The sequence below is a fragment of the Canis lupus genome, chromosome 25 (assembly GCF_048164855.1).
Source record: "Canis lupus baileyi chromosome 25, mCanLup2.hap1, whole genome shotgun sequence".
Classification (NCBI taxonomy): domain Eukaryota; kingdom Metazoa; phylum Chordata; class Mammalia; order Carnivora; family Canidae; genus Canis; species Canis lupus.
The window spans coordinates 2214565-2341090 of NC_132862.1; the positions used below are offsets into that span (position 1 = coordinate 2214565).

The window sequence follows — 126526 nt, forward strand, 5'->3', positions numbered from 1 at the left end:
ACAAATACAGGCCTCACATGATTTATTTGACATACGAGAGAACAAAAGCCGAGAGCCCAAATCAAGTATGAGTTCAAGTCTGATGCCGTCTTCGCTGCGCTGCCATAACTTTGGGAAATTCGAAGTTCTGAAAACCAAATGAATGAACGAATGAGTTGATTTAGTGTGAGGGCGGAGGGGAGGGGCCGAGGGAGAGGGAGAACCTTAGTCCGTGCTCACCGTGGAGCCCGACGCAGGGCTTGGTCCCAGGACCCTGAGGTCATGACTGAGCCGAAATCAAGAGTCAGATCCTTAACCAGCTGAGCCGCCCAGACGCCCCACAACCAAAGAATTTAAATGAAATTAAAGGAGTTCCAGAAACACATGGTACGGCTCCTTGACTGTACAGACAGGACGGTAGCGCAGAGAGGGCGAGTGACTTGTCCTGTGACACACAACGATTTGGAGACTGAGCCGAGATCGGAACACGTGCGATTCGGTTTCCAGATTTCTGTCTTCCAGCTACTAGTCTCCGTGGGTCTAGGAGTCGCTTGAACACAATTCTCAAAATGGAAATTAATCTCCGGGCAGTCCCCGTGGCGCAGCGGTTTAGCGCCGCCTTCAGCCCAGAGCATGATCCTGGAGACCTGGGATCGAGTCCCGCGTCGGGCTCCCTGCATGGAGCCTGCTTCTCCCTCTGCCTGTGTCTCTGCCTCTCTCTCTCTCTGTGCCTCTCATGAATAATTAATAAAATATTTTTTTTTAAAAAAAAGGAAATTAATCTCCATCTCATTTCACTGAATCACAAATCCCAGAGTGCTCAGTGGCGGGGGGAAGTGCAGAAGGGAAAGAGAGGACCTGAGGGCGTGTCGGCTCAGAGGACGGCGCGAGGGTGGAGGTCGGTGGTGCCAGCCGGTGCCCAGCTGCTCCGGGATTCCGGATCTCCCCAGATCAGCGGGGCCACCCCACAGGCCTCCCCCTCTGGAAGGCGGCCTCCTTTATCAGAGGCGCTGGCTGACGCCTGGAGGATCGGCATTGGGGTCTCCTGCCTCTCTCAGCCTGGCTCTGCCTGGACCCAGGGGCCCGGGGAACCTCACTTTGGCTTTTAGAGCTAGAAAGGTTGGGTTCGATTTCCATCCTGACACTCCAGGGCGCTGTGACCTTAGGAAATATTTCGAGACTGTCTGAACTCCCCTATCCTCAGGTGTAAAATGAGGCTGTTTGTACTTTCCCCGTAGGCTTAATCGTGAAGTTCGAAAGGGGTCATAAAAAGTCTATGGTGTGGGGAGTGCCGGGCATCTGCTAGGATCTTGGATGGAGAAGGAGGTGGGAGGTGTAAGGCTGGAGGAGACACTTGGCTTGAGAGGCCGGCGCGGTCTGGTTTGGCCTCTCCCATTTGCTACCATACGCACAAGCTTTTCTTAACCTCCAGGCTGTTTCCTTAGCTCTCAAATGGAAATAATGCTTATTTCACAGTTTCTGCAAGGATTACTCTTGTGGGGGGAATCCTAGGCCTCTGGGGGCGCCTGAGCCCATGCCCCCAGCCTGGGAGAGCAGCTCAGAGCTGAGGGTGTCAGAGTCTAGGCTTGGAGGGCAAGGAGAAGCCTGGGAGGGAGCAGTCCAGGAGGGCTTCCTGTAGGAGGTGCTTGGAGTGGAGAGAAGGAGAGTCCCTGGTCTGGAGACCTGCGCAGGGAGAGAAAGAATTTGCGGCGTCGGAGCTGGCTGCCACGTGGAAGAGGGTCCGGCTGGGGGTGGAGGGTCAGTGTGGCTGGATGTGGGAGCCATGCACCCCGCATCTAGGAGGAGGCCTGGGGAGTTCGGCTTCCGCAGCTGGACACTTCTGAGTCAGAAGCACAGATCGGGGAGGGGAACGATCCTCTCCCTGGGTCGGACTTTCTCATGCCTCCGGTGCTGGGGCTGCCTCTGCGGTGGCTCAGGCTTCTCTGGGTTTCCTGAGACAATCACCTGGGGAACGATCACCTGGGGGGGGACGATCACCTGGGGTATGGAGGAGTCAAGGGAGGAGAGGAGGTGGCGCCTGGCCTGGGGGATACTGGCCTTGGCCTGAATCCTGTCGGGAAGGGAACATGCAAACACACACGGAGTTGCCACGGGGGCTAGCATGCCCCTTCCCCAGGCTGCACCGGTCTAGCCCCGACCCTCCCCCGGCCCCCCCTTCCGAGCCCATTCCTACCTTGGGGGTCAGCAGCCTCGCCTGAAGGCCTGTGAAGCACGTCCTGTGTGCTGCTGCTTCGGGGTGGCCTCCGCCCTCGCCCTCGGAGACCAGGGGATCAGGAGGGAGGCTGGGCTCCGTCGGGTGGGGAGCGGGCTTCCCGTGACCTGAGCTGCTCACGGGTGAGTTCGTCCGCATGTGTTCCGTGGACCTGCCCGCCCTTCCTGGGCCAATGCGGTTGTTAACGCGTCAGGTGCCCTGCCCTCGCGGCGCTTCCCCTCTGGGGAGAGATCCCCTAAATCCGTCAGAACCCCTGGGGTAGGAGGGGTGATTTCCGTGTTCCACAAATACCGATCGAATGATGGGATATATGGATTTTTCAAACTGCTGACTCAAATAAGCGAAGTGGCCTCGGACCACTTCTTCTGGGGCAGCCACAGCTCCGCTCCCCTGGATGGAGGCCGCTGGGTATTGCCTCCCGAGGAGTCAGCACGGAGGGAGCGTGCTCAGGCTGCGGACTCACCCCGGGTTGAGGTGAAGCTTGAAGGACTCTCCGTTAAACAGGCCTAATGGTGCCTCCCTCGCGGGTCAGGTATCTGCAAGTGATCCGACACTTTGACATTAGCGGGAACTCCGTGAATGTGGGCTGCCCCCGGGAGCCCCGCTGTTCCCACCACCACCTCCACCTCCACCGTGGTGGCAGGGAAAGGGGCCATGGGGTGGGAGCTGGGGAAGGCCTGAGGGTGTCCACTGGCGGGGCTCAGTTTGCATGGGCTGCTCCCTGGGAATTGCATTTGCAAGCTTCTGTTTTGCATGGTGGCAGAGTTTTGCATGCTCTCCCTTTATCACTCTTTTCTGGAGTCCTCCTTGCAGCCCCAGCTGCCACCTCCCTCTAGTCAGCGGCCCTCCACCCTTCGGAGCAGGCTCCTGGGCACCCACCGGGGGTGGGCCAGACACGGTGGAGGACACAAGGACGCGTGAGGCACCGGTCCATCCTGCAAGGGGGAGACCAGGACTTAACTTCTTCCAAGGCCACTGCGTCAAAGCGGTGCCAGCACCAGTTCCGGGGGTGGGGGAGGGGTGAGGGGAAGCTGAGTAGGGGGAGGCTTTAGGAGAGGCAGGGGGCAGGCACAGAGGGTGGCCAGGGTCCAGCTAACCCTGACTGCCCTGCCGCTGCCAGGCCCCGGTCCGTCCCGTCTCCTGTTCACATCAGCCCTCCTGGGCGGCCACCGTTATCTGCATTTTCAGCTGAAGAAAGGGAACGGGGTCGGAGAGATGAAGTCACTTGCCCAACGTCACATGCTTGCGAAGTGGCTCCCAGATTCTTCTGACTGCATTCACTGTCCTGTGGCTTCCATCACACCTGGCTGTGGGGCAGGGGGAACTGTGTGGGGACGGTCCCACCCGTGAGGAATCCGTGGGTTTCAGATTCCAGTTCTTTTCTTTAAAAATTAAAAAAAAAAAGATTTTATGTATTCATAAGAGACACACACACACACACAGAGGCAGAGACCCAGGCAGAGGGAGAAGCAGGCTCCCTGTGGGGAGCCCGATGCAGGACTCGATCCCGGGACCCTGGGGTCACACCCTGGGCTGAAGGCAGATGCTCCACCACTGAGCGGCCCAGGAGCCCCATAGGGAGGGTTTTGAAAGGAGATGAGGAGAGCAGAGCACATAGCAGGCCCTCAGGCCATGCTTCTGAGCTCCTGGCCACCCCTGTGACTCTGACACTCAAGTCCCCTTGGCCTTCTGGTGCAACCCATCCTCTCACAGAGGAAGCCACCACTTTGCAGAAGACGATGCGGATTCCACTTGCACGAAGCTCGAACGTTTGTCAAGTGGTAGCTGGGGCGAGCAGCCTGTCGCTGGCCCCCTTCCTGGCGAGCCCTCTGTACCCCCGTTGGCGTGATGGCCCGTCTTCTCTCCGGGCAGCCCAAGCCTCCGGGACCCGCCCTCCTGGGTCCTGGGCCCTGGGCTGTGTGTCCGCACGGGCTTCCCATTCTCCTCCCCGCCCCACACATCTCTCTGCACCCCCTTCCACGTATCCAAGGACGTACTCCCCGGTGGACGCCAGCCGGTGAATCACACTGTGCTCCAGGTGTGTCACCATCACCATCGGCAGGGAGGACGTGGGCTCCCCCGAGGACCTCGCGGGTCTCGTGGGGGCCTTGCCGAGCTGTGGCCGCAGTGAAGCCGGGAGCTTGCGCGCACGGTGACGAGCAGAGGTGAGGAGGCAGGGGCCGTACCCCCTGCGACACCCACTCTGGGCTGGGACCCTGCCAGACGGAGGCTGGCCCAGAGATGGGAAGCAGACACGGACACTAGAGGACCCGGCCTGTGTGTGAAGAGCTGGCAGGATGGACTGGGTGGCCGGGGAGGCCCGGCGGCTCCGGCAAATGCCTGCACCCATCAGGCCGAGCAGCAGGTGCTGGGGTGGGCGGGGGCCGCTGAAGTGCACCTGAGTCACCTCCTCGCTTCCCTTCACTTGGACCCAGCCCTGCAATCAGTTGCCCTGTCCTGCTGGCTCTTCCTTCTTAGCGTAGCTTGACCCCATCCTGCTCCCACCCCACTGCTCCTGCCACCCCACACCTCCTCGTGGGGTGCTGCAGGAGCCCCCTGTGTAGCCCCCACCTCCAGCCTCGCCTCTACCATCTAACCCACACCCTCCTGCCGCACACCTTCCTGGGGCTCTGCAACCTGCAGGGTAAACTCTGAGGTGCCTTTGACGCCCTCCATCCCACCTGCCCCCTCACCACCGAGGCTTTCTGCTCTCCGTTCCATAGGATTCCTGCTCCCGACTGGTGACTCCTTGCATTTCCACATTTTTTCCATCCATATTCTTTTTGTGAATTTCTCTCAGTCAATCCCAAACCTATTTAATTTAAATTTAAATTTAATTTATTTAATTTAATTCTATTTTATTTTAATTTAATTCTATTTTATGTATTTACTTATTTTTTTAATAAGTAAAACCTATTTTAAAACAGCTCTTCCCTTCCTTTGAAGTCCTAGTGGCATATGTCTGGATCCCTTCTTTATCTGAAATCCATATTCCATTGATAAGCTGCAGAAAGTAGGCTTTGGCCGGGCAGCATTTGTATTTGTACAAGGGCTCAGTGTGCACACCCATATCTTTATACCCTTGCAGCCCTCTAGATTTCCACGCCTGCCTCTGTGTACATTTGGTTTAGTACAGGCAATGAACAGCTGTTGTTTTTACCTGCCCAACATCGTGTCCCCCCTCCGCTTTTTTTTTTGGTGAATCACCTGTTTCTACCCTTACCCATTATGTAGGTTGGGTGGGGCTGACTGCCCTCCTCCAGGGGCTCCCGGGAGATGTGGTCTGGTCCAGATTACAGTCTGCTGTAAATTGGTAAATTGGCCACAGAGATTGGTTCCGGGATGAGCACGTGATCTAAGCGGGTCCAGGAAGAGTCAGCCTTGCGACTTTAGCTGGGGTGGGCAGGATGGGGGGCTTCCGGCGGTCATCCTTTTTTTTTTTAATATTTTATTTATTTATTTATTTATTTATTTATTTATTTATTTATTTATTTATTTATTTATTTATTTATGAGAGACAGAGACAGAGAGAGGCAGAGACACAGGCAGAGGGAGAAGCAGGCTCCATGCAGGGAGCCCGATGCGGGACTCGATCCTGGGACTCCAGGATCAGGCCCTGGTGGAAGGCAGATGCTCAACGGCTGAGCCCCCCGCCCGGCATCCCGTCTAGTGGTCATCCTTGCTGCAGCGTGGACCTGGTGTGTCCCAGAAGGAGGCTAACACAGAGGAAAACCAGAAGACTAGAGGAAGACAATCCTGCTCTCGTGGCCGAGCCCCGCATCCCCGAGCCCTTCCTCTCGGCTATGCCAAACGTCACATGCACCCCTGGTCCTCCCAGTTGTGTGAGCAAATAAACGACCTCTTACATGAAGCCCCTATGAGCTGGATCTCAGTGACCTGCAATCAAGACTTGTGAGCAATAATGTGTTACCTGTGTGTTGGGGTGTGGATGACATGGCTCTTGTACCTGGGTGTGTGTGTGTGTTGGAGAGAGGCGTGTGCGTGGCTGCGATGGGTGGGCAAGTGGGGGGCACACACTCCTGTGAGGATGCCGTGTGTGTGTCTGCAGGGCAAGGACGACCGTGACCAGGCGTGCAGGCATGCGTGTGCATGGCTCGGGGGCTGTGTGGTGTGGGCTGAGGTTGTGTGTGCACAGGCGGGGACGGGCCTGCGAGGGGTTATTCGTTTTAGCAGAGCACCTGCCTCCTACGTGCTCTGAGGGCAGGAGTCCAGCTTTGTGTGTCTGTGTACCCAGGGAGAAGCCAGCAGGTGCCCAAGAAGCCCCCCTGTTTATCATCATTAGCCTCTCCCGGTCAGAGAAAAATCCTCATTATTTTTGGACTGAAGCCAAATTCCTTAGAATCTTTTAAGCTTTTGATGTTCTTGGGAGATTCAGAACTATCAGAGGCTGTTTAGCCAGCCCCCAATATCAGAGGAGGGAATTGAGGCTCAGACGGTGACTCCCTGTTTTCACTTCCTCCACCCCAGCAGGTGGGGGTGGCACGGGCAGGGCTGGCTTGGGGGCGGCTCGCTGTTGGGGAGATCCCTCCTCTGTCCCACCTCTCCATGGGCTGTGGTTGCTTTTATGGCAGGTGATTAGCCTCAGGTCGTGCCTAGATACCCTGGAGTTTATGGCTTCCCCCCATGCGTGCCCTTGATCCCTGAGCCTTCTCTGTAAGGAGGGCTGTGCTTCAGCTGTTTGTACCCCTTTTCTTCTTCTTCCTCCTGCAGCTCCTCACCTCCCCCGAACAGACCGGCGTCCCCAAGCCAGAGGGTCCCAGCCACCGGGGCCGGAGTGGCTACAACTGTGTGATTGTACTGGGACCCTCAGTCCTCTGAATGAGTCAGGCCTCAGGCGGCCTAGCCTCTGGTCTGACCCCATCTGGTTGAACCCTTCCGTTTACCCCGGCCTGCCGTACACGCACCATCATTTCTTTTTCTTTTAAAACATTTTTTTGTATTTATTCATGAGAGACACAGAGAGAGAGGCAGAGACACAGGCAGAGGGAGAAGCAGGCTCCATGCAGGGAGCCCTGTGCAGGGACTTGATCTCGGGACCCCGGGATCATGCCCTGAGCCCAGGGCAGATGCTTAAACACTGAGCTACCCGGGTGTCTGGAAGACTAAATGAATTAATGTTCATAAAGTCTTTTTAAAAAACCATTTATTTGTTCATTTGAGGCAGGGAGGGGCAGAGAGAGACGGAGAGAGAGAGAATCTCAAGCAGACTCCCTGCTGAGCACAGAGCCTGAAGTGGGACTTGACCTCAGGACACTGAGATCACGATCTGAGCTGAAATCAAGAGCTGGATGCTTAACTGACTGAGCCACCCAGGCGGCCCCGTAAGGCCTTTGTTGTACCGTATAAGTATCACCATTAAAGTATCAGAGTGGGGCGTCCGGGTGGCTCAGCGGTTGAGCGTCTGCCTTCGGCTCATGGTGTGACCCCGGGGTCCTGGGATTGACTCGCACATCGGGGCCCCTCCATGGAGCCTGCTTCTCCCTCTGCCTGTGTCTCTGCCTCTCTGTGAGTCTCTCATGAATTAAAAATAAATCAAGTATCAGGGTAAGTGGTGTTCTGCGTTCTGTGTCTCCCAATACACGGGAAGACCTTTAGGCCCCCAGCTCTCCGAGCCTTCCAGCATGTGCCCAGTCAGCCACTGATGAACTGACTTAGGGACTAAGGATTCTTTTATTTTTATTTTTTTAAAGATTTTAATTTATTCATAGAGACACAGAGAGAGAGGCAGAGATGCAGGCAGAGGGAGAAGCAGGCCCCATGCAGGGAGCCCGATGCGGGACTCATCCCAGGACTCCAGGATCATGTCCTGGGCTGCAGGCGGCGCTAAACTGCTGCACCATCGGGGCTGCCCTGGGACAAAGGACTCTTAATGGTCCCTTTTCCACAGAGACCGCAGGACACATCTTGCCTTGGCCAAAGGAGGTTCCCACTTGTACCTCACGGTGTGAAAGGCACCAAGAAGCTATCTCCGCAGACTTTTCAGGCTGGTGCCTGATAAGCAAATGAATAGATGAATGAATGAATGGGTGAATAGAAGCAGGAGGGAATAAAGACCTCGGGTCCCTGCCCCCACCCCCCACTTGGGTCCTCAGGTTGCCAGGCAGGAAATTCAGAGCAAGGGCCCTGGACAATAGCTCCATTGGCCGGAGGCCCAAGCGGGATAATTCTCAGGGCTGGAGGGCGGGGCGGGCGTGGGGGCTGTAGCTGAGCCTCGGGACCTCTGCTTTCTTTCCTCCCTCTCGCACCCCTGTCTGGTCACCTGCACGCACCCTTTAGGGAAGCTCTTTTTCCTACAGTGGAGCTGTGGGGGGCCTGTGTGACTCCTCCCTTGGGGCTCCTCTCCCCTGGGAAGCATTCTCCAGTGACTCCCTGCCTCCCGCTTGCTGTCACTCGAGTCCCCCACGCTGCTGTCCTCACGGCACGAGTGGGCCCCTTGCAGATCTCCTCCTAGTCTCTGTTTCCTTGGCCATCACCGTGGAATGGCAGGCTCCGGGGCCTGGCCGCTCTGCTTTCTTCCTTGAGGAGCAGGCATGTTGCCTGTTGAAGACAGGGATGTTATCCATTGAAGTAGGGACCCTGCGATGGTCTGAGTCTGGGGTTTGGCCTCTTTTCTCTGGGGAGAGAAGAGTGTGTTCCTGGAGGACTTGGTGGTGGGACCAGAGCGAAAGTCTCGTGTTCAGCCTTGGCTCAGTGGAGGAACCTTTCAAAAACCCCAAGTGGATTGCCGCCTGGACAGTTGTGATGTGTATGCTCTGGACAGACCCTGAGTTAAGGGCGAGGTAGTCCAACGGGATCCCTCCCACTGACGGCCCATCCCATGGAAGGCCTCTTCCAGTTTGAAGTATCTGGGAAGGTGGCCCGGAGGCCTCATCCTCTCCAGACTCCCGGATGTGGGAGTGCAGACCGAATGGTCCCACGATGTGCCACTCTGGCACGTGGATGATTTTGAGCTGAAAACAGTTGAGGCCCAAAAGATTCAGAAAGAAACTTTGACATTCCCCCTAATCACATAAAAAATTTAGATAGAGGACCTGCTCCAGGAAGGAAGCCCTCGCCACAGATTACAGTATAGTATGAACCGGGGGTGGTAGACAGGAGGGGTTTAGCAAAGTCTGTTAAAATTCTTCTCTGTGTCCCATTGTTTCCTTACAGGCCCAGCAAACATTTGTTTACCAAATATTTACTCTTTTCCACCTTCCTGTGAATTGCTTTCCTTCCCTTAGAAGCCCCAGACCCCTACGGCCTCCTCCTTAGTTCGGGGTGACATATACGCCTCATTTTGCCCAACCGTCTTCGGAATCTCTCACGTTTATGAGAATTCCCCCGTCCGTAACTAAATTTGATGTCTCCTGCTAATGTGTCTCATGTCAGTTGAATTCTTAGACCGGTCAGAAGAATCTTGAGGCATAAAGGGACATTTTTCTACTCAGATGCAAGTTTGTGTGTCTCATTTAAGTAGACTCCACACCCAGGGCAGAGCCCAACGTGGGGCTCAAGCTCACAACCCTGAGATCAAGACCTGAGCTGACATCAAGAGTCCGGCGCCCGACCGACTGAATCACCCAGATGCCCCATTGTTCGAATAACTTGTCATCACATGTCCTATCAAAATCAAAGTTTGAAACCGGAGAACATTGTGGACGCCTATGTGGGAACATATATGGGAAGTTCTATGGTGGTGGGAAGTGGATCAAGGGCTCACGGAGTGGGGAGGATCTGGAAGTTCTGGTCCAAACCCTTACCTGACCTAGGAGTCCTCGCGCGTGCGGGGTGGACAGCTGGTAAGCAAGCCCTAGCCTCAGTACTTCTCAGGTCAGGAGCTCGCACCCCTCCAGGCAGCCCATTCTCATTGTGGCAGCCTGTAATCACCGGAGCCGCCGTTCTTCCTGAAGAAGAAGAACCACCGTGTGTTGAACATTGACCGTGAACAATTTTGGCCTTGAGGCACACGGCACAAAAATCAACAATCAAATCAACTTTATTATTCATGATGCGGTTTACTGATGGGCGCTCCCACCATCTGTGGCTTCCTACTCAAAATAATTGTTCTTGCTGCGTAGGTGCTAAACTCGGCTATTTCTAGACCAACAATAAGATTTTAAATTGCTCATTTTTCCAAGAATTTTTTTTCTTAAAATTTTTTTTTTTTTTGAGAGACTGTGTGTATGTGTGTGAGAGAGAGAGAGAATCTCAAGCCAACTGTCCGCTGAGCGTGGAGCCCGACGCAGGGCTCCATGTCCTCACCCGTGAGATCATGACATGAGCTGACATCAAGAGTCCGCTGAACCGGGCCAAGCCCCCCGGGCGCCCCGAGAATCCTTGTAGTCTTCAGCAATCATCTGCACGCTCCCCAGCCTGGAGAATCTCTTTTGTTTCTATGGATTTGCCCGTTGAGGACATTTCATCCGAATCGATCCTGCAGCCTGTGGCCTTCCGCGACTGGCTGCCCTCACTGCTTTCACCCGCGTCGTAGCCCAGTCACCGCTTCCTTCCTCCTGCCTGGGAATGACATCCCGTCGCACAATGCATCACTTTTTGCTTGTCCGCTCGTTCGTCAGTTGGTGGGCATCTGGCTCGTCTCTGTTTGGGCCCCCGCGAAGAGCGTGCTGGGGGCGTGGTGTCCTGGGTCAGGTGTCCTGATCACCGAGAGCAGCTTGGCTCAGACCATCTTTCCTGGTGACAAGCCATGCGATGGCAGCCACCGCCCTGCCACCCACCTCTGCCCCCCCCCACAGCTGCCCAGGGCTCAGGGCCTCCTGGGGTCTTCTGTGACATGCCATCCGTCTCCTCTTTCCTCCTTCAGTTCTTGGGAACAGGCCGTTAAGGCAGTTTGGGGCAGTCATCCGGCCCTTCCCTTCCGGTCACGCGGTGGCTGCAAACACTCTCCCCTTTGTTGGGCAGACCGCAGTGGCCAGAGTCAGCCTCGCAAGGACTTGCGTCCGTCCGTCCGTGGCTGCCCTAGGCTGGTTTTCCCTTCCCTCACCACTTGGCCCTGGGCCCTGGGCCTTTCCCTTCAGCCTCCGCCCGGATCCCAGCAGGGGTCGGGGTCGCCGCCGGAGAGGGCAGCCCAGGCCTTCCTATGCATTGAGGCTGGCTTGGGGCGTCAGGGGAGGGGTCCCTGGGGTCTCTGGGCCACAGGGAGCTGACAGATGAGGTGCCCATACTTCTAGCCCTGGATGGTTCTGGGCTCCCCTTGAGATGCGGGGAGCTCTACAGCTTAAAAACCACAGGGTTCCCCATAGTCCCCTTTGTCCTCACCTTAAACAGCAGGCACTTCTGGAACCAGGCGGGTGGGGGTGGAGGGGCTGGGATCCCAGGACTGGCTCTGGGTTGTTATATTGTGCCCCCCACCCCCGCCCCCGCCGCCCACCCCTCCCTTTCCCCCCTAATCTGCCTTGGTGTGGGGGAGGGGAAGGAACGGGGGCGCTGGTGTCCTCCCTCCCCAGGGTTGCCATACCTGTCTGACCGGCCCCTCCCTCTCTCTTTCCTGCTCCCTGTCCAAGGTTTGGCAGAGGGCCCACACCCCCTCCCTTTGGTCTCTGGAAGGAGAAATCTCCCCACCTTGCCTGTGTGGCTGCTTGTTGGGGAGCGGGGCGGCATGCATTCAATTCACTCTTTGGAAATTAAGTATTGTTTGCAGGGGCTGGGAGAGGGCCTGGTGCAAACTGGTACTAACTGGATTTCCTCCTGCTGGTTCAACACGTCTGGAGGCCAGAGTCTGGGGAGAGTGAGGAGGAGAAAAGAAGGAAGAGAAAGGAATGTGGTCCCTGGGTCCCCTCTGGGAGTGTCTGATTTGTCTTTGTGGAAGGGACAAGTGGGTCCTTTCGTGTGTATGTGTGTGTGTTTGGACTGAGTGGGAACTCTTCTGTGTGTCTTTTAGGATTTATGCTGTCCCCAAAGAGGGGGCTTCTGTGTGTTTCTGTCCCTCCGAGCAGGGGTGTATATGTCTGTCCATCGGGAAGCCCGAGCGTGTCTGCTGAAGGGTGGGGAGGACCCGTATGTCCGCCCTCCTGGCAGTCACAGTCATCCCCTGCCTTAGGTCCGGGGGCTGTGTGCTGCGTGTCCCTCTCTTCTGAGGGACTCTAGCTGCATGTCACCCAGTCCCCTCCATGCCCTGCAGGGTCCTTCTGAGAATCTAGCCCCAGTCATCAGGTAATTGCAGCTGGAATCTCTGCCTCAAGGGCTCAACTCCTGCCTTACACCCACAGCCTGCCCCACCCGGCCCGCCCAGGCCTGGGGTGCGGTGCAGAGCTCCCCATTCACCACCTACAGGTGCGTGCTCTGCTCCAACCTGCTGTCTGACTCATTCTGATAATGGGTTCAGGGAGACAGGTGCAGGGACTCTTTCTCCATCTCCTCTGGCCTGGGAAGAGAAAGAGGGTCCAGGTGGCTCCAGCTCGCCTCCCTAGCAGTGCCCCCCATCCCGCCCCACCCCGCACAGTTCTGCCTCCCTTCCTGTGAGTCACCCACTGGGTGCTATGGGAACCACTCCTGCAAGGGGCAATAACAGTACAGCTTCCCTCTCTCCGTTGCTCCCCCATCTTTCTCTCCTTAGCTCTTGTTCCTCATTCTCTGTGCCGTTTAGTAAGGCCTACTGCTCCAGGCAGTCCTGGGATCCTGGGAGGGAGGGAGGCACTAGGTTGCGTCCAGGAGCGTGCTCTGTTGGTTCTCATTTCTTGCACTCACGGACCCAGAGGGAAGACAGCCCGTGTGTCACACTGTGTGTTTATTCTACAATTATTCACCCAGCGGCACCGGATGCTGAGGATATAGCAGTAACCCAGGTGACACTAGGCGGATGGCTGGCCTCAGGTTCAAGGATCTGGACCCTAGATGCCCTGCCCTCCAGTCTGGGAAGAATTTCATAATCACTCAAAGTGCAGAAAAGCACACGGGGAGGCGTCTCTGGGGTGTCAGCTGCCGTGGGATCCCTTTCCTGCTAAGCTTCCGAATCCTTGCGTTTATTTTCCTAAAGGGGGGAAGGGGACAAGCGGGAGGAGTAGGGCTGCAGTGGCTGGTTGACCCCAACCCAGTCTCTGTGACAGAGGGCTCCGGCAGGCCAGGGTTTCTCTCCAGCTTTACGCTTCCGGAAGGAATCCCTCTTTCCGGAGCTGGAGCCCCGCTAGAGTGGGCTCCGGGGTGGGAGCAGCTCTCTGCTGCCCCCACCTGAGTCCGGCCTGTAGGTGGCAGGTGTCGGGTTAGGCCCAGCCCCCTCGGGGCCCAACCACTCAGGTACCGGGCGGATCCACCCCCTTGGGCTGGGCTCTCTTTTATAAAGGGCCAACCCTTGGGCACTCTTCCCACCTAGAAGCGGCTCCTCGCGCTCCTTTTGGAACCTCTGTCAGGTTCGGCCTCCTCGCCTCCACTCCAGCCTCCACCATGTCCATCAGGGTGACCCAGAAGTCCTACAAGATGTCCACCTCCAGCCCCCGGGCCTTCAGCAGCCGCTCCTACACGAGCGGGCCCAGCTCCCGCATCAGCTCCTCCGCCTTCTCCCGGGTGGGCAGCAGCAGCGGCAGCTTCCGGGGTGGCCTGAACAGCAGCATGAGTGTGGTCGGGGGCTACGGCGGGCCCGGGGTCGTGGGGAGCATCACGGCCGTCTCAGTGAACCAGAGCCTGCTGAACCCCCTGAAGCTGGAGGTGGACCCCAACATCCAGGCGGTGCGCACCCAGGAGAAGGAGCAGATCAAGAGCCTCAACAACAAGTTTGCCTCCTTCATCGACAAGGTGAGCCCCCCACCCTCCCCCGCGGGGCGGGCAGTGCCTGGGGCTGGCGAGGGGCTCCGCCTGTGTCTCGGTGGCCGTCCGAGGGCACGTCTCCAGCCCCCACTGGCGATCCTGCCGGCCCCACCCACCCTGGCAGCGCTCTCCCTTCCAGCTATGACTCACTCCTCCCATGCACTTCGGTTTGGGTCGGGGCAGCTAGGGGGAGAGGGTCCCCGGCCGCCCTGACCCTAAGCCTCGAGGCTTCTTCCTTCCTCATGCATGTCACTGCACCCGAGGGTTGAGCCTGCAAGAGTCCCAGCTGTTCAGCTGTGGGGTGGGGCGGGAGGGCTCTGCTCCAGGGTAACCCTTCTCCCTGGCCCTGCCCCAGGGACTTCCCAAAGGGGCTCCTCGGCTTTTGAAAAAAATTTTAAATATTTTACATATTTAATCACAAGAGACACACACAGAAAGAGGCCGAGACCCAGGCAGAGGGAGAAGCAGGCTCCCTGCGGGGACCCCAGTGTGGGACTTGATCCGGGGACCCCGGGGTCACGCCCTGGGCTGAAGGCAGAAGTTGGATCACCGGGCCACCAAGGCTTATCCCCCCCCCGCCCCCTCCCTTTTTAAAAATTTAAATAGGGTTTGATAGGGTTCTGGAATCAGGAAGCAGGTGTCGACTCAGCGGGCAAATATTGATCGAGGCCTTTGGCATCTCACGTCCTGAGTGTGGGGGCACAAGGATGAGTCATCAACAGCGGCTCCCGCCCTGGGGGCCGGGGTGGGGGCCCCCCGAGGCCCTCGGTCTGTGGGAGGTGCTGGGCCCCGGGCCCTGAGCCCTGGGGTGGGTGGGGTCGGCGTGGGGTGGGGGGCGCCAGGAAAGCCCATCCGGGATTCAAAGTCTGCGGGCGTTGGGCACCGCGCCCAGGTTTTGTGTCCTGTTCAACCCCAGAGTTTATGGCCCCAAATAAGGCGTCTGCCGCCAACGCCCCTTGCCCACCCAGCCTGGCCCCTTGCACGCCCCGCCCGGCCTGGCCCGGCCCAGCCCAGCCCTCCGACGCAGCCGGGCCCAGCAGCACCCAGCAGGACCGGGTCCCTCCCCGCCCACGGGCTCCTGGGGGCCTAGTGGGAAGGGAGGCCGGCAAATCCTGGGCCAGAGCGGCGCCCTGTGAACCAGAGCCCTTGACCTTAGGGCCGGGCGGCCTCCCGGGGCCCCAGCCCCAAGTCCCCGGTGGCGGTGCGGGCCTCTCCTTGGACCGGGTTACCTTACCAACCCTGATTTCACCTCTAAAGTGGGCGTGATAATCCCCAAATCAAAGAGGTTTCACTTATTGGGGCCCACAGAGTGTGCAAAGAGCTTAGTTAGCAGTGCTGGCCCCGGAGTAAGCAGTCCAGCAAGGCTCAGTGTTCACATCATTTACTTTTTATGATTTGGGGGCGGGATGACCTGGGGCAGGAAAGGATTGATTAGTTACGTACTTAATTAAAGATTTTATTTATTTATTCATGAGAGACACAGAGAGAGAGAGAGGCAGAGACCCAGGCAGAGGGAGAAGCAGGCTCCATGCAGGGAGCCCGTTGCAGGACTCGATCCCAGGACCCCGGGGTCACGCCTTGGGCTGAAGGGAGACGCTCAACCGCTGAGCCACCCTGGCGTCCCCACAAAAGGATTTACAGGGAAGGATTGGTTGGATCTAGGCTGCACCCTTAAGACCGCCTTCTCTCTTTTTGGTTCCTTCGATTGAAAAAAAAGTGACGACTTTGGGTTGGCCAAGGACAATGCATTCCTGTTCTTGGAAGCAGTCTATTATTCTTTCCTTTAAAAATTTTCTTTCCGGGGCGCCTGGCTGGCTCAGCTGGTGGAGCATGTAACTCTTGATCTCGGAGTTAGGAGTTTAAGCCCCAGGGTTGGGGGTAGAGATTACTTAAAAAATACAGTCTAAAAATAGACAAATAAGTAAATAAATACATAAAACTGTTTTTTAAAAAATATTTATTTATTTATTTGTTTATTTATTTATTTGAGAGAGAGAGAGAGAGAGTGTGTGAGAGCATAAGCAGGGGCAGTGGCAGAGGGAGAAGGAGAAGCAGATTCCCTGAGGAGCAGGGAGCCGGATGCAGGCTCCATCCCAGAACCCGGAGATCATGACCCAAGCCGAAGGCAGTCACTTAACCGACTGAGCCACCCAGACGCCCCTAAATGAAACCTTTCTAATATGCCTTAGTTTCATCTTAAAATCTGGATTCCTTGAGCCCAAGGAACCCGGGACCTTTGTGTCTGGGGCAGGAGGAGAGGGCCGAGGATTCAGGCCAGAGGTGGGTGGGGGACCCCTGCCAGGCTGGAAAATCTCAGAGGGAGTGCCTCAGGGAGGGGGTGCTCAGTGTGCGCCCAGATCTGCATGGTCTCTTGCCCCTTCCCTGGCTGAAAGTGCCATCTGCAGGGGGTTAGGCTCCTGGAAGGGCCTGCTGGGCTCCTCTGGGCCACTGTGGGGTTAGGGAGACCCAGGCTCAGAAAGGGGAAGCAGCTCGGTGTCGGTGCAGCATGGGTTAGTAGCAGCATTTATTTAGCTGACCCCAGGTCTTCTGGCCAGTGCTCTCGGGGCCAAAGGGCTGAAGTTTCTCTGTAATCTGTAGGCGCGCCTCAAAGCCACTCCAAATAGTAATGATGAGGATAACATTTGCTATGTGCAATGAAATTTCTTTTTCAATCTTATACAAAGTGTTAATCGAGACTTGGCTATTCTTACTGATTTGTATACAGTCTAAGCAAATAAGACCTATTTGTTCTGCAAATACCATTTCAACATAACTCTCCTAGCCCATCCCTTCCATCCGTGTGCTTGCTTGTCGTCCCTTGCCCCCGCGCTCCCCCCAAACCCCAGCATTACAGGGGTTTCTCTATCAGGCCACTGGGGATCCTTCCAGAACAGCTCACCCGCTCTCTGGGCTCTGGAGGCCCCACCGGGAGCGGGTCAGAGGAGAAGACGATGCTGGCTTCCCTGCAGACTGCACCGGGGCCCGAAGTAGACCTTCTTGCCCCCTTTCCCACCCGTGCAGGTCAGACACCTGGAGCAGCAGAACAAAATCCTGGAGACCAAGTGGAGCCTCCTGCAGCAGCAGAAAACCTCTCGGAGCAACATAGACAACATGTTTGAGAGCTACATCAACAACCTCCGGAGGCAGCTGGACACCCTGGGGCAGGAGAAGCTGAAGCTGGAAGTGGAGCTTGGCAACATGCAGGGGCTCGTGGAGGACTTCAAGAATAAGTGAGCTGCCCTCCTTCCCACCGCCGCAGCCCTGCGGCCCTGCCCTAGACCCCGTGGCCCTCTCTGCCTGGTGGGCAGCGCGGTCCTGTCCAATTAGGGCGACCGGAGGATCGGCCTTCCCAGGACAGTCTAGCCTTTACATGCTGTCCAGGCATGATTGTTAATAGCGCCCACCCTCTTTCAATCCCAGGACTGTCCAGATTTGGACAACAACTTACGTGGTAGTGCTTACATAGTAGCCCTAAGGTGGGAAAGGCCTCTGTTGTATCCTTACAGCCCTGGCCCTATTTATTCCTTACCTTTGACGTCCAGCACACCCCAGAGAGTTCTGTCTGAGGGCTCCTGTCAGTTCCCGTCTCTGACCCTCTAAATGAGCCTGATCCAACATGTGTTCATGGATTCGGAGAGGGGTTTCCTGCTACAGCCTTCCCCACTGGCTGATGAAAACCCGGGGTAGGGCTGGCGGGAGAATGGCTGGTCAGGGCGGAAGGGCCGGACCTGCCCTCCTATCCTGCATCTCCATGAACTGAATTTCCTAGATGTTTTTGCCTCCCCAAATGCTCAGGACAACCTCACCTTTGCCTTCATCCTCTGATTCTAAGTCTGTTCCTCACCAGATACGAGGATGAGATCAAATTGCGTGGAGACATGGAGAATGAATTTGTCCTCATCAAGAAGGTGAGGGAGCGCCCCTCCGCGACCAGACACAGGAGGCGGGGCTTAGAGGCTTGGACGAAGGCTTTCTGGGTTCTGTCCCTAAATATGTCCAAGTAACGGACGTTTGGCTACCTGCTAGGTATACAGCACAGAGAGGCGGACAAGGACAGAGGAGGTAGTTAGGTGCGTTTTGGACAGAACTCTGGACAATGATGTTGGGACGTGGTTAAGAAAATGGGGCGGTAGAATTGGAGGTGTGGCCATGGAAAGCTTCCTGGAGGAGGAGGAGGAGAAGGAGGAGGAGGGGGAGGAGGGGGAGGACTGCGAGAAACCGAGGTAAAGGTGTTTGCACCGGGGATACAGGTGTGGCGGGGCAGAGGCTGGAGGATCAGGCCACAGAGTGAGGTGGGAAAGCCATTTAGTTAGAGGGTCCTGGGCCATTGAGTGCCCCTGGTTGCGGCATGTGGGTCCTCCGCTCAGGCCCCCTTCCCCTACCACCCAGGATGTGGATGAAGCTTACATGAACAAGATAGAACTGGAGTCCCGCCTGGAAGGGCTGACCGACGAGATCAACTTCTTACGGCAGCTGTATGAAGAGGTATGTTCTCGGGGGGCTGCAGACTGAGGGGCCCCCACCCCAGCAGACAGGGTGTCACCACTGAATGATCACAATTATCGACATAACCCAGGGTGCTCGTTCTGTATGTTTTGTCCCCCTGCATGAGGGCGAGGGAGGCTTTATTACCCCACTTCACAGAGGAGAAAACAGGCTTGGGAATGAAACAGCCTGTCCAAGGCCGTCATACGGAGCCTTTGTTCTAAATCTTTGGGCTTTATTTTTTTTTTATTTTTATTTTTATTTTTATCTTTGGGCTTTATAGCAAGTTCTTTAGGGGGCAGCTGAGTGGGGAAGGGCTCTACCCCTTGGGTCACTTACCTGGAGCTGCTTGGCCTTCGGCCCTTGCCTCCTTCATCTGTACCTCCCCCTGGGGTTCAGGCCTTTGACCCGTCTTCCCAGCCCTAGCTCCCACCTGCTTCTCTCCCCTGCTGCTGGCCTCCCTGTCTTGTCCCCGAGGAAGTCCCTTCTGCCAAAGGAGGCTTTTGTGCGCAAGGACAGAGCCTCACATCGGCCCCTGCCATTGCCCCCCACCCCCAGGAGATCCATGAGCTGCAGTCCCAGATCTCGGACACGTCCGTGGTGCTGTCCATGGACAACAGCCGCTCCCTGGACCTGGACGGCATCATCGCCGAGGTCAAGGCCCAGTACGAGGACATCGCCAACCGCAGCCGGGTGGAGGCCGAGACCATGTACCAGATCAAGGTCAAGAGCGGGGGCACTAGCTGGCCTTCCCCTTTGGCGGGTTCTGCGCCTTAGTGCAGGAGGGAGCAGGATTTCAGACTCTATCCTGCCTGCTGTGAGCGGGGCCCGCGGAGTGGGTGCTGGGGAGACCGCGGTATGGGGACCTGGAGGTCTGGAAGAAGGCTGGTGGCGGTGTGTGTGCGGGGAGGGGGCAGAGGTGAGGCGAGCTGGGCCCTCGCCTCACTCCCGCCTCCCACCCGCAGTATGAGGAGCTGCAGACGTTGGCCGGGAAGCACGGGGATGACCTCCGTCGCACGAAGACTGAGATTTCCGAGATGAACCGGAGCATCAGCCGCCTCCAGGCTGAGATCGAGACCCTCAAAAACCAGGTATGGGCCGGGCCGGGGCTGGGAGAGGCTCCTCGGACATGACAAGGTGAGGGCAGACCATGCAGCCAGGGGTGAGGGGTCTGGGGTCAGGAAAGCAATTCTAGACCAGACTTTGAGCTTCTCAGACTGCTCCCAGGGGGCAGAAGGGTGCTGAGGAGGTCCCTGGGGCCGTGACGGGCCGGCGGGGGATGGGACAGACAGCTGCTCCAGGATGGGCCCCCGCAGGCCTGCTTTATTTGATCTCTCCTCTGCATCAGGGTGAGGTCAGCTTCTAGTGCGTTAGGGCGGCTGGAAAGTAGAGACCTGGGGCGGAGATGGTGCCCCGCGGTGTCCCAGGGGAGGAGCTGGAGCAGGGAGGTGCCCGGGAGCCGCTTAGGTTTCCCTGTTCTGTTTCCTGAAGGCCACCGGTAGCATTTGCCTTGAGCTAGGTGGAGTCGGTTAGCTTAGGGCGGGGGGAGGAGGCGTCCAGACTGCGCCACCCGCTCACCTGGCCCCCGTGCCCCCAGAGGGCTGCCCTGGAGGCTGCCATCGCCGACGCCGAGCAGCGCGGGGAGCTGGCCGTTAAGGACGCCAATGCCAAGGTGGCCGAGCTGGAGGCCGCCCTGCAGCGGGCCAAGCAGGACATGGCCCGGCAGCTGCGCGAGTACCAGGAGCTCATGAACGTCAAGCTGGCCCTGGACATCGAGATCGCCACCTACCGCAAGCTGCTGGAGGGCGAGGAGAGCCGGTGGGTGTGGGGGCCCTGGGACCCGCGGTGGGCACGGGGGGAGGGGAGGGAACGGATTCCTGTAGCCCTGGGACGAGGGCCAGGAGCCCGTTCTGAGGTCCCGTGTATCCTCCGGGGACAGGCTGGAGTCTGGGATGCAGAACATGAGCATCCATACGAAGACGACCAGCGGCTACTCCGGTGAGTGTCCTGGCCCCGGCCTGCGGAGGGGGGGGGGGTTCCGCAGCTCTAGCCATTCTCTCCTGTTCGAGCGGGCGGGGGGGGGGGGGGGGGGGCTGGGGCGAGGCAACGGTCTTGTCCGAGGTCACGAGTTCCCAGCTCTGTCCTCCCCGGGCTCCCGGTTTCCCCCAACAATCCTAAAGTAACGAAGGGGGCCCCCGGCCCGGGGACTACAGGGGGGCAGGGGACGGGGCACGCGGGGGCGGCATGGAGCCCGATGTGTGCGGGCCTCCTGCGCTCATTCTTCGGCTGCTTCCGTTTCTGACCAGGTGGCCTGAACTTGGCCTACGGGGGCCTCACGAGCCCCGGCCTCAACTACGGCCAGAGCTCCTTCCAGTCCGGCTTTGGCCCTGGCGGTTCCTTCAGCCGCAGCAGCTCCTCCAAGGCCGTGGTTGTGAAGAAGATCGAGACTCGCGATGGGAAGCTGGTGTCTGAGTCGTCTGACGTCCTGCCCAAGTGAACGGCCAGCGCGGGCCCCCCCAGCCTCCTTGCTCTTGTGGCCCCATGAAGCCTTCGGGGGAAGGAGCTGTGCAGGGGAGCCTCGCGTACGAGAGACCCGCCTAAGGCTCAGCCCCGGTCCCCAGCCTACCCTTAGGGGGAGTCTACTGCCCTGGGTACCCCTTCTTGTCCGTGCCCCCGACCGAAAGCCAATTCAAGTGTCTTTTCCCAAATAAAGCCGCTGCCAGTCCCATTTGCCGTATGCAGCCCTGGTCTGTGGGGTGGGGGAGACGTGGTCCGGAGGCTCCTGGGGCTCAGAAGCTGCAGGGGGTGGTGTGGTTGGGAAGTGGGGGGCACTGGGGAGGAAGGTCTGGCTGTTCCCAGAGAGACTTCTTTGCCGAATGCCAGATGACACCTTCATTGTTAATGTGCTCCTAAACACCCCACAACCGACCCTTCGAGGCGGGCAGAGCGGGTTCAGGTGCTAGTCTCAGGAGGGAGCCCACTTGCCTGTCTGCCCACCTCCCAGGGCGGCTTGCAGGGAGGGCCGGGTGAGCGGCCCAGCGAGGAAGAGGAGGCTCCGGCATTACACTCAGTGCAGTTCCCCAGCCTCTCCTCGTCCCCAGCCAAGGTAGATGGCGTTTCCTTGGTGGCCACAGATGGCTTTTTGCCGTCTTCACTCATTTGCAGCTGGGGACCAAGGAGTCCCCGTTTCCTATCCCTTCAGAAGCTCAGAATCCATTGGTAGCAACTGGACGTGTCACACCCACAATTTCCAGAAACCTAGATAGCGTAGGACTTGGCATTGCTCAGTGGGCTCTTCCCTGCTCCGCTGAGGGTTGCACCCGCCCTACACTGGGCCCTGCCACTCTTATTCTACCCTTTCACATGCTGTGTTTACATATATATATTTTAAAGATTTATTTTAGAGAGAGAGAGAGCTCAAGCGGGAGGGGCAGAGGGAGGGGGAGCATCTCCAGCAGCCTCTGCACTGAGTGTGGAGCTCCCGACCCAGATATCATGACCTGAGCTGAAACCAAGAGCCGGCCGGACGCCTAACCGACTGCACCCCACCCCCCAGGCCGCCCCTCCTGCAGTGTTTATATCCTATGTACAGCTGAGTATGTGAAGGGCGTGTGCGTCCCGTGTTTGCATGTGGAGGGTGTGCTGTGTTTGCAGGGGTGGGTACATGTTCTGTGAAGTGTGTAAAGGAGTTTGCCCGTCTTTGCTGAGATGCAGCCTCCAGGTAGGCTCTAGACGGGCAGGGCCAGAGGTTCAGGACACACCTGGGTGGGGCAGGGCATCCCTGGCACGCGGCTCTGCCTGTACCACCTCGGAGTTCCGGGCAGGTACCCCGATCCCTTAGCACTGGACTAAGTGTGAGGGATTGTCCACACTTAGTTCAGACTTTCCAAAGCACCAAGGGAGAATAAAAAAAAACCACGCAGAGAATACCGAGGTGGGGGGCAGCGTGGTGCAGGAGGCTCGAGTTCTGGCCCCGCTGCAGGGCCTCAGGGGCCCGAGATCCTGTCCCCAGATCCTTGGCTTCCCCACCTCTGGGTTCTCTGGACACCTCCCTGGCTGCCTACGTCCACGGAGCTGCTTGCAGACTGATCCCAGGCCTTCTACTTCCGCAGCCCCTCCCAGGGCCAAGGCCCAGGGTTCTGGACTCTGTCACAACAAGGGACTTCCCTCTTTCATGATCACACTAAGCACCATTATTTAGAACACCAGTATCTCTCTAGTTTTGGCAACAGCTTGAAGTAAGAAATGCATTTTTATCACAACCTATAGACTAACCAGCCTTCTCTTCACCTGTGACTGATTCCCTCACCGGGTCCCAGGAGGCAGCAGGGTGATGTTGGAGCCCAGAGCGGGCACAGCACCCGCTGAGAGGGACCTCCTGCACCCTGAGGCCCCAAGTCAATATTTTAAACGGTGCCCCACCCAGTCCTCCCTGAAGCCAGCCACCTTCCTTATCAGGCCCTGCCCCTCCGTGGTGGGCATGCTGGGGGCAGCCAGGGGCCCCACCGATAGCCTCCTGATACTTCCACACCCCAGGTATTTGCTCAGGGAAAGGCAGGAAAACTCTAGAAAGAATTCTTTTCCTTCCCCATCTTTGTTTCCAGATTGCTGCGTGCCTACTGCGTGATCAGGACGCTCAGCATCCAGGAGACGCCCAGTATGGGAGCCCGACAGCCAGTTCTCATTGAGACAACGCTGAGGAAGGATGGACGCTAGCATTTTTAAAAAAATATTTTATTTATTTATTCATAGAGACAGAGAGAGAGAGAGAGGCAGAGACCCAGGCAGAGGGAGAAGCAGGCTCCATGCAGGGAGCCCGACGTGGGACTCGATCCTCGATCCCGGGGCTCCAGGATCACACCCCGGGCTGTAGGCCGTGCTAAACCACTGAGCCACCGGGGCTGCCCGACACTAACATTTCTTAAATACCTACTTGATCCGCAGACGTGGGGCTTCGTCACATTCCAACCTTCCGACGACCCTGTGGGGCAGACATTACAATCCCCGTTTTAGGCACGCAGACCTTGCGCAGGGTCGCATCATGTGCCGTGATGCAGGTGCTGTGCCAGGCTTGGGCTAGTGCTTTTGGGCCATGCTAGGTTTTTATCACGTGTACACGCGACCTGCACAGCTGAGAATTTTTAAGCTCGTTTTTTTTGTTTTTGAATAGATGATGCCCCCGTACACAATTCTAAGTGCAAAGGGCCTTCTTCCTCACCAGTTACCTGGTTTCTCCCCCAGAGGGTAACGGATGTTACCTGTGTCTTGTAATTCATCTCAGGTAGAGTTTCTGTATATAGCAACCCTCAGGGACGGACGTGTGTACAGGTGCATGTTCACAAAGGGCTTTGTGTGTGTGCGGTGTTGTATGTCCTGCTTGGCGTTCACTCAACAGCTGTTCCTTTCACACCAGTATGTAAATGGCTGCTTTTTGCTTTTGCTTTTTCTTCTTCCCTTTTAAAAAAAAGATTTTATTTATGATGAGAGACACAGAGAGAGAGGCAGAGACCCAGGCAGAGGGAGAAGCAGGCTCCATGCCGGGAGCCCGATGCGGGACTCGATCCTGGGTCCCCAGGATCACGCCCTGAGCTGAAGGCAGCACTAAACCACTGAGCCACCCGGGTGTCCCTGATTCCTGCTTTTTCAAAGCATTTTAATATTCTTCTTATGGATGAGCCACTCTGCATGTATGTACACATGTAAGCAAGGAAGCAAGCAATGTGGGGCCTGAACTCACTGCCCTGAGATCAAGAGTCCCATGCTCTACCGACTGAGCCAGCCAGGTGCCCCATATTAAAAACAATATTTTAATTAAGTTTTTGATATTAATTCCACTGTAAAGTGCCACAGTGTATATAACCAATCCTCACGGTAGGTCTCTTTGATCTTCTATTATGACAACAAAGTTGGAGTTAATAACCTTGGGTACGTGGGGTAATTCCTGGAGTTGCTGAGTCAAAGTATATGGACATTTAAATCTTTGATAGTAGAAAAGACACTTGTTTTCTTTCTTTCTTTCTTTCTTTCTTTCTTTCTTTCTTTCTTTCTTTCTTTCTTTCTTTCAGATTTTATTTATTTATTCATGAGACAGAGAGAGAGAGAGAGAGAAGCAGAGACACAGGCAGAGGGAGAAGCAGGCTCCATGCCGGGAGCCCGATGCGGGACTCGATCCCGGGACCCCAGGATCACGCCCTGAGCTGAAGGCAGCGCTAAACCACTGAGCCGCCCGGGTGTCCCCAGAAACTTGTTTTCTTATGGGACCAAATTTTAGTTTTCTAGACAATCTATGGGTATAACAGGCCCATGTTTGACTGTTCCTGATAAATCAGCTCTCCCCGCTCTAGGAACAAAATAATGAGTTTCCAAGCATTTGTGGGCCCCTCTTCATACATTGTCATTTTAAGGTTTTGCTCTGCCCGCCCAGGGTGACCCGGGCTAGGACGACCCGCGGTCACCCTCGTCGGGGATGCTAACGTAAGCTCAGGACGAGGGCCAGACAGCCGATAGTGTAGGGCGGTGGGAAGGGGGGAGGCTGCTGGGAATAGCAGCCCGTGAGGAGGGGAAGAGGGGCCTGGGGACGAGCAAGGCGGAACAGGGCGGGGGCACTGGGCTGCTTCTCTGCCTGTCCTGGCGGGTGGTAGCTCCCTGCCCGCTGCCCGGCATCCTGGCATCCCTTCCTCCTCCTGCTGACAGGGCCCTCCCCTGCCTGGCCCCTGCACGCACAGCGTCCCCCCTGTGTTTCGGGAGCTTCCGTCCTCGGGGCTGGGCTGCAGGCTGCGGTTGAAGGGCCTGTCCTGGGGCAGGAGTGGTGGAGCCAGCGGCCGCTCCGGCGCTCCAGAACAAAGCCTTTGTCCCTTTCTTGCTGGGGCACAAGCCATGAAAGGCAGAGAGCGCTCACCGCCCCGTGACAGAGAACATTTCCTGCATCACAGAAGAGTCCCGTGGGTCCCGTGCTAGGGAGCACTTGTAAAAGTACAAGGCGGACTTGCTTGCTCTCCTACTTAGCAGCACGCCGCGCCGGGGCACACGGAGCAGGCCCCACGGCCTGGCCTGGCCCACTCGGGGCAGCTCCGCCTCGCCTGCGCTTCACGCACCCCCCTCCCCGGGCCCTCCCCGTGTTCTCGGTGAGCCGGTGGCTCGGGCTTTTCAGAGCCTGGGTCCCATCCCATTTCCTCCCGCCCGGGCTCTTGCACACGCAGTTCTGTCTTCTTGGAACACGGCGCTTCCCGCGCACACCTAGGAGTTTCCACCACCCTTCAGAGAGCAGCGGTGCCTGGGCCGCGGGAAGGGCCTCTAGACTCCACAGGCTGGGTGGGTCCGTCCTCTTTCCTTCCTTCCTTCCTTCCTTCCTTCCTTCCTTCCTTCCTTCCTTCTTCCTTCTTTGTCTTCGTCTTCAACTTCTTCCTCTTCCTCTTCTTTTTTTTTTTTTAAGATTTATTTATTTATTAACGAGACACACACACACACACACAGAGGCAGAGACACAGGCAGAGGGAGAAGCAGGCTCCATGCAGGGAGCCCGATGCAGGATTCGATCCCAGGACCCTGGGGTCACGACCTGGGCCGAAGGTGGTGCTAAACCTCTGAGCTCCCCCATCCCTCTTCCTCCTCCTCCTTCTCCTTCCTTCCTTCCTTCCTTCCTTCCTTCCTTCCTTCCTTCCTTCCTTCCTTCCTTCCTCTCTCTCTCTTTCTTCTTTCCTTCCTTTCTTTTTTAAAGATTTTATTTATTTATTTGAGAGAGAGCAGACGGAGAGAGGGCGCATGTGTGGGGGACTGTGCGGGCAGAGAAGCAGGCTCCCCACTCTCCTTGAGCAGAGTCGTTGGGCTGCGCGGCTGCCAACATACCTTCTGGCCCTGCCATTTATCCTCTGGATGTTTGGGGGAGTCACGGAAGCCCGGAATGCTGAGCTGGGAAAGTTGTACTTGATCTTAGCGTCACTGGAGATTTTCCCTGGTGGGGGGCAAGGGAGTGAACCGGGGGGGACAGTGCTCCAGGAAGGTGAACCTGGCGTCTCCTGATCGGGACCGAGGCTAAGCCGGGGTAGGTGCTGGGTGAGGGTCAGAAGCATGTCCCCATGGGACTGTGGGCGGGCTGCCCGCCTGGGGCCACCAAGGCCGCCCCAGGGCTTGAGGCTGGAGCACTGTGGAGCACGTGAGGGGCTTCTGGGGACCCTAAGCGGGGCTGCTGGCTCCTTCCCGCGGGAGCCCTCTCCCTGTCTTCCCTTGGGCACCTGCTGCCCCCAGGCCCGGAGCCCCTCGGCCCCACCGACACACTTTCTTTCCTCTTCTGCGGGGTCCAGGTGCCTCGCCGCACCTGCACCTGCTTCCCCGCGGGCCCTGCGAGGAAGGCTCTGTCTCACCGCACAGGTGAGCAGGGAGGTCTGAGGCCCCGCAAGGCGAGGCCACTCTCGGGGTTGCCTGGAGAAAGAGGCCCTAAGCCTGCGGCTTTTCCCACATCATCTGACCTGCCCAGCCCCTGCCCCCCGAGCCTGGGGAAGAGGTTGGCATCAGAGGAGAGAACCAGGGAGTGGGCCAGGCTGGTGGCGGGGGCACAGGAGGGCTCGCCCGCCCTGGGCACCTGGATGCGGGCTTCGGGCGCCCCCTGGAGGGCACAGCCCATCACCTCCCCGAGGTCCCACGCTCCTGGCTTCTGGATGGTTCCCTGACCCTACCTCTGCTTCCGGCTATTGGTCTACCTGTGGGGCCCATTGCAATGGTGGGAATGTCAGCAACGTGGAGGTTTTTGTTTTTTGGGTTTGGGAGGTTAAAATCCAAATGCCAATAGGGGCCAGGCAGCTAAGGTAAAAACAGAGAAGTTGGTGTGCAGTGAGAAGTTGTAGACACTCACATGCCGTTTGCACGTAAAAAAATTATGAAGAGACATACTTTCCCTTCATAATTACACTTTCCCGCTGGTTTTTTTTTTTTTTTTCTTGAAACAAGCCAGCCTTTCATCCCCCCACTGCAGACTGAAGGATCGGCACAGGGGTAGTTTACTTTTTTACTTTTCTTTTCTCTGTCTCATCTTTTCTCATTTTTCTCACTCTTTTCTCTATTTTATCTTTATCAGAAGGTAGCACTGGTATAGAAGCGACGTTTGGCCCTTGGCCTCATTGTAGGGACAGTAAAAGGACGTGGTGAGTGCAACGGCAAACCAGAATCACTTAGAATGCCTGGGCCCGAGGCACACCTGCCAGGTGTTTTAGCAGCCCCGCTCTGTTACCCTCTGGCTCTGCCCCCGCACCCCAGTTGAGGAGCCCAAGGGGCCGAGGGCGTGTGCCCACACACAAAGCCTGTGTCTCCCCGTCCTGCCCAGTAGGCCCTAAGCTCACTTTGAGGAGCTGCTTGGGCTTCTTCCCTGGGTCCTACCTCCTTTGCACCTGGTCCTGGCTGGGGGATGATGGATTTGGGGCCAGGGGTTCTCTAGAGCTGCCCTGTCCAATCAGGCAGCCAGTAGCCACGTGTGGCCGAGAACTCTGAATGTGGCTGGTCTGAACTGAGACGTGCTGTGACTGTGCGGCACACCAGATCTCGAAGGTGGCAGGAGAAAGGATGAATGTAAAATACAAATAATTTTAACAATTGATTACACGTTGAAATAATATTTTGCATATATTGGGTTAAATAAATAGGCTATTCAAATTAATTCGATCTGTTTCTTTTTCCTTTATGAGTGTGGCTACTGGGAAACCAAAAGTTCTATATGTGGCTCGCGTTTGGGGCTCACACTATATTGCCGTTGGGTTGGCACAAACAGCCCTTGGAAGAAGAGATATCCTGGTATTCATGGAGGCTCCTGCGGGTGTGGGATGGAGTATGGGATGGAGCTGGGAGCGAAGGGGAAGGGAGCTGTGGGTCTCCTTTTTTTTTTTTTTTTAAAGATTTTATCTATTTATTCATGAGAGACACACACACACAGAGGCAGAGACACAGGCAGAGAGAGAAGCAGGCTCCATGCAGGGAGCCCGATGCAGGGCTCGATCCTGGGACTGCAGGGTCATGTCCTGGGCCAAAGGTAGACACTCAACCGCTGAGCCATCCAGGCGTCCCTGTGGGTCTCCTTTTGCACCCTTCTGTACCTGCCCAAATATTGGGGCCTGGCCCAGGGCAGCCTCTTTACTCAGCTCCCGCCTGCTTGTAGGTATGCAAGGTCTAGAACCTTCATCCAGAGTTTCCGGAACTTTCAACTTTGCAACAGAAATGGGAAGTCTGAGTTTTTACAGGAAATTTCCTGATTTTTAAGGGTTGACAGCTACTTCAAATGTCTAGAAAAATTCCTCTCCTGGCCAAGACCACGCAAGCCAGGGAAGACATATCATTGGGCTCTGGTTCAAAGCAGGGAGACCGAGGTCAGAGAGACAAAGTTTGCATTGCTTTGGAGCGCACACCACGGTGCAAGGGACTGAGGGAAGGGGATAAATGGAGCTGTAAAACCTCCAACACCAGCGTCCACCCCCAGTTGCCAGGATCTGAGAGTCCAGGATCGGTGTCAGGGGCCAGTGCAGGGAACCCCGGGGACACAGAAAGCCTTGGCTTTTCATCTCTCCCTGAAGCCTGCTCAGCAGGTGTGGACCTCCGGACACCGGGCGGCCACTAGGGCTGGGCCGTGGCCTGAGGGAGGTTGGACTTGAGCGACTAGAAGTACCTCAGATGCCCACTGGGGGACAGCAGAGGAGCAGGGAAGAAGCGGGTCCGCGCGCCCTTGGAGCAGAGGACCTGGCGCTGCATCCTCCCCATCCCAGGAGCCAGACCTGGGAGGCCCCTGGGTTGCGGGGGGGGGGGGGGGGGGCCCACAGGCCCACAGGTGCTCCCGTGCAAATCAGAGGGAGCTCCCATCCTCCCCGGGGGATGCGGCCCTGGGTACGGCTTGGTGAGTGGAGCTTGGGGTGCATTTAAGTCTCCATCCACCTGTGCTGTGCACACCTGACAACCCAGGGGCCAGTGCCGGGGACGGGGAGCTGGGGGCTGCGGGCACCCAGGAGCTGAGTAGGGCAGCCCTACTCCTGCCGGGGTGTGTCGCCGCCTCCAGGGCCCTGAAGTTTGAGTTCCCGTGGAGGGCGCCAGGCTGCCAGGGGCCGTCAGCGGGCTCCCGTCCTTCCAGCAGGTGGCGGGCTCCCGGCTCCAGCAGCCAGGCCTGGGGGTGGGGGGGCAGGACCATGCTGGGGAAGGGCCGCAGGTGAAGCTGGGCGCAGGACCCGGAGGATGTGCACCGCAGGCGTGGTGGGGGGTGTTCTTGGCCCTGGAAGAAGGGACACCTGCCTCATGAGAACACAGCCGGCACCAGCACGGGGACCCGGCCCTGTGTTGTCTTGGAGGCTCAGAGAGGGAGGTCACGGGGTGTCCGTGCTCCCAGGCGGGGCTCCTGCTTTCGCAGCACTCCTTCGGGCTGGTTCTGATCATGCCACGCCCTGGCTGAACCCCTTCCTCGGCGGGGTGGGGTGGGGGGGTGGGAACCAAGCCCCTGAACCTGGCCCTCGAGGCCCTGCCTGACCTGGCTGGAGACCACCTCGCAGGCAGCCTCGCCCCGCACCAATGCTACACCCCCGCTTCCGCCGCAGGTTCCTGGAGCCCCCGGGTCTTCGTGCGCGCCCTCCCCGCCCCTCCCCTCCCATCTGGCCCGCCTGTCAGTCCTCCTCGGCCCCTCGGAGCCTGGGCTCCCCGACTGCCCTGCGCTGCACCGCAGGGCTCTTTCCACTGGGTTGCACCTTCCCCAACGGAAGGTGGAGCTGGCGGGGCCACGTCTGCCTGGAATGCGTGGTGTGCCCCGGGCCTGGCACAGAGCGAGTGGTCGGAAGGATCTGCTGTTTGGACGAAAGGGAGGCCTGCCCACCCCTCGCCCCGCCAGCCGCGGCCTTGCCGGCACAGAGGGAAAACGGCGGGGGGGGGGGGGGGGGAGCCCGGCGTGTGCACGCGTGTGTGCGCGTGTGCTTGGGTGAGCCCGCTCGTATGTGGTGAGCACGCATGCCCAGGCCTCGGGCAGCAGCGATAAGGAGCAATTCGCAGGGGAGGTTGTGCGTGCACAGGCTCAGGCAGGCGCCGACAGGCATGGGCAGAATGGATCCACCTGGAAGGACGCACTCTGAACTCGGGGGAGGGGGGGTTGCAGGGGGGATTTTCTTTGCAAACAGTATTTGCATTGAAGTAAGGACACCAGCATGCAGCAGCGCTCATGTCCTAAGTCCCCAGCTTGATGAGTCTTCACAAACCACATGCATCCCACGCCCAGCGCCCTGATCAGGAGAAGAGCAGGGCCAGCCCCCAAAGGCCTCAGTGGGAGCTTTTAAATGCCTGTGGCTTGACTCTCCTGTGGCCAGGAGAGGGGGGAAGGGGGTGTGTGGAGACCAGAGAGTCTGGGGCCTTCTGACCTCTGCGTATCTCCCCCGCAGGGTCTGGGCCTCCCCAGTGTTGCCTTCGGAGCTCTGCTGTTTTTGGGACCCCGGTCCGTCCTGTCCTGTCCCTCTCCTCTCCCAGCAGCCCCTGAGCCAGGCCCTTGCAGGCCCCCTCCTTGGGCAGCAGGCCCACGGCCTACGCTTCCCTGTGCACCTCAGGTGCCAGAGGTCCTACGGTCATGCGTGCAAAGCAGCCACTGGCCAATTCTGCTTTTCGTCCTCACGCCTGGGGGGCCGCTGTGAGAGGGCCCCGCTTCTGGGGCGACCCCTCCCAGCCCTCTAGCCAGGCTTATCACGGCGGCACATAGGAACCGAGCAGGGATAACACGGAGCCCCCCGCCCCCCCATGTCTTGGCACGGCAAACACAGGGGTGTGCACGCAGAGACCCGCACCCCCAGAGCCGGCTCTCTCAGGGCCTAGCTGGTGCGACCGTTGGGACCATGATCAACACCTACGGGTGCCGTGCAAGTCTACGTGACCGCCACATGCAAGGCACTGTTCCTCCGGCCCTGCGTGACGCCGCGTGACTGCGACGGGGCTGCGTGGCGGGCAGGGCTCGGGCATAGGGTGTGATGTGCTGGTAGTAGAAGCCCGGGTGGTGGCGTGTGCAGGGCCGCGTGTGTGTGGGGCCGTGAGAAAGAGCGCTGGTTGTGCGTGTGCTTGAAAGCCGGGACGTGGGGACAGCTGTCTGTGGGTGAGGGGACCGTGTAGCTCTGGGCGTGTTTGCTCACCGCAATGGGGAAGCTCCCGGTTACTGGGGGATCCGGGGTTGGGGAGGAGGGGCCAGTCTGCAGAAGGAGCAGGGGCCAGGGCTCTGCGGTGGAGGCTCTGTATGGGCTGCGCCTTCCCCCTGGGTCTGGCCAGCAGGCCCCTCCGCTTAGCCCCAGCTCGGGTCGGCGTCCTGCCTGCTGCCTGCAGGAGCGGGCTGGGTGGAGCCCAGGCTGGGGCCCAGATGCTGATGTGGCAGGCCCAGGAGGAGGGAGCGGCGGCCGGGGGCCAGGGCACCCTGCCCTGTGCTGAGCTGGCCGCTGGCGCTGGGAGCGGGCGGGGCCCCACCCGAGCAGGCCGGGGCAGGCAAGGCAGGGTCTGTCTCAGGCCAGGGAGAGGATGGAGCTGATGGGGCACACCTGGGCCTTGCTCTGCCAAGACGGGAGGTGGACGGGCCGTGGTCTCTGCTGGGGAATTCCTTTTGTGGCGGGGTGTGTGTGTGTGTGCCTGTGTGTGTGCCTGTGTGTGTGCACACGCACTCCTATTGTATGTGTGTCTGATTTGCATATGTCTTCATGTGTTCCCCTCTGGCTGTAGACGTGTATCCGTGAGCCTGTGCGAGGGCCGTGGTGGTGGTGGTGGTGGTGTGTGTGTGTGTGTGTGTGTGTGGGACTGGCACCCAAGCATGCTTGTGCGACCGTCTCGCTTGGCTGTGTTTGCGGGAAGGCTTTGTGCCCGCATGCCTCCTGCGTGTGCCCCCTTGTTGCAAAGCCTGCATGGCTTCTGTATGTCAGGTTTCTGGAAGACACCTGTGTGAGTCAGTGCGAGCTTTCTCCGAGGCCTGTGTGTATGCACACGTGTGCCCGTGTGTGTATGTGATTCAATCTGGTTCTAGGTGCAGGCGGCAGAGGGGCAATGGTTGGCAGTGCCCTGTCCGGGGGTGCTGGGTGGGGAGTAGAGGGGTCTGGGCTTCCTGGGTTGGGGTTTGGCCAGGCCCTGGAACCAATTTGCTTCTGCAACAAATCCACATGCCATTCCTGCTCCCCCATCACCCGCGTTCTAGGGGTTTGGACAGTGTGTGCACAGCGACCTACAAACCATTTACCACTCTGTGTAACCGCGCCACTCACTGTATATGTGTTTCCCCTAAGTGCCGTGTGTAGCACGTGAAATATGCATGTGTAAGTGTGACACATACTCCTGTGTGTCTACGTGCAACACCCCCCCCAACATTGGGCACGTGCATTCGTGTGCATGGGACAGTCGCTGTGCATGTGTGTGTGGGTCCCAGGAAGTGCCTGGAGCTCGCGGACAGTGTGCCTCCTCGGCCCTCTCCCTGCTGGGGCCCTGGCGCATGCATTCTGTTGCCTCCTCCGAGGCCCCCATGTCCTGACACTCAGCTGGGACGAGGAAGCCTGGGTGACGTTGAGGACTGGGCCTTTCCGGGGTCAGTGATTTCCCCCCACGTTTGCTATCGCAGAAAGGGGCCAAGTGGAGGCTGCCGCCAGCTCGGGCGTTCGAGGAGCGGCCACCTCCAGGCGGGAGAGCATCTGTTTTAAAGCGAGACAAGAGGGCAGCCCGGGGGGGGGGGTGGGGGGGGGGTGGGGGTGGGGGTGGGGAATTCAGCGGTTTAGCGCCGCCTTGGGCCCAGGGCCTGATCCTGGAGTCCCGGGATTGAGTCCCGCGTCGGGCTCCCTGCATGGAGCCTGCTTCTCCCTTTGCCTGTGTCTCTGCCTCTCTCTCTCTCTCTGTGTCTCTCATGAATAAATAAAATCTTAAAAAAAAAAAAAAAAAAGCCAGACAAGACCTGGGGTTAAATTCAGACTCTCGAAAGCTGTACGTGTGACTTGCTAATGCCTCAGTTTCTCCTTTGCTTATTTTTGGAGTTGCTGTGAGAAGCAATGGGTGAGATGAACATACGGCCCCTAGCACAGGGCTTGGCACCCAGTCGTCTTTGGACCCGGGTCCTTTTCTGTTCAAGGGATGGCGTTAAGATCACTGTGAGATGTTGCAGGTAAGGCCCAGGGGTTGGAGGGGTGCCTGGAGCCCCAGGCGCAGGGTAGCACCTGGTCTCTGACCCGCAGGGGCCCTGCAGTGCGGAGATGGGCAGAGCCTGAGCTGGAGAACTCTCCAAATGGAGCCCCTGACAGAGGGTTCTGGGCCTTTCTGAGCCTAGGCCTTGGAACTGTTTCTGAAGAGAGGCAGGGAGGTGGCGTCCAGGAAGCGTTTGGAGGGTATGGGGGTGGTGATGCAGTGCAGAGATGATCTTGAAACGGGGGGCCAGAATGACACCCCAAGTGGACCAACATGCACACAAAGGCCGGAGTGCATTAGCTGGACCTGCAAAGATCCAGGAGAGGGAGCCGCAGAGACGCTTCCAGAAGGCTGGGACCAGCTTCCCATGCAGAGGGACGGAAGTCCCCGCCACCCCAAGCACAGAGACTGGGATCCCCCAGGAAAACGGACACCAGCCTGGTCCCCTCCAAGCTGCCCCTCCGCCCTCCCGCCCTCCCTCCCTGCTGAGTCAGGCTGTCCCAGCGCAGCGGGCGGGTCTGGGCTGGAAGCAACTGGCAGCCGGCCAGCCCGGGCGGGGGCGGGGGGGGGGGGTGAGTCACCCGAGGGCCCCAGGCTGCCGTGGGAGCGCGGGGCCCAGCCAATCGGTGGCTGCCACCCAGCCTGGCGCCCTGGCCCCGCCCCGCCGCGCCCTGCTTCCCAGGCCCGGGAGGGGGGCCCTGACCCGCACCCACCCTGAGGTCTGGGCTTCCCAGGCCCCAGGGGACTCCTGACCTGCACCCACCCCGCACCCCGGCTTCCCAGTCCCCGGTGGGGGGGGGACCCCTGACCCGCACCCACCCCGCACCCCAGCTTCCCAGCCCCCAGGGGGCCCCTGACCCGCACCCACCCTGCATCCCGGCTTCCCAGCCCCCAGGGGACCTCTGACCCGCACCCACTCCATGGTCCAGGCTCCCAGGGAGGAGAGCTCCCTGCCGGGTGGGCTGCCCTGCCCGGGGCCTGCCCGCTTTGCTGTGCCCTGGCTGCTGAGGGGCAGGGGGGCCCTGCGGGGAGTGGGGTGTCTCTGCAGGGCGCTCAGCTCCCCGGGAAGGGGCCAGACTGCCGGCGTTTCCCGGCTAAGGGGCCGAGCTGGCTGCGCACCGGCATTTCCTGAACCGAGTTCCCGGCCCTCAGTCGGGCACGCTGCTGTCTTCAGAAAATGCAGGCGCCTTCTCTGGAGGGTCCTGGTTCCTAAGGCTCTGGTGACACCAGCTCCTGAGCCTGGCCTGGCCGGGCCCCGGCCTGGGCACTGACGTGCCTGCGGACCTGCAGAGACCCCCGCCCCGGGCAGACGCCCGGACCCGCACAGCTGGGCCTGCAGATGCCATTGCCGGAGCCTCGCAGGTGCATGCGACACGCACACAGACCTTTGCAGGGAGAGGCAAGCGTCCCCGCTCTGCGCCTCGCCAGTTATCTAACTTTGGGTTGGTTATCCAATGTCTCCGTTTCCTTATCTGTAAAATAGAGACAGCAAGAATGCCTCCCTTAAAGGTTGTTGGGGGGTTCAAAGGCAGTAACAGATGGAAAGTGCCTGGAACACTGTACTAATTGCATACAGGGCAGCTGCGATGATTGCCCGGCCCCACAGGGTATGTCCATACAAATGCACTCGTGGGCACACACCAAAGCACACAGACACGCCAGACCCCAGACATCAGTACACACACAAAGACCAGGTGTGTTTGCACACGGATACACAGACACAAACAGCACCCCCAAGGAAAACAGCAACCCCCACAACAACCATAAAAGCAAGTTTTACTGCTCTGGGTGTGATGGGAACAGTCAGCCCAGCTGGGTGGGGGGCGGAGGCCTCCGCGTCGGGCGGCGCCCGCTCTGCTCCAGCTCCCACTCAGCCCCAGGGAGAGGACGCTTGCATTCTTCCAACACGCCCCTCTCTGCACCCCCTAGAGCAGTCACCCCATCCTTTTTCCACTGTCGTCTGAAACCAAACCCCACCTTTTCGTCACAGCCTGAGTCCCAGGGTGGGGCCCCCAAGGACTTGGGCTCTGTGTGGTTGGTGGTTGGTGGTCGGGCTCTACGATGGCCTGGCTCTCTGGGGTGGGCCTGGGGGTTGTCAGGGGTGGCGCCGTCCCCACACTTCTCTGGGCCGGTGGATTCTGGAGGGTAGTGGTTGTGGGGATTTGGCTGCTGGGCCCGGGAAGCAGCCAGCGGGGACCACCTGCAGCTGGGGAGATCCCCCTGGGACCTGGACAGATTCAGACAGCCTCTCTCTACTTTTTATTTTTATTTGTATTGTGGCAAGAACTCTTCCCTGACCTTCAACCCCCATCCCTGGGGACATTGGAAAATGGGTCTTTTTTTTTTTTTTTTTTTTTTAAGATTTTATTTATTTATCCATGAGAGACACACACAGAGAGGCAGAGATACAAGCAGGCTCCACGCAGGAAGCCCGACGTGGGACTTGATCCCGGGTCTCCAGGATCAGGCAGGCCCTGGTCTGAAGCTGGTGCTAAACTGCTGAGCCACTGGGTTTGCCTGGAAAATGGGTTTTTAGTCTCAGGAAAGGCTAAAAGGAATCCCTGGCCCCAGCTTGGGAGGGGGAATCCTTTTGTGTGGAGCCATGGCCCCACCAGCCTGGTTCCCCACCTAGTGCTTTGCCACTGCCCTGGAGTTCTCCTCGTTAACACGTTTGGATACTGGATCACTCCAGGACCACAGGCCGTCAGACCTGGCAGGGACCCCCAAGGTTACTGAGCCGCAACCTGAGATGGAGGGTCCCACGCCTGAGTTTGCACAGTGATTCTGTAGAAGTAGCAGCGGATGGAACTCAGGGCTCCTGCCTCCTCATCCAGAGGAGCCCCATTCCTCAGTGCTCCCGTCTCCCCTACCCCTCGTGTCCATTTTCACAGTGAGCAGGTCTGAGCCGCTCCCCTGGGCCCCTGGTTGGAGACTGGAGGAGTGAGGGCCCTGGAACTGGGCCTGATGGGGGAGGAGGGTGTCAGATCCAGGGACCAGGGGGCACGAGCCACAAATGGGACCCGAACACACCTGCCGGACTGGAAGGGTCTCACCTCTGGGAGGCTTATCATGCAGGTGCCTGGAGGAGGATTTTGGAGGAGAAGAGGGACATGGACAGGTCTAGGGGGTGGTCTCCAGACGGGGCCGTTGGAGGTGGTGCTGGGCGTCTTGAGGGAAGATGGATGAGGCTTGTTCTAGCCACTTTAAGGAGGAAAGGTACTGCTTCCACTCTGGGGACTAGATTTTGGGGATTTGAAGCAGGTAACTCTCTGCTTCAAATGGTTGGCATGACTTAAAATGGCCAAAGAAAGGCCTGAATGTCTTACCCAGGCCTGGACCTGGGTGTAATGCCCTATAGTGTAACCTTCGGGGCACGGACACTGGCCACTCTGGGGGCTTGGTCTCGCTGGGGGAGCTGGGAGGGGGGCAGGAGACGACAGGTCCAGCAACGCCTTGCCAACCTCCACACCCCTGTTCCAGAAGAAGCCGGTCCCAGCCTCTCAGAGGCCAGCTGGCCCTCGAGTGTGTGGCCCTGCCCCGCCGATGGGTCCTCAGAGGACTGAGAAAGCCTCTCAGATGCCCAGGTGTTCCCCAGACCCCTTCCTTTCCTGCTTGCAGATTTCCTGCCCCCTTCTGCCCCCGGGGCCTGGATGAGCCAGAAGGGTGGGGCTCTCAGTTGGCAAGACCCTATTTTGCTGGCTGGGAGTTTTTCAGGGTGCTAATTAAAAGGAGCCACCCAGAGAGAATGACTTCACTTGTTCACACACACACCCTTCTGCCCTGCCCTCTCTTCTGCCCCCATTCACACGCCCAGCCAAGGCAGGGGCGGCGGGCAGAGGAGCCCAGCGGCGAAAGCACGGGCTGTGAGGGTGCGTAGATGTCAACAAGCAAACTGCAGGCTCAGAGCATTTTTGACATTTTTTTTTGAGAGTCAAATGTTGCAGTCACTGCGTTTCTCGGTGGTTCCCCTCCCAGCTGAACTGAATGGGAAGGGATCTAGGTGTCACTCAGAGGCCCCGAAATAGCCCCACGGAGCGGGGGACACCCCTGCTTGACCTCAATCCAGCCGGCTGCGGGCCCTCCTTGGTGGCTTCGTCCCCCGTGGCCTGAGGCCTCAGCTGGCCGGAGAGGCCTTGGCGACTCTGCCCTTCGTATCGGTTGAGGTTCTCCCCACTTCTTCACAATTCTCTGTGTTCCCTGAATTCTTCCAACAGTAACACCACCGCCCCTTCTGTGGCCGGGCTGCAGGATGGGGGTGTGGTGGCGAGGTGGGCGCTGGTGCAGATCCAGTGGTATCTGGGGGGACGGGTGTTGCCCAGAGCGCAGAGCTGCCACATATTTCTGCTTTGGTGCTTGCTACAGCCCTCCCTGAGCCCTTGGTCTTGGCTAATTGGGAGCGGGAGGTGAGGTTCCAGGTTCTTTTTTTTTTTTTTTTAAAAGATTTTATTTACTTATTCATGTGAGACGCACAGAGAGAGGCAGGGACGCAGGCAGAGGGAGAAGCAGGCTCCCTGCGGGGATCAGGATGCTGGATTTGATCCCAGGACCCCGGGGTTAACGCCCTGAGCTGAAGGCAGATGCTCAACCGCTGAGCCACCCAGGGGTCCCTAGTTTCCAGATTCTAGGAGGACCTGGTAGGGGACGACCCTCAGACTCCACCGGGGGAGGAGTGGGGCACCCGGGAGGCAGGGCGCTCCGGGAGGGGAGGAGGGAGGGGAGGAGCAGGCGCCCGCGTCCTCCCCCTCTATTCTGGGAACTCCCTGCAGGGGTCGCCCTAAGCCAGGCTTCCTGGTTGCGGTGGGAGAACAGGTCCTCCTGGGGAGGCGGGTCCGTCTCAGCCCCGGGTGGCCCACAGGGGCTCTCTAGTCCCTCTAGGGTCCGCCAGCCCTCGGGAGTCCAGAAAGGGCCAGAGGAAGGGCCAGAGGCTCTGAAGCGACGGAGGGACAAGTGTCCATGGCTAGACAAAGTGCATGCAAATGACATGCAAAAGAGCCTGGCTGGCCTGCGGGGCCTGAGCCAGAGGCTGTTTGGGCCCAGGCCCCTCTTCTGTGTCCCAGGGGTGTGGAGAGAACTTGCCGGCCTGCTTTCCCCCCGGCTGTGGGTGTTAGGAACCCTCCTGCTGTTGCACCTCCAGGGAACTGACTGTGCCAGGCACGAGCTAAGTGCTTAGTTGTCCCCACCACCCCCCCCCGGCCCCCACCTGGCAGGGACCCTCATCCTTGTTTACGCGTGGCCCCCGCGGGGTTGGAGTACTATTTCCCCATCTATCCCTTTTTCTTCACAAATCACCAGCTACCAAATGGGCCTTGCAAAGGAGGTGATGGGACCCCACCCCCACCCTCTGGAGAGCGGAGTCCTCCTGGGAGGTCCCTGAGGAGGGGGCTGGGGTGGGGGGTCTCTGGTTTGCAGTTTGCCACAGAAAGACTGCTGGGAGTCAAGCCTGGGAGGGGCCTCTAAAGAAGTCACCTGAAGGTTCCGCCGCTGCCTCTGGGGGGGCCGCCCCCACCCCTCCCCGACCCACTGGGTCCCAGCCCTCGCGAGGCATGGGGAGCTTCGGGTGGGGCTGGACGCAGGTTCCCTGGGGCACTTGGCTGGGCCTGGGGACGACGGGGGCGGGGGGGGGGGGTTGAGGCCAGGTGAGGTGCATCCTCCCCCACCGCCACCCCGCACCAGCAAGGAACCTGCGCCAGGCCCCGTGGGAACCCCTGACCCCAATCCTCCCCCATGTTCTCCTCCTCCTCCTCCTCCTCCTCCTCCTCCTCCTCTCAGCTTCTCGATGGCCCCTGTGGCTGTCCCCCCGCCCCCTGCCTGCCCCTCTGGGCGCTTGGGCCGCTTACTCCACAGCCCGCCGAGTTCTCTTCCCCACAAGCCCAGGGCTCAGGCGCGCCTCCCCGTTGCTGGGAATGGGGCGGCTAGAGGAGTGAAGCCCTGGAGCATTCCAGACTTGGAGGGCGCTCAGTTGCTCAACGCCCCGGCTCTCCCGGGCGGCCGACACCCCTGGCCTGGCAGGGCTCAAGAGGCAGATGGCCCAGGCCTCCGTGGGGACAGTGACTGGCACAGGGAGACAGGTGCTGTGGGGGGCTCAAACCCCGGGCCCCAATTTTTACCGTCTCTGTTCCCTCTGCCCCGCCCAGCCAGGTGTCACAGAGGCCGGACGCCCCCTTCTCATCCCTTCTTTCCTCCTCTTACAGTCTCTGCCCCTTGCTTCTTGAGCTCCCTCCACGCCCCCATCCCCTGGAAGTCTGTGCCAGCGGCCCCAGCCCACCATCCCCCCGACCGGTCCGTCTAGTCTGAGCACGTTCCTTTCTTCGGATTCCCCGGCCCCCCTGGTGGGAGAGGAAGAACAGAGGTGCCCATCCTGGCTGAGGACAGACAGGGCCGTGCAGGCACAGACCTAAGAAAGGGTCCAGACCTTACAGGCAGACCTGGGATCGAATCCCGGCTCTGTGTGATCTAGGACAACTTACTTAACCTGAGCGAGCCTCAGTTTCCCCATCCATAAAATGGGGGTTAATTAGAGGTCCCATGTGTAAGGCACCTGGCATGGAGTGGTTGCACATTAAGTGCTGGTTATTGTTAATACGCACAACGCGGCTAACAATCGAGCAGCTTCCTGGATGAGAGGTCTTGTCTGGAACCCCTAAACGAAAGGACGTCCTGCCTCTGCGTCCAAGAGGCCCTGCTGTCTGAGATACCCTCCTCTCCCAGTCCTCTACGCTGGTTTCGCCTTCTCAGGAGCTGCAGGGTGGGGTGGGGCGCCTGCGCCTGGGAGGCGGTTGGCTGTGGGCTTTGAAGTTGGTCCCCCCGCTGCACCCCCAGCTCCCCTCCGGCAGGGAGTCGCCGGCTGCCCCTGGGTAAGGCCTGCCCGGGCAGGTAGGCAAGTGCTCCCCCAGCGTGCAGGGGGGCTTAAGCCTCGTGTCCAAGGCTGGGAGCTGCCCCAGGTGCCCTCTGGGGGGTTCGGGAGAGCGGGAGGGGTGAGGGTGCCGGAGGTGGAGGGCGGCGAGGTGTGGGTCCCCGCCAGGAGCGCTCGGGGCAGGGCGGGGGGTGCAGGGTGGGGACGGCTGGCGCTCGGCTCCATCCTGAGTTTCGATCAGTGGGGCGGGTTTAAGGCCGGGCCCTGGTGAGCTGGCAGGGTTTCTCTAGGAAACTCAAAAGCTTTAGAAGAGGAAAAACATCAAGGCTGTTCTCCCACCGGGTCAGGGACACTGTCCCCGCCCCCCGACCTGCGCGGGGGGATCTTTGCCTGTGGCAGCCCCCTCCCTGGGAGGTGTGTGCGGGTGCGGGCCGGGGAGCACGGACCTGCACACACAACCTTCCTGCACACCCGCACCCTATGCATTCACAACATACAAGCCGGTACATGTTCACACCTTGTCCCCCCCCAGCCCCGTGCACACGTCCTTCTCAGGTACACGTTCACAGAGCCACGCATCTGCACACCCACCCTTATGTGCACAGCGGGCCCACATTCACGGATGCACCGTGCTTCCACTGCCTGTCCACGTGACTCGTGCACACACCCCCACTCCCTCGTGGTCATCTGATCTCTGCACATCCCACTCATTACCTCGCATCCCCCTGGCAGCGCCCACAGCATACTCCCCACGTGTACCCACGCACGTTCACACGCGAGTCCCGGCTCTCCGGGTCTCTTGCCCCCCGCGCTCAGATGACGGCGGGGCAGGAGCAGGGCCAGGAAAGTCAGCCTCCAGTAGGCCGGGCCTGGCTGGCGCCGCGGGCCTGGGGAGGTGGTGGTACTAAGAGCTGGTACACAGTACTCTGTGCCAAGTGCTGTTCTGGGCACTGCCCGTATCGTCTTGTTTGACATGCACAGCAACCCTAGGAAATAGGAATTATTTCTCCCTTATTGCAACTGTGGACATGGGGGCACGGGGAGGTCAGGTCACTTGCCTGAGGCCACCGAGCCGGGGGGTAGTGGAGGCAGAGTCGGAAGCACCCCTGCAGGTCCTCTCTCCCCATCCTCAGCCTCACTCTGCCCAAGGACCCCAGGACCCCAGGAGCTAGCTTCCCCGGAGCGTGCGGACCGTGGATCTCCCCAGCTTGGCCCCGGGAGCCAGCGGGGGCTTCACAAATCCAGAAACACACTCAGGAGTCCCTGGTGTTCCCGTCCCCGTGGGAGGCCTGTTTGGGGGCTCTCGCCTGTGAGGCCGTCCGGTGCCAGGAAGGGTGGTCGGGAAGGCACCGCAGGCAGGTCCTGACCAACCCAGCCCCTCCAGGTTAGGAGTTGGGGCAGCGCAGGGCCCCCCCCCCCCCCCCCCCCCCCCCCCGGGTGTGAGAGCCGCGGCAACTGCCTGCAGGGGGAGTCGAGAGCGGAGAAGCCAGACTCCAGGCGGAGGACTTGGTGAAAAGCCCTGAGAACTGGGGCAAGAGAATACGCTGAGCCACTTACAATAATCTCGTCTGCACTTACTGAGGCCGACAGGGTGGAACTGGTTTTACGTGTGTGTGTGATCTGATCCCACGCCTGGGAAATACATATTTACATGCGTGGGTGGTGCTTACACCGGAGCAGCGTGTAGCGCTGTGCCAGACGCGTGAACATGCGCGTTACACGTGGGTGCATCGTTATAAGACGCACGTTCCATAAGGGCTTGGATATTTATCTGTTTCTTTCTTTCTTTCTTTCTTTTTTTTTTTTTTTTAAAGATGTTATTTATTTAGTCACGAGAGACACAGAGAGAGGGAGAGGCAGAGACACAGGCAGACGTGGGACTCGATCCTGGGTCTCCAGGATCACACCCTGGGCCAAAGGCGGCGCTAAACCGCTGAGCCACCCGGGCTGCCCTATTTATCTGTTTCATCGGCTACTTTATCCCTGGTGCTAGGACCATACCTGGCCCAGAGAAAGCATCCAATAAACATCAGTTGAATGAATAACGAAAAGATATTTACACGCAGAAAAGTCTGGAAGGTCATGCACCAAACTGTTGATAGTGACTATTCCAGGTTGTCGTTTTTGGAAAGAGTTATACTGTTCCTAATTTTATTTTATTCCCTATTGTGTTAAATTTTTCAACAATGAATTTGTATTATTTGAATAAAGAAAAGGAAGTGCCGCAAGCCTTAGAATCGTCTTCCTCTGCATCTAGAAATCATCAGCCTAGACTTTAAAAAAGCGAGACCGTAGGTGGGATCTGTGTGTCCTTCCCCGTCCACTGTCCACATCTTCCCCCAACATCTTCCTGCTGGTCTTCTGCTCTCTCTGCCCCCTCCCTGCCCACAAGCTCCTGCTGGCACAGCTCCCTGGGCTCTCATGCCACCGTGGAGATCATGGATGGGCCAAGTCGGGGGCCAGGAGAGGGCCGTGGGGAGCGCAGGCGGCCTCCCCCCTTTCCAGGCCAGGTCAGCGAGCAGGTGCCTTCCGAGGCCTCGAGAAACTGGGCCCGATGTTGCAGCAGGAAGGAGTGAGGTGAGGCCTGAGAACTTCCAGAACGCAGGTGAGGGGGGCGGGTCACAGAGCCGGCTCCTTCCCTGGAGGGCCGCAGATGCGCTCCCTTCTTGGGTGGAGGGGATTATTCCTCGTAGCTGAAGCACCTAGCTGAGACGCGCCCCGTAAACGTTATGGGTGGGTGACAGCCCTCATGAGCTTGCTGGGATGGGGGAGGCGGGTGGGTGGGTGGGGATTTGGGGTCCTCTTCCATGGGCCTCTATCCTAGTCTCGTGGCTCGTTGTGATGCGGGGCGAAATGTGTCCAGGCTTAGGGGTTCTAGTCCTACCCTTGCTTCCCCCCCCACAATCCGCACCCAGTTTCTCGGGTTGCTGAGGAAGGGTGTCGACCAAGATGACCCCTTAGGTGGCTCTGCTCTGACATTCGGGTCACGCTCTGTTGTGCGTCACCGTGGTCTTCCCTGGAATAGCTGGTCTCCGAGGGCAGGTGCACAGTGTGCCGTCGGCCCCCCGGCCCCGCCCGCCCTCAGCATGCTGCTGTCCCCGGCTCTGCTACCCTTGTTCTCTCCCCGCACCTGCCTGTGGGTTCCTGTCCTTGCCACTGTCAGGACTCAGTGGTTCACGGAGGAGGGGGCCCCGGTTCTCCCCTTTGGGGACCTGCAGGGTGCAGCATGCATCTGGGAGCTTAGAGGGGAGACTAGATGTTAGGAGAATTTCCTGACCCTTAGGGTAGATCGGGAGAGCACCTTACCCTTTGCCTTCCCCCTTCTCAAACCTGCTTTCCTCGCCTCTCTCTTCTGGAAAAGCCTCCCGGAGGAAAGCTCTCGTTTTCCCATCCTCGAGTCCCGACAGCTTATGCTGCTCCTGGTTCTGGGCATCTTTGTCGGGTTTGTACATGTTCAGGTGCGGGACCACTTCTTATATCCAACTTTTTTGGACGACGCGCTCTAGGAAGAAATTCATTTTATTTTATTTTTAAAAGATTTTAAGTAATCTCTACACCGGTGTCGCGGGGCTGGAACTTACAGCCCCGAGAGCAAAAGTCGCATGTTCCCCCAACCGAGCCGGCCGGGCGCCCCAGACACTCATCCCACATCGCAGCTCTGCACACACGCACACGGGCACACGCCTACGGAACAGAATTTCGCGCGCGGTGCTCGCCTCGCTCCGGTGACGCAGGCCGAGTTGCGGCTGGGACCCATTCGGTGTGTTTCACGACTTACTGCTGGGTTGTAACTTGCGGTTTTGAAAATACTGTTCTCCCAGACTGAAGGTCCTTGGGGATGGGGGCAGAGGGTCACCCTCACCCCACCCCACCCCACCCTACCCCCAGGCCCGGGGCACAGCTCTTCAGATGCCTTCCCAGGCCCGAGGAGGGATGCTGGTGAGGGGCGATGAGGGTCAGGGAGCTCGTCCAGGTGACCCCCTGCCAGTCCTGGAGGTCCTGCGGGGCCTTCCCTTCCCTTCCGAGCATGGGAGGAATCCTGCGCACTTTCCCCTAGAAATTACCCTGTGGGCCTTTCACCCTCTGGGGTGTTGGGAGGCTGTCCTTAGCAACGTGCCTCACAAATATTTGCCGTCTGGGGAGCAGCTGCTAGCAACGGGGCACCCAGCTGGCTGAACCTGATTGGGTCAGAGGGGCCGGGCTGCGTGCTGAGCCCTGGCTGAGCAAGTCTGGACTCTCAGCTGCGCTTTTCTGGTCTGAACACTTCCCTCTTCTCCCAGCCCAGCCCAGCCCAGCCTCGCTTCCCTCTCCCAGGCGCCCTCGCTTGGCTCCCAGATAAGTGTTCGTGGCTTCCATGTCCGGGACAGTCTCTTTTCACAGAAAGACTCCTACAACCCCCCCCCCCCACATCCCTCGCATCCCCCGGCCGGTGTGTGCTGGTGCCAGGTCTGCGGACTCGGGGGAGCTGACCGGGGCCCTCTCATCCCAGCTCTGCAGTCGCGGAGCTTGAAAGCAGCCCGGTGGGGTGTAGATACACCCCGGAATGGGGCCGTGTCCTCTAATCGTGCGGGGAGTCGGCTGTTCCAAGGCAGGGCAGGCTGCCCGGCGGCGCCCAAGTGCCCTCCCCAGCTCTCCCCCGCACCTGGCTCCTGGAGCTCCGCTGGACGGGGAGGCACGTGCTGGATGTGCCCCGCCGGGGGGCTCCGGGGGGCTCCGGGGGGCTCCGGGGGGCCGCGGGCTCCTGGACGACCCGCGTTCTCGTCCTGGCCCGGCCACGTACTGTCGTTGAGATCCTGAGCACTGGCTTTCGTGTCTGCGCCCGGAGCATCAATGACCCTGATACCCACTTCTCAGGTTGTGACAAGGAGATGAAGCAAAGGCTGGGCAGAGGCACAGTGAGGGCGCCCGGAGGGCCCTCGGCAGACGTTCTAAGAGTGCTCCGTAGGGACGCCTGGTGCCTCAGTGCTTGAGCGTCTGCCTTCGTCTCAGGGCATGATCCTGGGGTCCCGGGATTGAGTCCCGCATTGGGCTCCCTGCAGTGAGCCTGCTTCTCCCTCTGCCTGGGTCTCTCATGAATAATAAAAAAATTAAAAAAAATTAAAAGTGCTTCGTAAAACATGATCATGTTTTACACGTTGGAATTTGGCGTCATCCTTCACTGCTTCTCTCAACCTGGGCCTCGGGGACAGACGTTTAGATTCAGAACTCCCAGGCAAAGCTTTGCAAACCCCTGCTCTCCCAGGCCTCTGTCTTGGGATTGCTCCCTGTGGGTTTTGGGGGTTCGTTACCTGGGCTTGGAGGGCCTGCAGAGGCAGCAGCTCGCTCCACCCTTTTCTTGTTGCCATCAGCTCATTCTCTTATGAATGAATAAATAAAATCTTTAAAAAAAAAAGAGAATGTAATGAATAAAATGTGACTAAGTGGCATTTGGGTAAAAAAAAAAAAAAAAAAATAGACCGTGCAGACAGGACAGGCTTGAGTGAAAGGTTAGGGAATCATAGCTGTGACCAGGGGTGAACTAAGGGTGAGGCAGGCAGGGAGGGAGGGGGAAGCCACGAGAAACCACCCCAGCCTGGCGCTTTCCTGAAGGGGATCTCAGGTGGGCAGGGGCTGCGGAGCATGACGTGGGGCTAATGGTAGCTACCCCGGAGCTGGGGACACTGGGGACGGGCAAAACCCATGGAGCCATGTGCACTTAGGCTGCTGCATGGATTGAGATCCCTTGATGCACCTTTGCATATAGGGACACATTAGTCTGCCAGTGGAGGCCTAGCATTCGAACCCCCAAACTGTTTCAGCGTTCTCTCCGTCACCATACGATTACTTATTTATTGATCATTCATCTTATTTATTTATTTAAAGATTTTATTTATTTATTCATGAGAGACACACAGAGAGAGAGAGAGAGAGAGAGAGGCAGAGACACAGGCAGAGGGAGAAGCAGCCTCTATGCAAGGAGTCTGATGCAGGGACTCGATCCCGGGACCCCAGGATCATGCCCTGAGCTGAAGGCAGGCACTCAACCGCTGGGCCACCCAGGCGTCCCACATGTATTCATTTAAAATTTTTAATATTTATTTAAAAAGTCCCAGAATCATCTTATTTGTTTATTTATTTAAGTAAGCTCTCCGCCCCACATGGAGCTTGGACTCGCTGCCCCGAGAGTAGGAGTCATCTGCTCTAGCCACTGAGCCAGCCAGGTGCCCCTGATTTATTATTATTATTTTTTTAAGTAGAAGGAAACATGTTACAGCAGCATTAGAGAACCTGGTGATTCAAGAAGTTCCCTGGGTGTGACTGTCGTGGAGAAGAATTCATCTCTTACCACAAATACCTGTTGATGCCTGGTGGATGCCTGACCCTGAGCCGGATAGAGTGGTGGACAAGCTATAACCAGGGGCTTAGAGGGCTGCTCCGTGGGGCAGTGGCCCGGGCTGGGTGGTGGTCCTGGCTTCAGCCTAACCAGCTGTGTGGGTGGCCTTGAGCAAGTCACTCAGATCACAGGCTTAGAGGTCACCTGGTGCAATGTCTTAGGTTACCCAAGGGTGCACGGTCTCTGCACCCCGCCCTACACCCTATGGGGCCTCAGAACCCTCAAGTGTAAAATGGGGGCATTGGACAGATGATCTTGAAGCTCACTCTGGCTTTAATGTTCTATAACATTACAAATAGGAAGAAGTTCCAGGGAGGAACCTCCTCCTGTGGTCTCTGTCATCCACCCTTACACTGGGAGGAGGGGTAGTCGAGTCCAGTCCACAGAGATGTTTCTCAAACACATTCATGGTGCCGGGAAGGAAGGCACCTGGTCTTCCTTGATGCTGCAAAGTGGTCCCCAGGGGGCAGGGTTGGGAGGTGGGTCCTCAATGGGATCCAGCCCATTTCCCAGATTCTTTTTCTAACTCTTATCTTTTTTTTTTCTTTTTTTTTTTTTTTTTTTTTTTTAGGATTTATTGATTTATTTGACAGAGAAAGAGAGCAAGCACAGGCAGGGGGAGGTGCAGAGGGAGAAGCAGGCTCCCCACGGAGTAGGGAGCTTGATGCGGGGCTGGATTCCAGGACCCTGGGGTCATGATCTGAGCTGAGCTGAAGGGAGATGCTTAATGGACTGAGCCCCCCAGGCCTCACACCCCCAGATTCTCTTTCTAGACACTGGGGCTGCTCCACGCTGCCTCTCCTTCCTCGGTGCACTCAGATCTCCTGCTTGGATCTTTCCTCTCTTCCTCCTCACCTGGCACCTCAGTCCCTTGAGCTCTTTTGTTCTCCCCATGGAAGGCCTCGTCTTCTTCTTCCCCTTGAGGCCGTCTGTTGTTTGGCTTCATTCAGGGTGTGCCAGGTGGGGCTAGGAGAAGGAGGAAGGGGCTTCTAATCCTCTGGAGGGAGGGGAGACTTGCTCACGCTGTGTGGCCCGGAGGTGCATTGCTACGACCAACTTCCTCATTGTTGGTCTCTTGAGTGTTCATGACGTTGAGTCCCCGTTTGCTCTTGCTTTGAGCTGCATTCGCAAAGGCCCAGTATCCTAGTTTCAGGGGCAGAATTTTAGAAATTTCTAAAAATCAGAGCTGCCCAACCGTGCTTGCCAGCAGTGGAGGAGTTTCAGCAGTGGTGGCTGGCCGCCTCCTACACGGGGTCCCGTACTGGTGGGGGGCTCTCGGCATACCCGAGGGCAGACACAGCCTCCACCCTGGGGGGGACCCCTGGTTCCTGTGTCTGCTCCCAGCACCCCAAGGGAGTATCCTTCTAAGTATATATTTTATTCAGAGGCCAGGCGCCCCTGCTTCGTAACGTGACACATGCGGTGCGTGATCCAGGCCTGGCAACTGCGTGTCTGGGGAAGGAGCAGGGACGTAGGCTGGGCTTGGAAATGCACGACTCGCCCAGATCCTGGATGCAGAGGCCTGGTTTGAGCGGGGTGGTGCCTTGTGGATGATTGCTGGGTTGCGCAAGAGAAGGCACTTGGACACCCTGTTTTCCTGTTTCATTTCCAAATCCTGGGGTGTCTTTTAGCCAACGAGGACAATAACACCTCCATTAGCCTCGTAGCTTCTCCTAGTACTGCCAAGTGCCTTCCTTAAGGTAGAGTCCCCTTGAGAAGCTCCACACCCCTCAGTCCTGTGTCTCCAGGCACTCAGATGCCCCATCTGGACCCCTCCCCTTCTTCCCCATCCCCCCATCTGCTTCCCTGGGAAGCCTTCCTTGGGTGCCCCCAGCGACTGTCCTGGCCTTGGAGTCCGGTCTGGGCTGCTTCCTTGCTTCCGGGCCGTGCCCAGCTCTCCCGCGGCCTGGGGGCTCCGAGGGCAGCGTCTGGGCCTCCTCTCCCCTGGCCTCTGTCCTCCAGGTGTGTCGGACTAGGTCACCTGGAGCCAGTGACAGACACAGTCAGGCCGAGAGCATCCTGCTCCCCGAGGCCCAGCCCAGGCCCGGGAGGGGATAAAAGTCTCGTGCTGGGGCCTCGGGGCAGGAACTCACACACCCGGATGATCCTCTGTCGTCTGCACTGTGTGGCCTTGTCTCCAGCATGTCTGTCCCCTCAGCCCGGGCCCCGAGGGGCTTCAGCGCCCGCTCAGCCTGCTGTGCTCGCTCGCGCTCGTGGGGCCGCGGGGGCCGCTTCAGCAGCCGGAGCTGCACTTCCTTCGGGGGGAGCAGGGGAGGCTCCCGAGGAAGGGCTTGGGGGTCAGGGGGAAGGCCGGGGGTGCAGTCTGGGGGAGCCCGAGGTGGGCCTGGCCTTCCCCTGTGCCCTCCCGGGGGCATCCAGGAAGTGACCATCGACACTGCTCTGCTGAGCCCGTTGAATATTGGGATCGACCCCCAGTTCCAGGTGGTGAGGACTCAGGAGACCCAAGAGATCCGGAGCCTCAATGACCAGTTTGCTTCCTTCATCGACAAGGTGAGGGCCAACTTGGTGAAGCCCCTGTCTCTGCCTCCCTTGGAGGAATGTTCTCGATGGATTTGGGAATGGAGAAGTCTGCTCAGCTACCATTTTCCTTCCTTCCTTCCTTCCTTCCTTCCTTCCTTCCTTCCTTCCTTCCTTCCTTCCTTCCTTTCTCCCTTCCTTCCTTTCTCCCTTCCTTCCTTCCTCTCTCATGAGAGACAGAGAGAGGCAGAGACCCAGGCAGAGGGAGAAGCAGGCTCCGTGCGGGGAGCTTGATGCAGGACTCGATCCCGGGACCCCGGGATCACGCCCTGAGCCAAAGGCAGATGCTCGACCGCTGAGCCACCCAGGCGTCCCTGCTACCACTTTCCTAATCACTTCTGCAGCCAAAAGGTCCTTCCTGTGGTCTCACTGCAGTCTCTCTGATGATGCTGAGGCCCTGCTGTTCTATGCTAGGGGCTCAGGAGCGGAGGACGGTCATTCGGCAGCGGGGAGACCCTCCCCTGTTAGCCATTCTGATCATTTTGATATGCTCAGAGCCTCCTGGGAGGGCCTGAGGCTGCCCCTGCCCAGGCTGGGTTGGGAGGTAGGGGAAATGTGGGCTCACCGGAGGAGCCCCTGAGGCTTTACTTGCCAGAGCCTGTGGCCAGGGGTCCCACGGCAGCCTCAGGGAGCCTCCGCTCGGGCTGCAGGTACGCTTCCTGGAGCAGCAGAACAAGATCTTGGAGACCAAGTGGCAGCTGCTGCAGCAGCAGGGGGTGAGGGACAGCCCCCCGGACCTGGAGACCTTCTTTGAGGGCTACGTGGCCCAGCTCAGGCGGCAACTGGAGCAGCTCCAGAGTGAGCGAAAGGCTGTGGACGCCGAGTTGAAGTCTTGCCAGGACCAGGAGGAGGAGTATAAGGCCAAGTAGGCAAATCCCAGTGCCCCTTGGGGCCCGAGGGGGGCCTGGGAGGGTTTGGATCAGGACTGTCAGTTGGTGGGTCTCCCACATGCTGAGCTCCCAGTGACATGTGGGTGGCTCCTCTGTGCATCCCCTTCCCTCTGATTCTCAGGGTGCTCCACCTGTTGCAGGTAAGGAGGCCCCACAGTCCCTGATGCCCAGGTCTAGAGAGCCTCGGTTCCAACAGACCCAGTGTGAGGGCCATGCTTGGGGTCAGGGCCGGGAGGGGCCTATTTTAACAATGCCTCAGTGGGTTTTTCCTCAATAAATTCCTGTTGAGCAGGCTGTGGGCCAAAGTGACTCAGAGGTTCTCTGGTCCTGGTGTTGTGGAAGGGAACCCATTCAGTGGGACCGTCCCCGGGCTTGTGGCATGATTCACAGCTGGGCTGTTTTTGGGTTCCCCACCTAGGTCACCAGGTGGTGTGGAGAGAGCCCTGGGCTAACAGGAGGCTTGGGTTTGGCGCCTGTGAGCAAGGGGGAGCTGTGTGGCCTTTCAGCTTTGCCTATCAGCTCCCTATCTGGAAGGTGGGAACATGCCACCTGCCCTTCTTACCTCCCAGGGCCATTGGGAGGATGGCGTGGGAGGTGGAGTGGGTCCTGGGAAGAGTTCAGGATTGGGGCCAGGAGACCTGGTTTTAGATCTGCTTGGGCCACCTATCGATGACTTGGGCAAGCCATGTAATCGCTCTGACAAAAGCCAAAATGCCCGCTTCATCACCTGATGGCTGTGAGCAGCAAGTGAGGAAAGGTGTTGGGATGTGCCCTATAGATGTGTCGGAGAGTGGTCTCACGTGGTTGGTGGAGTGAAGACGGGCAAAGCCAGGACGTAACGATGACTTCCTGATAGGAAAGGCAGAGGCAAGGGCAGCTTATGTGTTTTGTTGGGAGCATCTAATGGCAGGGGGGCCGTTTCAGGGAGGTTGTGCTCGGAGGAGGGGCATGGGCTCCGATCTTGCCACCCCGGGCAGCGGCCTTCTGTACCTACCTGACAGGTATGACGAGGAGGCCCACAAGCACGCCACGGCTGAGAATGACTTTGTGGTCCTCAAAAAGGTGAGGGGGGGTCAGGGGCTTCCCTGGGATCCTGAGCACCCACCATGCACAAAGCCGAGTCTTGGGCTGGGACAGCAGGTGGGGTGGGAGATCCTAACGCAGCACGTGGTAGTGCACTGCCTTCGGGGGGCTCCCAGGGGGTGGGACACCTGTGTGGACACAGGCGCCCTGGAAGATCTGATGGAAAGACCATGTGATGAGCTCTGGGTGTCACTGTGGGAGAAGGTGGGGAGGGAGTGGAGGACGCAGAACCGGTTGGGAGTCCTCGGGGAAGGCCTCCTGAAGGCGGTGTGTGCCAGTGTCAGGGAAAAGGGAGAGCAGGGTGACAGGGGGCTGGAGGGGGCTGGAGGGGTCCCCGGGGTGGCCGTGGGTGAGTATTGGGAAGTGGGAGAGCAGAACTCGGGAACCAGAGCGGGAGTGGGAGTCCATGGCTTCTGTGTCCCTGTCCCCAGGATGTGGATGGGGTTTTCCTGAGCAAGATGGAGCTGGAAGGCAGGCTGCAGTCTCTGCGAGAGTACGTGTGCTTCTTGAGGCGACTCTATGAAGAAGTGAGGGTCTGCCAAGGGCAGGGTGGTGCTGAGGGCGGGGTGGGGGTGGGGGTGCGGGCGGGGGTGGTCAGGAGGCCAAGGCCAGTTAGTGCCACCGGGAGCCGTCACTCAGTCATTCGACAAACAAACGTTGCGAACGTACCGTGCGGCTTGCTGGGCAGAGGGATGCGCTAGTGAACCAGACACAACTCACGACGCTTGCTTTCTGTCGGGAGACGGACGGGAGACAATAGCCCGAGCAATAGCCCGAGTAGACTGTGTGGCATTGAGAGGGCGACGGATGCTACGGCAAACAGGAAAAATCAGAACAGGCCCGGGGGGCTTGGGAATGTCGCAGGGGGTAGGGCAGGTGGCAGCTTCGCATGGGGTGGTCAGAGGGGACTTCATTAGGAAATAAAGTTTGCGTAAAGATTGGAAGGAGGCGAGCAGTGAACCGGGCAGGTGGAGTTGGAGATTCCGGGCAGAGGGACGGGCCCCTGGTCGTGCGCTGGTATCTTTGTGGAAATGAGGCGGCCTCGGGCATCAGAGCGGGAGGAGGAGGGGGTGGGGTGCGGTAGGGGGTCAGAGGAGTAGCGGGGACCAGGTGGTCTGGGGCTCGCAGGACGTTTACCTTTAACGTCCAAGCTGAAGGGCCATTAGGCACCACCTCCTACAAGCCTCCTCTTCAGGTGAGGAGAAGCAGGGGGCCGGGCATGCTCGATGGATCCAGGGGGGCATGAGGCTGGGCATCGCACCCACCGCCCCGGCCCGGGGTCCCGGGGGAAAGGGAGTGGGGGCAGCTGGACGCTGACGCAACCGTCCCTGCAGGAGCTGGGCCGGCTCCAGACCCAGGCCGGCGACACGTCCGTGGTGCTGTCCATGGACAATAACCGAGGCTTGGACTTGGGCGACATCATCGCGGAGGTCGGCGCCCGCTACGAGGAGATCGCCCGGAGCAGCAAAGCCGAGGCCGAGACGCTGTACCGGACGCAGGTGCGGGAGCCCCGAGGCGGCCTGGGCGGGCAAAGCCTGGGGCTCGCTGCCCGGGCCCCGGGTGCTCGTCCACCGTGGCCCCCTTGGGGCAGGTCTGATAACCTGCCCGGGGCTCCGGGGCCGGTGGGCACGGCCACCTCCACCTCCGGGGGGGCGGCGGGGACAAGAGCAGCCCGACTCCCGCAAGCTCATCCTGCCCTGTCCTGGCTTCAGCGTTTAAGCCGCGATCCAAGTGAGGGTGTGAGAGGCACAGAACGGGGGACGTGGTGTTTCTCACAGTCTTGGGGTCAAAGGTGAGGGTCCTGTCAACCGGTGGTGTCGCCCGTGTCCCTCTCAGTACCAGGAGCTTCAGGCGTCTGCCCGGCTTCACGGGGACAGCATGAAGGGAACCAGAGTCCGGATCTCCCAGCTGCAGGAGGCGAGTCAGAGGCTGCAGGGTCAGATCGAGAACCTCAGGACGCAGGTGAGGCTCCCAGAGCTCCCCAGGCCCTCCCTTGTGCTACCTTTGTGCCAGGGTCCCCGCCAGGTGTGTGTGCAGGTTTGATAACCGGCTGGAGCTCTGGGTACTTTGGGCGGAGAGCACCTGAGGCCCCGTTTCGGAGGAACCTGGCCTCCCTCCTGCGACTTCCAGCCCGTGTGGGCTCTGCATTGAACAACTCCAGGGGGCGCTGCTCACGCTGCCTTCCGTGGCCCGGGGCGCACCTTGCTTTTGGCTCCTCGGGGAGAGGGCCGATCCTTCTACTTTCTTTTGACTCTTACTCCTCAAGCGCAGGGGGACTCTAGGGCCGGGTGCTGACTTTCTGGGTCCCGTGCTGGGGAGGGTGAGAGCCAGGACCCTAGGGCGCAGGCGTGATGGGCAGTGGCGCTGGGGCGGGGAGTGAGCCCTCCTTAGGCAGATCTTTGTGCGGGTTGGAGGTGATGCCTCTGGGGCCTGGCATGCGACGAGAGGGGAGCGGCGGGGGGAGAGGATGGCAAGGGCGGAGACGCGGTTTCTTGCTAGTCCTGGAGCCCTCACTCCTGGATGTGGAGGCTTCCAGACCCTTCACGCTTTCGAGTCTCTTTGCACTCCCTTTCCCCAAACCCAAAGAATCGATTTTGGGATCAGCAGAGGGTTGAGAGCTGAGACTACAGAGTCAGGCGGTTTCCCCACGCAGTTCGGCTTGACCCCCGGGGCGCGCACGGCCTGTGCATTCCCAAGCGGGGCCCTCCCGGGAAAGCCCTTGGAGCTCAGGTCATTGGAAGCCTGGACTCAGTCTCCACCCATCCCCACCTGGCCTCCTTCGGAATGTGACATGGGACCGAGATGAAGGTGCCCAGGGCCTATTATTCAATTTGCTGCCACGGTGTTTGGGCCCCTAAGTTTGAATTCCTTGCTTTGGAATTCCCCGGGATGTCTATTAAAATGCAGATTCCTGGGCCTCTCTCAGGCTAAGGGCCTAGGTCTCTAAGGAGGGAGCCGAGAAACCCACTTGCTGAGCTCAGCTCACCCAGGTGATTGTGAGCAGGCAGTCTGGGCCCGGCAGGCAGCACCTAGGAGGCCTACCGCGTCCCCACATCTGGAACCGCTCGCCACACTGCAAGCTGCCTCTCCTGCGAGAATCCCTCTAGGAGCACAGCCCCCCCTACTCCTCCTTTTCCTGCACAAATGTACGGACTGGACTCCCCTGTGCCAGTCACCGCGCAGCCCCGAGGGCGGGAAGCGGGGGGCCAGCTGGCAGCTGTCCCGGGTTAGGGACCCAGCTGTGCCACTCACAGCTTCTCTGACTCTCAGTTTCTTTATCCGTAGAATAGAGACGATGCTCCCCACCAACAGGTGCTCATGTACAGAGTAGGATAACGAGGCTGGAATGGGAATAGGAGGGAGAGCCCCCAGGGGAGGCCTTCTTTCCTGATCCCGAGGCCGAGTCAGCGGGGTGGCCCGTTAGCTGGGGACGTTGCTCTCCTTTGGGGAGTTTTCTCAGATCAGAAAGGTAAGCACGGAGAGCGTGCTCCTCAAACCAACAACTGAGGCACGTGGCTTGATGTGGTTTGATAAGAGGACAAAGTATTTGAAGTGGGGCTGTCCTAGAGCAATCAAGTGCCCTTAGGAGGACTCTTGTAGATAACGCTCCACGCAGCGGGACGGACAGGAAGACCAGTAAGTGCCCGGGCAGAGATGGAGTGCCTCGAGCAAGGTGCCAAGGGGTGCGTTTCCTAACAAAGTGCCACAAACTTAGAGGCTTGAGGCACCAGACCGCGTATCCCCTCACTTCGGGAGGCTAGAAGCACGGAATCAGGTGTTGGCAGGTGCGGCCCCTCTGAAGTTGCTGGGTGGGGGCGTCCTTCCTTGCCCTTTCTCGGCCTCCGGAGGTCCCGGGCATCCTTGCCATTCTTCGCCTTATGGCTGCATCGCTCCATCCCTGCTTCCGTTGTCACACGGCGTCATCCCCCGGCGTCTGTCTCTGTGACCTGTCATCTTTTCTAGGGACACCACTCATCGGGGTTAGGGCTCATTCTACACATAGTATGATATCATCTTGAGATCCTTAGCTAATCACACCTTGCAAAGACCCTATTTCCAAATAAGATCACAGTCTGAAGTTCTAGGTGGACATGACATTTTTGGGGACACTATTCAACCCACTCTGAGAGTTAAGGAAGCAGAAGAGGCAATGCTTTCTGTCAGAGCGAGAGGAACGGGGCAGGGGGTGGCCGTGGATAATTTTGAGCTCATGAGATTGTGGTCTAGCCACAGTAGATTCCTCGGGAGGCTGTACCCAGCTTGCAACCACTCTCTCCTTTGTTTCTACACCCCCCCCGCCAGAATGCCAACCTGCAGGCCACCATCACCGATGCTGAGCAGCGCGGGGAGCTGGCCCTCAAGGACGCTCAGACCAAACTGGCCGAGCTGGAGGCCGCCCTGAGAGCCGCCAAGCAGGAGCTGGCCCGGCTCCTGCACGAGTACCAGGAGCTCATGAGCACGAAGCTGGCCTTGGACGTGGAGATCGCCACCTACCGCAGGCTGCTGGAGGGCGAGGAGAGCAGGTGGGGGCCCGGGCACACGGGAGAGGTGGGAGAGGAGGAAGGACCGCCACCAGCGTGGCCTCCTCGCCGAGGGACATTCTGAGATTTCCTAGCGCTCCCACCCACCCTGCTGGGAGGGATTGACAACCAGGACTGGGGATTTGATCTGCTGAGAGGCTAAGAAGCACCTGGGGACCCATTCTCCGCAGCCTTTCCGAGCATTTTGTCCTCTTCTCCTTTCTCCCCCAGGATGTCTGGGAGGTGCACCAGCCAGGTCGTCGTCTGTGAGTATCGGGGAGCTGGGGAGAGTGGTCCCCTGGGGAGGACCCTGCTGTGACTCTGGTGCATTTCTTGGCAGCCGTGGGTGGAGGCAGCACCGTCCTGTCTGGAGGCGCTGGCAGTGGCCTGGGGGGCTCTTGTGGCCTCGGAGGCGAGAAAGGCAGCTTTGGGTCCAGTTGCTCCAGCGTCGTGACCGGAGGCTCCACCATCACCGTGGGCTCCGGGCAGGGCCCTGTTTTGGCCTCCTGCTCTGTGTCCGGCTCCGGCTCCGGCTCCGGCTCCAGCTGCCGCACCATCCTGAAGAAGACGGTGGAGTCAAGTCTGAAGACGTCCGTCACATACTGAGTGACCTCGCAGCCACTTGCTCCTCATGCCTTCCCGACCGAGCCGCCTCAGCCCTGCGCCCCCCTCCACCACCCACCTCCCTGCATGGCCAGCTCCGTGCGCGTTGCCCACAGCCCGAGCCAGGCCACGGGGAGCTCGCAGAAGCCAGTAAAGTCGTGCCTGCTCGCTATTCCTGCTGTGTGCCCAGGCTGGCCTTGCTCTGCGTACGGTTTGCATCTCACTGGCCTGCTGTCCGCCCCAGGCCCCAGGTCCACGGCGCCCTGTCCTCCAGCCCTGGTGGGCTCGGCCAGCCTAGTATTGTCCTTTGTGGGGAGAGGAGGGGCCTGAGGCCCAATGACCAGAGCCTGGGGGCTGGAACCAAGGGCCACCACCCTCGTCCTCTTCCCTCCCTCTGGACTTCTCTCTTGTGAAACGAAGCAGCACCCATTTCTCCCTGAAGGGGTCTTCCTTTCTCTCTCCCCTCTCCCACTCTTTCCCTCCCACAAATTTCATCGAATGCAAACCACACTGGAGGCACCATGCCAGGACTGGGCTACTCTGGCGAGCTAGATCAACCCCATCCTGCCCTTCTAATGGGCTCAGCGTCTCTCTTTTTTTTAAAAAGTAAGCTCTACACCCAACGTGGGGCTCGAACTCACCATCCTGAGATCCAGAGTCGCATGCTCCACAGACTGAGCCAGCCGGGTGCCCCTGGGTTCAGTGTCTCTCCCGCTCCTTCAGTTTCGGGGTTCTCCAGCATAGCCCCTCCCACCCATGAGAGCCAGATCTTTCTGGAGCCTGTGGTAACCAGGGCCAGAGGCCAGCCTCCTGTGGTTAAGTCAACAGCCCGTGCTAGGAGATGGGGGTTTCTGTCCTTCTCCCAGTCCCCTCCCAGGGCTGCCTGGCTCCAGCTCCATCCAGGGTAGCAAGCTGGGTCTTTTCATGTCAGCCCCACTTCATCTCTGAGCTTTAAGCTGGCCCTTCTCCTGGGCAGGGGTGCCCCCGGCAGGTTAATAGTTCAGCACTGATGCTAAGCAACAGCTCTAAATGCATGTCCCGAGGGGATTTAGACAGGATGCTGAAGGGCAGAGACGAGGGTTCCCTGCGGCACCGTGCAGCTTCTCTGCTGCTCCTTCCAGCAATTCAGCTCTGCCCCGGGCTTGCACCTCACCTAGCAAAACAGAAGCGGTGCCGCTGCCCAGCCCACTCTTCCCAGGGAATTCGTGGAATATCTATTAGTGTTTGGGAATTTCAAATGGGCATCTCACCCCTCATCCCAATCAGCTCATCAGGGGGCTCCTTCCAGCCTTCCACTCTGCTCCCTGGGATGTCATCCATCCCCTCCATCTCCACTGATGCTTCAGTATCTTTTTTAGCTCGTTCCCTGGTAAAGTAACTGTATTCTGGACTGGAGACAGCTCCTCATCCCTGCTCCTCCTCTTCCTCCTCCTCCTCCTCCTTCTTTTTTTTTTTTTTTTAAGATTCTATTTGTTTATTCATGAGAGACACACAGAAAGAGAGAGGCAGAGACAGAGGGAGAAGCAGGCTCCATGCAGGGAACCTGACGTGGGACTTGATCCCGGGTCTCCAGGATCACGCCCTGGGCCGAAGGCTGGCGCTGAACCCCTGAGCCATGCAGGGATCTCCAACCTGCTCCTCCTTCTTCCCATGTCTGCACCAGATTTATCTCCTCCTGGAAACTCTCCCTAATTCCTCAAGTCTGAATGTGCCAGACCCTTTCTGTCTCTGGCACAGCCTGGCTACACCTGTCCTTGGCTCGGTCTCTGGCTGGTTCTCGTCTGGGATCCAGCTTTCCTATTAGCCTGGGACCAATGGGCAAGTTCTTCTCCTGCACTCAGGATGGGGCTCAGCTGCTCAGCTTGTGTAGGGGGGCTCTGATGAGCCCTTGGGACTGGAACTCTGTCCATCCCCTTACCTCTTGGCTCTCACCCCACCACTGGGCCCATCTGAACACGAGGCTGGAAGCGTCTCCTTCCCTTTTCTGCAGGAAGCTCTGCAGGAAGCCAGGAGTGTGGGCAACAGGGCCAGTTTCTAGGTGGGTGAGGAGGGTCACCTTCTCCACCCCAGCCCCTATCCCATCAGTCCATTGGCTCCAGCACTACTCCTGCCTTCTCCCTCCTGTGTGGCTCAACTCCAAACTCCACAGCCTAGGCCACGGGAGGTCATGTCATTGCCCCCCAGCTTTGAGGGACGTCAGCCCTTTTCTCAGACCCAAGGATCTCTCCATCAAAAGTATCCAAGAAGAGGGCTTTTCAGCCATCTGTAAGGGAGACAGGAGTTGGGGAGCACATGACCCAGGGACCAGGATCCCTGGGTTTGCATCCTGGCTCTGCCACTTACTAGTGGAGTGACTTTCACCAAGCTCTGTAACCTCTCCAGTTTCCTCATCTGTGAGAAGAAATTAATAATAATGCTGATCTCACAGGGCTGCGTGGTGGTTGTGCCATTCAGGATCCCAGCAGGAAACACAATTCACCTGAGAAAGTTTAATTACATGGGCTTTGATGCTAGAAGTACCTACGGAGTGTGGACGTGGCTAAGGGAACACAGATAGGATGGAGGGGCCGGAGCCTGGCAGCAGTGGGACGCCACTGCCACCCCCAGAGCTGGAGGGGCCAACCTCTGGTTTGTCCAGGGTGGGGTGGTTTTCCAGGATGTGGGACTTTCAGTGCTAGCAGGGAGAACCAGGAGGAGGAGGTCGCCCTGTGTAGAACTGAAAGACAGGACGAAGTGAGTGGGAGGTGAGAGAGGAGCGGGAACTCATGCGGGGGGCATCCTCTGGAAGAGGCTGTACTCCTGGAGCAAAGCAGGGAGCAAGCCGGGGGGAAATCCCTGTCCTCCCTTCCTCCCTCCTGGATCTCCTGCTGGTGCCCTCCAGCCCTGGCCAACCCATGAAGCCAGAGAGCAAGGGAGCAGCCTACGGGGCCTAGGAGGTGGGTGGCCGATCGGGGCAGGAAGGAGGTGGACGGAGCCTGCCCAGCGAGGACATCGCTGTTAGATTACCCCTGCCGGAGGGCCCCACGGGCAGCCCCTGTCGTCTTCACCCCGTATCTTTCCTATGGCTCAGTACCCAGGCTGGCTTGGGTTGGGTGCTGCTGGGTACTCGGCTGACACCATCAGCCGCCTTGCCTTGTCCCCCCTGCAGCAGCCTTCCATCCCCTTGGCTCTTGCATCCCATCCTATTGCAGAGTGAGGATGGGGGGCCCCAGGCAGGTGACAGTCTCCAGATGCAGAAGTCCTTGGTTGGAGCAGCAGCAGCGCAGGGGAGAGGGCTGCTTCTCCTGGGCCACCGAAAGAAGGTCTGAGCTTGGGTGTCCTGCGTGAAAGCAGAGAGGAGAGTCAGGGCCCGAGGAGGCACAGTGGCTCCCCACCCTCTGTCTGGGCTGGGACCCTGGAGCCCCTGCTAGGCCGGGAGGGAGCCTGTCCCCAAGCAGCAACTCGCAGGGCGAGCCCTGGCAGCCCGTGCCACTGTGTGTCACTAGCTTCCCCACAAAGCCTGGCACAGAGCGCAGGTCAACGCTGTGGCTGTCATTCCCGGGGAGGGGTGGAGTGTGCGGAGACGACTCTACTCCCACCCCCCACCCCCCCACCCCCGCCCTGACTCAGAGGGCTGACATCACTCCCTTCCCCAGAAGCCCCACTCCCGACTGTCTCCCTCTCTTTCCCACGCACCTGCGGGGCGAGATAAGGGCGGCTGAGAAAGTGATCACAGCCGCAGGGACAGGAGACAAAAGTCAGTGGGAAGTGACGGCTCAGTCCTGGCTCAGTCCTGGGAGGGCAGGCCAAGGCTTTCTGCAAGGACTTCCCGTTTCGAAAAGGCAGAGGCGAAGGAGGCCCAGAGAGGTTGAGAGCAGCCCACGGGGATTCTCCTCTCAGTCTGGCTGGCCCCAGTGCCTCGGACCCTGCTCCCAGCAGGGAGGAAGATCCCCTCTTGGGGATTAGGGACTAGTTCTGGGAGAGGCCCTCACCCCATCCCTCACGGGCATTCTGACTTTGGGGCTGTGTTTGGTCCCAGGAGCCCGAGGTTGGGCGACACGGAGAGGACTGTGTGAAGGAGCTCCCGGCCCCTCTGGGTCAAGCCCCAGGCTCCTTGGGGGCTGGGAAGATGAGAACGTTGGGGTGCCCCATGGGCCTCTTGGGGCCTTTGTTGAGCACATACTTCCGAGATCTGTACTTATGTCCAATCAGAAAGGGAGGTGTCCTTGACCCACCTCCAGCCCCCTGCAAGGTGGCCGGGGCCTTCTGGGGTGCTCTGTTGCGGTGCAGGGGGCTGGGGGTCTTGGGAGGTGGTCAGAGCCCTCTGTTTCTCTTCAGCCCCCCGAGTGCTTTACTCCACTCGTCCCCCCGGCCTCAGGGCGCTGCTGAGGCGCCCGGGCCCTTCCATCTTCTCCAGTGCCCCGGCCCCACGTTGGGCAGACAGCCGCTTGCTGTCCTTGTGTCCACGGGGTCTCCACCCAGCAGAGCATCTGCCAAATGTGTGACAGGAGGACAGACTGCCCCGTGCCCCCCACCCTGGACCTGCCAGGAGGTGATGAGGCCGTGGGCCAGGAGGGTGGGACTGGAGCAGGCTTGGGCACCCTCTCCCCAGCCCGTTGCCCAACCCTCCCTCCCTTACCACCTGTACAACCCTGGGCCCCCGGGGCCTTGGCTTGCGACAGGTGCCTGGGCCAAATCCCACAGAACAGAGCCCCATTGATGGCGGCCATCGGGGCTGGGTGGGAGGAGACCAAGCCAGCCACCGGGTGGGGGGTGGCCGTGGGAGCCCGTATCATCCCGTTCCAAGTCAGGAGAGCCCCAGGGGGGAGAAGGTGGCATCCTGCCCCACACAGTCTCGGCTCAGCCCCAGCTCCGGAGCACAGGTGATACCTGGGAGCAGCCCCTCCCTCCCGCTGGGGGAGAGGGGACTCCCCTGGCCCACGGGGCCCCTCCCTCTCCTCCTGGGGCAATGGGGCAGGAGTGTCTGTGGAGCTCAGGAGCCAGCCCAACTGGGAAAAGATAAAAAGCCCATCGGAGGCGCAGCAGCTCACCGCACCCCGTCTCTGCTCTCTGCACCTGCACCCCGGCCCCCCGACGGCCATGAGGTCCTCCGTGTCTCGGCAGACGTACTCTACCAGAGGGGGCTTTAGCTCTAACTCTGCGAGTGCGGGAGGCGGGTCCCGGGCCCGCAGCAGCTTCAGCTCTGTGACGGTGTCCCGGAGCAGTGGCAGTGGTGGGGGGACCCGCTGTGGCCCCGGCAAGGGTGGCTTTGGCAGCCGAAGCCTCTATAACCTGGGAGGCAGCAAGAGCATCTCGGTCAGTGTGGCTGGAGGGGCCTCCTCAGGGCGGGCCCTGGGAGGCTTCGGCTTTGGCAGTGGGGCCTTTGCAGGCCTGGGGGCTGGCAGGCAGGTGTTCGGGCCCGCCTGTCCTCCTGGAGGCATCCAGGAGGTCACCGTCAACCAGAGCCTGCTGACCCCCCTCAACGTGGAGATAGACCCCGAGATCCAGAGGGTGCGCACCCAGGAGCGGGAGCAGATCAAGACCCTCAACAACAAGTTTGCCTCCTTCATCGACAAGGTGAGCCGGGGTGGAAGGAGGCGGGGAGGGGCCCTTGGAGTGGAAGCAAGGCCCCTAAGAGGTTGGGGGCCGGGCGGAGGCTGTTGCAGCCCGTGTCCACTGTGGCAGGGCTTGACCAGGTGACTGTTGGAGCTCCCTGGCCTGGCGACAGTCTTCTGGATCTTACTGTCCTTGCTCCGGTGAATCTCGGTTCTGCTCATGAGGCCTGATGCCAAGCCTGCCTCGACTGTGTTGTGCCTCCCCCTTGGCCGTCGCTAGCATGGTCACACGGCAGCCTGCTGCACAATTAAGGAGTGGACCCTCCTCACCCTTCCTCTTAACAGGATGGTCCTTGGTGCCGCTTGTCATGTCACAGCTGGGGAAACCGGCTCAAACATCTACCGGGTTATCCCAGGAGCCCCATCTCCTCCCTGTTCTCTCCGTTTTGAAGGAGGCCTGAGGACAAAGATGTGATCAGGACACGACTGAGGGTGTTGGCCCAGGAGAAGTTACCGTTTTGCTTCTCTTATCCCTCCCTGCTATTCTGGTCGGGAAGCTCAGTTTGGGATGGACAGTGGCGAGGGTGGTCTCCTGGGGGTATAGTCTGGTGCATCCCGGACGGGGAGCATGCTGGCTCCTTCCCTGGGCTCCGGGCCGACTGGGTGGCTCTTGTGCTGCTCTCTGGCACTTCCAGGTCCATTTTGCTGCATTGTCTACCTCTGCCCCAAATCCCCAGGTAAGGGGACTGTGATGGGGAAAATCCTGGTGGGTAACCGTATCTTAGTTCAGTGGTCTGGGGGTTCCCAAAGAATATCCTCTTTCTGAACCCACAGCATCCCATGAGGAATCAGAATAGGTGATACTGTGTCCATTTTGAAGAAGAGAAAACAGAGGTCTAGAGAGGGCAAGAGATTTGCCCAGGATCCTACAGGCACTTGGAGGCAGAGGTGGGCCTGGAACCCAGGTTCATGGGCCCCAGGGTCCTTGGCATTAAGAGGTCCGGTCGCTGCTCGTGGCAGGGGCACCTGTTTCACGGTTCCCAGGCCACGTGACTTTGGGCCTGGGGTGCTGTGGGGGTGGGATCTGCAGGAACCAGATGGCAGAAGGTGAAGCAAGCTGTTCCCTCCACCCCCTCACCTTCTCCCCTAGTGACTTTTGGTTCCCTGTGGAATTGCCCCAGAGGTCAGACAAGCAGAAACCCGTCTCAGGCGCTCAGCAACATGTGGGGGTCCGCGAGGCTGACCCGGTCCGGTGTCTGTGCCCAGGCAGAGACTCCCCCAGGGGACCTATGAAGCCCACACCGTGAGCCCCCTTTTAAGTCTTTCCAGATAGGGCTGGGCATCTATATTTAAATTTTTTTTAAAAAAGGTTAAATTTACAGAAGAGTTGTCAGAACAGTACAATATATTCCTATATATTTTTTTCACCCAGATGCACCACATTTAAAATTTCAATGTAATTTATTTTAATTTCATTTAATTTTAGTTCCAATACAGTCTTATATATTTTAGGTTCCGGTGTATACCATGGTGATTCAACAGTTCCATACATCAGCCGGGGCTCGTCGCAAGAGCCCTCCTCAATCCCCGTCCCCTATTTCTCCCACCCGCCTCCCCTCCAGTAGCCAGCGGTGTGTTCTCCAGAGTTACGAACCGGTTTCTTGGTTTGTCTCTTCCTCCCTTTCTTTTTCTCTCCGCGTGTCTGTCTCTTCAATTCCACATTTGCGTGAAATCCTGTGGTATCGGTCTTTCTCTGACTGACTTAATTTCGCTTTACATTCACCAATTAAAAAAAAAGAAAAAGACTCACCAATTTTTACATTTTGTCACATTTGCTTTCTCCTTCCCTGTGTGTGTGTACGTACACGTGTACGTGTTCGTGTACCTCTGCACACATATACTAGATGTGCACCTGCATTTTTAGCACTTGACTTTGATGTAGAATTAGGGTTCAGAAATATTGATCTAGTCTGGTTTACCCCGGACAAGTGGGAAAAGGAGACCCAGAGAGAAGTAACTTGACTGTCACCAAGGAGCAAATGACTGAGCCGGGGTTTTATGGTTTATTAACTCTTTAGAGTCCTTGTCATTGGATTGGACCGTCTTTTCCAGCAAAGACTGTTCCCGCAGGGACACCTCCCCTCAGCAATGCATTGACCCTGCACTGGCCCTGTGATGTCCTGGTTGGGGGCTGGTGGTGATGATGGGCCCAGTCCTGGGTCCCTCCTGGGGCAGAGGGAGGGCACCAACCCACCACCCTTCTTGCTCTGGTTTAGGTACGTTTCCTGGAGCAGCAGAATAAGGTGCTGGAGACCAAATGGGCCCTGCTGCAGGAGCAGGGCCAGAACTCTGGTGTCACCAGGAACAACCTGGAACCTCTCTTTGAGAACTACTTGGGCAACCTGCGGAGGCAGCTGGACAACCTCCAGAGCGATCGGGGGAGGCTGGACTCAGAGCTGAGGAATGTGCAGGATGTCCTTGAGGACTTCAAGAGCAAGTGAGGAGGACTGGACAGGCTGGGGCCATGTGGGGGTAGGGAGGGGACAGCGTGGGAAATATCCCCAGAGAGTCACCCCATTCCCAGGCTCCTAGGGCCTACCTGGGGAAGTGCGCAGACTGAGCTGCTTTCCTCGGGTGTCCAGGCCCTCGACTCACTGCCTCCTGGAGAATTGTCCCACTTATTTGCACACTGTTCATAATTTGAAAAACCCTAAGGTAGGGATAATAGTATAAGGGATCTTTATGTTCTTATCACTCAGCTTTAATAATTATTAACTTATAGCCAGTCTTGTTTCATCTATACGCCTATTTGACTTTTCTCCTCCCTTATGTCTTGAAGCAAATCCCAGCCATCGTGTGATTTCATTCTCAGATATTTACTGGGTATATTCATGTGGCTTATCTGCATAGCTCGACTTAATCAAATATAAACACTACACCATAACCACATCTCAGACTTTTTTTTTTTTTTACATCTCAGACTTTTAAAACAGTAATTCCTCAATATCATCGACTATCCATTCATTCTGAATTTTCAATTGTCCCATAAATGTCATGAGTTTAAAAATTGTTTGAATCAAGATCCAAATAAAGGTCATATATTATGATGAGTTGATATGTATATTTATAATTTTAGGGTATAATCTTTCATACCTTTTCCGATAACTCGATCCTGGTGATTTCTAACCTTTAAAATCTCAGCAAAAGTGGTTGGAGAGAAGTAAACTGTTGTAAATGACGTCCTACCTGTTGAAAGTGAACGCAAAGATAAACCACTGTTGACACATCTTTGCCTGTTCCTATAAAGCCTCCAAAGGGCCCCGATCCAAAGAGACAGCTGCTCTGTGCCATATTATTGTACAAAATCTGTGCCCGTTTCCTCAAAGCGGGTGGGCAGGAATATGTAACAACTGCCCCCCAAGCCTCTTCACTGGGCGCCTGCATTACAAACCTACTTCTCAGAGGTGTTCTTAGATAGTGTGGGACCCAATGGGGCTTAAAGCCAAGTGGGTTAAATGTCTTAAAAGGCAGAACAAGGCTGAGCCTGGCCTACGTCTTCCCGTATAACAGGTACGAGGATGAAATCAATAAGCGCACTGCAGCGGAGAATGAGTTTGTGCTGCTCAAGAAGGTGAGCAGGGGAGCAGGGAGTAGGGGAGCGGTTCTCGGGCTCACCGGGGTGCTGCGCTGACTCAGAGGGAGGCGACAGCCCCGGGGGCTGAGGCGTCTGCCCTGCTGTCTCTCTTTCCCCCAGGATGTGGATGCTGCATATATGAGCCGAATGGATCTGCAGGGCAAAGCGAGCACCTTGACTGAGGAGCTCGACTTCCTGAATCATCTCTATGAAATGGTGAGATGGCCAATGGACAGGGACAATTACATTTCCCTATAGCCCTGGGGAGTCCCCCTGGAGGTCTGATCTGAATTCACCAATGCAGTTTGTTTTTTTGAAATTATTTTAAAAATATTTTATTTATTTGAGAGAGAGAGAGAGAGAGATAGAGAGATTGAGAGCAAAAGCAGGGGGAGCGGATGCAGAGGGAGAAGCAGGCTCCCCACTGAGCAAGGAGCCCCATGCGGGGCTAGATCCCAGGACCCTGAGATCATGACCTGAGCTGAAGGCAGATGCTTAACCACCAGGCGGTCCTTCACCAATGCAATTTAATTGAAAAAAGATAGAACCCGGACCTTTCATTAATACCACCTTCCATGTATTAGGTGCTAAGGGTGGGCCAGACACTGGGCCAAGTTTTACATAATCCTCTCAACAAAGCCACAGTATAGGTACTTATTGTCTCTATTTTGTTTTATTTAATTAATTAATTAATTTGTTTGCTTGTTTAAAAAAATTTTTTTTATTGTCTCTATTTTATAGTCAGGGACACCCGAGTTGATCCCTGACTCAGCATCCTGGATTGGGACTTGGTAGGGGCGTCACGGCCCACCTTCCCCTCCGTGCTGGAGCCCTTCTCTAACATCACTGATAGGAGTCACGGGGCCTCGGATTGGATCCTCCTGGGGGCCGGGAGCTCATATTTTTTACAGCAGGCGTTTCCACTATTGACCACATTAGACCACTAACTTCAATCTTCCCGTGACTTCTGCTCTTGATTGGCCCTGATTCTGCCTCCAGGCAACGAACGCAATTGTCTTCCGTGTGGCATATGTCTTTCACATGGCGACCTTTTAGAGGTCAAGAGGCTTCAGGAACTGACATCTGAGGAAGTTGAGGAAATGGTGTTCTTAGCCCAGACTTTGGAGAACAGCAGGGGAAGGAGGGAGGCTACAGACTTGCATTCGTGCTGCCTAATGTTGCACTAGTTTGTCATCTTTAGAAGCCATTTCACAATATTTGCTCCTTAAAAAACCCTCCCGGAGTTTTTCACACAAAAGTTTTCAAGCCATGCACGTATCCATTTATTTTCAACTTTCTGTTTTTGGGTGGTTGAATTTTGGAAACCAAATGCAAGAGTTAATGAGCCCTGATTTTCCCGTGAAATGTTACTGTGGTTTCATCCCATCATCCAGGTAACTGTGGGCACTTTGAAACTCGATGTCTCCTATCTATGTGTTGGAGAGACCCAACTGGGTAATGGGATATATTTGATATATTCATGATGCCCCAGCTTGGGGTTCTCTGCACACCTGGTAAACTTTCCACGTAGCATGAGAGTTCATTTCAGGGTATGTGACCAGTAAGCATGTTAAAGCCAGCATGGCCAAGACCTAAGTCTTAGTGCAGGAGCGAGGTCTTCCATGGTACCTTTCCCCCAGGCTGACCTCACTCCACAATCAATAATTTGTGGTTCAAGTGGCTCAGCTACTTTAAACGCGAGTTGACCATATCATCATCTGGTCCGCATCTTTTCTTGCGTTCAAGAATGCCATGGAAGCCTTGGTCATGTGATGTCTGTGATGGTCCGAGCATTTTAGTAATACAACCATAGGGGGAAATGAAATCCATTTGGCTTGGTCTTTCCTTAGGGAAGTCTTACTGGTTCCAACCCTCTTACATTTTGTGATTCTAGAGGCCCATAGGAGGTCGACGGCAAGTCTAATCTGAGAAAGTGTAAATATCATCCCCTTGACAATGAGGACATTTGCTGTATCTGGGGTTCTGGAATCTTTCCTCTTCTCCACATTTCTTATGGGTCTCTGGGAGTATTCATCCCCTTGGCAATCCCAAGGCCTCCTAGGATGAGTTCCTTTGGCCTGGACCCTTGACGTCCCCAACAAGGCCAAGGCCTCTCATACTCTCCGTGTCTGTCTTGGCTTTCCATTTCTCCTCCAGCATCCTGCCCTTTCTAGTCTGAGACTGTTCTCCTTGATGGGAAACAGCTAGTGAATGGTGGGCTGGGGACTTGAACTTCGCTTTGCCTGTCTCCAGAGCTCATGCCTTTTCATGAAACCATGAACATTTCAGCGATTGGATGTTAGCTCCTTCCTCTCCACGCATCCCACCTTGTAAAAGACAATGCAACTTAGTAAATCTAAATCTATGTTAGTATGGGGAGCAGGTCCGGCTTTGGTAGCTCTCTTTTTCTTGATTTCTGTCTCTTTTTTAAGTCTATGTCACCTCAGTTTCTGGTGTCAGACGCTCTAGGCTTGAGCCTGGGGTCCCCGCTTATTAGTCTGCGATTCGGAGCAGGTTACCCTTTGCGCCATTGGAAAGTGCAAGTACCGAGTTGGCGCCTGTCAGGGACGGCACCTGCCCACAGCGTCTGCCCAGAGGAAGGGCTCAGCCAGGGAGAGCTGCTGTTACGATGCCGGCTCTATCTGTTAGAATCCCACTGGCTGCAGGGAAGCTGGAGGCAAGACCAGAGCACACAAGGCGTTGACTTTTAGAAGGAAGACTCTCTTCTTTGGGAGCCACTGAGGAGCACTGAGGGGCTGAGGGATCTGAGGGATTTGATTGGAGCTGGGGTTTGGGCAGTTGGTCGGCAGCTCAGGGCAGGAAGGACCACGGGAGAGTTGGAGGCAGAGCTCAGCTGGGAGCCCGTGCAGATGACCTAGCGATAGAGCTGAACTCAGAGCCAGAACACAGAGACCCAGCCTGCCGTTCGTGGCACCTTTAAAGGCCTGTTTATATGTCAAAGCGGATGGTCTTAGAAACCCAGGGAGGTTCCAAGAACATCACCATGGTCTATATATGTCAGTATATTCTAGGGGAAACCACTTGGGATTTGTTGCTCAACTGACTGGTTCCAGTCTGGCTCCTAGGACTGGACTGGAGGATCTTGGATCTGGTGACCTTGGATGCATCACTTCTCTTTCCAGAGCTTCTTTCCTCACTAATCTGTGTCAGGACCAATGTGAAGGGGGGTGCAGGTTGTTCGCTGGCTGAGTGGAGAGTGAGGTTTGAATCACGCCCATGCTCAGCTCCCTAGGCCCCACCGTCTGCCTCCTATCAGAGGGGGGACTTTTCCCAATTTGATAAAAGTGCCCCGTGTGCCAGTCATGGCCTGGCCTGCCTCCCAGAGTGTTCTGAGGATGCAGGGACTGGTGGACGTACTGGCTGTAAGCCTAGCACCGGGTTTGAGTGCAACACGTACACATTCCTTCTCCTTCTTTAATCCCTTGGAAACCTGTAAATCCACAAAAAGAAAAGATATTTATAAAAGTGAGAGCCCCATTTCACAGCTGGAGACAATGAGGCCTTTCCTTCTAGGCTGGAGCCTGGACCAGAGCACAGGCCTCCTGATGCCACCTGGGGCCCGTCCTTCACCCCTCAGCCGTCTCCTGGGGGCCTGGAGCAGGGGTTCTGGTGGCAGCTTTCTCTTTTTCTGCAGGAGCTGAGTCAAGTGCAGACCCACGTGTCTGACACCAATGTGGTCCTGTCCATGGACAACAATCGCAGCCTGGACCTGGACAGCATCATTGCTGAGGTCAAGGCCCAGTATGAGCTGATTGCCCAGAGGAGCAGGGCTGAGGCTGAGGCTTGGTACCAGACCAAGGTGAGAAGAACCGCGGGTCAGGTGTGTGGGTGGGAAGGACACAGCACATCCCCCGTGGTGAGAGGCCTGGGCCAGACGCACCCAGCCCACACGGGGGGCCTCTAGCTGAGAGGTGGGCCTGGGGCCGATAGTTACCCAGGAGGGCCTAGAACTGCCACTCACTGCCGCTTGTTTGGTCTCCAGTATGAAGAGCTGCAGGTGACAGCTGGGAAGCATGGGGACAACCTGCGGGACACTAAGAATGAGATTGCTGAGCTCACCCGCACTGTCCAGAGGCTGCAGGGCGAGGTGGATGCAGTTAAGAAGCAGGTGAGCCTTTGATTGGGAGCCTGGGGGTCAGACCTGGGTTGGCAGAGGTGGGGACTTTCTCACTGTCATACTGAGGGGTGAGAACTGCTCCTTTCCTGGTGGATGGGACACACTCAGAAGCTGGACTTTAAGACCAACACACCCCTTTCACAGGGTAGAAAACTGAGGCCTGGAGAAGGATAGGGCTTGTCCAAGGTCACATAGTGTATCACAGGGGGAGCAGGTGGGATGATCTCCAAAGAGATTGGTCCCATCTTCAGGAGGTCAGAGCAGGAGGCTGACGGTTCGAGTGGCCACGTCATAGGTGCTGATTCCATCTAGGATATGGCTAAAAAGCCTGGGCTTTCCCCCAGATCAGAGTGAAGCGTCTGGTTAATGATGAGCTTCTATTACTTATTTTATCTCCTGTGAGGCACTGCGCTGAGTTGTAGCGGGAGGGAGTAACATTAGACTTCAGTAAGGACTTCCCCGCAGCGCTGGCTCCGCCGTGTAGGGGTAGCTCTTCTCTGAGAGGACTATTTCTGCTTCCCTTCTTGCTCAGTTGGCTGGGGTCGGGAGGGGGCGGGGAGTGGCGATGTCTGGGTCGGGGCAGAGAGATGGATGTGATGACCCTGGAGGGTGTTCCCAACACCTCTCATCCCTTGGGCAGTGCCAGCAACTGCAGACTGCCATCGCAGAAGCGGAGCAGCGTGGGGATATGGCCCTGAAGGACGCTCAGAAGAAGCTTGGGGACCTGGACATGGCCCTGCACCAGGCCAAGGAGGACCTGGCCCGGCTGCTGCGCGACTACCAGGCTCTCATGAACGTCAAGCTGGCCCTGGACGTGGAGATCGCCACCTACCGCAAGCTGCTGGAGAGCGAGGAGAGCAGGTGGGGGCCCCTCCTGCCCTGGGAAGAGAGCTCCGAGCTGGGGGTAGGGAGATAAGGGGGCAGCCCGGGAGCTGGGCTCCTGCCTCTTCCCCCCCCACCCCGGAGACTTTCCACTTGTGCTCACTGCCTCTGCTGTGTGTGTCCTCAGTCGGCGCAACTATCAGTAGCCTTGCGGCGGTCGGCAGCCCTGCAGGACTGAGGCTGCTTCCACCAACCTTTGACGCTTTGGAAAAATAAATCATTTCTGTCCTCGGGAAGGCATGAGATGTAAAAAAAGTCACTTTAACCAGAAACAGGAGGCTTTGTTTTGGCATGAGCTGTGTTTGCTGTCACGACGCGCAGGAGGCGGAGGGGACGACAGGGCAGAATGGGGCCATTTGGCCTCCTATGGCTCTGCTTTCTCTGTAGCGCCTGCTGGAAGGGCCGTGAGGCCCAGGGCAGCCGCGTGCACATGTCTCTTGGTCTCGTCTTGCTGGCCTGGCTTGAGTGTTGGCCCACGGAGTTGATCCACCATGAAGGCAGAGAATGGGACGGGGGAAGGAGGGAGAGGGTTTTTTCACCTGGGCTCTGGGAACCCCTGACCCTTCTCCTGGTCTTTCTGTTTCTGCAGGATGTCTGGAGAATGCCCCAGTGCAGTCAGCATTTGTGAGTACTTTGCCTCCTTGCCCTGCCCCAGGCCCAGCCCTGATCCTCTGCTCAGTCCACTCAGTCTGTCCTCGGCCAGGAGCACATGTTCCCTCCACCTGAGCCCCTGGAGACAAGTTTGGGGGTTCCCAAAGAACGAGCTTCCTGCCCCACTTTCTCCATCAGTTTCCCATGGCTCCCTGCCTCCTTGTGTTCCCATCCCTCACTGGTTTCTGCAAGTCCCCCTCCCTCTTCCAGCCCTGCCTCACCCAGACCCTTTGCCTTGCAGCGGTGACCGGCAACTCCACTACTGTGTGCGGAGGCGGTGCGGCGGGCTTCGGGGGTGGCATGTCCCTTGGCGGGGGTGGGGGTGCTGGCAAGGGCGGATTCGGCACCAGTGTGGGCTATGGCACCGTCAAGGGAGGGCCCGTCTCTGGGGGCACCTCCATCCTGCGGAAGACCACCACGGTCAAGACGTCAAGTCGGAGGTATTAGCTGCCCAGCCTTGCAACCTGGGGCCCCTGCAATTTTCTCCTTGTTGTACTCATCCCACCCCTGCTGCCCTCCCCACCCACCCCCATAAGAGAGGGAACAGCCCCAGGACCACAGGTCCAGTGTATTTGCATGTCAGACCCTGCAGGTGATCTGCATTTGGGGAAGGCTCAAATGTACCCACATTTTCTCCTTGCTTCTGCAACGTGATGGGAGGGGGGTTAAGGCCACCTCCTTGAGCAATGTATTTGAGTGACTTGGGGGTGACCTTTTGACCACTGGGAGGAGACTGGATTTCCCTTGATTCCTCTGCTCCTCTGCTCTGCACTCAGGGCAGGCTGGGGGAGGAAAGAGGGAAGTTGGGAGTGGTCCCTGAAGGCCTTTCAACCTCTCTGGTCTCTCACTAGACCCGACCCCTCTCTGAATCTACCCGCCTGCCTCCCCTGTCTGTGCCTGTGATGTATCTCAATAAATGGCAACTGCAGCTAGCTGTCTGTGCCTCCTGTCTGTCCTGCCTGGGGGACTGAAATTGTCAACCACAGGCTCACGATGCTCCATGCTACTCACCACGCCAGAAGCACAGTGGCTGATACCATCACCCCTGTAGGCCTTGGTTCTTACTCTCCCTTACGGAGTTCACAGGAGAAGGCTTGAGGGGATATAGAAGTTGTTCAAGGCAGGACCCAGCCAGTGAGCAGCTGCCTATTACCAGTCCATCCCTTGATGCTACCGAGTCCTCTGCTAATTCTGTGGGGCAGGCAGCATGATTGTTCAGTGGAGAGATCTTGGGCTTCAGAACTGAGCAGACTTGGGTTTAGATCCCAGTTCTGCTGCTTACTGTGTGACCTTGGGCAAGTCACTTAACCTCTCCGAGCCCCTTCTTAAAGCAAAATGTGATGAGGACATGTGTAAAGTCCCTGGCTAATGAAGGTCTTGATAGAAACCAGCTCCTTTTGCTTCCCTTCCCTCTAGCTCCTGGTTTCCCACCTCACCAAGGAGTCTGATGGCTTCTCTCTTAGTCCTCACATCTAGTTGTCAACAAGAATCTACATTTTCCCAACAATAGCAAAATATATATTTTTCTCAAGCACACATGGGATGTTTTCTAGGATAGGTTATATGTCAGGCCATAGAAAAAGTCTTAGCAAATCTAAGAAGATTGAAACTATATCAAGTATCTTCTCTGGTCTCAATAGTATGAAACTAGAAGTCAGTAACAGGAGGAAACTGGGAAATTCATGAACACATGGAAATTAAACAGCACTTTCCTCAACCACAAATGGATCAAAAAAGAAATTAAAAAGGAAATAAGAATCTTGAGACAAATAGAAATGGAAAAATAACGTGCTAAAACTTATGGGATGCCATAAAAGCAGTTCTCAGAGGGAATTTTATAGCTATAAACACATATATCAAGAAAATAGAAAGACCTCAAATAAACCACCTAACTTGACCCCTCAAGGAACCAGAAAAACAACAACAAACTAAGCTCAAATTTAGCAGAAAGAAGGAAATGATAAAGATCAGAGCGGAAATAAATGAAATAAAGAATAGGAAAACAATAGAAAAGATTAAATGAAGAGTTGCTTCTTTGAAGAGAGAAACAAAATTGACAACTCTTAGCTAGACTCACCATGGAAAAGAAAGGCCCCAAATTAACAAAATTTTAAATGAAAAAGGAGGTGCAATCACTGATAACATAGAAATGCAAAGGATCATAAGAGACTCCTTTGAACATCTAATGACAACAAGCTGATTTGAACATCTATATGACAACATCCTACGAGAAATGACTATACTCCTAGAAACATACAACCTACTAAGACTGAATCAGAAAGAAATAGAAAATCTGAGCAGATCAATTTCTAGTAAGGAGATTGAATCAGTCATCCTTCCTGTAGAAAAGGAAACTACAGGCCAATATTGGCTTTTTTTTTTTTTTTTTTACAAAAGTAGAAAGAACAATAGTAAAGTATTATGGAACCACAAGAGACTCCAAATAGGCAATCCTTTGAGAACAATAATTTTATTTTATTTTAATTTTTTTAAATTTATTTATGATAGTCACACACACACAGAGAGAGAGAGAGAGAGAGAGAGAGGCAGAGACACAGGCAGAGGGAGAAGCAGGCTCCATGCACCGGGAGCCCGACGTGGGATTCGATCCCGGGTCTCCAGGATCGCGCCCCGGGCCAAAGGCAGGCGCCAAACCGCTGCGCCACCCAGGGATCCCAATCCTTTGAGAACAAAGCTGGAGGCATCACACTTCCTGATTTCAAACTGTACTATAAAGCTATACTAATCAAAAAGGGATAGGACCAGCATAAAAACACATACAGAGACCAATAGAACATAACCGAGAGTCCAGAAATAAATCCATTCATGCATACATGGTCCCCTAATATTTGAAAGGAACCAAGAATACGCAGTGGAGGGATCCCTGGGTGGCGCAGCGGTTTGGCGCCTGCCTTTGGCCCAGGGCGCGATCCTGGAGACCCAGGATCAAATCCCACATCAGGCTCCCAGTGCATGGAGCCTGCTTCTCCCTCTGTCTGTGTCTCTGCCTCTCTTGCTCTCTCTGTGACTATCATAAAAAAAAAAAAAAAAAAAAAAATTAAAAAAAAAAAAAGAATACACAGTGGAGAAAAGACAATCTCTTCAACAGTGGCGTTGGGAAAATTGGTTATTCACAAGTAAAAGAATAAAACTAACTTATACCACTTAACTTAAAATTAACTCTTTAGTGGACTAAAGACTTAAATGTGAAACCTAAAACCATACAGCTTCTAGAAGCTTCTAGAAGAAAACATAGAGAAAAAGCTCCTTGACAGGGGTCTTGGCAATGATTTTTGTTTTGTTTGTTTTTGAATATGACACTTACTGTATAAGCAACAACATAAAAAATAAGTGGGACTATATCAAACTAGAAAACTTCTGCACAGTGAAAGATATAATCAACAACATGAAAAGGCCACCCACGGATTGGTAAAAAAATATTTGCAAATCATATATCTGTTAAGGGGTTCGTATCCAAAATATATACATAACTTATACAACTCAAAAGCAAAAAAATCCAAATAATTCCATGAAAAATGGGAAGAGGATCTGAACAGATATTTTCCCAAAAAAGATATTCAAATAGCCAACAGGTGCGTGCAAAGGTGTTCAATGTCCCTCATCATTAGGGAAATGCGAGTCAAAACCACATTGAGATACCACATCATGCCTGTTTGGATGGCCCTCAACGAAAAGTCAAGAGAGAACAAATGCTGCCGTGGATGTGGAGAGTAAGGGGACCCCGTGCTGTGTTGATGGGAATGCAAATTGGTGGAGCCAATATGGACAACGGCATGCAGGGGCCTCAAAAAGTTAAAAAAAAAAACAGAACTATCATATGATCTAGTAATCCCACTTCCGGGAATATATCTGAAGGAAACAAAATCACTATGTTGAAGAGATCTCTGTGCTCCCACGTTCGTGGCACTCTCGCTTACAATGGCCAGTGACACGCGGAAACAACCTAAGTGTCCGTCGGTGGATGAGTGGGTAAAGAACACATGGTCTATAAGGCGACAAAATACTCTTCAGCCGTAGGAAAGAAGGCAATCCCGACATTTGAGACAACATGGATAGACCTTGGGGGCATCACGCTAAGTGAAATAAATCAGGCAGAGAAAGATAAATACTGTATGCTCTCGCTTACTTGTGGAATCCAAAAAAAAAAAAAAAAAAAAAAAGAAACCTCATAAAGAGATCCCATGTGTGGTTACTAGGAGTGAGGGCTGTGGGGAGGAGGAATTGAATGAAGGTGATGAAAAGGTACAAAATTCCAGTTATAAGATCAATATACTCTGGGTGTGTAATGCACACCATAATGACTGTAGTTAACAGTGCTGTATGGAAGGTGCTAAGAGGCTCAATCCTGAGAGTTTTCATCAGAGGGAAAAATATTTTTGGTAACTATGTAGGTGATAGATGTTAATTAATCCTATTTTGATAATCACTTTGCAGTATATACTTATGCCAAGTCATTATGCTGTACACCTTAGACTTCTATAGTGTTGTGTGTCAATTATATCTTAATAAAACTGGAAAAAAACTATTTTATTTTATTTTTATTTATTTAAAAAATATTTTATTTTATTATTTGTTCATGAGAGACACAGAAAGAGAGAGAGGCAGAGACACAGGCAGAGGGAGAAGCAGGCTCCATGCAGGGAGCCCGATGTGAGACTCGATCCCGGGACCCCAGGATCATGCCCTGGGCCAAAGGCAGGCTCTGAACTGCCGAGCCACCTGGGGATCACAAAAAAACTATTATAATTGGACTTAATGGTTCACAAATACACTACTTTAAAAAAAAAAGATTTTATTTATTTATTTGAGAGAGAGAGAGAGAGAGAGAGAGCGCGCATAAGCAGGAGGAATGGCAGAGGGAGAGGGAGAAACAGGCTCCCCGCTGAGCAGGGAGCCAGAGGAGAGGCTTGATCCCAGGACCCTGGGGTCACCCCCCAAACTGAAGGCAGGTACCTACCGGACTGAGTCACTCAGGCGCCTCACAAATATCCTACTTTGCCTGTGACCTTCAAGCAGACCCAGAATTCAGTAGGGGGACATGTGATAGCCCATTTTACAGGTGAGGCAATCAAGGCTCGCAGGGGTCACGTCCTACACCAGCAGCCGTTTATGGTGTGGAGGGCTGCTAACTCCAAGCCCTACACCCTTTCTCCGTGAGTCATCTCTGTCCCCCCGCTCCCCTTTCTCACCAAATCTCAATTGTCCTTCTCCTATCGTGTCTCTCTGAGTCACCCCTTTTCTTCTTCATCTCCACAGCTCCCTGGTCTGAGCCTGGACCCCTCTCCTCATTCCACACCCAGCTGCTCTGTGCCCTCCACACCCCAAAACCCTGCTACCAAATCAGTGTGCCTGAGTGGAGCCTGTCATGGTACCCACCCCCTTCCCGGGCAACCTTAAACTCCTGTTGGAATGGACTCTTCTCTCGACACCTCCTGCTCTGCACCCGGTCACCCGGTCCTCCTTGGAAGAGCCCAGACATGCCCCGTGAAAACTTCCTCGGGGGTTACGGGAAGGCCAGCACAGGGATTTTGAGCCAAACCCTAAACCACAGCTTAGGAACACAAACTCCTAGCGCTTAGCAAAACCAGCTCCACCTCACCCACCTGAGTGGTGTCCAGCTTGGGAGCCGATCACACCTGCAGAGCGGTGCTTCTCTTCTTAGGGGTGGAGTGTCGCCCCCTCCTGACGTCGACGCCTTCTAGGAATAATAGCCACTGTGATTGGGTTCTCGCCCTCTCGCTGATTCGCCCTCCGCGGCCTGGAGAGAAGTAGGTCCGAGTGGCTAAGGAACTTGCCTGAGGTCAGCAAGCAGCGGCCGAGCCGGGCCTGGAAGCTCAGTACTCGGATTCCAGAGTCCAACTTCTTAACAACTGGCTTATGCTGCTTTTCCAGAACAAGACGCCGAGAAGCAGGGGGTACGAGAGCAGTAAGGGACCCGGGACGCCGTCTAGGCCAAACTTCACGTATCGGCTGAGAGCTGGAAGGAGCTTGCTCCTGGTAGAGTAAAGCAAGCCAACGGTGCCACTGAAATTACATTTAGAGCTAAAAAACCAAATCGAGACATTTAGATGATCATGCAATAGAAGTCAAAGGTCATCTCACTTGTCAGGAAGGTCCACTAACAACATGTTACTTAGAAATACTCGTTGAAGGCTGGGAATGGCCCGGACCCAGGGGTTCCCCACGCCGAGCTCCTGGAGTCTGAGGCCCCCAAGGGCCGCGCAAGGGTGGAGGCAGCGTGTGGGAAGCTCATACCCTCCCGCTCTGCACCAATGGGAGCATTTCTCCCTTCGTCTGTTTTGCAAATGGGGATATGCTTGTGTTTGGTTTTGCTGTCAAAATGTGTTGGGTACCCCCACTTGCTCACGCCCAGAGCCCTCCCCCCTGCACCCCCTGAAGGTAGGAGTCCCAGCTCTCACCGTCCCCCCCCCCCTCCGACCCCCTGCCCCTTCCTGAAATGCTGACGGGCCCTCTTCTGCAGAGTCTCTGATCACCAGCTTGGCTCTGGCTCCCCAAAGAGTGACTCAGGCCCAGGAGGCCCAGTGACAGCGACTGAGGACCAGGGAGGGCGGGGGCGCTTCTCACAGCACACACCGGCTTTGGGGCTGAGTGAAAGGCCCCGGGATCCCTGTAATCCCAGCCTGAATGCGAGGGCTCGCCTCCCTCGCCCAGAAAGCTCAAGGCAAACACACCTTCCCACCCAGCTCCACACCCCTGTCAGCTGCTCATCCTCTTTGATAAGATCAGGAACAGCTGCCAGAGGAGGAAGGGTCACAGAGGGCAGGAGGGGAGGCTGTAGGGGTGGGATGGGGACCAGCTTGTAGCCATTGCAGTCTGCGAGGGTCTCCTTGTCCAGTCTCCTGACCCCAGCCAGGCGGGCAGGAGGCATTTCTCCCTTTTCCAGGGAAAGACTCTCCTCGCTGTCTCTCTCACTTCAAGGGTTAGATCCCTGTGCAGAGTGCGGGCGTGTCTACCTTCATTCAGTTTCTCAGGCTGCAGTTTGAGGGGCTTGTGAACTTCTGGCAATTCTGGCTATTAATAAGGCCACAGAATATGGCTCTAGTCTAGACCTTTCTTCCTGTTTGCTTTGGGTTTATTGTAGGATTTGTAATTAAGTTAATTTGGATTTGCTTAATTGAAGGACACGGAATCGGGCCCTCGGGACAACATCCTACCTTGTTGGATACTTGCAAGGACAGGGCCACATAAAGTGAGCAACCAATCATGTGACGAAGGCAAGGACAGAAGGAGCAGAGGCAGCTCTGCAGAACGTGCCCCGGGCCGGTCGAGACCCCGTTGCTGCTCTGGTGGGTCATAGCTATGGGTTAGTAGACGTGGCCATATGCTTTATTTATTTTTTCCCCCTGCAGGTATTGTGTGGGGCAGATGTGAAGCACTGTGGTGTAGAGTTAAGGTCACAGGCTTTGCAGTTAGAGACGCCTGGCTTCGCACTGCCATCACCTCCTAGCTGCGTGAGCTCAGACGAGTTCCGTGACCTCTCTGGGCCTCCGCGTCTGCAGCTCTGAGCAGAGCAACACCTCCTTCTCAGGGTTGTTGTGAGGAACGTGTCGAACTGTTCTGAGAAAAGCCCTCCGTGTCCAGCACATAAAGGCAGCTCTGGATGAGAGTCCCTTCTATCTGAAAAGCACTAACGGCCTTTCTCTTGTTTTATTTTTTTAATCTCAGGATGGTATGTGCCTCGGTTTAGCATTAGCTTTATGAGGAGTGCCTCAATGGGGAAGTACCCACAGGCACAAAATTAGACTGATTATAGATTATTTATTATCCCCCCCACCCTCAAATCCCTTCCACACCCACCTGCTTTCTGTTTTAGGCTCCGGGCACGAGTGGACACCATTCTAGGTACAACACATCGCATCATTTTCTCCTAGCATTGGAGTGTCGCGGCCACAGACTACAAGACCCAATGGATGCATCAGAAGCCACCTTGGGGCTTGAGCTTTGCAGATGCAAGCCTTCCTCCTAGCCCATGAGAGTTCTCATCACCGCAAGAGAAGGGGGTGGTGAGTGGGAGGTGCAGAGACCCGGGTGGGGGGGCTGGCCAGGGTCTGAGCTCCGGGCCCTCCCTCAGGCTGCGATCCTGGTGGCCTTCCCATCTCCTCTCGGGGTAGGACAGCTGAGAATCAGACCTCGGCTTCCCAAGGGGGTGGTGTAGACAGAGACGCCTGGCTTCCCACTGCCATCACCTCCTAGCTGTGTGAGCTCAGACAAGTTACGTGACCTCTCTGGACCTCAGCGTCTGCAGCTCTAAACTGAGCAGAGCAATACCTCTTTCTCAGCTCTTTGCCAGATCTCCTCTGCTCCCATAGCTGCAGCCCCAGATACCTGCAGTAACCCCACCTTCCTTCCCAGCCACGCCCCGCCTGGGGTCAAGGTGGGAGTCAGCAGACCCTGGGATACCAGTGCCTTCAGGGCCCCCTTGACTCGAATGGTCAGTTCAGCCAGGTTTGTTCAGGTGCCCAATTCTGGATTGGCTGCTGTAGAAATTAGACAACCGATCTCATCCCAGGCAGGATGACACAGTGAGAGGCTGGGGGTGCAGGGCCTTTGGGAGCAGACTGATGTGAGTTCAAGTCCTGACTCCGCCACGTGCGACTGCATGACCCTGGAGAACTTTTAGGAAGGCAGGGTGGTGTCGTGTGTATAAAACACTCAGCACGGGGCTGGCACAAAGCTGGCCCCTCAGTAAATACTCACTGAAAGAGGGACTGAAGGTTCCACTGCATTCCTTGTAGGAGGTGGTCCTGGCTCTAAGATGCTCACTTACTACAGGTGGATGGACTATCCATTGGGCTTTCTTCCACGGACCTTCGATAGAGCCTGGGGCTTCCTGGCCTTGCTGTCACAGCTCCTCCACCTGCCCTCCATCTATTTAGAGGGCACCTGGGTAGGGGCGAGTGGAGCTGAGCAAAGGGGGAGGGGGGGATGCTGAGGGTGGGGTACAGACCAGACGTAGAGGTAAGAGAGCCGGGAGAGGGGTTGAGGGTGGAAGTGGGGAGGGGAGAGAGCTCCCAGCCAGTCCAGTCCTCCCAGCAGCCCCATCCCTAAGAACTGGATCCACTGACCTCCCTCTTTGCACCCCATGGGCTCTGCCTTTTCTCTTTGCGGCGGGGAAGAGCTGGTCATTTCTGCCGTGGCCAGCTACCAGGTGGTCAGGGTCAGCTCAGGCCTATGGGAATTACCCAGGCCCTGATCACTGCTATTCCCCGGATTTGGAATAGCAGTTTTATTAGGGATTTAGAAGACGGGGAAGGGCTGCAGATTTGTCTAATTTTTCATCCTAAGCGGCAGTGGCAAAGTCTGGGCAGGCTAAGAATGAATGCCCACTGCCTGTGCCAGGCACTGTGAGGACGTAAGAGGCAGGTGTCCCTTTGTAGATGAGAGGATGGGTTGAATGAGTTCAGCTGGTTAGTGGCCACAGGTGGGATTTGAACACAGATCCATGCCACCCAGCGGAGAAGAATGTAAACAAGGGCTCAAAACTAGGACTTTGCATTTAAAAACATTGCTCTGAGAAGGGGCTCGTGGGTCTTGCTACTCTGCCAAAGGGATCCTGAGCACCAAAAGGGTTACAGACTCCTGCCCTGAATGCTGAGACCGTTAGGGGAAAGCAGAACATGCTCTGTCCTGGGGGAGCCAAGCAAACGTTTGGGCAGCAAATGGAGCAGTGGGGCACGCCCAACGGGGACCCAGACTGGAGAACGCTGATCTAGAATCCTACAGAGAGCCAAACAGAGGCCGGAGAAGGAACATGAGTTCCTCAGTCCCCAGCTCCGCAATGGGCACGAAGTAGGTTCTCAACAACTGTGTCAGGCCGAGGTGAATCTTGATCTAGGTTTGGGAGGCTATGAGGCTGGAATATGGATTTCTTCTTTTGTAGGTGCACCCAGGGCCGAGCGCAGATGGGGGATAATAATGCTGGTAATCAATATAGGTGCAGCTTCCGACAGTTTACAATGATCATAATCTCACTGCATCTGGAGAGGGGGTGAAGGCAAATATTTGTATTATTTCTCATTTCTGGGTGAAGCAACTGAACCCCAGACAGTGACTTGCTCAGGTTTGCAGAGCACGTATGAGTGGGCAATGCCCTGGAATCCAGGCCCTCTGTTTCCAAACTCGTGGAGGGAGAGGACGGGTGATAGGTCATCTCCTGTGGAGCTGGGGGCCCGCAGGGAGGCTGCCGAGTTGGAGGTGCGCTGGGTGGCAGGCCCGAGGGGCTGGGCCTGGGCAGAGGCCTGTGATTCAGGAGGCCCTGGGGCACTGTTGAGGCTCTCCCGAAGGGGAGTGTGTTGGGATCCTGTAAACTGTGCCCTCGGAATGACATCTGAAGGTGTGTTTAGTGACATACTCAGCAGGTACGAGAAGGATGGGCCTGTGCCAAAGGCCAAGCCCAGAGATGTTTCAGATTTTTCCCTTTATGCCCCTGCAACCAAGCCCTGCTGCTCCAGCGCATATAAGAGGCCGGGGCTGGGGCCGCAGCACTCACGGCCTGGCCCCCGGCGCTTCTCGAGGCTCCAGCTCGCTCGCCCGCACCCATGATCGCCAGACAGCAGGGCGCCCGCGGCTCCCGGGCCTTCAGCTGCGGCTCCGCCGTGGTCGGAGGGGGCAGGCGGGCCGCGTTCAGCTCGGCCTCCGTGTCTGGGGGCGCGGGCCGCTGCTCCTCCGGGGGCTTCGGCAGCAGGAGCCTCTACAGCCTTGGGGGCAGGAAGAGCATCTCCATGAGCGTGGCCGGCGCCCGACAAGGCGCTGGCTTTGGGGCTGCTGCTGGTTTCGGTGCCGGCAGCTTCGGGGCAGGTTTTGGAGCCGGCAACTTCGGTAGTGGATTTGGGGGTTCCTTCAGTGGACGGGGTGGCCCTGGCTTCCCCGTGTGCCCTGCCGGAGGGATCCAGGAGGTCACCATCAACCAGAGCCTGCTGACCCCCCTCCACGTGGAGATCGACCCCGAGATCCAGAAGGTCCGGACGGAGGAGCGCGAGCAGATCAAGACGCTCAACAACAAGTTCGCCTCCTTCATCGACAAGGTGAGCTCCCCTCGGCCACAAGGTGCTCGAAGCCGGGGCTCCTGAGTGCTGGGATCTCAGCCCCGGGCCTGCCGCAGGGGTGCAAACCACTGAGCTTCTCTGGGCCTCTGTGTTCCAGCTGTTAAAGGGGGGGGTCCTTCCCCCAAGTCTTTCTCTTGGGAAATGGCTGGTGGGCAGGCAGCCTGCTCAGACCAACGCGATGTTTGGAGTCTTCCTAGATGTGCCTTGTGATACTCTGCAAGTCGCTCAGCTTTTCTGAATCCAGGCATCCCAGCGATAAAGTGGGTTCGTTATTTCCCTGCTCTTTCTCAGATTTTCTGTTTCAGAAGTAGCATGGTTAATAATTTAATAATTAAAATTAATCATAGTTGAGATAGTAATTTAACTATTGGCACTTTTGTCGTCAGAGCAGAAGAAAACCAGGCTGGTTTCCCAAACGAAAAAGGGACCAACGCCAATGGCAGGTTCTGGGTTCCTATAAGACCTTGGAGGGTCATCTCCTTCATCGTCTTGACTCTGGGCAAAATTGCTCATTTCTGATTCTGTTTGGAGAGAGGAGGGGTTGGGTGTCTCCTTTTCTTTTTGTGATCCAACATCCTTTCCCATGCAGTGTCTATTGCAATAGGATGGATGATAACAAGCAGCTCAGTCCCGATTACTGAGTCACCTGGAGATTAATGAGTGAGTGGATGAGTATAGCCACTCAGCCAAGGATGCCCTGGCTCTCCGTGCATCAGTCTTAGTCCTCTAAGATGTGAGGGGCAAGACTAAAGAGTCTCGAAGTGACTGAGTGGAAGTGTTTGCTCTCCTGGCTAGTCGAGTAAACCTTCATTAGCTTAAAGAGGCTTTATGTAGGGTGACTCCAGGACATACAGATATAGAAACAAGACCCCGGGTTTGGTGCTTCCTTGTCTCCTCTCCCCTCATCTCACCTTTTGAGTTCAAACTGTGATCGGTCACCCTGACCTGCTTTTCTTTCAGCTCTGAAGCACATAAAGTGGGAATATCATGCTAAGCTAAGCTGCTACCCTGGTTTATCTGGTTAGATGTCTTCACAGAGAGAGGGAGAGTTCCAGGAAGTCCCCTTGCAGGGTGAGCCTGGCTGAGACTCAGAATCTATCTTGGGCCTTGATCTTAACTATTTAGACTCAATCATGCACAGGTTTATAAAAGAGACACACCAGGTCCATTTATTTAAAAAGTTGTCAGTGAATTTATCACTCCTTTGCCTTGGGTCAGGATCACTTTGAATGCGAGAGTCCCCAGACTGTGGTTGTATCTCCTAGTTTTGTTTATTTTATTATTTCCTAGAAGGTCAATGTTCTTGTCAGCACCTCACCCCAGGGCCTCTGGATCGCTGTGGTCAAGAGGACATACTTGCTACATAGTCAGGCCCTATTGCTCTGGCTGTTGCTCCATTTTCTACAACACATGTGGCCCATTTGCTGCCTCGGAGCAGCGCCACCATGTTGACCCCAGTGGCTGGTGCCTGGAGTTGCAACATGGTGACCCTACTTGCATGGCTCTTGGGTGGCCTTGGCCGGTCCTCCTGCCAAAGCTTCAGGCCCTCATGGATTGATTGGTGCCTTTTTAAAACATAGGTGCGGTTCTTAGAGCAACAGAATAAGGTCTTGGAGACCAAGTGGAGCCTCCTCCAGCAGCAGACGACCACCACATCCAGCAAAAACCTTGAACCCCTCTTTGAGGCTTACATCAGTGCCCTGAGGAAACAATTGGATACCTTGGTCAATGACAAAGGACGCCTGCAGTCTGAGTTGAAGACCACACAGGACAGCGTGGAGGACTTCAAGACCAAGTATGTGTGGAGGATAGAGGGATGCCACCTGAAAAAGTCTGCCCAGCCATGCCCCAGGGTCCCTGGGCTCCTGTCCAGTCATTTAGAATCCCAGGCTCCGAAGAGATCCCAAAAGGGTCAGAAAGGTTTTCTAGTTTGTTCCCCTGCATCTACATGGGCCCTTTTTAATGAGGGGAGGCCCGGTAACTCTAAGTTGCCCCAAGTAGAAAATTCTTGATACATTCAGGGAGTTGGGCTTGCCGTATACAAGATCAGAGACCATACGATGAGAAGTGGTGGACAGCATGGTCAGAAGAACACAGATTGTAGACAGATGGACCTTGTTTGAATACTGATTCCTCCACTTACGAGCCTTGTGCTTTTGTGTAACTTGCTTAACCTCTCTGAGCTTTATTCTTATTTATCTCTAAAATGAGGATAGTAACTCTAGTTTTGGAGAATTAGATGAAATTAAATGAGATTGAGAAAGCAGGTAGCATAGCACTGGACATATAATGAGCGTTTAATACATAGTAGCTCTTATGCTCACTATGGGATGGGGCTGAGAAAATGCCAACCTCCTCTCTCAATTCACTCTCACACCAAAGAGAGCTGGAGTGTTGTCAGCATCCTTGAGAACTCAATCCACCAAATAGATGGCCCTTCTGTAGAAATAAAACCAACCAGGTTGTGGCTGGTTGTCCTCCTCACATCTTGTCTCTTGAAAACGGTCTTTATAGTTTGATTTTCACTTCTCTGAATAAACCAGGGTCTAGATCAGTATCAGTATTTCATACATGTAATTAATAAATGTAAGTTGAATGAATATTTGTATGAAAATGAGAAAATGTGGCCAATTACCTGGATATGTCCAAATAGGTGTTTTTTTTTTTTTTTAAAAGATTTTATTTATTCATTCATGAGAGACACAGGCAGAGGGAGAAACAGGCTCCATGCAGGGAGCCTGATGCGGGCTCGATCCCAGGACCCCGGGATCACGCCCTGAGCTGAAGGCAGTTGCTCAATCACTGAACCACCCAGGCATCCAGTTAGGTGTTTGAAACACAGCAGCAAGAGAACCGGGAAACACTAGCTCATTGTGGGGCATCTGTCTTCTCCTTCCCATCCCTACCCCCAGGTATGAAGATGAGATCAACAAGCGTGCAGCTGCAGAGAATGACTTTGTGGTCCTCAAGAAGGTAAGAGAAGGAGGAGAGGGAGAGGCTGCAAGGGTACCCCTTCCCTTGGGAGTGGCCTTTGGTTTAAACCATGGGTTTGGTCCATCCTGGCCTCACTTTTACCCCACTTGGTACTATCCAGATCTATGTGGTCAGAGGAGTGGGTAACTGAACCACACCCCAAGGAATTGAGGTTGGGGAAAAAAGCCCATTTGGATAATTAACTTCCATTTCTGCAGCTGGCTTTAGGGCAGAGTATGTCAAAAGATTAGTCCTTTGCCACCTTGCCTGGTGCTGAGACTACCTTTGTGCATCACTTAACACTCCCCTGCCCTTATTGTAATTTCTGTACCTTGTCTCTTCTGTCTCCTGTGCAGGATGTGGACGCTGCCTACATGAACAAGGTGGAGCTGGAGGCCAAGGTGGATGCTCTGAATGATGAGATCAACTTCTTGAGGGTCCTCTTTGCTGCGGTGAGGACTCCATCCCCCTGCATTGGAAGAATGGAATCCCATATCTTCACAGATATGTTGTGGGAATTCACAGTTCTTTGAAAGGACTCCAGCTCCCTAACTTGCTGAGGATGCTCTTAGCAAGGTCATAGGTCAAAAGAGTTAAAGTGAGAGACTCACCCAGGAGGTTTTCAAAACCAGATGTTGTCTTAGAGGGGTGATTAGATCTGAAGGTTGCATGGGATAGAGTTTCTTGTTGTCTAGCATTTCCTTGGTGAAAGGAATCCATTCCATTCCCTTTGGTTCAATGCACTAAGCACCTACTAACATGGGGTAGCTTATGGATCCCAGAGAGCAGTAAAGACTAGAAGCATTACTTTTCTGTCTTGAAATGTCACCAATCACTTGATTTCTACATAGAAACTTACCATTCTCCCCCCTCCCTACACACTGGGATACCAGCTCTGCTTCCATCTGAGCCTATGGCATTGATTTTTGACCACAGTAGATTTCTGGTGTCAGAGATTAGGGGAGACGCTCCGGGGCACCTGACATGAGACATTTTCCCTGCAGGAGCTGTCCCAGATGCAGACACACGTCTCAGACACATCTGTGGTCCTGTCCATGGACAACAACCGGGACCTGGATTTGGACAGTATCATTGCTGAGGTCCGCGCCCAGTATGAGGAGATTGCCCAGAAGAGCAAGGCTGAGGCTGAAGCGCTGTACCAGACCAAGGTGCGTGTCAGGGATCTCTTAGGAGATGGTTTCTGGGGCTCTGCTTTTGGTGTCTGTGAGCAGGTGATCATCATCTCAAGCCCAAGAGAAGTCAGAGATGAATTGACCTTCCAGGCATTGCTGATCCTGGTCTGATTTGAGATTACATGACAGTTTATATTATCCCTGACGCCTGTGCCTATTACTGAGCTCACTTGAGAATAGACCCTATTCAAATGTCTCTGACCCCTTGTTCCCTGTGTTTTCCTGGATATTAGGTCCAGCAGCTCCAGATCTCCGTTGACCAATATGGTGACAACCTGAAGAATACCAAGAATGAGATCTCAGAGCTCAACAGGATGATCCAGAGGCTGCGGGCTGAGATTGAGAATGTCAAGAAGCAGGTAAGTGTCACCATTTTCTGGCCATGGTACGGGGTCAAGGGCCTAAGAGAGGTCTACACAATGGACAAGAAGATCAGGCATTGGGCCAGAAGATCCTGAGCTTGCATGCAGGGGATTTGTGATTCCTTATAAAAGCCACACCCAGGTCTTTTCAGCAATGCCCTAGTTAACCTGATATGACACCCAGATAAATAAGGTTTCTTGGCTCTTCTTCATTGGTTTTTGCTCATCTTCATCTAATCAGCCTGGTGGGGACATTGGTGGAACCTGGCTGGAGTAAATGAAATGCATAAGAGTAAAGCAGGTGAGGAGTAGGACAGACAGCACCCTCACATCTTAACTCAGGAAGAACCGGGACAGGACAGGGGATAGATGGCAGGGCCTTGACAGCAGGACACTGATGATTGCCTGCTCAATGCTGTCGTCTACAGTGCCAGACTCTGCAAGCATCGGTGGCTGATGCGGAGCAGCGTGGGGAGCTGGCCCTCAAAGACGCCCAGAGCAAGTACAAAGAGCTGGAGGCCGCCCTGCACCAGGCCAAGGAGGAGCTGGCCCGGATGCTGCGCGAGTACCAGGAGCTCCTGAGCGTGAAGCTGGCCCTGGATGTGGAGATCGCCACCTACCGCAAGCTGCTGGAGGGCGAGGAGAGCAGGTGGGATAGGGAAGGCAGGGCAGGAGTGGGAGGGAGGGAGAGACCCCAGCACCAGGAGTTTGCACCGCTGCTGGGCCATCTGCTGCAGCGCTGCACAGGTGCGTTACGATCCAGCGCCGTGTAGATACCAGGTTCACATGCAGTCCTTTAATTTGGCTGCGTAAGGATGGGATAGGTGCTCGAGGCCTGCTTATGGGCCAAGCATGGCTCGGGGTTCTACTGTGACTCACTGCTCTTTCTCTCCCCCGTAGAATGTCTGGAGAATGCCAGAGTGCCATGAGCATCTGTAAGTACCTTCTGTCCCTGTGATAGCTGGTTGTTCCCCCTGGTTTGGGCTGAGAGCCCTGGTTGCCAGTATTGTTGAATAACCATATCCTTTGCCTCTCTCCTGCAGCCGTGGTTGGTGGTATCGCTAGTGCCGGGGGCATCAGCGGAGGATTAGGAAGCTGCTCTGGGTTTGGCCTGGGCAGTGGCTTTGGCTCTGGCTCCGGAAGTGGCTTTGGATTTGGTGGTGGTGTTTGTGGCAGTTCCGGCAGCAAGATCGTCTCTACCACCACCTTGACCAAGAGATCCCACCGATAGAGGAGACAAGGTTCCTGCAGCCCCTGAGCCCAGCTGGGCCCAGCCCTGGTGTCTCTGTGCTTCCTTCACCCCCACCTCCACCCTCCCTCTCTGGGGCTCATCATACCAATGTCACCTCAGTGTGGACTCTGCCCTCTTGGAGTTTGGTAGCTTCTTCTCGATTTGGGCCTAGTGACCGACCTGGAATGGGTGGGGTGTCAACTGACAGAGGAGAACACTATCAGGAGCTTCATCTCCAGAGTCATCAGGGTCATGTATGCCCCCTGCCAGCCCATGATCCCAGATAGCCCTCTACATCAGCACCAAACTCCCTTGTCACTTGGCAGCAACTGGCCCTACAAGTCAGGATAGGAACCACGCTGTGTCCCATCCACCTCTTTTCCTTCCCTTTATCCGTCTTTGGGTGAATCTTTAATAAAATGCTTTTGTCATTCACTCTTGAGCCATTGTCCTTGTTCCCTGGGGAGAAGTGTCTAGATTTCAGGTGGGAGTAAAGGAGGCTGGGGCCGGAGGGATCTGTCTGCAACAGATCAAGATCGTCAGCTAATTTGAAGGAGGAGTGCAGCGTGTGGAGCCTGAAGGCTGCCTACGGAACAGGGACACAAACTCAAAGTAGCCAGCACTTGCATAAAAATGGTAGGCAATCAGAGCAGAACCATCTTTGGGTTGAGGCTGCAGGGAATCTGGAGGGGAGGGGTTGAGGAGAGGCAGCTGGACGGCCTCTTCTGAATGTGCAATGAGGGGTTAGGGAGCTTATGGAGATTTTGCACTCAGCGTCTAACAAGGCCTCCCTATTTTCATGAGACTCTATGCAGAGGACTCCGTCCCACTGGACTGGCAAGGCGCTCAGAAACTTGTTCCAAGAATCAGCAATGTCCCGATTGCTGGATGGAGGAGTGGAAGCCTGTCATTCTCACAGAGCTTTCGTGCTGGACTCACTTTGCCATCTCAGGTGGTTGTATCCGGGGTTATGTCTATACTGCTGTCCCTGAGTGACGGGGGTGTGGGGGAAAGGAGGCAGGTGGGCTAGAGTGATGGGGGGTGAAGCGGCCTGATTGGGGGCAGCCCTGGAGGTTATGACTGATGAAATGAGGATAGTCAGAGGTGCGGATCTGGGCATAGCCCTTGTGGACACCCTGTTTCCATAACGGGACCACTTCCAAGATACCTGGAGGAGCCGAGTTTTCCTGCACAGCTCGCCATGTGGTCTGACCCAAATCCCTCTCACTGCAGATGCAGGATACACTCATTCCCTTGGCCACCCCGTTGGTAACTGCCACCCGGGGCTGCCAGGCACTTCATTCAGACTCCAGTCCCTCCAGCACTGTGCCCACGGGGCCCTGGTTGTGTGCAGACAGAGGACACACAGTTTGCCCAGGCCAGTCCCTGCCAATGTGGCTTTCACACCGACCCGCAGGCAGGCTCAGGGCGGCGGGGGCAGGGCAGCAAAGGGTTAATGTCAGGGGCTTGTGCTCCCCAGCGGCCCTCATAAACCCCACCCTAACCCCTCCTTGTTTTGGGACTCACCCCCTAGCGTCTGCCACCTTCCCCTGGGGGAAAATGCTGAATTGGTTCTTTTCTAAGTTTCCAGAGTGGGGAGGAGGAATCAAAGGTTAGAAGCAGGGGAGGGACTTCTCAAGTTCACTTACCAGGAAGGGGCAGGTTGTGATGGGCCACACCGAGGAGCTGGGGGCAGGTTAACAAATTTCTCCTGCTCTCTGAGCAAGGGAGGTGTGGAAGTAGCGAACCCGAGTGGGGTTGAATAAAATGATTTACATAGGAAACTCAGATCAAGTGCGTGTGTATCTTAGAATAAATATGTCTTTGGGGGCACCTGGGGGTTGCTCACTGAACACCTGCCTTTGACTCAGGTCATGGTTCCCAGGGTCCCGGCTCCCCGGAGGGAGCCTGCTTCTCCCTCTGCCTGTGTTTCTGCTTCTCTCTGTCTCTTATGAATAAAATCTTTTGGAAAAAAAAAGTGTTATTGTAGGAAGTGGCTATGTGGGTATGTTTGTGTTTTATTTCTATAAAGAACACTCTGGTTGACATTCCTGTTGGTCTCTATTACCGAAACAGTTCAGGGGAGTGGATCCTGGCCGTGATCCATACAGGTTTGGAGCTGGCTGGCTACACAAAGGGGACTATTCGAAGGGGAAAATCCACTTCTGGGATAATAGGCACCACTCTTCTCTTGGATCCTTTGAAATGGATCTGGCCAGCTCCTTGTGTTCAAGGGAACTATGGAGACACAGGTTGCATTACCTGCCCCTTGGAAGGCCCCCCCGCACTCTCTACCCTATCCAAAATGCTTTGCCTTGAGGCCTCCTAAAATCACTTCTCACACTGTAATGCCCCCAATGTGGGTGGGCAGATCTTTAACTCAGCTTATTGGGTTCCTCTGCTCTGACCCCCACTCTCCAAGCTCTTGACTTCTAGCCTTGGCTATAACCTCACAGGTGGTTTGGCTCAGGTTCCCAGGCTCCCAAGCAATGACCTCATTTGCATAAGTCCCTCTCCCTTTACCAAGATCTTGTTCTCTCAGTCTAGCCCTTCTGGTTTCAGAAAATTCTTGCCAACACTTCTGAAGGCTCTCTCCTTTGTCACTAGTGAAACTGAAGGATATTAAAAAAAAAAAAAAAAAGAAAAGAAACTGAAGGATAAGGCAAAGAGGGGTTTATTTAGTGTTGCTTCTTGTGGATTTTGCCTACTGTTGGGACCTAGGCTTTGGATTCTAAGACCAGAGGACCTCAAAATAAGGCAGGTCCACTACCATGTCTTGGGTGATGGTCAAGGTTTAGTGAGATAGCTATCTAGGGAAATAACTATGGGGGATATGTCCCCTTTTACTACCCCTTAGGGCAAGGTAATAGTGGGAAGCCCAGAACAAAGGGAAGGAGCAAGCTAAGAGAAGAAGTCATTTTAGCACCTGCTCCATCTTTTTGCTGTGTTGAAAGTAGAGACTGAAGAGTTATATTTGCAGCCCATGGGGAGAAGGCTGGAAGTGTAGGGCTTTGGCCATGAAGGGTCTTGGGATGGGGCCCAGGACTCAGGCTGGTTGTTGCTCATGGTTTCTTGGTTGACTTGGGGTCAAGGTAAAATTGTTCTGCATCTTCAGGTTGTTTTACTTGAAGTGTGGATTCAGTCCTCAAAAATTCACAGAAGAAGTTAGATGAGCTAGGAAGAGGTTTTTGGCAGAAAGTGTTTGGATTAACATTTGCCATTCACCTATCCATCATCCACCATCTTTCAATCCACCCATCCATCCATCCACCCATTCATTAGCCTTTGAATTCTGTAAGGACAGGACAATGGTTTATTCATTTTGATATTTCAAGGCCAGTGTGCTTGTCACATCGTAGATGTTTAACAAATGTTGGTTTAATGAATGAACAAACATCCTAGGCAATGTAATAAGAATTAGACTATTCTTGGGCAGCCCGGGTGGCTCAGAGGTTTAGCATCGTCTTTGGCATTGGGTGTGATCCTGGAGACCTGGGATCGAGTCCCATGTCGGGCTCCCTGCATGGAGCCTGCTCCTCCCTCTGCCTGTGTCTCTGCCTCTCTCTCTCTCTCTGTCTCTCATGAATAAATAAATAAAATCTTAAAAAAAAAAGAATTAGACTATTCTTTCAAGGAGTTTTCAATTGGAATATTAATGTCTAGATAAAAACACGAACATATATTACTTGGTAACCAGATAGACATGCTCTTGGGAACTGCAAATAGGGTCTATGGGAGTCCAGGAAAGGGTGAAATTACTTTCAGTCTTGGTCGGGAGCCGGCAATCACAGGCGGCTTCATGGAGGAGGTGGCATTGAAGTTGGGTCTGGAAGGGTAGGTAGGCCTGGATGTTAGAGATGGGGGTAGGCGGTGGGGGGAATGGATGTGACAGAGGGCAGGATTCTAACATCCTCTAAAAAGAAATCCTTTTTTCAGGAAGTCTCCTGAGTGGCTTCACCCTCCTGGCTCCCCTCGTTCCTCTGGCTCCCTTAGGCTTCCCCAGGCCTCATCCTGATCACATTCCCTTCCCTGCATGGAGTCCTGAGGGCTGCAGCGTTTCCCTCATCAGGCACTTGTCTGCCTGCAAATCCACCGTCTAAGAGCTTTCCCTTGACAAGCATGGAGGAGGCGGGGGGCATCACTCTTAGGGAGCACATAGTTTATTATGAATACGTGTGTGCGTGTGTGTTGTGTATGGACTGTCAGGGAGGCAGACATACTACAGACACATTTTCCATACTTTCGGGAGAATGTTAAGAGCAGCAGTGGGGCCGGCGGGGGGTGGGGGGCGCCTGGGTGGCTCAGTCAGTTAAGCATCTGCTTTCGGCTCAGGCCATGATCCCAGATCCCTGGGATTGAGCCCTTTGTCGCACGGGGGCGGGGGCGGGGTGGGGGGTGTCTCTGCTCGGCGGGGAGCCTGCTTCTTCCTCTTCGTGTCTGCCTGTTTCTCCCCCTGCTTGTGCCCACGTGCTCGCTCTCTCTTTCTGTCAAGTAAATAAATAAAATCTTAAAAAAAAAAAGCAACATCCCAAAGATTTTGAACTGTTGTATCTTCATTCTCATTAGTTTCCATGAATCTTTTTAATTCTTCTTTAATTTCCTGGTTGACCCTTTCATCTTTTAGCAGGATGGTCCTTAACCTCCACGTGTTTGAGGTCCTTCCAAACTTTTTGTTGTGATTTAGTTCTAATTTCAAGGCATTATGGTCTGAGAATACGCAGGGGACTCTCCCAATCTTTTGGTATCGGTTCAGACCCGATTTGTGACCCAGTATGTGGTCTATTCTGGAGAAAGTTCCATGTGCACTTGAGAAGAATGTGTATTCAGTTGAGTTTGGATGTAAAGTTCTGTAGATATCTGTGAAATCCATCTGGTCCAGTGTAGCATTTAAAGCTCTCGTTTCTTTGGAGATGTTGTGCTTAGAAGACCTATCGAGTATAGAAAGAGCTATGACAAATACCCACCATTTGCTTCAATGTGGATGGACCTGGAGGGTATTATGCTGAGTGAAATAAGTCAATCAGAGAAGGACAAACATTGTATGTTCTCACTTATTTGGGGAATATAAATAATAGTGAAAGGGAATAGAGGGGAAGGGAGAAGAAATGAGTGGGAAATATCAGAAAGGGAGACAGAACATGAAGACTCCTAACTCTGGGAAACGAACTAGGGGTGGTGGAAGGGGAGGAGGGCGGGGGGTGGAGGTGACTGGGTGACGGGCACTGAGGGGGGCACTTGACGGGATGAGCACTGGATGTTATTCTGTATGTTGGTAAATTGAACACCAATAAAAAATAAATTTATCATAAAAAAAAGAGCAACAGTAGGAGTCAGCCACGTGAAAGGGGTATGAGCCTAGAGCTGGGGTGAGGGGCCCTGGGGAGAAGGTGCTCTAGGCAGCAAGAACATCAGAGCCAAAGCAGGGAAGTGTGGCACAGCTAAGTATGGGTATGAACCCCAAACAGCTGAGCGTCCTTCAACAGCTTAGCATCCTTGGCATTCCACTCTTAAGGGCAAGCAAGAGTGGTGGGAGTGGAAGCTGGAGAGGTAGGTCGAGGCCAGGCTGTGGAGGACCATGGTTTGACCCATTGTACAACTTGTTTGGGGCTTGAGCTTTGTGCTCTAAGACTAGACAAGCTCAGGCTGAGGCATGTCCGAGAGAAGAAGCTCTGGATGAGATGAAGAGGGACCTCTGGGCCATCTGCTTCCAGGGTGTGGCCTTTAGGTCCAGGACGTGCTCTGGACTCAGGTCAGGCATTTCATGCAGCTGTAATGCTAAGCCTTGCCACTGCTCTGCCTCCTTTCCTACTCTTGTTACTATGAGAAAGTGTTCAGGGCCCACACGTTTTGCCATCACTCCATTGTCTCCCGGCAGAAGCATCTCCCCCCGATGACATTCACTCCTTCAATATTTGCTGTGGACCTTCCATATGTTGGGGGCTGTCCATCACTGCTTCTAAATCTCCCGGGACTACTTCCATGGGATCCCATGGTCACCTTATTTCCCACTGTGATCACACCCTCTGCTTTATGTCCAACTGGATTCCCTCGAAGTCTGCAGTGGAGAGAGTGGAGAGAGTGAGAGCGCAGCTTTTCAAAACGTGGTGGAAAAAGCAATTGAAGTTTCCTGTTCACTTTCTCTCCCTCAGGTTAAATGATCATTTGACACTTTTCCCCTCTTCCCCCTTTAGGCTTTGTTTCAAGCAATTTATTTCATCATTTCCTAACTGGTGTTTGGAACCTCCTGGTGAGGACAAGATGAGGCTTCTGCTATTTGACAAGCTGCAGTTTGAGGAGCACACCGGACAAACGACTCAGCACCAACACAGAGGAGAGCTCTATCACGCAGAGGAACCTTACTGATAAAAGGTTATTGAGGGTGAGCCTCCCTCTCAGTTTTACTGTCCTATTTTTAAAAAAAATAATTAATTAATTAATTATTTATTTATTTATTTATTTATTTATTTATTTATGAGAGACACACACAGAGAGGCAGAGACACAGGCAGAGGGAGAAGCAGGCTCCCTACAGGGAGCCCAATGTAGGACTCGATCCCGGGACCCTGGGATTATGACCTGAGCCCAAGGCAGTCAACTGCTGAGCCACCCAGGCGTCCCTCATGATCCTATTTATCTTTTCCATAAGTGCACTATTCCTTCAATTTAATCTTACAGCAGGATATGGAAGTGAGTTGTTTAAAATCAGGAGGCAAGTTTCCATCCTGGAAGGTAAGGAAGAAGTGGGTCTCAACACCTTCTCCGTGGACCGCATAGTCTACTCTCTACACAGCAGCCATGTCTGGCCTTTGCTGAGACACTTCAGTGGCTTCTCCTCTCAGAGTGAAGGCTGGCCTTCTTCAGTGTCCCAAAGCCTCCATGGTCTGCCTCAGCTGTCCCAGACCTCGTCTCTGAGGCCACTCCTCTTCCTCAGTGTGCTTCAGATGTGCTGCCCCAAGCCAGTCCTCACATGCTCCTCACACTCCTGCCTCAGGGCCTTTGCACTTGTGGCTCCCACTGCCCAGGATGCCCTTTGTTCCCATATTTGCATGCCTTGTTCCTTCACTGTGTTCAGATTTTTGGCTCAGGTCCTCTTAGATCGTCCTCTGAGTTAGCACCCCCTGGTCATGCCTACTTCCTTCTCCTGCTGCGTTTATCTGGTAGTGCCTTTCATGGCCTGACCCACGTGTATTTATTTCTTTATTGTCTGTCTCCTACTGGTGTGTGGACTCTAGAAGAGTAGGGATGTCATCTGTTTTGTCCCCTATTGCATTCCCAGTGCCTAGAATGGTGCTTGGTAAACAGTAAGTGCTCAACAAGTGTTCATTTCATGAATAGACAGAGCCTGGGAAGGCTGAGCAGGCCTGATGTTTTGCATCTGTGGAAGAAGAAGGACATTATTCAAGAATATGATGAAGAGGGGGCTCTGAGTGGCTCAGCCCGTTAAGCTTCCGACTTTGTCTCAGGACATGACCTCAGGGGCCTGGAATGGAGCCTCAGGTCAGCCTCTGTGCTCAGTGGGGAGCCTGCTTGAGGATTCTCTCCCTCTCCCCCTGCCCCTCCCCCCTGGATCGTGCCCTCTCCCAAATAAATAAATAAAATCTCTTAAAAAATTGATGAAGAAAATGGGGTGCTTGGGGTGCTGGAACAATTAATTCATTGAATTAACCTGTGATTGTTCGAGAACAACAGAAGTGCTCATGTTAGCGCTCATTCTCATGTGACGACAGAAGCACATCCCAGAGTGATGCAAAAATGACAAATCCAAAATAATAGTGAATGTTTTCTCAGTTTTCAGGATGTCTAGGTACCATCCTTAGTGTTTGCTGTGCATTATTTAATTCAATTCTCACAACAGCTACGGAAGGTTAATCTGTTATTATTTTGTCTTACAGATGAGGAAACCGAGGCTTGGAGAGGTTTGAAAACTCATCCAAGAACACAAGCCAGTGAGAGGCAGAGCCAGGATTCAAGCCCAGGACTGCCTGGCTTACCTGAGGAAAGCCTCCATCTTCCCCCAGGCAGGACCAAGGTGAAAGGAGACAGAATTTTAATTTGCATTGGAAAGAAGCACTCAGTGTCCACAGCACAGATAGTAAGGGTCCTCCTAGGAGTTTTGCCACACATGACATCACCACACCTTAAAATTTTTTTTTTATTTTTAAAAAAGATTTTACTTATTTATTCATGAGAGACACAGGCAGAGGGAGAAGTAGGCTCCCTGCAAGGAGCCTGATGTGGGACTCGATCCCGAGACTCCAGGATCACTCCCTGGGCTGAAGGCGGGCGCCTAACCGCTGAGCCATCCAAGGGTCCCATCAAATGTCTTTCATGCATGTGTATTACCATTCTGAAGTGTATGCAATTATAAAATGTAATTTTATTTAAAAGCATTTTTGAGTTCATAGTATAAATATAGGTTCTCAAATGATACTGGAAATATAAGTTCTAACCAATATGAAGGTCAATATAATTTTTTTTCAATATAATTTTTTAAAGACATTCATTCATTCATTCATTCATTCATGAGAGACACAGAAGAGAGAGAGGCAGAGACACAGGCAGAGGGAGAAGCAGGCTCCATGCAGGGAGCCCGACGTGGGACTCGATCCTGGGACTCCAGGATCACGCCCTGGACTGAGAGCAGTGCTAAACCGCTGAGCCACCCGGGCTGCCCTCAATATAATTTTTTAATGTGGAAAATGGGCCTTCAGATCTGGAGAGGAGTGGGTGCCATGGAGGCATCAAGGTCAGGTGAGTAAGATTCCTGTGGACCCCAACTTCACTGATCCCATGAAGAAGAGGTAGGCTCCCGCTGGACTTGAGAGCTCTGAAGCTCGATCCAAGCAGCACTTCCTCAGTCTAGGGTGGTGACTTGTGAGCTGGACAAGCTGAAGATTTGGTAAATAGCCTTCCATGGGGATCCTGAAGACGAGGAGAGGCTACGGGGAAGGAGAGGGGATGCTTCCTGGCTACAGCACCCTATGAGGCTCTTATTTTATATACTGTAACATAGTGACTCACTCATTTATCTAGGGAAGAAAGAATTTAGGATACTTAGTTAAGCTTCAAATAATCCAGATGTTCAGGATGACTTGTAAGCCAACTGTGCTTTCTCCAAATATTTATTGGGTCTCACTGGTCCCAGAGGGCTGGGCCAGACCATCATGAATTTCAACCCAGGATTGTTTCCTCCCCTTCATCACCTGTATCACTCATGACTTTTCAATCAGAATCGACGTTCTAGTCCTGCTAACACACTCCCAATCCCTGGTTTGCTTCCTGTTCCCTCGTGGGCAATGTCTGCTCTGAAATCCTGGCTGCAGAACAAGAATAGATTAAGTCCTTCCTCCTACTCCTTCTGCCGTGGTTGATAACAATGGTGGTTGTGACTTTGTTTCTCAAAAATTCTTCTCCAAGCTAATTCCCTCCAGGGGAATGGCAAGTATGGCTCAGAATAAGTGGGCTCCGGCGATGGCTGGAATCTGCTCCGGTTGGGGGGCAGTTGCATACCTTGATTCACTATGGGCTGAAGAATTCTAGGGGTTCATTCCCTGGACTTTAGGGCCCACACCCAGCCATACTGCAGCCTCATTCTGTCTGGCACAAAAGGCAGCCCTTCCCTCCTGTTCCACCCTCCAATCCCTTTCCACCCTAGCCAGGCCTAGCTCATCATTGTATTAGGGTTCATATTTTGCAAATATGAACATCCATTCTGTCAACATAAATGGAAAAGAATGTATTAAAGGACATTATTGCTCATGGCCCCTCTGGGGGCTGGGTGACCTGGAACCACGCTCCGCCACACCTGGGGGCTGCTTTGGTGACAACGACGTGGCCATTGCTGCTGTGCCTGTGATGCTTGGCGTGAAATGACAACATCCCACCTCTGCCCATGGAGGCCCCATTGTGTCCGTCATCGCGCTCCTCAAGAAGCTCAATTGTTCTGTCCGTCCATGGCTATCTCCTTACATCCTCTGCATCAGAATCTGAGTCTCACGAGGGTCTACCTCATTGGAAGATTCTAGGCCATAGGCCTGGCCTCTAGCTGTAAAGGAGTCTGGGAAAGTGTATTCTGGCTTTTGCCCTAGGAACGTGGGGATCAATGTAGGAAATGGCCAAAATGTAGGAATGGTGTTCACAGATGTTGTGTAGACACAAATGACAAAAGTCCACCACGGTCTCTGTTTTCTGCATCCTACCATGCTTGTTTTCACACTGAGCCTTGGCTCGTGAGCCCCTGGGCTGGGATGCCTTCCCTTCTGTCCAATCCTGCCCTCCTCGAAAGTTTTTTTCCCACGTGTCTTCACGAAGCCTCCTGCGTAATTCCCTGTTTTCTGACTCTCCACCTCTCACAGCACCCAACACACAGCACAGTTTTACAGTCTTGCTCTGTTTGGCTTGTTTAGACTGTGAGCTCTTTGAAAACTGTCCTATCACATGGAGACTGAGAGTCAAGGCTTAGTAAACACTCCTTATATTTGTCCACTGGTTTCTCCGCGGTAGGCCGGCAGCTGAGCTTGCTTCCCTTCAACCCAAGTCACAAAGTTAGTATGATTTCCGTCTACCCAGCCCCAAGCTGTGCGCCCATTCCCTGTGGGACTTCCATGGATAAATGCAAATGGAATCATCATTTTATGGGGTTGATTCTTTTGACAGTTACAAAAGCTGAAATTCTCTGCATGAGTTGCAGAGGAAGGTAGTTAACACTGATAAGGAAGACTGCCTGACCCCAGGTGGTGTGCCAAGTACTTTCTAGGCATCACAATGACCTTATGAGAGAGGCATCGTTAATAATTGAATTTTATAGATGAGGAAACTGAGGCTGAGCTTTAAAAGCTGTGCCTATGAGGCACCTGGGAGACTCAGTTGGTTAAGTGTCTGCCTTTGGCTCGGGTCCTGATCCTAGGGTCCTGGGATCGAGCCCCGTATCTGGCTCCCTGCAGCTCCCCCTGCTTATTCTCTCTCTCTCTGTCTCAAATAAGTAAATAAAATATATTTTTTTAAAATTAAAAAAACTGTGTCTATGTAATCCTGATCTAATATGATGTTGCATGTCAATTAGACCTCCATTAAAAAAAATTTAAAAACTAGTTCTGTTTGGCTTCAAAGTGCCTACTCTTTAATATTAAGAAAATGAAATATGGCCTGATTTTTGCAATACATTTTTTTAAAGATTTATTTGCTTAGAGAGAGAGAGAGAGAGAGAGCTTGAGTTGAGGCAGGGCAGAGGGAGAGACAGAAAGAGACTCTCAAGCAGACTCCGTGCTGAGTGCTGAGCCCAACATGGGCCTCGATCTCACACCCTGAGCCAAAATCAAGAGTCAGACACTTAACGGACTGAGCCTCCCAGGGACCCCTGCAATACATTACTTGAAACACTTGACAGATCCCATTCATCCAGCTCTGTTCCTGTAAGATCCAGAGGGATGGAGTGATTGGCCATTTTTAATGGTTAATGATGCTGAAACCCACAGGGTCTAAACAGCTTTGGTCATGTTTAATCCCAGGATGGGGCTCTGGCCCAGCTCTAGGTTCGGTTTGTTCTTTAAAGTCTGATTCTTCTGAGGGAGCAAAGTGGAGGACAGTTTCTGAGTGTGGCCATCCTCTGGGCCTTGGGCTAATTTCACATGCCAGTAAGCCTGGGGCAGCAGCTGGGGAACGTCAGGGATCTAATTTAGACCTGTTGGAGAGGGGCTCCCAGGACTGGACAAGAGGCAGACTGTAGGACCTGAAATGCCCAGTGAACTTCAAGCTGATTCTGTGATTGATTTTTTTTAAGATTTTATTTATTTGAGAGAGAGAGAGAGCATGCTAAAGAGAGAGAGAGAGAGAGAGAGAGAGAGAAAATGCACAAGTGGGGAGAGGGACAGAGGGAGAGGGAGAAGCAGGCTCCCTATGAGCAGGGAGCCTGACCACAGGGCTTGATCCCAGAATCCTGGGATCCTGACCTGAGCCGAAGGCAGATGCTTAATCACCTGAGCCACCCAGGTGCTACTGATTGATTCTTTTTAAATTAAAATATAATTGACATACAATATTATGTTAGTTTCAGGTGTGCAAATAGTGATTCCCAAAATACATACATTACAAAATGCTCACCACGATAAGCGTCGTTACCATCTGCCACCATGCAAAGTTACTACAATACCACTGACTATATTCCTTATGCTGTGCTTTACATCCCTGAGACTTATTTTATTTCATTTTAAAAAAGATTTTATTCATTTATTTACTCAGGAGAGACGCACACACAGAGAGAGGCAGAGACATGGGGAGAGGGAGGAGCAGGCTCCATGTAGGGAGCCCAATGCAGGACTCGATCATAGGACTCTGGGATCACGGCCTGGGCCGAAGGCAGACACTGAACCACTGAGCCCCCCAGGTACCCCGACTTATTTATCATATAACTATAAGTTTGTACCTCTTCATCCCTTTCACCTATTTTGCCCATTCCCCCACCCCTCTGGTTGAGTGATTCTTGATTGATTGGTTCTTGAACTGTGATTCTACAACATTTTTTTTTCTGCTGGAAAGGAGGACACGTTCATTTTACATGTATATTTTGTTAAACTGCACATCAAATTTGAGAGGTCTGGATTCCTCATGTTAAGTTGGTTTCAGCTTAGGCTACCTCAAATGGAATTGAACCCACTTTTGACCGGTTTTATTTGGTTGTAATCCAGCAAAGGCTTAATTTATTCATTAATTCATCAGTTGATTAATTGATTGACTCATTCAACCAAACAACTTTTATGAGCACCTACTATTGGCACAGCACTGTGCTAAGAACCAAGGTATCCTGTACATTAACAAGATTGTAAACTCCTGGAAAGCTTATGGTTTTATTCTGGGGAGGGGGCCCAGATGATGGGTAGCCTGGGGGTAACAAATGAGGGAGAGAAGGACAAAATGGGAGAATCAGGTCACAGGAGAAAATTTCATTTCCTCTGCACTTGGGTCATTCCCAGCCGCACCCACCGTTGAGGAACCCCCTGTCCTTTCCTCCTTGCTCTGCCAATGCCGCACAGGCCACACCCTTAGCAGGGCCTAACCTGCAGCAGGCAGAACAAAAAAAGACCTGTCCTGGAGAGATAAGCGGCTAATTTGGCAGGCTTTCCTCTTGGACAAGCCAACCCCAGTCCCTAAGCCTGTGAAAAACACCAGGCTGGCAGGTTCTCAGGCTTGCGGAGTCAGGCATGTATGGCAGTATGGTGCCTCTGGCAGGTGTGGCTTCCTGGGGCAAGTGTGGGGTCTGGATCCTGAGCCCACAGACTCCTGGGAGCACAGCCCTGCAACCCGGGAATGGTTCTGTGTGTCTTGTTCACCACCGAGTCTCTACCTTGCACAGTGCCTGGCACGAGTCAGACAGTCGTAAATATTGGTTGAACAGGGGGGTGGGGCCAGATGGCGGAGGAGCAGGGTCCTCAAGTCACCTGTCCCCACCAACTTCCCTAGGTAACTTTCAAATCATCCCCAAAACCTATGAATTCGACCTGAGATTTAAAGAGAGAACAGCTGGAACGCTGTAGAGAGAAGGATTTGCGCTTCTAACAAAGTAGGAAGATGGGAAAAAAAATAAACAAGAATCCAGTGGCAGAGGAGCCCCTGCGAGGAGCCGCCAGGCTAAGGGGGGCGGTGGGAGCCATGGGGACAGAAAAGCCCAGCCCTGGAGATGCGGGAACTTTAAAAATCCACACTGGATTCTTCCCAGACGGAAAGGTGCTCAGCAGGGAACTGGGGGGGGGTGCAGGGGGGCAGTGGAGCTTCCAGGTTCCTGGGGTCACTAACAGAGGAGGGGTGCCCCGGGGAGAGTGCACCCACACTGTGGGCTGAGCTCAGTAAAGGGCTGGAGCACTCGGCAGGGCCTCGGGAGAAGCCAGGGGGGCTCCGGGTGGAGGGGGCTGCATCCCAGGATCCTGTGCTCCCCCCAGGACAGGTGGAGGCAGGGAGGGCCCAGGACAGTGAGGGCCCTCCTGCCACCGGGCACCCTCCAAGCTGTGCAGATCAGCACATCTAGGCCAGTGTGGACTGGGAGCTACAGGTGGTTACTGGGGGAGCTGACTCCAGAGCTGGAGAGATGGCTGCTGCCACTGTTGTTCTTCCTCCTGGTGTCACCCTGTGCCTGGGACAGAGCGGGCTGCCAGGGGCCTTACGGGGTAAACAGCTCCCACTGAGCCATGTACCTGGAAGGGAGTAGGGTAGCTCCCCCAGGTACACACACCTGAGAATCAGCACAGCAGGCCCCTCTCCCAGAAGACCAGCTGGAAGGGCAGGGGAAGAGCAAGTTCTTGGGCGAGCAGCGCTGGAAAGCTCCAGGGAAAGTTGAGGGATTTACAGTATATAGAACCAGAGGATACCCATCCTTTTTTTCTTTTTTTCTTCCTTTTTCCAGAAAAACTCCTTTTTAGCCACTCTGTACTGAGCAAAATAACTAGAAAGAACTCACCACAAAAGAATCAGAAACAGTACTCTCTGCCAGAGTTACAGAATTTGAATTATAATTTGATATCAGAAAGCCAATTCAGAAGCACAATTATCAAGCTACTGGTGGCTCTGAAAAAAAGCATAAAGGATTCAAGAGACTTCATGACTGCGGAATTTAGATCTAATCAAGCTGAAATTAAAAATGAATTAGGGGATCCTTGGGTGGCTCAGCGGTTTAGCACCTGCCTTCGGCCCAGGGCGTGATCCTGGAGTCCCAGGATCGAGTCCCACATCAGGCTCCCTGCATGAAGCCTGCTTCTCCCTCTGCCTGTGTTTCTGCCTCTCTCTCTCTCTCTGTCTCTCATGAATAAATAAATAAAATCTTTAAAAATAAAAATAAAAATGAATTAAATGAGATGCAATCCAAACTGTAGGTCCTAATGACAAGGGTTAATGAGGTAGAAGAACGAGTGAGTGACATAGAAGACAAGTTGATGGCAAGGAAGGAAACTGAGGAAAAAAGAGAAAAACAATGAAAAGACCATGAGGAAAGGTTAAGAGAAATAAATGACAGCCTCAGAAGGAAAAATCTACATTTAATTGGGATTCCAGAGGGCGCCAAGAGGGCCAGAGGGCCAGGAGGCATATTTGAACAAATCATAGCTGAGAACTTCCCTAATTTGGGGAGGGTAACAGGCATTCAGATCCAGGAAATAGAGAGGTTCCCCCCCTAAAATCAATAAAAACCATTCAACCCTTGACATTTAATAGTGAAACTTGCAAATTCCAAAGATAAAGAGAAAATCCTTAAAGCAGCAAGAGACAAGACATCCCTAACTTCTATGGGGAGAGATATTAGATTAACAGTAGACCTCTCCACGGACAGCTGGCAGGTCAGAAAGGGCTGGCAGGATATATTCAGGGTCCTAAATGAGAAGAACATGCAGCCAAGAATACTCTATCCAGCAAGGCTCTCATTCAGAATAGGAGGAGAGATAAAGAGGTTCCAAGATAGGCAGAAACTGAAAGAATATGTGACCATCAAACCAGCTCTGTCAGAAATATTAAGGGGGACTCTGTAAAAGAAAGAGGAAGTCCAAAGAAACAATCCACAAAGACAGGGACTGAATAGGTATTATGATGACACTAAATTCATATCTTTCAATAGTAACTCTGAACGTAAATGGGCTTAATGATCCCATCAAAAGATGCAGGTTTAAAAAAAAAAGATGCAGGATTTCAGACTGGATAAAAAAGCAAGACCCATCTATCTTCTGTCTACAAGAGACTCATTTTAGACCTAAGGACACCTACAGCCGGAAAATGAAAGGTTGGAGAACCATTTACCATTCAAATGGTCCTCAAAAGAAAGCAGGGGTAGCCATCCTCATATCAGACAAATTAAAGTTTATCCCAAAGACTGTAGTAAGAGATGAAGAGGGACACTATATCATACTTAAAGGATCTATCCAACAAGAGGACCTAACAATCATGAATATTTATGCCCCTATTGTGGGAGCTGCCAAGTATGTCAATCAATTAATAACCAAAGTAAAGACATACTTAGACACTAATACACTAATACTGGGAGACTTCAACATGGCGCTATCTGCAAATGGCATATATTTTAAGCACAACATCTCCAAAGAAACAAGAGCTTTAAATGATTCACTGGACCAGATGGATTTCACAGGTATATACAGAATTTTGCATCCGAACACAACTGAATACACATTCTTCTCAAGTGCACATGGAGCTTTCTCCAGAATAGACCACATACTGGGTCACAAATCAGGTCTTAACTGATACCAAAAGATTGGGATTGTCCCCTGCATATTTTCAGACCATAATGCTTTGAAACTAGAACTCAATCACAAGAAGAAATTTGGAAGAAACTCAAACACGTGGAGGTTAAAGAGCATCCTGCTAAAAGATGAAAGGGTCAACCAGAAAATTAAAGAAGAATTAAAAAGATTCATGGAAACTAATGATAATGAAGATACAACTGTTCCACATCTTTGGGATACAGCAAAAGCAGTCCTGAGAGGGAAATATATCGCAATACAAGCATCCCTCAAAAAATTGGAAAAGACTCAAATACACAAGCTAGCCTTACACCTAAAGGAACTGGAGAAAGAACAGCAAATAAAACCTACACCAAGCAGAAGAAAAGAGTTAATGAAGATTCGAACAGAACTCAATGAAATAGAGACCAGAAGAATTGTGGAACAGATCAACAAAACCAAGAGTTGGTTCTTTGAAAGAATTAAGAAGATAGACAAACCATTAGCCAGCCTTATTAAAAAGAGAAAAGACTCAAATTAATAAAATCACGAATAAAAAAGGTGAGATCACAACCAATACCAAGGAAATACAAACGATTTTAATTTTTATTTATTTATGATAGTCACACACACACACACACACACACACACACAGAGAGAGAGAGAGAGAGTCAGAGGGAGAAGCAGGCTCCATGCACCAGGAGCCTGACGTGGGATTCGATCCCAGGTCTCCAAGATCGCGCCCTGGGCCAAAGGCAGGCGCTAAACCACTGCGCCACCCAGGGATCCCAATACAAACAATTTTAAAAACATATTATGAGCAGCTACATGCCAATAAATTAGGTAATATAGAAGAAATGGAAGCATTCCTGGAAAACCACAAACTACCAAAACTGGAACAGGAAGAAAGAGAAAACCTGAACAGGCCAATAACCAGGGAGGACATTGAAGCAGTCATCATCAAAAACCTCCCACGACACAAAAGTCCAGGGCCAGATGGCTTCCCAGGGGAATTCTATCAAATGGTTAAAGAAGAAATAATACCTTTTCTACTAATGCTGTTCCGACGGATAGAAAGGGATGGAATATGTCCAAACTCGTTTTATGAGGCAGCATTACATTAATTCCAAAACCAGACAAAGACCCCACCAAAAAGGAGAATTATAGACCAATATCCCTGATGAACATAGATGCAAAAATTCTCAACAAAATACTGGCCAATAGGATCCAACAGTACATTAAGAAGATTATTCACCAAGACCAAGTGGGATTTATCCCTGGGACACAAGGCTGGTTCAACACTCGTAAAACAATCAATGTGATTCATCATATCGGCAAGAGAAAAAACAAGAACCATAGGATCCTCTCAATAGATGCAGAGAAAGCATGTGACATAATACAGCATCCATTCCTGATCAAAACTCTTCAGAGTGTAGGGATAGAGGGAACATTCCTCAGCATCTTAAAAGCCATCTATGAAAAGCCCACAGCAAATATCATTCTCAATGGGGAAGCACTGGGAGCCTTTCCCCTAAGATCAGGAACACGACAGGGATGTCCACTCTCACCACTGCTATTCAACATAGTACTGGAAGTCCTAGCCTCAGCAATCAGACAACAAAAAGACATTAAAGGCATTCAAATTGGCAAAGAGGAAGTCAAACTCTCCCTCTTCGCCGATGACATGATACTCTACATAGAAAACCCAAAAGTCTCTACCCCAAGATTGCTAGAACACATACAGCAATTTGGTAGCGTGGCAGGATAAAAAATCAATGCCCAGAAGTCAGTGGCATTTCTATACACTAACAATGACACTGAAGAAAGAGAAATTAAGGAGTCAATCCCATTTACAATTGCACCCAAAAGCATAAGATACCTAGGAATAAACCTAACCAAAGAGGTAAGGGATCTATACCCTAAAAACTACAGAACACTTCTGAAAGAATTGAAGGAAGACACAGAGAGGTGGAAAAATATTCCATGCTCATGGATTGGAAGAATTAATATTGTGAAAATGTCATTGCTACCCAGGGCAATTTATACATTTAATGCCTTATCAAAATACCATGGACTTTCTTCATAGAGTTGGAACAAATCATCTTAAGATTTGTGTTGAATCAGATAAGACCCCGAATAGCCAGGGGAATATTGAAAAAGAAAACCATAGCTGGAAACATCACAATGCCAGATTTCAGGTTGTACTACAAAGCTGTGGTCATCAAGACAGTGTGGCTCTGGCACAAAAACAGACACATAGATCAATGGAACAGAATAGAGAACCCAGAAGTGGACCCTGAACTTTATGGTCAACTAATATTCGACAAAGCAGGAAAGACTATCCACTGGGAAAAGGACAGTCTCTTCAATAAATGGTGTTGGGGAAATTGGGCAGCCACATGCAGAAGAATGAAACTATCCCATTCTCTTACACCAGACACAAAGATAAACTCAAAATGGATGAAAGATCTAAATGTGAGACAAGAATCCATCCAAATCCTAGAGGAGAACACAGGCAACACCCTTTTTGAACTTGGCCACAGCAGCTTCTTGCAAGATACGTCCATGAAGGCAAAGGAAACAAAAGCAAAAATGAACTATTGGGACTTCATCAAGATAAGAAGCTTCTGCACAGCAAAAGAAACAGTCAACAGAACTAAAAGACAACCTACAGGATGGGAGAAGATATTTGTAAATGATGTAGCAGATAAAGGGCTAGTTTCCAAGATCTATAAAGAACTTATTAAACTCAACAGCAAAGAAACAAACAATCCAATCATGAAATGGGCAAAGGACATGAAGAGAAATCTCACAGAGGAAGACACAGACATGGCCAACAAGCACATGAGAAAATGCTCCACATCACGTACCATCAGGGAAATACAAACCCAAACCACAGTGAGATCCCACCTCACACCAGTGAGAATGGGGGAACATTAACAAGGCAGGAAACCACAAATGTTGGAGAGGATGCGGAGAAAGGGGAACCCTCTTGCACTGTTGGTGGGAATGTGAACTGGTGCAGCCACTCTGGAAAACTGTGTGGAGGTTCCTCAAAGTTAAAAATAGACCTTCCCTACGACCCAGCAATTGCTCTGCTAGGGATTTACCCCAAAGATCCAGATGCAGTGAAACGCCGGGACACCTGCACCCCGATGTTCATAGCAGCCATGTCCACAATAGCCCAACTGTGGAAGGAGCCTCGGTGTCCATCGACAGATGATGGATAGAGAAGCTGTGGTCTATGTATACAATGGAATATTCCTCAGCCATTAGAAATGAGAAATACCCACCATTTGCTTCAACATGGATGGACCTGGAGGGGATTATGCTGAGTGAAATAAGTCAATCGGAGAAGGACAAACATTATATGGTCTCATTCATTAGGCGAATATAAAAAATAGTGAAAGGGAATAAAGGGGAAAGGAGAGAAAAGGAGCGGGAAATATCGAGAGGGAGACGTGAGAGACTCCTAACTCTGGGAAATGAACTAGGGGTAGTGGAAAGGGAGGTGGGCGTGAGGATGGGGTGACTGGGTGACGGGCACTGAGGGGGGCACTTGGCGGGATGAGCACTGGGTGTTACGCTGTATGTTGGAAAATCGAACTCCAATAAAAAAATATACAAAAAACCAAAAAAATATTGGTTGAACAGGTAGTAGAATTGATGTTTGAATTTCCAGTCATCTGGGGCTTGGGCTGAAACCAGAGAAGTGCCAAAACTGTGCAGAGCAAGAAAATAAGCTTTAGAGATGCACCAAGGTGTAGCACAATGTACAGTTTCCCTGGGAAGTTTTCAAAACCAACAAGCAAGCCAGCAAGCAAACATTTCTCATGCTGAATTTTGCTAATGTCTCATCAGAGTGCATAGGTGCTTTTTTTTTTTTTTAAAGATTTTATTTTATTTATTTATTCATGAGAGATGCAGACAGAGGCAGAGACACAGGCAGAGGGAGAAGCAGGCTCCCTGCAGGGTCACGCCCTGGGCCGAAGGCAGAGGCTCAACCACTGAGCCACCCAGGTGTCCCCAAAGCACATAGGTGTTAACTGCCCTTTTTCTCAGAAGACTGTCATGAACCCAAATGCCACTGCCTCCCGAGCTGCAGCCTGGGACAGAGAGGGGCCCAGGAGGCAGATTTGTCAGGGCTCTGAGCTTTGTTTCCGGGAAAGGAGGAAGAGAGGCATCATTCCCTTCCCAAGCCCAGTGCAGAGCTGGGCACACGGTGGCTGTTCAATGACCACGTGTTGACCGCGGCGTGAACGGAATCGGCCCTTCTGTTGAGACACTTGTGCTGAGTCTTGGAGTGGGCTTCACTGTTTCCACTACCCAGACAACCGGACCCCCGCAGCCTACCTCCCACTCCACTCTTTCCACAGCGGAGGGCAGGCAGGTGGCCGCTGAGCACCTGGCAGGGATGCGTGTGCCTCCTGGGTCCTGTCAGACAAAGCTAGGAGGTGGCCGTGCCCAAGCATGGGGCACGCCAGGCACCACTCCCGGCCACGTAAGTCTGCCACCTTAGCATTTTTACCATTTCAGATTATTTTTAAGGTGTGTTTGGTAGCCTGGAACAAACTTATTGCCTTGGAGGCAAACCCCACCCATGACTATTTGGGATTAATTATCTCTCCTTCGTTTGAGCCCAGCCACCTCCTTGAGGTATATAAAGGGATTTATTCTGCACAGGTCTTCAGTTCCCTTCCCTCTTCCTCTGACTCTCAGTGTCCTGCTTAACTCTTGTGCTCTTCTTTCATCAAGCTCTCTCACCATGAACAGACAAGTCTGCAAGACATCTGGTGGCGGCAGCCAGGGCTTCTCGGGCCGCTCCGCCGTGGTCTCAGGCAGCAGCAGGATGAGCAGTGTGGCCCGCTCCGGGGGAGCCAGTGGAGGGGCCTGCGGGTTCCGGGGTGGAGCGGGAGGCTTCGGCAGTCGCAGCCTCTACAGCCTGGGTGGCAACAAGAGCATCTCCATCAGCGTGGCTGGTGGCTCCCGGGCTGGTGGCTTTGGGGGAGGGCGTAGCAGCAGTGGCAGTGTCTTTGGGGGTGGCTATGGAGGTGGCTTTGGTGGTGGCTATGGAGGTGGCTTTGGTGGTGGCAGAGGAATAGGAGGTGGCTTTGGAGGAGGGGCTGGTGGCTTTGGTGGGGCTGGTGGCTTTGGTGGAGCTGGTGGCTTTGGCGGGGCTGGTGGCTTTGGTGGAGCTGGTGGCTTTGGAGGGCCTGGTGGCTTTGGTGGCCCTGGTGGCTTTGGTCCTGGTGGCTTTGGTGGTCCTGGTGGCTTCCCCGGGGGGATCCAGGAGGTGACTGTCAACCAGAGCCTCCTGCAGCCCCTCAATGTGGAGATCGACCCCCAGATCGGGCAAGTGAAGACCCAGGAGCGTGAGCAGATCAAGACCCTCAACAACAAGTTTGCCTCCTTCATCGACAAGGTGATGGAGCTTTTACTGGGCCCCATTTCTAGGCTGGGACTTTGAGTGTGACATCTAGACAGCGCTCAGGATCAATCTCAGATGAGCCAGGCTGGAGGGGATGGTTAGGTAGAGCTCTAGGGTTCTGGAAAGATGTTAAGGGCTGATGAGCTTGCCCAAACGGTCACCTGAGTGGGAAGACAATGGGCCCCTCTTTGGTCCTGGATATCCCCAAGTCCTGCTTGTCTGGTTCCCTGCTCACATCTCCTGACCGTTGCCTTATCTAGGCCTTGACTGGCAACGTATGTCAAGAGCCACGACCACCGGCAGGAAGGGTCTGACCCAGGACTGGGCATTTTCTGGACCTGGCTGCCCTTTCAGGCTTTCCGGGAGGCCTGTTGCCTCCATGCCCCCGTGCCAGGCAAAGGCAGTGGATGCCCTCGAGAAGGGATTAAAGAGGCTTACCTGGAACCTTAGTCCTAGGAGGGCTGCAGACAAGCTGGCAACTAATTTGCACCTCTAATCGACCTGGTCAGGAAGAGAAGGGTGCTTGTGCCCTCCAGACCAGGCTGGCTTACACCGATGGGCTCCCTCCTGTAGTGCTGATTGTGACATTTCAATTGTATCAGTTCCCAGTGATTCACATCCTGAAGGGCTGAGTGTCAGCAGAGCTTTAGGCGGAAGCTGTGCCGCTGAGGTTCAAGCGCCTTTCTGCAGAGAGTAGACTCTATTTTTGGAAGTTGGGCTAGAGTCCCAAGGTCCTTGGAGAACACTGGGTGGTCATCTTTACCACTCTGCTTCTGGGACAGGGGCTACTTCCAATTTCCCCACCTTTCTCTCCTCCTCCTGTAACTTTCCAACCATGCTGCATCCTTAGTGGCCTGACCGGAGCAATCATCTGCCCATAGCCTCTCCAGCTACAGTAGGGTACAGTAGGGACCTACCTTCACATCTTTTCTAGGCCTTTGTGCTGGGGGATGGGGATATTCAGACCCTCAGTCCTACCTGAGGTTCAGGGAGCCAAGGCCCCTCCTGTTCCTCTGCTGCTGTTGCCTGATGCGGCTTCCCCCGATGCCCTGCAGGTGCGCTTCCTGGAGCAGCAGAACAAGGTCCTGGAGACCAAGTGGAGCCTGCTCCAGCAGCAAGGCACAAATTCCATCACAGGCACCAACAACCTAGAGCCCCTTTTTGAGAACTACATCAGCACCCAGCGGAGCTACCTGGACAGCATCCTGGGGGAGAGGGGCCGCCTGGACTCGGAGCTGAGGAACATGCAGGACCTGGTGGAAGACTTCAAGAGGAAGTGAGTGACAGAGGCACAAGTAGGAAGTTGCCCCTGGGCAGCCCTGTCTCGGAGTCCCAGCTCTTCCAGCATTCCTCCTGCCGGTGGCATTGGTGTCACCTAGCCTGGCTTCCTCTCTTTACCTTCACGGAGGGCAGCTGGGTTCATTGGGCTCTCCACTCGCCCTCCTTCTCCAAGGACAAGTAAAGTAATGGCAAGAAGGAAGAGTTTAGGGTTGAGGAAGCACTTCCTTGTGATCCATGTTGGGAAAGATTCTGGTTCTAGGATCTGAAGGATGCTGGGACAACTCATGGTGTAGTGACCAACAGTCCCAGTTTCCCTAGGATGGGGTCTTCTCAGGACATGGGACGGTCAGTGCTAAAACCAGGCCAGTGTGCTTGGACAAACTGGAATGGCTGGTCCTCCTAACTTATAGGGGGGATGGTAAGGAGGATGTGTTCAGCTAAGAGGGGCAGCAGAGGGACAGGGATGGAGAGATGAACTTTCAGAGCTTCAGACAAAAGTGGTGTTTATGACTACCTCAAAACCCAAACTCAGCTATTCCTTTTCAATCCTTACAGGTATGAGGATGAAATCAATAAACGTACAGCTGCTGAGAATGATTTTGTGACCCTGAAGAAGGTAAGGGCTGTGTGTGAAGTTCCTGGGGCTTGTGGGCACAGGTTTCCAGCTGAGCTTACTCCACCACCAAGGAGCTGCCGAGTTCAGGCAGGAAGGGTAAAAAAAGCAGAAGCCAGGTGTGTCGTAGTCTGGAAAGATCCCTAAAAGAGTCAGTTTCTTTGTTTTGTTTTGAACCATCCCAGATGGGAGACCAGCCTTGGACAAGAACCAGTCAGTCCTCAGCCTGTCCCGACTCTTTCCTGCTACATGTGCAGTTTGTTGTTTGTTCCTTGGGGGGAATGAGGTCTTTCTGCTTCTGTCTTTCTCAGGATGTGGACGCCGCCTACATGAACAAGGTGGAGCTTCAGGCCAAGGTGGACGCCTTAATGGATGAAATCAACTTCCTGACAACCCTCTATGATATGGTGAGGATGCTACCTCCTAAGGGGGCGGCAAGGGAAGGTGAGATATTCTCAGGGCCTGGGGCACTTTGGTATCTAGGGCCCAGGAAGACAGCCTAGAGATAGGGCCCCTTGTTGGGGTTCTGCAGGATGGACTGCTGACATGGGGTTCTCTGAAGGGCTGGGGGCCAGGGTAGGGCAGATGCAGCTTCAGAGCTGAGTCAGAGAACAACAGGTCTGCTGTTCAGGAGTCTTTCTGGGCCTCTGTGTGCTTGTTGCAGATGCCCCAAGAGTTAACAGGCCCCTCTGTGTTGGCAGGAGCTGTCCCAGATGCAGAGCCATGTCAGTGACACGTCCGTGGTGCTGTCCATGGACAACAACCGCAGCCTGGACCTGGACAGCATCATCGCCGAGGTCAAGGCCCAGTATGAGGACATCGCCCAGAGGAGCAAGGCGGAGGCTGAGGCATTGTACCAGACCAAGGTGAGAGTGAGGCACCTCTCAGAGGGTCTACTGAGGGTCTCAGGGGGGCTGTGGCCCACGGGGCTGCTGGGTGGGGAGTCCCCCGTGGTCATTGCGTGAACTCCTCTTGGTTCTGCTCTCTGGAGAGGTCTTTCTAATGGTTGTTCAGTTGCAGAAAGTGCTGCCCCTGGTGGAAAGTGGTTCCACTGCCCCCTGCCAGGCCACATGGGGCAGATTCTCACTTGCTCAGGGACTGCAGGGAGGGAGAAGTACCACGGCAACCCAGGTGTTCTCTTCCCTGCTGCCTCAGAAGTGTCCCTGCTGAGACATAAACAGTGTCATCCGAACAAATGCTTACTAAGCACCTCAAGGTTGGGTGGGTGATGTTAGGGAGGGAGAAACCCGTCAGGCAAAACTGCATCCATACCCCATCTTCCCTTCTGCTCTCCAGTTGGGAGAGCTGCAGACCACGGCCGGCAGACACGGGGATGACCTGAAGAACACCAAGAGTGAGATCATGGAGCTCAACAGGATGATCCAGAGGCTGCGGGCTGAGATCGAGAATGTTAAGAAGCAGGTGGGATGGCAATGGATACTGGTACCGAGACGGACTGGTGGGGGTGGGGGCGAGGGTCTCAGAACCCCTGGTCTGGAGTGGGCTTCTGGGGTCATCTCTGGCAGCCCTGGCCTCTGGGGAGTTCAAAGGCCAAGCCAGTCTAGACAGCTGGTAATCTATAGGGAAGATATCTCGGTGGATGAAGACAAGATAGGGGTGTTGGGGAAAGTGATGTTGCCTGGCTTTAAGATGATTGCTATGGGACCAGCTATTGCAAGATTCAGAGGGTCTGGGACCCTTGTCCTAGGCTCACCTCTTCCCCCGCCTCTCCCTGCCCTAGAATGCCAACCTGCAGACGGCCATCGCCGAGGCTGAGCAGCGTGGGGAGCTGGCCCTCAAGGACGCCAATGCCAAGCTCCAAGAGCTGCAGGCTGCCCTCCAGCAGGCCAAGGATGACCTGGCCCGGCTGCTGAAGGAGTACCAGGAGCTCATGAACGTCAAGCTGGCCCTGGACGTGGAGATCGCCACCTACCGCAAGCTGCTGGAGGGCGAGGAGTGCAGGTGGGCCTCTAATTCCGTCTTCTCACCTTTCCTGACCGAAGGTACATGCTGAGGGCCAGGTAGGTGACGGGGCAAATGGGAACGGACGGCTGCTGTATAGGAGAGGCCCCCCTCTGCCATAGGCCTCGTTGCTTTCAGCACCCACTCTCCACAGGGGGTGAGTGCACACGCAGCCGGCGCACACAGGGCTCTGTTACGGCCGGAGCAGGGGTGCAGGAGGGTGCTCATCGGCCTGGCTTCCAAATTCAGTTCTGGTTCCTGTTCGACACTTTCACCAACGAAAAATTGCAGAAATTTGTTTTGTGACAGAGCTATCTTACTTTTGCTTTCTCCTACAGGATGTCTGGAGAGTGCCAGAGCGCCGTCAGCATCTGTAAGTAGCCGAAACAACCACGACAGTCAGAACTGATTCTGAAATCCGTGCCCTGAGCTAACACAGGGCAGCAGCACCTTAGTTAAGAAACCCTTTCAGGGAAGTTGGAGAGGTTCTCTGTGGGTGGAAGGGGCGGCGGGCCTGCTTTTGTAATTGTTCTGAGTTTAGGACACTATTAATAGGTCTGGACAGAATGGGGAATATCCATTGGGGGCCTGTTAATGGGAGGAGAAGTTCTGGGAGGTCTTCAACGGGATCATCAAGAATTGATTGTAGGAACTGCTGGAAAATTCCTAAAGACTTAGCACCATGGGGCGAGCACCTTGTGTCGTTAGAACGTATCACAGGGAGGACCAGGAGCAAAGCGGCCTTGGTGGCCTCCCCAGCATCCCGGGCCCAGCGGGTCGGCAGTTATGATACAGGGGGGTGGGTGCTGGGCCCGATCACTGATCGCTGCTCCCTCCTTTCCCCTGCAGCCGTGCTCAGCAGTGGGACATCGGCGGCAGGTGGCTTCGGCGGGACATCGGCGGCAGGTGGCTTCGGCGGCGGCTTCGGTGGGACATCGGCGGCAGGTGGCTTCGGCGGTGGCTTTGGCGGGACATCTGCGGCTGGTGGCTTCGGCGGGACATCGGCGGCAGGTGGCTTCGGCGGTGGCTTCGGCGGGACATCGGCGGCAGGTGGCTTCGGCGGCGGCTTGGGCGGCAGCTGGGGCGCAGGAGGAGGTGCAGGTGGCGGCTGGGGCCGGGCGGGTGGCATCAGCTCGGGCTCCGGGGTCCGCTGCGGGCTCAGTGGTGGAGGCTTCAGCTCGGGCAGCAGCCGGGGCGGCAGCATCAAGTTGTCCCAGTCCTCGCAGCGCAGCTCCAGATGAGTGCCGCACCCCCTGCCCGCAGCTGCCTCTCCCCTCCGCCCTCGGTGCCCCCCCAGCCTGCTCCCCTGCACCGACCCCTGCCCTGGGCTGCTCCCGGGGGGCTAGACGACCCAGGCCTCTGGCTCCTCCTGCATCTGGACCCCTGGCCGAGCAGCAGCTCGGGCTCCCTTCTGTGCCCGATTGTCCAGGTGTGGCCTCCGCCACCGCCCTCTCCTGCCCTTGGGGTCCCCTCCCTGGGGGGAATGGTCACCAGCCCTGATGTACATAACACACGGACCCCTCTGCCAACCGTTCTGTCGCCAATAAAGTGCATTGTGTTTCAATCCGGCCTTTGGGTCCTCCCTGGCCAGCTGGCTCCTCCCTGGCCTGACCCCTGTCGCCCTCTCCCAGCGGGCTTGCGGCTGATCGGCACAACGCTGGAGCGCTGATGCTCTGGCCTGAAGGCGGGCACTCCCTACTGTCCACTGTGTGGGATCCAGATGGGCGAGAGCTGGTGGTTCATGCGTTGGTTGATTGGGGGTGGGGGTGGAGGCATGGGGGCCCTCACACTCCAGGAGGTCGTGTGGCCTCGCAGTTCTTAGAGAGGAAGGTGGAACCTTGAGGACTACTATCTCCCCCTTGCCTTCTCTCTAAGAGGCCGTTGGGTGGGTGGGGAGCTTGGGGTCACAGGATTTCTTTCCTTGGCACTAGTCCCTACTCCAGCTGACATCCTGGAAGCCTTCCCCCCATCAGGCTGCACCTGGGAAGGGGTGAGCTACTAGAGCCCCAGGACCAGGCAGGGATCTTCCAAGAGCCACCCATCTCAAAGTCTGACCACAAACCCCAGCCTGCTGGGGGTGCCCTGCAGAAAAGCATTCCGTGTCCATTAAATCTTTCCTCTTTGGAGCACATATTAGAGGTTCTGAGAAGTCTTGTAGCAAAGACTACCTGTTAGCTGTCTTTAACCCAGCATTTCCCACAGAGGCCTCCTTCTGGGTAAAAAACTCTTGACACCCCTCAGAAAATATCCTACATCTGTATGCATGCACTCCGGGTCCTCAGGTTGTGTGCCAGTCATGGAAGTTTCTAGCCCCAGGAAGCCCTGATAAAGTATTAGTTGGCCATGGTAGTGCTGTCTGGAAGGTCATGGCTGAAAGAAACTCAAGGTCAAGGAGTCCAAGAGCTTTATTTGCAAAGGAGGAGACTGAGGCTCAGAGAGGTGCGGTGGTCTGCTTGGGGTCCTAGAGCCTCTGAGGGTCTGAGCAGGGAGTGCACCCAAGTATCCCGAGTCTGGAGCTCCTGCCCCTGTCCCACAATGTCTCTGAGGCTAAGGTTGCTGCCCTCCTGACGTGGCCAGATGCCTGGGCACCCAGAGAACACATAGGCAATGGAGTAGAAACATTTAGCCCAGCTGAGCCAAGGAAGCAATATTGCCATCCTAGGCCAAAGCTGAATTTCTTTCAGAGAAGAGAAATGATAATTAAAGAAAAACAGAAACTGGGGCTTGAGGTTCATATGGGGATGCCATGTTCTCACTTAGCAGAGCGATCCAGGGCCAATTCTATCTGATTTCCCAGGAAGACTCTTCGAAGAAGGGGAGATTTGGTAGTTATTGCTTCAACTTTGGGCAGGAAGCAGCCGGCATCCCTTCGTGGACAAGACTAGACGAGTGAGACTCAATGCCTGCCCCAGTTCAGATGGTTGGCCGGGTGGGAAGGTGCCAGGCCAGTGACGGGACAGCTGCTTCCCCCTGGACAAAGTCATTGTTCATGAATTCCTTCCTTCAACCAAAATTCATTAAGTTAACTCTTGGGCACTGCTGAATGCAGTGCAGTGAATGTTGGAGATACGTCGGTGAGCAAAAATAAGATGTCCCGCCATCGTTGTAGTAAGGGAGTACGACAACAACAAAGGAAGCAAGCGAACAGATAAAAACACTTCAAGCTGTGATAAGTGTATGAAGAGGAGAACCTGGGGGCTGACGTGGAGAAATGGCAGGAGTTGTGAGCAGATCGGATGCGGGGTGGGCAAAGGAGAAGGAAGATGTGGCTGTGCTGCCCGGTTTGCCAGCGGGAGCAGCTGGGTGGTGCTGGTGCCGTCAGCCGAGGGAGGGGAGGGGAGGGATGGAAGGTTGGATGGGTCTGAGGAGGTCCTTCAGGAGCTCGGCTTTAGGCAAGTTTGAGCTGCTCCCGAGATAGACATGTGGCCCACAGCTGGAGTGGTGAATGTGGTTTCAAAGGGACACATGTCAGGACTGGAGACTCCAGTTGGACGTCGTCTGCATAAGGACATTTAGGGTAGTTTCTGGAGCCCAGGAACCGGTGCGCTCTCTTAGGTGGAGGGAAGAGAAGAGGACCCAGGCTGAGCTCCAGCATCTGGAGACAGGGAGAAGAGAACAGTCAGCCAGGCAGTAGAGCCTGGTCCAGGTTTTCTAGAATGCCTACCCCTAAGAGGTCAAGGGGTTTCTAAATGGGCTCCGAGGGAAGCTCAGAACAGGGCCAGCCTTTCCGGGGACACTGTTCATGGGTCTCAAAGTTGACTTTCAGCCGGTGGCCTCTTTTCTTTGCTGTTCTCCCTGGACTCTAGTCTATACCCACTGCCCCCTGTGCATCCTGGGCGGGGTGGGGTGGCTTACAGGAGATCCCACTACCTAAGTAGTCTTCAGGTGGCAGAGGGGAATCTATGCAGCTCCTAAAGGAGAGAAGTACCCAGAGGGGTAGGCTGGCTGAGGAAGAAGGGCACCATGTAGAGGGCGATTTCTTGGAGGCTTCATTGTCCCAGAGGAATGACCAAGTCAGTGAATTTGGGGCTGAGACCTGAGACCGAAGGAGTTAACTCCATACTTGGCTGGATACTCTCCATCCAGCCCTGATCATTTCTGATCTGGGATGAAAACACTTCCAGGGAACTTGGCCTGATTCCGAGTGCTCTTCTTTTCTTTCTTTGCTTCAGCTTTTACAGAATTTCTGTGTGAAATCCCATGGTGATTTTTCAGGCGCTCCTAAGTCTTTGGGCTTGGGGTAGCTTTTTTGCACTTGACTAGATATTTTTATTCATTGAGGAAGGAGCCAATTAGTGCTGTGTTGTCCATTCTTTTCCTGTCCTCTGAGGCATGTTTGTTTGTCCAAAAGGAAACTCTCTGAGATGGTTGAATAATGCTGACTTGAATGCCCTAAACTGGGATTTGGGGCCATTGGTCAGTGGTTGAATATTTCTTCTGCTCTCTCTGCTTTGTTTCATTCCTCTTTGTTTACTCCTTAGGTGTGGAGGGGTGCATCCTCCTGTGATGACGCAGGGACCCAACTGCTATCCCTCACCCCACTCCCGTCCCCATCCATTCCTCTCTGCTTACTGCCTCCCCACCCTCCACCTGGGAAGAATGCTGCAAACAGCCCCTTCCTGTTCTAAGAGCTTGTTGACTCACTGGTTCACACATTCCTGGATGTTAAGGACACCAAGATGGGTTTTTAGATTTCAGGTTTCTTCATTTTTTCTCCTTCTGGGATGTAGGCTACGGGCCAGAGCAAGTATTAGCAGTAATGGGGACACGGCCACAAAAGGCTCAGCTAAGAGAACCTGGGGATTGTTTACCCCACAAGAATCTGCTTCTGGATAATCCAGACTGCTGATGATCAGGATTTGCATAGAAAGTTCTGGGTAATTTGTAGGAAACTCTCGTGTGACTCTGCTCTGTTTTGCCTACAGCTGGGTGGGGTTTGTTAGGCAACCATCAGAAATCTCACAGGTTGGGATTTGGGCTGCCCCTTCTCTGTCTTCTCAGCAGCCTGGCACCTGTGCATTAAGGCTGGAAATATAGACATCCTGCAACAATCTTGGGAAGACTGAGAAAATCTCACTTGAGTTGAAAATATCTTTTCACATATTTTATCTATATCTCTCATGAGATCTTCTGGGATGTGAACTGTACAATGCACATATCTTTTGTGGTCTAAAATCAAGCTAATCACCACCAATACTTCCAGCCCAGGCTGAAGGCCAGTTGGTTCTCTTAGGAAATCACTGATGGGGGTGTTGTGGGAGCAATCTGATATCCTTAGAATCCATGGTGACATCAAGTTCTAGAAAAGATGGGAGCGGGAAAGGATGGTTCTAGATGGCAGTAAAGCAGTGGTTTTCATTGGGGGCAATCTCCCCTCCCCTACCAGAGAACACATGGCAATGTCTGCTGACATTTTTGGTTGTTGCAACTGGAGGAGTGCTACGGGCACCTAGAGGGTAGAGGACTGGTTGCTGCTTAGCATCCTACCATGCACAGGGCAGACCCCCGACAACGAATTATCCAGCCGTAAGGGTCAATAGGGCTGCTGTTGAGAAACTCTGCACCCAAGCAAGGGGTCATCTCATTCACCCGTCTCCTTAGGAAAGGATCCTTGGCCATACTGGTCTTGGTTAGATGTGAGCTGAATAGAGACCATCCTGACTTTGAGGGAGGAAGACATTCTTTTTTTTTTTTTTTAAAGATTTTATTTTTTAAAATTTTTATTTATTTATGATAGTCACACAGAGAGAGAGAGAGAGAGAGAGAGAGTCAGAGACACAGGCAGAGGGAGAAGCAGGCTCCATGCACCGGGAGCCCGACGTGGGATTCGATCCCGGGTCTCCAGGATCGCGCCCTGGGCCAAAGGCAGGCGCCAAACTGCTGCGCCACCCAGGGATCCCAGAGGAAGACATTCTTAGGTGTTTGTTTTAAAATGGAAATGCCCTTCTACTCTGGACAAAGACAGGGAGAAGAAGCAAGGCAAGCAGTGGGGCCTTACATGGGTATTTGCAAGACCTGTGCCAATGACCTGTGAAGTCTTGCAGTTCTGGAATAAACCTCACTGTTTTAGACCTCTGTGCCTTTGACAGTCTGTTTGTTCCCTTTTTTGGGAATACTCATCCTATCTTCAGTTCCTTGACTAGCTCTCTCTCTCTCCCTCTTTTTTAAAAAAATATTTTATTTAGTTATTTGGGAGAGAGAGAATGAGAGAGAGAGCACATGAGTGGAGTGAGGGGCAGAGGGAGAAGCAGACTCCCTGCTGAGCAGGGAGCCCAATGCAGGGCTCCATCCCATCGACCCTGGGATCACGACCTGAGCTGAAGGCAGACTTACCTGGCTGAACCACCCAGGTGTCCCTTGACTGGCTCTTACTTACCACTGAAGATCACTTAGGTACTGCCTCCTGCAGGCTTTCCTGGACTGCCACATGGCTCTGAGGTCTGCTGGGCTCCTGCCAGACCTGTTAACCCCTTTCTCTCACTTGCCATTTTATATTAAAATGACTAATTTCACTGTTCTTCAGTGAAGAATGGAAGGACGGATGGAAGGAAGAATGGAAGGACGGATGCACCTTCTTTGTCTTTGTGACTCTCAGTGCTCACACTGTCTCCTCTGTGACACTGTGAATTTTACTGAGCTAATGAGGTGCTGGAAAAGGGTAGGGTGGGCTCTTAAATGCAATCGCCATCCTGACATATTTCACATAAACCACGCGATTAAACAGCTCACTGTTGTTCAGCACTTACTGATGCAAGACGTACACTGGGCAATTTGCACGTGTCATTTCCTTTAATCCTCATCAGAGGAGGCAGGTGATAATTATCCTCATTTTCTAGATGAGGAAACTGGGACTCGAGAGGCAGGGTAATACACCTGGCATCAGCAATGGCAGTGGCAGACCTGGGCCTCAGATCCAAAGCCCACACTGGTAACCACTGGGCTCTATGGCCGAATAGGGCCCACTGATTTGGTCGCCTCTGGGATGCCCTCTCCTGTACTAGCTCTGGAGTGTGCTGCTAACAACTCTTCGGAGTCTTGAGGAGCCAGAAGCTCCAAACCTGAAGTTCCTGTGTTAGCAGGATAGGCTTTTCCAGGGTTCCCAGGCCCTGGGAGAGGGGGCAGGTCCACCTGCAATTCTAGAGAGTTCTGATCTCCAGTAGAGAAGCCAGAGATCAACCGGGGCAAACACCTTGATGATGATGGGTCTTTCTCTTTGATGCCAAAGAGGAATTCGTAAGGTTTAAAACTATTTTCATTCATACAAGTGGATGCTTCCAGGCATAATTGGCCATCGCATTCTGTGGGTGGGCTCTTTAAATGTCCAAGTGGACTTTTCACTCTGGGTCGTGTGATTTGACTTGCTGGAGTCCACATGAATCCACAATAGGCTTTGGGTAGGCTAACTGAAATCCTGGATCAGTCAGCTGATTGATTTGGGGCAAATTAATTAACCTCACTAAGCTTGTGGCCTTATCTGTAAAATGTGAGTGAACGTTCTGACCTTGCAGCGTTTTTATGACCATTAGAAATGATACATGTAAATAGCTTAATTCAGTGCCTGGTGTGCAGCAGGCACTCACTCAACATTAGCCATTTGTGTATTCTTTTTACAGATAGGTGAAAGGAGCAAAGATTTAAAAGAGGAAATAAAATATTGTCACTAAATCGTAGTCCGCACAATTCTGGGAAATATGCAGTAGCTCAAATATTTATCGACTGATGGACTGCATTATTGATGAGCCCCTGTTGGGAAACTGGCTTGGCCAGGTGTGGAAGACTGGCTTTTACGGAACTTGCCATGCCCATGCCATGATTCCTTGCAATCTGATGCAAAATTATCAGACCTCAGTGCTTCATTGAGTTTAAACTGGGCTACCTACCCCTTAGCATTCCTCCCTCTTTTCAGCTTCTAAACTGGTAACTTCTAGGAGGGCTCTGTACACCAACATCATCATCACAGGGGCTGCCATATGCTGACTACTTGCCTTGTGTAGGCACTTCCAATGCTGCTTCCTATAGTCTTCACAGCAACCCAATGACGTGGTTATGCTAACAGAAAACTGAGGGCAGAGAGTAAAGTGACTCACTGGAGGCTCCCCCTCCCCGCCTTTTTAAAGATTTTATGTATTTATTGGGGAGAGAGAGAGTGGAGAGAGAGAGCGAGCATGAGTGGAGTGAGGGGCAGAGGGAGGAGCAGACTCCCTGCTGAGCGGGGAGCCCAATGTGGGACTCCATCCCAGACCCTGGGATCATGACCTGAGAGCTGAAGACAGACACTCAACCAACTGAGCCACCCAGGTGCCCTGAGGCCTTGGAACTGGAAAGTGGTGAGGCTGGGGTTTGAACAGATGCCTAACTCAAGGCCTCCATGTTTTCCACCCCACCACCTGCAAGGAAAGAGAGAAGTGCTATCATTTAGGTCCAGAAAATTCAGCATGCCAATGAAAAGGAGGAGGCCCCTTCCACATGGTGCTTCCTGAGGGAAGACCAATGGCTTTCAGAAAGACTCAGCATGATCCAAAGCTGGTGAGAAATCTGCATTGACGGGAAAATTTGTCTTCAGGGACCTGCTCCATTTTCCAAAATCCCAGAGCTCTTCTCCTGATTTCATCAACTCTCAGGCTTTATTCTGTTCTCGACTTCCTCTCTCACGCATGGAGCAAGTGCTTTCTCTCCGGGGATGAGGCAAGTCTCTTTGACTGTATGCCTTAACTCCCTGGCTGCCCTATTGGCATGTTCTCATTCATTCTGGATGCATATCTGGACTAGTGTTTCTCTAAATGTATATTGATAGTGGTTAAGATAGAAAGGTTTTGTTATTAGGTTTGTTTAGGAAACTCTAAGTAAAATTAGATTATTTTTCCTATATGACTTCTCAGGGCTTTAAAAGTGTAAATGTGCTTTATTAAAACCCCAAGAAAAAGCTATAGGATTTTCATTTTCCGAATTTATTTGGCCACAGAACTTATTTTTTTTTTTAAATCAAATTTATCTTGGAGGATAGAATTTTGCCCCAGATAAGCCCTGGGAGAGAATCTAGTATGAGGTAAGGATTTAGGGGTGAGTTGAAGAGTATAATCAAGTCTGGAGAGATGATCAGAACTAGAATGAGTTATGATTGCTAGTAACTAAGATTTAGTAACACCAAGATTTACCCATACTTAGATTTGTTCTTCTTCTTTTTTTTAAAGTTTAAAATTTTAATTCCAGTATAGTTAACATACAGTGTTATGTTAGCTTCTGGTTTACAATATATTCATTCAACAGATTTGTTCTTCTTTATCAAACATTAGCTATAGGGACGCCTGGTGCTCAGTGCTCAGTGGTTGAGCGTCTACCTTCAGTTCAGGGCATGATCCTGGGGTCCCGGGATCGAGTCCCACGTCGGGCTCCCTGCATGGAGCCTGCTTCTCCCTCTGCCTGTGTCTCTGCCTCTCTCTGTGTCTCTCATGAATAAAACAAACAAACAAACAAACAAACAAACAAACAAACAAACAAACCCAAAAAGCACATTGGCTATAAAGGGAGCTAGCTCTCTATGGTAATATATTTTTACTGTTCATTGGTTAAAGTTATTTCAGTAGTGATATTTTAATTTTATTTTCAAAAAGTTTTTATTTTAATTCCAGGTGGTTGATATAGAGGGTCATATTAGATTCTGGTGTACAATGTAGTGGTTCAAAACTTACATACAACATCCGGTGCTCATCACAATAAGTACCCTCCTTTATTGCCATCACCTATTAAAAAAAAAGTGTTATCTAAATGAAAGAAGATGTTACCTGAATGACGGTTCATACACTGTGTAATGTCCAATATAAGCTTTTATTTCAATATAGTAGAGAGTGGAACATGATGATTCTTAGTCCAGGAGTAGCATATCTAGAACGACTATTCATTTTTCTTTCTTTGGAGGACAAATTAATGATCATCTTGAAAATTGGATCTGTGAATCCGCATGTATACAGGGCATGTAACTATCACCCCTTCATCCTCGGCTCACAGGTAGAGAAGGATGTCTTCTCACTTTGACGGAGAGGTCGTGACTGCTGTCTCACGAGTCATTCCTCCACCCCCAATTATATTATGGGCAACTCCGAAGCATTCTCACTGCAGTTGAATATCAGAGAACAATTTGGCTAGAGGGAATAACTCTGGTTGGTAACAATTTCTCCTAATTTATGGGTGAGGAAATAAGGATCCAGAGCACTTAGCCACTTGGCAACCTTTACATGGAAGCTTCTGGCAGGTGAGGGATTAGAAGAACTCAGACTGCTGGCAGCAGGCAGCCCATTTAGACGCCACTGCTCTCAAAGATCCTGCAGTGAATAAGAGAAATATTGCCGAGGATGCTAAGTCTGGTTATTTCCAGAAGCTTCAGTCAACTGCTGAGAAAACAATCTCAACAGGCTAAATAGGGTGATGCTTTGGCAGGCTCAGGAGATGTGGGATGGGCAACCCAACCCAAACCTGTGCTTTTGTGACCTGCCCATTGCCTCTCTCTATCCCTCCGCTGCAGCATATGCCAGGGTGGCAGAGATGAACCACACTCAGGAAACTGCCATCTGCTGCCTCAGCAAAGGAGCCACGGGAGGGGAAGGGAATCAGAGACACGGATGTCTGTTCTTGTTTGCTTTGGGCTCTCACCTGGAGCAAGCCTGGCTCAGCTTTCTTCCCAGGGAGGCATTTGATCAGCTTTTAGGAGAACTGCGAAGAATGTGAATAAAGACCTCACAAAGGGGGACTGGCATTCAGTTGATGGGTGGAGTAAATGTCTCAAGAACCCAGCTCAGATCCCCTTCATGGATTGTCTATGCATAGATAGGGTTGATTTAAAAAATCCAAGCATTTTTTTTTCCTGGACCCTGTTTAAATCCCAAAACAATCTTGCAAGTAGGATAGAATCCTCATTTTACAAATAAAGAAAGAGGGGCTCAGAGAAAGCAAGTACCTTGTCCAAGGTCACTAATTAGCACAAGGTAGACAAGGGATTTGAACCGGGTCTTCTCAAGTTCCTGATGACAGGCTTCCTGTTAGACCTCAATGACCTTACTCTTGTGTGGCATTTTGTAATTTTCAAGGGACTTTCACTTATGTCATAGCCTGTGAGTCTCACTACAAAACCACCAGGTAGAGAAGGATTTGACAGATTAGAACACAGACTTAGTGTGTTAAATCAAAGCCCAGGGTCACCAACCCAAGTCCCTCCCAGCACAGGTCCTGCTCTCTACTATGCCAGCTTGGGTTTCTTACTTTCCAGCCTCACTCAGCTTTCTTTTGCTCCTCATCCTTTGGTGGGTTGCTCAGATGTGCAAAGTTGTTTTGAGAACAGCCAAGGCTAAACAAGTTATTTCCTTCCGCCACGTACTAGAGTACTTGCAATAGAGTACTAGCAATGATACCTCAGTGTACGGTGTCCTACTAGGTGCCCCAAACCACAATACACATTTTATATTTATTTAACATAATGCTCATAACGGCCCATGAAGTACCTGCTATTATAATACCCATTTTAAAGTCGCAGAAACCAAGGCACATAAAAGCTAAGTTAACTTGTCCAAGGTCAAAGAGCTAGTGAGTGGTGAAGCTGGGATTAAAACCAGGCAGACTGGCTCTAGACAAACTTGCAGAGCAGAAAATTAAGAATTAGCTGTAGAATAGTTAAAGTTGCTTGACTTCAGGATCTTCAGACCTATCCTCTGCCCTAGAATCCCTTGTCTGGAAACCACCCCACAGAGTGCTCGCTGCTGATTTGATTGGAATTCTGGAGATGTATCAACCACCTATCTCTCTCTCTTTTTTTAAGATTTTATTTATTTATTCATGAAAGACAGGAAGAGAGAGACAGACAGACAGACAGACAGAGACAGAGACACAGGCAGAGGGAGAAGCAGGCTCCCTGCAGGGAGCCCGATGTGGGACCCGATCCTGGGCCGAAGGCAGATGTTCAACTGCTAAGCCACCCAGGGGCCCCTCAACCACCTGTCTCTTGAGGAGTCTAGAATCACCTCCTCCTGCTCTGTCATATTTGTAGAGACTTGAATATGGATAACGACCTGAGAACATATTCTTGCCATGTGTGGCGTGGTTGGGTGTGGACGCGGGTTGGCATGGGGATGGGGGATAGTTGAGCTGTCAGAAGTTAGAACAGCAGTGTGTCAGCGGACCCACTCCACCACCAAGGGTCCTCCATCCTCCCTCCCCCTAACTCCTGGGCCCAGATTGGACACCCATAGCCTAAACTAGGGCTTCCCAAACTTCCCTGATCATAAGGATTACTTGAAGGGCTTGTTAAAAATATAGGCACTCAAGCCTTTTCTCTGAAGATTTTCATTCCGTAAGACTCAAGTGAGACCTGGGTCTAGATATTTATATTCTTAGACACTGGTTATGGTCAGTTAACACATGTCAGTGGTGTGCTTACCCTATGCAAGCAGCTTGCAATTCAGAATGAGTAGGACTCAGTCCCTTCCCTTGATGAGCTGAGGGCCTACAAGGGTGCGGACAAGTAAACATATAAGTTTACTTTAAGACATAGTGGGAAGAGTACAGGGTGTGGTGGGCAGACAGGGTAGGGTATCTGACCCAGGCCAGGTGGTGGAGGGGGTAGGAGATCCTAAGGCCATCAGATCTGACACAGTACACATCCTTATCCTGAGATGAATGAGATCTTTCAGCTTAGTCCACCAGCCAACTGAGGGTCCCCACATTCCATCCTCTCTTGCTTCTGGATCCAGAAATCGCCTGCTGTGGGTCAAGGATGGTGATGTGGGGGCTTGGTCCGAGACTCCTGTCTTGTACCTGCCCCTTCTCACTTCCCAAGCCTCATACTTGTTTGTTTCTTGTATGACCCTCACTTTTCCCTGGGTCAGACATTGTATCTCATTTTGTTTCCTATGAG

At 54.2% G+C, this 126526-nt stretch overlaps 5 protein-coding genes and 2 long non-coding RNA genes across 13 annotated transcripts; 5 read left to right on the forward strand and 2 right to left on the reverse strand.

The window, feature by feature from the left end:
• Positions 1-5: 5 nt before the first annotated feature.
• On the reverse strand, positions 6-11483 carry LOC140617029 (uncharacterized). Of its 5 annotated transcripts, none has more exons than XR_012017308.1 (10): positions 10951-11483; positions 10478-10732; positions 9976-10119; positions 5436-5515; positions 4210-5024; positions 3310-3519; positions 2676-3147; positions 2174-2376; positions 220-2050; positions 6-127 (listed from the first exon to the last, which is right to left on the reverse strand). It is a non-coding gene; the product is annotated as an uncharacterized lncRNA (long non-coding RNA). The 5 variants fall into 5 exon arrangements; XR_012017306.1 differs by having other exon boundaries at positions 220-1662; positions 1978-2050; positions 10478-11483; XR_012017309.1 differs by having other exon boundaries at positions 2174-2372; positions 10478-11483.
• A 2038-nt stretch (positions 11484-13521) lies between these two features.
• KRT8 (keratin 8) lies at positions 13522-21185 on the forward strand. The gene is made up of 9 exons (XM_072797814.1): positions 13522-13960; positions 16994-17202; positions 17820-17880; positions 18362-18457; positions 19016-19180; positions 19423-19548; positions 20055-20275; positions 20397-20455; positions 20764-21185. The coding sequence occupies exons 1-9, from the start codon at positions 13613-13615 to the stop codon at positions 20952-20954; spliced, it is 1476 nt and encodes a 491-aa protein (XP_072653915.1). The 5' UTR covers positions 13522-13612; the 3' UTR covers positions 20955-21185.
• Positions 21186-42576: 21391 nt separating this feature from the next.
• On the reverse strand, positions 42577-45499 carry LOC140616775 (uncharacterized). Of its 2 annotated transcripts, none has more exons than XR_012017139.1 (3): positions 45085-45499; positions 43773-43944; positions 42577-43148 (listed from the first exon to the last, which is right to left on the reverse strand). It is a non-coding gene; the product is annotated as an uncharacterized lncRNA (long non-coding RNA). The 2 variants fall into 2 exon arrangements; XR_012017140.1 differs by lacking the exon at positions 45085-45499 and adding an exon at positions 44507-44732.
• A 3378-nt stretch (positions 45500-48877) lies between these two features.
• Positions 48878-56621, forward strand: KRT78 (keratin 78). Of its 2 annotated transcripts, none has more exons than XM_072797815.1 (9): positions 48878-49326; positions 50004-50218; positions 51245-51305; positions 51758-51859; positions 52661-52825; positions 53163-53288; positions 55629-55849; positions 56078-56112; positions 56187-56621. In XM_072797815.1, the coding sequence occupies exons 1-9, from the start codon at positions 48958-48960 to the stop codon at positions 56450-56452; spliced, it is 1560 nt and encodes a 519-aa protein (XP_072653916.1). In that variant the 5' UTR covers positions 48878-48957; the 3' UTR covers positions 56453-56621. The 2 variants fall into 2 exon arrangements, with proteins under 2 accessions (XP_072653916.1, XP_072653917.1); XM_072797816.1 differs by having other exon boundaries at positions 48879-49326; positions 51758-51853.
• A 4589-nt stretch (positions 56622-61210) lies between these two features.
• Positions 61211-72220, forward strand: KRT79 (keratin 79). The gene is made up of 9 exons (XM_072797817.1): positions 61211-62005; positions 64260-64480; positions 65554-65614; positions 65738-65833; positions 69273-69437; positions 69621-69746; positions 70396-70616; positions 71227-71261; positions 71530-72220. Exons 1-9 carry the CDS (start codon positions 61529-61531, stop codon positions 71733-71735), a joined length of 1608 nt encoding a protein of 535 aa, XP_072653918.1. The 5' UTR covers positions 61211-61528; the 3' UTR covers positions 71736-72220.
• A 9507-nt stretch (positions 72221-81727) lies between these two features.
• Positions 81728-88569, forward strand: KRT4 (keratin 4). Its single transcript, XM_072797528.1, has 9 exons — positions 81728-82354; positions 83956-84170; positions 85288-85348; positions 85705-85800; positions 86353-86517; positions 86775-86900; positions 87332-87552; positions 87804-87838; positions 87947-88569. Exons 1-9 carry the CDS (start codon positions 81869-81871, stop codon positions 88132-88134), a joined length of 1593 nt encoding a protein of 530 aa, XP_072653629.1. The 5' UTR covers positions 81728-81868; the 3' UTR covers positions 88135-88569.
• A 19756-nt stretch (positions 88570-108325) lies between these two features.
• KRT3 (keratin 3) lies at positions 108326-115189 on the forward strand. The gene is made up of 9 exons (XM_072797529.1): positions 108326-109763; positions 110825-111045; positions 111606-111666; positions 111975-112070; positions 112365-112529; positions 112960-113085; positions 113405-113625; positions 113964-113998; positions 114475-115189. Exons 1-9 carry the CDS (start codon positions 109107-109109, stop codon positions 114864-114866), a joined length of 1974 nt encoding a protein of 657 aa, XP_072653630.1. The 5' UTR covers positions 108326-109106; the 3' UTR covers positions 114867-115189.
• The last annotated feature ends 11337 nt before the right edge of the window (positions 115190-126526 follow it).

Bases quoted from the DNA above. Each gene is read 5' to 3' on its own strand.
- KRT8 (XM_072797814.1), top strand. From the start codon at position 13,613: ATGTCCATCAGGGTGACCCAGAAGTCCTACAAGATGTCCACCTCCAGC. The intron at 13,961-16,993 runs GTGAGCCCCCCA...CCACCCGTGCAG, and splicing joins TTGCCTCCTTCATCGACAAG to GTCAGACACCTGGAGCAGCA. The intron at 17,203-17,819 runs GTGAGCTGCCCT...GTTCCTCACCAG, and splicing joins GTGGAGGACTTCAAGAATAA to ATACGAGGATGAGATCAAAT.
- KRT78 (XM_072797815.1), top strand. From the start codon at position 48,958: ATGTCTGTCCCCTCAGCCCGGGCCCCGAGGGGCTTCAGCGCCCGCTCA. The intron at 49,327-50,003 runs GTGAGGGCCAAC...CTCGGGCTGCAG, and splicing joins TTGCTTCCTTCATCGACAAG to GTACGCTTCCTGGAGCAGCA. The intron at 51,860-52,660 runs GTCTGCCAAGGG...CCGTCCCTGCAG, and splicing joins GACTCTATGAAGAAGTGAGG to GAGCTGGGCCGGCTCCAGAC.
- KRT79 (XM_072797817.1), top strand. From the start codon at position 61,529: ATGAGGTCCTCCGTGTCTCGGCAGACGTACTCTACCAGAGGGGGCTTT. The intron at 69,438-69,620 runs GTGAGAAGAACC...TTTGGTCTCCAG, and splicing joins AGGCTTGGTACCAGACCAAG to TATGAAGAGCTGCAGGTGAC. The intron at 71,262-71,529 runs GTGAGTACTTTG...TTTGCCTTGCAG, and splicing joins CCCCAGTGCAGTCAGCATTT to CGGTGACCGGCAACTCCACT.
- KRT4 (XM_072797528.1), top strand. From the start codon at position 81,869: ATGATCGCCAGACAGCAGGGCGCCCGCGGCTCCCGGGCCTTCAGCTGC. The intron at 85,801-86,352 runs GTGAGGACTCCA...TTTTCCCTGCAG, and splicing joins TGAGGGTCCTCTTTGCTGCG to GAGCTGTCCCAGATGCAGAC. The intron at 86,901-87,331 runs GTAAGTGTCACC...TGTCGTCTACAG, and splicing joins TTGAGAATGTCAAGAAGCAG to TGCCAGACTCTGCAAGCATC.
- KRT3 (XM_072797529.1), top strand. From the start codon at position 109,107: ATGAACAGACAAGTCTGCAAGACATCTGGTGGCGGCAGCCAGGGCTTC. The intron at 111,046-111,605 runs GTGAGTGACAGA...CAATCCTTACAG, and splicing joins GTGGAAGACTTCAAGAGGAA to GTATGAGGATGAAATCAATA. The intron at 112,530-112,959 runs GTGAGAGTGAGG...TCTGCTCTCCAG, and splicing joins AGGCATTGTACCAGACCAAG to TTGGGAGAGCTGCAGACCAC.